Here is a 144,179-nt window from a genome sequence, read left to right on the forward strand (position 1 = left end):
TGGAATGCCCATAAACACTTAAAACTTCCCACCAGACTTGGAAAAACAAATGAGGACTTGGTTTCAGTTTTGACCTGACTGACCTCGGCTTCATCTCCGAGCCCCACAGAGCAGCCCCTCTGTACCCCCCGCAATGTGCTCACCTGCCGCCAGGATTCTCCTGGTGAGAGTGACTACATCCTCAACTACACATGGCTGGGATCTTTTTTTTCAACCTCCTACCTAGGATCCCCCAATGTCTCTAGGATTCAATGCTTTTATTATAATAATACTGTTTGATTTATTTTTATTTATTTAAAGCTAAATACCATGAGAACATTTTTCTCGGGAATGATTTTAAACATATCTGTTCATCAAAAGGGCACAATGTATTCTGCCCATTATACATTCAAGATAAAATCAAAATGAAAATTTAAGAACCTCTTTCACTTGACCTTTTTGATTATGTCAGTGGTCTTCACGAAAGGGCAGGCTCATTCACATAATTGAAGGGCATGGAATGATTTTTAAACTTCTGTACATATTACATAAGGAAGAGGATGGGTATACCCTGCTAAAACACGAGACTGAGGCATGTACATGAAACAATACTTGTGGCTGCTTTCCTCAGACTGGCAGCATCACTGGCTCGCCATGTACGTCTCCGGGCAGAGAACAGTAAATCTCCCTGGTCTCCTTGGATTTGTTTCTCACCATGAAATATAGTAATTATGACGGAGGAAGAGAAGAGGGTGAGCAGTGGTAAACGCTAATTGAAGCCAACATTTTTGACGGTTCAAATGGTCATCTGGGATGCTTAAAAGTAGTCAGCCACAGATATTTCAATGACTATAGAAACCAGTACTTTTAAAGTCTCATGATATTTGTAAACACTGTACTAATACAACTAATATAATGTTGTATACCAACTATACTTAAGCAAATAAAAAAACATTATACAACAACCAGAACAGAATAAATTTTCAAACAGATTTCTGAATAAAATTGTTCAATTATTTATTTTTACAAAGGGAAGGAAGGAAAGAAAAGAAATGCAGCATGGCGTATTTTCATGAACTTGATTGTAATTTTCTAGACCGGTTACCTACAGGAAGTGTACATGGACAGCTCAGTACATGTGAAAGTTACACAATGCTGGAGGGCTGAACACCTTCAAAGATTGCATTCAGTCTTGAAAATCATTTTAAATGTTTAATACTGATGGCTTCATATCCTCATGACCTTAATGTAAAGTAAATTTAAAACATCACCACAATCTCATTTTGCAACTCAGAGCACTCTTCATTTCCTTCATGCAGACATGCACCAGTGTGTCTGAACTTGACACGTTCCCTGAGCCAGGCTACTGAATTTGGTGTTCACACGGGTCTAAGAGAGGACAATCTGCCAGCCCACAATGTCCTTTCTACAGAGAACCTCTATTGACTTCTACCCGGCAACCATCTATATGAACAACTCCTTATATTGATCATGTGAGTTGTGGTAATGCTACATTAGCACTTGTTTCTTTCAAGCTAGTGATTACCTGGTAATGCTGAATCAGTCTGAGAAGTATACTGCTAGAACCGCTTCAGAATATCTGGTGAAAGTTCCCCTTTGCACAGCGAGCATTTCTCACAGCCTCCGGCTCAGGAATGAATGGCTACCTGAGATGTTGAAACAAGGAGACAAACACAAGTAACACGGGAAGGGTCAGGATAGCACTGACTCCAGCTGGTGGACAAGTCTGGAGAAAGCATTGCCTAGGAGGACACTAAGATGTTTCAGGTGGGGTTGATCTGGACCAGAGAGACAAATACATTAGCCTTTGAATAACAGAATTAAATTAATCTTCTCTAGATTTAATTTCAAGTATGAGGAACCTTAATTATCTTAAGAAATTTGGAAATAACTGAATAATTGATCTTTCCAGTTATTTACTGAGAGATTATAAGTAGGTTAATGTTTTCAAGAAATCAAAGTCAGAGATACATAATTTTTAAATGCCAGATTTTGTATAATTTCAGAAAATATTTTCTCGAAAGTAACATTCATCAGTTAACTCCAAACACACTAACTTAATCATTCTCTGGAACACACACTGTTTCTCCCAAGATTTGAAATAGCCAAATAGTACTTTTCTTTAAAGGGCCATGTTTAACTGCACCTTTTCTACACGGATGTAGGCTTACAGATCTCATCATCTTCTATATTTAGAGAAATGAGCTTTCCAAAGGAAGACAGGCAGCCAATGAGGAAGATCCCATCAAAAGAGAGGTGAGTTACTATGGTTACTTTTCAGGAGGTTGAGTAACAGTGAAGGGCTGCTCTGGGCCAAATGGACCCTTTCCAGAGCAGGACCTAAAAAGACGTTGCTCTCCATACGTGTTGATTCAATTAGTCAAGACTGCAAGATGCCACTTTAGCCGTAACCACAGGCTTTCCCTGGGCGATTGTTGCTCCCAGCTCTCCTAACGCATATGCATAGGCTTCAAAGTCAAAGGAAAAACAGGAGCTGAAAACTTCCGAACAAAAACCTAACAGCCACAGGCAGGGAAATCCTCAAGAACCGATTCCAAGATTTTTTTAAATATCAAGTCAGGTTATTTGGGGCCACCAGCCGACCACTTTTCAACGGCTGGGGGCAGGGAGGATCTCCAAACACGTTCCTACCCTCACCCTCAGTGTAAGGGACCCTTCTGAGCCTCCAAGGAAGGCACCTGGCTGAAGGAGTCCACACCTACCTTGCGAGCTGGGTCCATGCACCAGAAGATAGGCTCATGCACTTGTTTCGTAAAGGCGCGGGGTTCAGTGCTCCCTCCCGCTTTTGCGTGGCTGTCACTCTTCAGATAGGGCGCTGACAGCGACAGGCCGGTGGCGGCGGCAGCGCGACAGCGACAGCGGCAGCAGCAGCGGCGGAGGTAACTGCACCACTGCCGAGAGCCCAGGCTGCTGCAGGTCGGTCCCTCCAGTCTCTGAAGCTCTCTCACTCCGGTTCTGAACGCTAGGCGGGAGCGCAGCTGTTCTCGGCTCGCATTGGACCAGAGGGAACAGATGTTACCCGGTTGCTAGGAGCGTTGCTAGGAGGCGATGACGCCCCTCCAACAGCTCCGGCGCAACTTTCCTGTGGGTCTGGTGCACTGGTGGAGGCTGCTAGAAGCAAGGTTTGAGAGCAGGGACCTAGGAAGGTCAGCCAAACAGAGTCCCAAATAGGGTGGGTCCTGTTGTCGACTAATGTGGGTCCAGAAGAGCAAGGAGAGGACCTGGAGTGGGTAAGCACCGCAGCTTCCGTGCCAGACTTCTGATCAGGCTCCTGCAGGCTTGGGCAGGTGATGGGAGACATGTATGAACTTCCCAAGGCTGGGTCGTTCTCTGTGGGCCCCAGCTGGGTGTCCCTGTTGGGGGGGGGGGGTCGTGTTTTGGAACTGGAGTGGGACAGCACTTCCAGCGACTAAGGAAGCAGCAGGACTTGGTCAGTGCTTTTTAGACACAGAATTCCACTGGGACGTTCTAGTGCCTTAGGGCAGGCAGGTGGCTGGCAAGGGGAGAGGTAGAGGCCTGTTGGGTGAAGAGCATAAGATCTGCCTCCTAAGACTCTCCTCCCCAGAGTGTTCCTGTTGGTGTCTGTGGGTTTGAGCAGGGGATACATTTTAAAGAGCAAAATAATAATTAATTATTATTATTGAAAATCATGAAAATCAGACCAGAGTCCAACTCCTGTAATGCTGTCTGTGGCTGACTGCTGTCATGGTGTCAAAGATATCAGAAAAATGTCTCCCCTGGTCTAAAAGACTTCCTTAAACAGTTAAAAAGTCTTCATTTCATCCCATAGCTAATTAAAGCCTCAGGCTAATAGGCGAACTTCTTAAACACAAAAAATACATAAAAGAAAAGATACTTTTCACAAAGAAGATGAGACTTATCTTCCTTTATTCAATTTATTCATGTTTCAGCATTTACACTTCAGTATAAATTCACTCAAAAGATGATCTCATCCATGATATCTCATCCAGGTTATATTTTTATTATTTACCATTGCTTGTTGTTTGTTATTATTGTGGTTCCTGAGTGGAGAGGATAACATCAGAGTGGGCAAATTTAAGTAGCCAATGAGCCAGATTAAAGGCAGGGAAGTGACAGACTTAGCAGAAACATTTTGCCCAAAGTTTTGTCCTCAGAGGGGGACTGTCAGTGAAGATGGAGATATACCACTTCCCTGGTTCCTTATAGGGTCAGGCCAGGCAGCACCACTGGGAAGCAATTAAAATGAAAAGCTGCTGTCTCTTGCGCCAGAGCAGGGCTGCCGTGCAGTATCAGGTTAATTCTGGCAGTGGAAAGTGTTCTGCAAAACTGAAGGGGCTCCACAAAGTGACCCCACTCCCCACAGAGGCTCCTAGTCCCTCAGGCACCCAACCTAACACTTACAACCAACCTTGGAGTCAACAGTTTCTTAGCCCTAAGGTCCCCCTCTTTGCTCTTCAAGGTCCAGTCACTCTGGACTTTTTCAGTTTCTTTGAATGGGGGAGGTTCTCTTTTGTCTCAGGTATTTTGCACAAAGCTGTTTTTTCTTCCTTAACACACCTCCCTTATACCTGGTTTACTCCTACTCAGCCTTCAAGTCTCTGCTTAAACACCTCTTGCTCACCATGACTTTCTTTCCCTTATAGCCACCCACTGACTAGATTCTTCTCCTAATTGCATTCCCGAATCATCCTACTCACCCCATTTCACAATAGTCACCACGCCAAGTTTTCAGCTAGTTCCACTTTGTTAGCACTCTGTCCCCAGCACCTAGCTCACAGTGCCGGGCTGGTACATCAAAGGGAATCGAGAGTGCACGTGGATGGATGGAGCCCCCGCTGCCTAGCTCCACATGCCTGTTCGCTCCTTAGCTGTAAAGTTATCAGCAAACTTCTACAAGCTGCAAGGGCAGCAACCAGTTATTGTCTTTTTAGTTAATCACGTGGTAGGGGGGTGCTATTATACAGAAAATTGTTTTCTGCCTTTAATGAGACACTGTGTGGAGACAGCAATGTCTTTTCCTTCCCAAAGCACCTTACGAAGATTGCTACCTGGATTTTAGTGGCATTAGGAAATAACCTAAAAGTCCTTTATGTGTGTGCCTAATTCTCCTCTGTGTCCTCCAGAGTAGGTGTGAGTCCTCTGAGACAAAATGTTTCATCTTTCCTTACGATACTCTTCTACCTCAGGTGAAAAGCAGCCCCATCATCATGCTGTATCTTCATGGAGAAAAAAAGAAAAACGGATCTCTTCGTGGAGCGGCTAGTGAACTTGACCCATATGGACAGTACTTCTAGTCTACTTTTTCAGAATTAGACCAGGATGTATTCTTTTCTGTTGTCAATATGACTCACCAAAAAAAATTGCCAAATCCCCTCTTCACCTGGGACCACCTCAGGAAAAATAGCAGATGTTGAAAGACGTGAATGAAAGGTCAAGGTAATCTCAAGATCATGGACTTGCTTGGTGGCAAAGCCAGAAATAGAACACAAGTATAAGAGTTTGATCTTTTCTGGACTATTTATATTTGCAGGTTTGAGTTTTAAATTCTTTAATTCTCCAGGCAAGTGATTAGAGCAAATCTTTCACTAAGCAATTTTGGATTTTAAAGTTAAATATTAAAATACCATGCAATCTACCTAGACTTCATCTAAATTCTAATCTCCTCACCACTGAATCTCATCCCTCTTCGAGACAACCACAGATGTGATACTAATCCTGTCTCCTACTCCTTATCTGTTGGCTGAAAAGAGTATGATACTGTATTATGTAGTAGAATGAACATTAAAATTCATCAGAGCTCTGAACTGTCAGCCAATCTTCCTCTCGAGTCATGTCTCTGAATGTCCCTGGAGAAACCCTAGGGAAACTGTAAAGAGAGACTAGAGTTTATAAGACATAAAATGTAATTTGATTCATCAATAAAACGTTGCTCAGGATGGTTCATTTTTTTTAGTTACTACAAAAGACTTCAAGAACCAGAGTCATAAATAAATGGCTGTCAATTATTTTAACAGTTAAGGTGGGTAAGTCTTTGTTGTCAGAAGGTAGCAATTATATGTCAAGATTTAGGTTCAGCAGATGATTTACTCTGATTCATACAATGAAAAACCTCTTCCCTCCACAACATTCTGCTTCTCCTCAGTTTTTTCTCTGGTGTTTTTAGTAGGCATGTGTCAAATGTGTGTGTAGTTACTAGTGCATATACACATGTGGAAATGGTCAGCTTTGCTCCGGTTATCAGTCCAGAAATGTGAAGTCAAATGATCTTTATTTGCAACAGCACCCGCCCCCCTACCAACTGAAATGCTCCAAGATGACTGGGGTGAACAAATAGAATCCTTGACCATCCCATAATGGTCTAGTGCCACTGTGGGTTAGAAAGAACGTAAGCAACAGTGAGCCTGCAGCTAGCAAGCTTTCTTTAAATAATCACCACTACCACAACATTTGAAGTAATTTTTTTAAAAAGAAAATGGACATGTGCTAGAGACTATCTAGAAGAATCTCACCAAACTGATTTATTTTCCTGTGCATATAAACCACAATTCCCAGCCTTCTTAAATATAGGTGGAGCCATGTGACTAGTTTTGACCCATGGAGTGTGGACAGTAATGGAAATGACCACCTCTAAGCCTGGCCCCTTAAGTGTCCAGTTGATTCTAAGACTTTCTCTTCCTCCTCCACTTGCAGGATGAAAGGATTCCGTAAGGACTCCGAGATGGCCTTCAACCCCTGAAATGCTGCTAAGAAAGAAAGCTGCACGGACAAAAACAGGTTAATGAACCTTTCTTATGGTGACTCTCTGATGTTTAGGGTTGCTTATCAGACAGGTAGCATTAACTACCTCAGCTAATACACTGTTCAAAAATAGGAAAGCCCATTGGTTGGGGCATCCTCCTGCAAAGCAAAAGGTTGCCAGTTCAATTCCAGGCCTGGGTTGTGGGTTTGGCCCCCAGGCTGGTCAGGGCCCAGGTGGGAAGCAACTGATATTTCTCTCCCTTTCCTTCTCCCTCTTTTCCCCCCTTTCTAAAAATAAATGAATAAAATCTTTTTTTAATTGGAAAAACAGATTTCCTCTGAAATGTTTATAGAATCTTCCTCTCTTCTTTGTTTTGTTTCTGGGCCATCAGCAATGCTTTGCCTTCTATGGAGGTATCAGATCATAATAGCCCTGCTCGCTCTACTTCCACTTGGCTGCATCTGAGCCTCATACACTTATTAAAACTGGGTACACATTGCCCTGGCTGGTGTAGCTCAGTGGATTGAGCAGGGGACTGCGAACCAGAGTATCGTGGTTCGATTCCCAGTCAGGGCACATGCTTGGGTTGCAGGCCAGTTCCCAGCAGGGGACGCATGAGAGGCAACCATACATTGATATTTCTCTCGCTCTCTCCTTTCCTTCCCCTCTAAAAATAAATACATAAAATCTTTAAAAACAAACAAACAAAAAAACTGGGTGCACATTGAGGGAAGAGGACTCCAGACAAGAATCCCTCTGATGACCAATTACCTACACTGTTATACAGGAATACTTGTGTTTTGCCTTCTCAGAATCCTCTTCGGATGCAACTTAGTTATTTCAGATGATCTTTACATTTAGACAGTTCTTCACTTATTCAATATTCTTAATTCAAATTCAACACTTTAGCACTTGAGTTGATATACATGGATTTGTATACATGTTCAACATAAAAGCCTGCAGCACCCTAAAACCAAAATAAAATATATGGATCATAAGTGTAATGCTTGTAGTTCTAGTATATATGTCTGCAGTTGGTACGGCTTGGGAGTTAATGGTTTCTATATATACTAAAATAAGCAATATCATTCAGGCCCATAAAATTTGCATGTTGATGCTGCAAAAATGTATTTTTTTAAACATAAAAATTTCACACATATACATATAAGCCATCTGCTTAAACTTTATTGACAAAACCAGTAGCAGCAGCTCTACAAAATTGGAATGATTTTCAGTTTTGAACTATCGTGAGCTCAGTGGCAGCAGACATACACAAACTGGGGCTAATGCTTCTTCTCTGTTTCTGTTTTAAACAAAAAGCGATTAGAACTTATCCTCATGCATTTCAATATCTAATACAGAAATGGTTTTTAGGCTGCATAAAATATGCTTCCAGAATCATGGTGAGACTGAACATCTGCCTTAAACATTACTTGTACAAAAAAAAAGCAGTATAATTCTTTTAATCACGAACCGATTCCTTCTCACAGGTAAACAATTATATTTTTTAACATATTTTCCGAGAGTGATCCTAAAACAAGAATATCACCATTGAGTATTTCATCAACTTGTGCATTAAGACACAGACTTAACAGTACAACAATAACGCACTAACACAATTATTACGAGACCTTGAATATGACAAAAGGTTGAAAGGTACTCTAGTTTTTAACCACTGACTTTTTTCAAACCTTTTTCTATATACTAATTAGTCACCAATCGAAGTAGTCTTAGAAACAGGGTGTGTCATTACATTCTATAGCTGTTTGTTCTGGTGACAGCTTCTTCAGCAGAAGGCACCGTAAATCAGTAAGTCACACCGTGAGAAACCTCAGGACACCTACATGGAATGTTCTGAAGGTGTTCTGGAGATATTTGGAAGTTTCTAAAATTATAGTTCAACCCTTTGGAGTAGAAAATATTTTTTGCTGTTTCTTTCTTGAAACTCTGGACCATCCAAGGATTCTCTGCTGGGCAACTGGACAGGGACACACCACAGCAACCAGGCCTGAAAGGGCCCGTGAAACAGTGGGGAGAGGTTTGTGGCAGCTCCTACCTCACTACTAAATCTGGCCTTGAACAACGAATTTGAGCAGGAGCGCTGTCCAGTGACTTAGTCATCGAAAGGAAGAGCAGATTTTATATTACACCGTGTCGTGCTAAACTGTCCTCGTAAGTGACATCCATAATAAAACCATTAACCTCCATTCACAACCACCGAAAACTCACGGTTGTCTAGCACATATAACAACTCACTCAAATAAACATGGAGTAGAAAAGGTACTGGTTTACAATATTAAGAGATCTTCATCATCCAGCTGTGAGTAGAACAGAACACAAAGCGCCCCCCGCCCGCCCCCGCCGCTAAGAGCAGTGTGCTCCACGTGGGGCACAATCTCTCCAAAATAGTAGCGTATGTTCAAAATGAATGAATCATTCACATTCACACTTTTAATGCAAGTTCTTCAAGGACACCATCAACATTTGAGATAAAAGAGAAAACTAATAAAATATTTTCAAACACCGGAGCTGCACACAGTAGGTGCATGGGGAAACATCTGTGTGCAAATGTAAACTACTATTCTGGGTGCTGTATAAAGAGCCCCCCCCAAAATCAAGAAAGTCAGATTTATCCTGCACTGCAGGCACAAAATATTGTTATGGAATCTTGGATGTACCTTGAAATGATTTTCTATTCTTCTTTTTTTTTCAGGAAATAATAAATGGTATTTAGGAGGAAATGATTACATGGAGGAAGAAAGCCACTTGGAGCAGAGAGATGGAAAAGCCTGATTTTTCAAAAGAAAAATAATAACATAGATTAGAAGACCCTTTTTGGTAGGGAAAGCATCTTTCCAAATATTGTATCTAAATCCCATTTTATGAGAAAAATGCTACTCAATTGAATACTTTCCCTATACTCAAAGTTAAATTGTTCTTCAAGAATCCGTGTTCAACTCAAAGATTAGCAAGCCTGCTGAAAGATGGATTTTCAATTTGTTCTGTGGTCAGGGTGTCTGACACAAGAATTAGAGCCCAACGCTTTATTTCCTCAGAGGCAGAATGGCTAAAGACCATTCCGAAGTAACTTTTAGTCAAATTACTAACTTTCTGTGAATTTAGCTCAATGATTGGCAGAGATCTGAAAGCATCCATTCCTTTGATACATCAAGGTAAACAAATGATTTGACCTTAAAGTAAAAATAATAAACTGTCTTGCATGTTTAAAAACTCTTAGTTCTGTGAAGTATTTTTCCATCTATTACCTTGTCATGCTCCAGAGTGGGGACTTAGAATGTTTAATATATTAATGAAGGAATGGATGAATCTTATTCTTACGGCAAACTAGAAAAAAATAAATGAAGTAAGCATCACTACTTTCATCTGACAAGATGCCTAAATGAAGGCTTGGAGCCCTTGTGAGTTGACATTCATTGTAGAGTTCATTAGGGAAAGATTTGGTACTGGAACACAGGCCTCATTAATTTTAATCTAATCCAATATTCTTTCCACAACCACACCGTCATCTCTGCAGTCACGCCAAGTTCCACAAGTCACAACTACAAGACCAAGGGCAGTCAGTGCACATATAAATAACGTCGAATGTTCACCAGAACATATTGATCACTAGTCAGGCCTCCCCACTCACCCCGTGTGATTACCAGTGTGGTCACTGCCACATGCACCCACTTGCTCAGTCAGGGGTCATTATCACCAGCCATCCTCCATTCAGAACTCAGAGCTGCTGTCAGAGCCAGATGGTCACATACCACTCTTAGTTTGCACCACTGACTATGACAGGGCGCTGTCATATAAACTGGTACCAGAAGGCGGTTTTCTATGGCAAATCAGTAATAATGCAATTAGCACTTTTCCTCAATGCATACCTAAATCATGGCCCAACAACAGAAAACATGACACAGTCACTGAATTTGGGGGTCACGTCTTCACAGCCTTCAGATCATCCTGTTTAGAGTCCAATGACAGGTTAACATAAATTATGAAATCATGGTATTTTTCATAAATCTCCTCCTCAGATGTAAAACAAGCCCAATATCAGCTGAAACAGATTCCAGATTGGAAGTTGCTACATTTTATTTGATGAATCATGTGAATTAATTCAACTGTTTTTCCTGAGAACATGCACATTAACAAAATGTACCTTAGCAATTAGCAATTAGAGCTGCAAATAAAGGTAAATAAACAAACGGATACATCCAGATAATGAGATATTCTTATTCAATGCTAAAAAGAAATGAGCTGTCAAACCGTAAGAAGGCATAGGAGAAACTTAAAGGCATATTAGTAAGTGAAAGAAGCCAATCTAAAAAGAATGTATACCATGTATACTATGTATACTATGTATACAATGTATGTATACTATGATTCCAACCACAGGACCTTCTGGAAAAGGCAAAACCCTGGAACAATAAAAAGGTCATACCAGTGGTCTCCAAGGGTTTGCGGGGGGAGGGGGTGAACAGGCAGAACACACAGGATCTTGATGGTAGTGAAACTGCAAGGGTGAAATGGATTCTGCGCTGTGGGCACTGCGTGGTAGTGACATGTCAGTGTAGATTCATAGACTGCGGCCCATGCACCCACCCTGGTGTGCGATGCTGGTAGAGGAGGAGGTTGTACAAGACCAGGGGCAGAAGCTATATAGAAAGAAACTCTGTGTACTTTCCACTTAGTTTAGTTATGGATCCTAAATTGCTCAAAAAATTAAAATGATTACACATTTTAAAATGAGGAGGTCACAAAGACCATCCTACTTTATCCTGAAACTATGGTCAAATCTTCTGTCAACAAATATTATTACACAAATTTCTCAATCACAATAAAGTATGCAAATACTAACTTATCTATAAACTTAAGATCTGCAATAAAACTAAATTCTTAAGTTCTGGAAAAGACTTTGTATTTCACAGTGATGTTTAATTTGTCACTGCATTAGTGTGGTGGTATAACAAAAGACTGCATTATAATTTGATGTGGTTGTGAGCTAACAAGGATTATTATGGGTCACAGGAAAATGTGGCGAACGTGGTGGCTTTGCTCAGGGTGCAGAGGATAAGGAACTTCATAAAGAAACAAAGAGAGGTGTGTGGACCTAGAATGTGAATAGATTATGCAGAATAACATACATGAAAATATTCTTTTAGTGTACATGTTCCTCACCAATCAGTTCTTATTGGCAGCCTTCTGGTATCTTTTCCCAAAATCAGGCTTTCATCAAATAAGAGATGTGGATTTTTTTATTATTATGGGCTGTCAACAGGGCAACACTGAAAAATGGTCTTCAGTAAGAATTTCTAGGACATTAAGGATTCTGGCTTTGCTCACATGGATTGAGACTTGTTTAATAGATACTTGAGATAAGTTTTTATGAGAGAGATCAAAAATTATAAGCAATAAATCCATTTGGCAAAACTTCTATTTTTGTCTGCTGTTATAAAATTGAACCCATTAAAAGTTAGATTCGGGCGGGTTTAAAATTGTTTGAGACTGGAAAATGATTAGTGGTCAACCTGCTAAGTTGGGGACCACTAAGGGACCACTAAGTGTCCCTTAGCAGGTAGGGACACTCCCAATACCGACATCTACCCATGTCGTAGGGATGCCCCAGATGTGTCCAGTGTATAACATCTAAGGCAATTTAATCAAAAGACACGGAGAAGAATGCAGCATTCTTTGTTCACACCATCACCCCTTCATCTGACAGCTACTGTTTCTAGTTTTCCTGTTTCAAAAACCAAAAGCAAAAGGTAGCAATACCTTCCAAGTATGGAAACCCAGAGCTTATAGGAACCATGTTCCATTTGTTTGTACAGACCTAGCATTCCAGGACGATTTAATATTCAATTACAAAAATAAAAAACAACAACACTAGACATCTAACTTCTATTTTCTGCCATAACTCATTGAATTACTGGAATGGAATATTACACTGCTTTCTTTAGATGCAAAGGATATCCCTTTATTTTGAAGGAAAATATAGACTGACAAGGAATAATTCTTAGAGGCAGAGTAGTAACTTCCACTTTTCTTAAATCCTTGCCCTGTCAGTGAGGGGTGGGGAGAAGAAGGGCAAACCATGCAAGATAAGCAGAGGGAAAGGAGGGCACAGGTGGAGGTAGGACATGGTGGGGGTTGGGTACCGAAAGAGACTGTGCTTGGGGAGGTCGGTGCACAATGCAGTGTGCAGACGATATTTCATTATTTCATATTTCAGAGCTGTACACTTTAAACCTGTGCGGTTTAGTGAACCAATGTCACCCTAGTAAGTTCGATTTAAAAAATAAAATCAGTAAAAACTGAAAAATAATTACATTTAAAAAAAGAAATATTTAGAAACAAAAATGAGTGTTAGACTCAAAGCGTTTTACACATCTGCTATTCTACAGCCCTTAGCCCAGCGTTGGGGCATCATATACTTAACAAACGTCCTCTGAATGAATATGTTTTATGTAAACTAACATAACAAAGAAAACAGCAAGTAGACATTTCAATGAAGTAAACAAAACTAATGTACAGATATGGTGATAGTGATGGGAAGGCAGCCTCCTCACATCCTCAAAGTGGGACTGGTAACATTGACATGAAGTAAAAACTGCCATGGAGAATGAAGACGCCTCAAAGAGGCGTTCGTGAGTGACCAAAGGCCGGCAGCAACTCCCCGGGGGTGGGTTTATTCTAAGGAGGCCTCGGGCCTCCATGACCATCTCAGCGTTTGTTCTGTGAAGCCTCAAGCTGTCTCCCAGGTTCCACTGTGGCCACAAGTAGAGCTGATTCTTGTCTGTGTGCCTAGGTTATCGCTTTGTGACCCAAGGGTGACACAAACGGCCAAAGCCCCTAAGAGCAGGAACTCACTTGGAGCCTGCAGACGTTCCCAGCTGCCTAACCAAAGCCTGGGCAGCAACTCGCCAGAGAAAATCTTGCATGATACAGAGAAAAATCAGTGTGGAAAAGTGTCCCAAGGGGAAGAGGGCAGGCCTACTGTTGTCATTGTTGATTCTGTTTGGGGGTGGAATACAAACTCTTAGACTTAGAAGGAACTTTATAAGGCTCTCTTCCTGAATACCGTCTCATTCTCCTGTAGACAGAAGCCACAGCTCGGACCTCTGTTTCCATTTTAAAAGACTTCCAAAGATGGCGATTCTGTGATCTCCCTCGGTGATTCCCCTTCCAATGCGGCTTCAAGTCCCAGGCTTCCTAGACATTTTCTTCAATAAATTCAGTAGATATATATTTGCCTCTTTCCAATAACTCGTAACAAGGAAGTCTACTTCTTATGCAGCGTAATTAGACTAATGTGTTGGTGAGCACTGCTGGTGTTATTACGATGACTAATGCTTCCATATGTTGTCACAGCCCCCAAAAGATGTTAAGTCCTGTGCTGTCCCCAGAAGCATGGTGTTAGACACAAGAAAACCCAGTGAATGCATTTTTAGTTCATTCGAAACAACCTTCACAAAATCCCCTTCTATCTTAAACTCTCTCGGCCTCGATGTAGGCGGAAGCTTTCTCTGGCTCTACCCACACGGTCAAGAAAAGGAGGGCACTGTCCTCCTGGTAAGAACTCCTTACATCTTGAATAACTGTTACTAGCAGTCATTCCACAGCTCCCTCAACTCCCACCAACCCCTCTAACTTCCCTACATGCTGAATTATTCCTGACTAGACCACCTAAACTGAGGGGTCTTCTCCAATTTTGTCATTTTTCTCCTGAATTGGGAAGCTCAGAACTTGAGTCAGCATAATGACAATTTGGCAATATTGGGAATACAGTCTTATACTTCCCCCTCCCAGAATCCCGCTTAGTTTAAGAACACAAGTAGTAGATGACTGGTGCATGGCACCTGGTTATACTGACCTTGAGGAGGTCAGCTAGAGAACACTTCTTCGAATCAACTGTCCACAAAGCTTGTCCTAAATTCTCAGAAAACTCGCCTCTTTACTTCAGGTTTGAACACGAGAACAACGGATCACGCTTTCCATTTTATCAACAACTCACTCTTAAAACTTTCCAAAAATAAGTCACTATCAACTCTGATGAAGCTCATTTCATTGAGATCTCTTAAGGGAAACGGTGATAAATAATTGACCTTAAACAGCATTTCCCAGTCCAACCAGTTTGATATGTTTTGATAGTTGCATTATTAGACCACTTAAAATTCTTGCCTATAAGGATATAGTATTTATGTATAATACTGGCCCCCCAAAAGTGTATGTTTTAAAAAGAGTGTCAGTATAGGGCCACAACATTTACATTATCTTAGTTTTTCAGGTCAGAATTGAAATATGGACTCAAGTTGCCCTCTTTGCCAACTCTTTTTGATGGTGACAAGGTGCTCTGTCCAGGTACAAATAGCAGAAAAGAGCTGGAGACGAGGAGAGGCCTTGGGTGTGATTTGCCAAGATGTGCACTCACGCACAAAGGTTTTGTGTCTCCTCCAAACCAAAGGTGGGCAGGGACAAAAATTTGGTTATTATACCTCTTAGGGGATTTATTAAGACTCTATATCCTCCTCATACAAGCGTATCTCCTGCCAGGTTGCCCCAATAAGACTTCCTGGTTTCACAAATTCAGACCAGTCTTCCTCTAATGCTACCATTAGTTTCACTAGAAATAGAAACAAATCTTAAATACCTTTTTCTCTTTAAGCATAATTGTGAGGGGGGAATACGGAATGCTTATAATATGCCGCACTCTGTGCTGTTATTTCTTTAATGTCTTTAAAAAAACTTCATGAGGTAGATATTATTTCCATTTTCCACCTAAAGAAACGGAGACACAAGCTGGATAAGTGGTTTTCTTAAGGCTGCACAGCTGTTAGCAGAGTTCTCTCCAACCCTGGGCTAACCACAGCCCGTGTTGACGTCTCTGAGCTGTGTTAGACCAGCCTCATTTCCTTCCTCTGTAAGTATTTTCCAGAATTCCACCAGACATAAAAAAATGATAACCAGTTGGCCTAAAATATCTTTTGGGTTGTTAGTTTACTCTTCTGGAATATATGCTGGTAGATGCTGAAGTTTTCCAGCTTATTTATTTATTCTTTAATTTTTTCATATACCTACTATGATTATTTGTTTCTTGTAGCTTGCATAGCTTTTTTCTTTGGAATAAAAGAATGATATTTTTTAGAGAGAAGGAAATGGAGGGAGAAAGAGAGAGAAACATTGATGCAAGAGAGAAACATTGATCGGTTGCCTCTCGGACATACCGCCACCTACACTTGCGCCCTGACCAGGAATCAAACTGACAACCTTTCGCTTTGCAGGAAAACACTCTATACTAACTGAGCCACACTGGCCAGGGCAAAAGAACAATTTTTTAAGGCAAAAATACTTTTCCACTTCAGGATTACCTATGAGTTGCTTTTGTTGTGGATCAAATAGAATGAAATGTATGTTCTTTGGCCACTTTTCCTCAAAGGTGAGAGGAGATGAGGCCAGATGAGTCCTGTAGTCATCTCCCTGCCGTTGAAGAATACCTTACTCATTTGGGTTTAGGTCATCTGCAAATAACCCTTTCCTACTCAGATATCTGATCGGAGTGTTCTAAGTCCTCTGCTGCCAAAGGATAGCCAGGTGGGGGGCAACTCACAATTCGATGTCCACCGTGAACCATCAATTTAATCAATTCATCGGCTATATCAAAGAAGCATTTTCGTGTAAACTGATAGTAATTTCAACTTCAATAAGGCTTTATTTGAAAAGAGGAGAGTTTTTGATTTTCAGATAAGACCACCTAGTACAACCCAGATGTAAAGCACAGTTCCTGGCCAAAGTATCAACAATTTGTCAAATTGGTGGGAGCCTGCCTGTAGCACCTAGCACTGTGGAGGATCTTGACATTGGAGGTCAGTTATTGTCCTTGAAGGAGGAGCAGAGGGAACAAATGCCAGTGCACTACTACACTCCCTTTTCCCCTTACAATTATGGTGAGGATTCTTTCTCAAACTTTGTGCAGGTAAAATGCTGAGTATAACACAGCTAACAGCATGACAAGTACTTTTGTTAGGAAGGCGAGACCTCCCCTCACGGTTATGCAACAACAGCCAAAACAGGGTCCCAGACGACTGCGCATCACTCTGGGAGCCAGTGAAGGAGGGAGGAGAGAGAGCAGGTGCTCAGCTGCCGGGTGAATGGCCCATTTACAAACCCAGCAGTAGTCGCAAGGGTGGCTGGGAGCAAAAGCACCACCTCCATAATGGGTAACACCAGCGCTTCACAGTTCACTACAAACCAATGCCCTGCAAGCAGGTACACTAGAAAGCCAATTTCCATAAACCCAGTGCATCAATATCCCTCAGTAATCTTATTTTAAAAGCACCTCTTCAGGAAAAATCATGGAGAGCACTACTCATGCAACAAATACTGCTGCTTCCTCAATTTCAAATGTCCCTATGAGATATTAATTATGAGCTACAGAAAACACATAAAAGCAGCTTTTTTTAAACTTCAGAACCAACTAATTATCTTTCATAAATCTTTTGAAAAGCAAATGCACATGTAAAAGCTCAAGTGGAAAAACATGTTCAATGCATCATGTCTAGACTGCCAAGAAAATAAGAGAGTTTAAGTGCTCAAAATTGAAAGATCTTACTAAACAAGAAATTCAAATCAATGTAAAAAAATTCAGCCTCATATTTGAATGTATCTTGTCATTAGCATTTTATATTTAGACCTCAGCTTTAGGGTGGTTGTTGCTGTATATTCAAGATGTACATACACCCCACATGGTGAGTAGCACCAATATTGTAAAATTATAAAAATAAAAAAATGCCTTTCAGGCATCCATCCCTTCCCTTAAAATACTGACACTTCTATAACTATATGTGATAAACAGACTATTGGGAAGCAATGGATATCTTTATGCACAAAGATATCTTTTCCAAACCAGATCAAATGCACAAAGATATCTTTACCAAACCAGCAGAAAACCTTAAAAATGGGTGGGTCAAGGCAGCAGAGAAGGAAGTCAGAGGGGGTTATTGGGCCCCGAGAGATAAGAGATGCAGTGACACATGAGGCGGGGAGATATGAGAGGGGAAGAAATCTGGGACTGTCTGTACAATATATGCAGATTTTTTCAAATGTAAATTTTAAAGTGAATGCTGCTTTTATGTGACTGCATAAAGGAAGGCATAACAAGGCTGCTCCACTTCCCTTTACACACATGCGCATAGAGAGAGTGAGGGATGTGAGGAGCCAGGTCTTTGTGCCACCACTTAATCAATCGCACTCAGTTCCAGTTACTGACACAGCCGCGCGGCAAAGACCACTCAGCAGTTAATGGATATGACACTGGAAAACTACTTCGAGGTCTTCCAAGGGAGGATGGGGCAAAAACCCTGAGGGGCATGGTTTTATTACTTATTCCCTGTTCACTGAGCAGCATCATACTTGAAACTCCCAAGACCTGAAAATAAGTTGAGATCACTTATTTTGCTTTATTCTGATTACCCCATGTGAAAGCGCTTCATCCCAAAAGTTGGTATTGGAAACCCTGGTAGGGTTATTCTGTGCCCGACTCTCGTGTTGTCAAGATAACCGTTGCCGGCTGTAAGGAATAAATATGTTCTTCAAGTGTTACAGACTGCATTTGCAATCTGTCAAAATGGAGAGCTGAGAGGGAGTGCTGTGTTTTTAACTGTATACATCCATCACTAGCTATCACTCTCCTCATAGACAGCAGAAAGTCAACAATGAAACATAAAAGCTAAAAATAAGTGACTGAGCAACTGCTCAGAAGCGCTGCACGTGGGCACAGCGTTTCAAGTACACACATCCCTTCTGGTCTTATTACTGCCCACTTAAAGGAATCAAAATGAAGGGCTCAGACCTAAGAAAAACTAAGGAAACATGCACGGCACGAACATGTAGAAACCAGTCGGAAGTAAAATTTCATGCTCACAACCGCACAACGTCACCGTCCCAAACGGCACAGACCCAGATACAGGCAGTAACTAATATGTGTTGCTGCAAGTGCCATGAAAAAAAAAAAAAGACAATTCCAGGCACATCAAAATCTCCAAGAAAAACTTAGGGTCATTCCATACAAGCTGGAAATATTTCTCCACTCACAGGTATTGTAACATGTTCATTTCTAAGAGTCAATTGTGTCAACATTATTAAAGACCCATTGTTTACAACTTACTATGCTCTAGTGATTGAAAATATTGCATAAAAATGTATGGTTTACATGCAGGCATACATGTAATATACATTCAAAATAGATGTTTGAGTATATAGTTGCATATAAAAAAGTATGATCTAAAAGGAAAACACTAGATTCAGAAAAATCAATAAATCCATGACTTAAATAGGTTTTTTGGTTTTCTTCTCATTCTGTAAGAGCTTATTCGGTGAGACAAAGAGCATAGAAATCTTGGAAGTTACAAGTTTGAAATCCTATATATTCAAAGGAGACAAGTTGTCATTCAACAGTAGGTTTTTTGTAACTATTTTTTAGCTTCAAAATGATTTATCTAACCAAACCTCATAGGAAAACCACAATATACAAGTGAGATAAAAAGAGGCATTTAATTAATATAAATTTGTTTTGTAAGTGCAAGTTTATATAACATTTATTTGTTAGGTAAATAAATGAGGAGGGTCTTTTGATGAAGAGAAAAATGTGAAATCAGGGACGATGGGTAACAGTTACATTCCGCTTTGAGCCTCAGTGTTTGATTCATTTCTGTATTTTGGATTTTTTTGCACCATAGTAATAAAATTCTGAATCATACACATACGTGGTTGCAAATAGTAACATTTATCAGCTCCCTTGTGATCTCAGGTTACTCTTCAAGCAAACAGAAAAGGGAGTAGGAGAAGCTTCATTCAGAGCCTGAACCACAACTCAATAACCTATTAACACAAATTAACGCATCATCACTGCTTACAACTATGGTAACATTTTCCACATAGTTGACTGTATATGTAGAATTTTTAAAAATTACAATACTTAAATTCAAATCAAACCTTTGAGAAACCCAAAGATCCCCATCCCCCCACCCCCTACACACAGAGAATGTCCTGGGAGTTAGTGGAATTGAACCCCTATTTGAAAGCCTGTCTTTGAAAAGACTGCTAGCATACAATCAGCTGGTGTTGGTAGTCAACACCTAGAGCCACCAGAATGGATGCAGCATACAGACATGTGTTGATAGACCTAGGATTCAAGCAAGCTATGCCACCTGCAGACCTGCTGGCCTCTGGTCTCCTTCATTTCCTCCCAGTGGTCTTGTTCCTCCTCTCCACTACTGTTTTGGCCCAGGGCAATCCAACCAATCATCTCTTTGCGCTTCATAGTACGCCTGTTATAAATGGAAATCATCAACGTGACATCAGAGAGCTGAAAGAGGGCCACCTGGAAAACAAAGGTCTCCTTATAGACTGGATTGGGCTGACCACGTCGAATAGATGTCTTGCAGCGGGACATCTCTTGACCCACAGAATTGAGGAGAAAGAGTTTTCCATATGTATCTAAGAAAAAAACAGTAGAAATGAGAAAACATCAGTGCTTCCTGCTCTGCCAGTCTAGTTGCAATATTTACACAGGTAGCAAATTTTTCTTTTAACATACTGATGGGCATTCTTAGGCCTGGCACCTGCTGTAGAACTAACATCTTACATGAATGATTAAGAAAAGGGACTATTACCTTGAATGTCTAATGTGCCATGCAGCCCACTATTGGGCACCTTGCTGATGTTTATTAGAAGCTCTACGCGTGCAGGGTGTATACATGCCTAGACATACATGCAGTGGTGTTTGTGGATGTGCACAGTTTTTTTATTTGCATTTTGTTTATGTAACGAGATAAATATATACATTTTGCTCTACATGGTTTTCTTTCCATAGCCAAAATACTGTTTTATGCCTGAGTTAGAGTCTTTTCTTTTCTCCCTGTATGTACTTTCTTTGGACCATGTCATCTACTCAGTGCCAACCAGATCTGTACCTCTGGACTAGACTTCTCTCTCAAATTCAAGACCCAACCAAATACCACACTTCTCTCCACGGACATTGCACACACATCTCACACATCATTTTCCCAACCCTCAACAACTTGCTGCCCCAGGGGCCCCATCTCTGTGAATGGTAGCATCACACCCTCATAATCCAAATCAGAAACCAGGACTACATTTCTGACAAGACTGACCTCACCCTGGTCCAGCCAATGAACCACCAAGTATCACTGGTTCTACCTCCTAAGTAGTTTGCAAATTGGCCCACTTTTTTCCCATCCCCTACGCCATTGAACTCTCAGTGTCTACCATAAGCTCAAATCTCAACCGCATCACTGCACGTTTGCTCACCAAACACCAGTCACTGGTTAGAGTGGTATGTGTAAAACGCATATCTGCTCATGTTACTCTCGCTAATTAGCAAAAACTAAACCTTCAATACTTCCCACTAGTCCCAGGATAAAACTAAATTTCTTGGTAGAGACTACTTATTTAGGCCCTGTTCTTCTCCATTGTTGCCTTTCCCGTTGTAATCCAACTATTTGGAACTACCTTTATCCCCCCACCCCCACCTGCTCTCTTACCTGTTCACTTCTGCACTAGCTATCCGGGCCCTGATATCCCAAATGATACCACCTCCACATGACATCTATTCTCAGTTTGATTTGGACGTTACTTTATCCAGGCATTTTTGCTGACTATTCTCCCTCCCCACCAACCTAGTTCAGATATCCCTCCTGTGGGCTTTATCAAAATCAAGTTTTACAGATTCACAGACACAGAGAACAGGCTGGTGGTTGCCAGAGAAGAGGAAGGTTAGAGGAGTAGGTGAAAACAAGTGAAGGAATTGAGAGGTATGGATTGGCAGTCACAAAATAGGCACAGGGATATAAAGTACAGCATAGGAAATGTAGTCAATAATATTGCAATAACTATGTGTGGTGACAGGTGGGTACTGGAAATATTGGGCGGGGGGCACTTCACGAAATATGTGATTGTCTAACCACTATGTTTACACCTGAAAGTGGTTCAAAATAATATTGCCTATAGACTGGAATTGAGAAAAGTTGAAATGTTTTTAAAAATGGAGTTTTAACTTATCTCAGCACTTATTACCGAGTACGGTGTTTCATTGCCTGTGTGCTCGTCTGCAAGACTATTGGCATCCCAGGAGTGAAAGAGGAACTGCCTTGTCTACCGTTGCGCCGCAATGCCCTGACCCAGGATCTAACATGTAGTGGGCATCCAATAAGTATGAAATGTTTTGTAATAAATGCTCATGACTGGCCAGGAGGCTCAACTTCCTTTTTTCTTTTGGTCGCAAGATTTTTCAAACCTGCAAAATACAGCTATATGTTTTATCATCGTTGCACTAGAATGCTGTAAAATGGCAACTAGCATCATATGTTTAGTCATTTATAGAGAGGAAAGAAAATATCCAAGTCACTGGTATTATCTACCACTTTTGCCGAAATTTCTGAAAAAATCATTACAAAGAACATCATTTTCTAAGACAATTATATTTTTACTAAAAATAATGTATTTCTTGACTTTTTTCTTAACCACAAGTTTTACCATTTTTTTAAATCCTAAATGCTAAGGTGTTTCTCAAATTCTATTCTTCTGTACACCTATTCAGGCTAAAAGCTGATTATGTTTATTGCTCACTTTTTCACCTAAAACCAGTCAAACTTTTAAAAAGTGCAAACACCCAGGCCTCTGTAATTTACTGTTCTCCACAGGAGCGTTGTACGATAGGAAACAAATTACAACCTGCAGTTTTCTTTCTATGTTGATCTTTTTCTATTCTGGTTTGATGTGTTATTTTATGCACTTATCTGCTGAGAAACACAAGGTGTGAAATTACACTTCAGGTGGGAACACACTCCTGTGTCTCAGAGGCAGAGCTCTCCACTCTCCAAACTGCTCTGTGGAGGAGCGCTCAGGAAACCAACAACGGGGGAGTGAGTTTGTGTTTCTGCAGCTGTAAAGGGCTGAGTGATTCCTGAAGGAAAAGTTAATTCAGTCACCAAACCACTCTGGGAATTCTGCTGCAGTGGGAACTGACTCAATCTTGCGAAGAAGCCCTGATCACTTCCCAGAGAGCAACTCCAAGCTTTCTCTTGTCACAAGATTGTTTTCTGATTACAAGAAAGGCCAAACTTTACTACAAAACCCCCACCACTGACACTGCACTGTAAGTGACCAAAAGGGAAAATAATACTTTTATCAACAATCCAGTCTGAGGACACCTGACTGAAAGATGAAAATGCTGCTGATCGTTCTAGCTCAAGGGGGACCTTTGGTCATATTGCGAAGTCATTGCCACCATAAGGTTGGTTATCATCCCTGACCACACTAGTTACAAGTTGTTTTTCTTGTCATGAGAACTTCTAAGATCTACTCTCTCAGCAGCTTTCAAACATACAATACAGTATTGTTAACCACAGTCACCATGCTGTACGTTACGTCGCCAGGAATTATTTAGCTTACAACTGAAAGTTTATACCACTTGATCTCCTTCACGCATTTCACTCCCCACATCTCCCCCTCGGGAGACCCCCAATCTGTTCTCTGTAGCTATCTTTTTTTTAAGATACCACATATCAGTGAGATCATACAGTATTTGTCTTTCTCTGTCTGCCTTACCACATTTAAATTTTAGGACACCTGAAATTAATCTTTGTGTGTGGTGTGAAGCAGGGGTCCAATTATTTTGCCAGATGGGAAGCATTATTCATTAAATAGTCCATGATCTCCTGGCTGATTTGTAAAACAATGTCTGTTAGATGTCAAGTTTCTAAGTTTGGGTGCCTTTTTGTAAGCCTCAAAATACTTATTATTGCCACTTTATAATCTGTCTAGGAAGAATCCCTCTGTTATCCTCTTAAAAACCTAAGTTAGTTTAAGCTTTTGTTTAGTTTAACTAGCTCTTGCATATGAATTTTAGATACAGCTTATCAAGTTTTATTTTATTTTTTTAAAAGGGCAAAACATACCAAAAAACACTGTCAGGATTTCAATTGGAATTGTAGTGGATATATGGATTACATTGGGAAAGATAAGGAATATTCTTTGATATTCACATACCATGAACAAGGTATACCTACATATTTAGTTTCCTGTTGTTTCTTTTTAAAAGTTTTATAACTTTTCCACAATTTTTATACTCATCTTTTATTGTTATCCTTTAGTTTATATATATGTACATATATCTTAGATATTTTATTGCTGTTGTAAATAGTGATGTTTTAAAATTCTATGTTCTAATTGTTCCTAATATATTAGAAAACAACTGATTTTGTAAACAAACAAATTTCTTAGTTGAAATTTATAGGTTATTCTGTATTTTTATGTAGAGAATCGAATTTTCTACAAGTAATGACAGTTTTGATTCTGCCCCTCAAGTTTTCATTGATTTTCCCTTATTCTCTTGCATTGCCTTCAGTCTCTTACACAGTGTTGAGACGTGATGCTAGCAGGAGCCTTATTTTGTCCTGACTTGAAGGGATTTCAGGATTAAGAATGATAATTAGTGTATATTTTCTTAAAATGCCCACTATTGAAGTTGAACAAGTTCCCGTCTGTATCACCTACCAGTTGTTGCTATGTAACAAACACCATTTCTACCCTTCTGAGCTCTCTCCTGTACCAAAGGGCTGTAACGCCTTAAAATCACATTTGCCTAAATCTCTTGCCTATAAGACTCCAGTTAGGTTCCACTACCGAGAGCTACTTTTATGAGACTGGAAAGCCGAAGGAAAGGGGAGTAACTGTCCAGACAAGTTGCAGGCATGTGTGCAGGCATGTTTAAAGATTGCAGAGCCTGGGATTGCCCATGGTGTCCAAGCATCCTCATGAACACCACCCCTTCCAGGTGCTCACAGCCCAGACCATGCTGGCATCTCTCCTGTGATACCTGGGCTTCTGCATCGCATGCAGAGAGCCTTTCTGACGCTTCCTCTCCTGCCCCCCATGCTTAAACCCTATCATAAACGACGTCTGACTCCAAATACCTAGAGTATTTTCCATTTCCCTGACAAAATCTGACTGATGTAGTAGTAATTGGTCATCTGAGCTGGAACGTTACCATGAAAAAAATTTTTTTAAAGAATGGGCACTGGCCTACCAGTTGTGTGCCAGGTTATGAAGAAACTAACATCAGAGGCTAGAGCAGTGGAGATCCATAGTCCATATTATGTGATGCTAAAAGCTGCCATCTGCTATAACTTGGAATGAAGAGCATATGACTAATGAATTTGTTGCTCTCAGGAAACAGATTGAAAAACAAAACGTCAGACGTGAGTATTCAGTTCAACTGGCTTCATTTGGGAGGTGCAGGGAGGTGAAAGGTCTCCCTGGAGACCTGACCATTGTGAAAGGAAAAAGGAAAGGAGAAGAGAGAATACAGGAATTCAGACCCTTTTCTGGTTGGAAAAACTGATTTCTTCTAGACCTCCAAATAGTAAGAGATGAATTTTAAGAGGCTCTGAACAACAAAGGCCCAGTAAACCTCAGATGAATAATGGTTAGAGATTCAGGTCCAATATCAAGTTAAGGATGGAGGCCTCCTGCCAGATTTGAGTTGACTGGGCCATGGGGCTAAGTTGTGAATAATGCAACCTGAGAGGAGATAAGCATTACCTTCAGTCATGGCTATATTGAGCCACTGACACCAAGCAAGGAGTCCCCCATGCTGCCTCATCCTGCCTTTCATGGCAACAATAGGGGGCATGTTTGAATACGATATATGCCCTTATCAAAAAGCCCATGTGCCTCAGTCACAGACCGGAGGAGAGTCACCTGGCTCACTTTGGAAAGTGACATGAGGAAGAAATGAACCTTTGCGTGTGAGCCACTGACGCTGTAGGATACGTTTCTTATGGTGCCCTAGCCTACTCTACACCAACGTGCCTCCTATTCTTCATCTGCTAAGAGTGCTTTTTATGAACAGTGGATAATGAATTGTGCCAAAAGCTCCTTTTGCACCTATTGAGAAAACCATACTGGTTTTTCATAAATCAGTTAATGTGGTGAACTGCACCAGCAGGTTTTTCTAATTTTGGATTATCCTGCATTCCTGAGCTAAGCCCAATTTGTTGGCTATTAGGTTTTTTCCTTCTTATTAGGATGCTGAGCGGGCCTAATATAAACTGCAGTGTGTGAGACAGGTTGTGCAAAGGAGGAGCAGGGAGAGGCTGAAATATCAGGAGAGGTTGAGAAGGAGAGGTTGAGAAGGGAAATATTAATCTAGTGTTATATCTATTGTTTCCATAGCAGTTCCCTTTACATTGATTATGATCACTGATATATCTTGATTTATTTTTCTTGTGTTGGTTTATGCTTTCTATCTATTCTGCATTTTCTATGCTTTTTAAATATCTTTTTCCAATTTCCACTGGATTAACTGAAGTTTTTTATTCTAATTTATTCCTTCTATTGGTTTGAAAGCTGGATTAAAATTTTAACATGTACACTTGATTTAATGTCTCAAACTAATTAATATCTCTTTATTGTTATATTTATTTATTTTATTATTTTTAGAGAGAAAGGAAGGAAGGGAGAAAGAGAGGGAGAGAAACATCAATGTGTGGTTTTCCTCTCATGCACCCCCTACAGGGGACCTGGTCTGCAACCCAGACATGTGTTCTGACTGGGAATCAAACCAGTGACCCTTTGGTTCACAGGTCCATGCTCAATCCATTGAGCTACACCAGCCAGGCCTTTATCAATATCTCTTAAGGAACATTAGGACCTTAGAATTCTGGGATTTCCATCTCCCTTTCCTGTATTTCCTGTTATTTCTGCCTAGAATTTTACTTCCACTTCGAGGTTGCTCCCCCAGTGGCGTTCATTTGTCCTCCTACTGCTGTATTGATCTGTGCGGTCTGCATGTGCTTATATCTACCTACATGTTTCCCATCATTCACTCACTATCCCTTCTTGCACTTCACTTCTTCCAAGTTCAATTTCATTCTTCCTAAGATACATCGGTTAGTAGTTCTTTCAGCAAGAAATCTTTCAAACTTTGTTGAAAATATTTTTACTTTCCTTTCACTTGCACGGAATTCTAAGTGGAGGACTTTCCCTCTCAGGACATTGATGACATCCTCCCCATGCTCTCCAGCTTCTGCCATTGCACAGAGAGGCCTGTCCTCCATCCTGCTGTTATCCTTCCGTGAGTGACTGAGGTTGGTCGTTGTTTCCCTTCTTATATTGTTATTCTTCTTGCTTTTTGAGCAGCTTTATTGAGATATAATTCATATGCCACTGGAACAGTATTTTATCTCCCGATGCTTCTCATGTTTTCTAACTTTGATATAGTTATGAGAATCCAGTTAATGTAAGTAAAGGAATATCACTTACGTATTCAATAAGTTGGTGCTGCATGCAAACCTTCCTATGAATTTACCATAATTCTGAGCCCAAAGTGACTATTAATAAATACACATGGTAACCTGGACCACGTCTATTTATTGGAAACCTGGACCAGGACTTTCAAAGAAGGTGAGACACCCCACATCTTTGTTTAGTCCTTTTCTTCCCGTATTTCATTTGTAGTGTGCACCCCTGTACCCCACTTTGTCTTCACATGAAACACGAGGTGGCTTGATTTGCTTTTTTGTTTTTCTTTCCTCCACTCCCTGCTATTGTGAGTGCCTAACAAGGTTAATATGCTGCTGCTGTAAGTATTATCATTTGGGATGTAATTAGCACACACAGCCAATCGTGCACACGCTGAGAGCCCCAGGAACTTGGTTTTAACTGCCGGGGGCAGCTTAATGATAGTTTTGACAAGGACCATTACTTGTGCGCACACACACACACACACACACACACACACACACAATGCGGTAGTAGCGGGTTGGGGAAGGAGACACAGCAGGGATGGGGATGGAGAGAGAGAACCTGCAACAGAGAAGCTAACATTCATTTTAACTAGCACTTGTATCGGTAACATTAGTTTGTTAACCTCACTTAATACGCAAGAAAATGAAATTCAGGGAGGTTAAATCTGAGGTCGAGCGATGCAGTAATTGGATGGCAGGCCCAGGAAAAGGACAGAACAGAGCTGTAAAACTGTGAGTGAACCAAATTCAGTGGATAATCAAATGCTTCTTATTCATGATGGTAACTTTTTCAAAAGCATTTGCAAGTGCATGTCAGGATTGCAGATGTCTTCCAGACACAGTTCTGGACTATTCACCGCGTACAGACGTGGAGACCACCCCTTGCATCCAATGTGTGGACTATCTTGTACCATATTAACAGCAATCACGACAACAGTATTTTTAAACACTGACCATGTGTAGGAAGTGAGGTGTTACCTTTTGAAAGTACCCAGAATGATTCTTGGTATGTTGTTCCATGGTGTAGGCTAAGATCAGTTTATTTTGCCACCTCATTTATATATTGTTTCTGAATAGAATCTATGGGCAGTTTCAGTAATTTTCAAATAGCCTTTTTTATCTTTCCTAGCTCATCTATGATTTGAAAAAACAGCAATTTATAACATTCTCACTTTCACCAAAACATTGATGGATGGATGGATAGATAGATAGATAGATAGATAGATAGATTTTTATATCTATATCTAAATCTACATTATCTGTCTATTATCTATTGATTGATCAATCAATTAGTCTATCTACCTACCTCCTTTCCTACTATTTATCTATCTACCAACCTATCAGATGAACAAAGAAAAGGTTAAACTTGGAAATGGAGAAAATGCCCAGCCACATACTTTTTCTTGGGATGAATTTGGGTTATGGAGAGTACTGCAGAAAATGTCCTCAGGTTAAGCTGCTTGGTAGCCTGTCTATCCTGTCCAAGGTTGAGTCAGGCAACAGGGTTCAACCCTGAGATGTCATCATAGTAAAAAACAATGTAGTGCCAACCACAGAAGCCCCTATGTATGGCTAAGACTCTTATTTTATTTTTATCCTCCTAACCCAGCTGAACTATTCCAGACCATGTTTTTCTACCCACTATTTTATAACTAAAATTATCAAATGCACTAAAAATTTGAAATGATTATATGGCGGACACCCTTATACCCACCCATCACCTAGATTCTTCAGTTGTTATGTTTTGTTCCATTTGTGCTTTGGACTACATGTATATATTTTCCCAAATTCACATAGTGAAGCCCCATTCCTCAGTGTGGTGCCATTTGAAAGTGTGTTGGTATTTGGGGCCTTTGGGAGGTCATTAGGTCACAAGGGTGAAGCCCTCGTGAATGGGATTAGTGCCATAAGACAGACATTGGAGAGATGATTTTTTTTCTTCCTCTTATTATGTGAGGACATAACAAGAAGGTCCTGTCTGCCAACTAGGAAGATGATTCTCACCAGGACCTAAATCAGCTGGTACCTTGATCTTGGATTTCCCAGCCTCTGCCACCATGAGAACTAAATTCTTGTGGTTTAAGTTGCTCAGTCCAATGCAGTTTCTGACATTAGGAATAAAGATGCCATGAACATCCTCACGCAGATCTTTATAAAAACCTATGGGTAAAAGCCTAAGAATGGAACTGCTGGATTTTCAGTGCATATTTTTTTGTATAAGAAACTGCTAGGCCTAAATGTTTTTCTTTTTATTTTCCACACTTTGTGGAATTGGTCTTTTTAGTTTTAGCCATTCTGGATTGGGGGTGGGGGTTGCGGCGTAGAGACCTGAATCTCTAGGTATGCTCCCACTAGCTCCTGCCCATCAAAGTGAAACCTGTCCCTTAATTAGCCTTCTCCCTAAGGATTTAACTCAAAAGTTTGGAGAGGGAAGCTTACATTTGAGCGGCTTATTTTGTGTTAGACCCTAATAGGGGAGAGAAACTTCATCTACTGTTTGTCTAACTCTTGGAAGACAAGTTTAAAATATCAGCACAGTAGTCATCTGAGTGAACCAAGCTGGCGAATTCAAAGTTACCTTTTGTTTCATGATATATCTTGAGACAAAGAAAATTCTCACATCTAAACCCCAGTCTTAGTCTCTGTTTCCAGCAAGATTTACAAATGCCAATATGCTAGGAAAGGGAAGTTCCCAATACTCAGGCTCGGCCTATTTTCCTTCAGCTTCCCCAAGAACTATTCTTCACGTTAGCATAGCCACCCAGTAAGACAGAATTGTTGTCCTCTCTCCACAGACCAAATGGCTGCCCCTGTGCCCAGAGTCCCAAGCACAGGACTTGGGACCTGTACACATACATGTTCCTACATGTGTCTCCCCTGGCAGGCACCTCCTTCGCAGTGGATGCTGACACGGGGCTTTGGTCCCACACTCTGTCCTCCCTCCACCTCCACCTTGGAGGCCAGCGCACTTGACCAGGTCTCTCCAGCACCCTCATTCCCAGTCCCATTCATTTCCTTGCTTGCACCCTGTCTCCTTCTCCCCGTCTCACCCCACCCCCGTTTCTTCCAACTCTGCTCAGTTACCTCATAAAACTCTCGCTCCCTCACCCTTTCTCTCTCTGTTCTCCTCCATATGGGAACTAAAAATGTATCCCAAGCCTGCCTGACAACCGCCAAAGTGGTGCTAGTGGCGTAACAAAGTGAGACATAATGAAGAACCAATGCCGTCAACATCTAAAGCCCTTGAAAGTACCAAGAGGTCCCTTTCAGAATCTCCACAAAGGAACTCTCTACTTTCTCAACCCCTCCTAATTAAGCTGGATTTTCCTCAAGTACCAGCATTCTGCATAAACAAAAAAGTTTTGTCTTCCCTATTGGGTTTCTGTTTTAATTAATAGCACCACAGCAACATTGTCTTCTATCACTTTGATTGCAAAGACACAGCATGTCAGTTATATTTTAAGTTGAACTGCAACACTATGTCTATGAAAAATAATGTCATAAATGCCAGACTGACTTCAAACTTCTAGAATCAAATCAATTTCTAAATTAGAACTTGCATGTTTTCCTATTTTGTTTTAAACATTGGTCACAAGAATTTCCCTTTGGCATATTTTCTTTCATAGAAAAATGTATGAAAATACAATAATAACACCCTCAATATCACAGTTTCATATGCAGTATGCCAACCTATGTATTGTTATAACCCCATTTCGGAAACAGAGATTCCGAAAACTTTAGGAACTGACAGCTGGTAAATGGCAGAGCCTGAATTCACACCTTAGTTTTTGGGCCTCCAGCTAATGCTTTCTTAGCCACCACGCTGTCCTCCCTCACCCACTGTATTGCCGGGTACCACCTAGAGCACGAAGCTTCCCAGCATGCCCTGGGATGAGTCATAACTGCACGATCCACCTTCCCATCATTCTCTGCAGCATTACCATGTTCTTTCCCCCAAATTCTTCAGATCTCACCAAACCTCGTGATGACAGAGAAAGAGACCAGCAAAAGCTCTGAAGATAAAGCAGTAAACCCAGATCTTTCATAAATCCAGAGCTATTTTAAAAAGCAAATCTGTACCTAACAAAGAGAGTTTAGCTATGCAATTAATAATCGGCATCTATTGGGCATTTTAAATAACTCTCATCTGACTCTGAGTGTCAACACAGATTGTTTCATGCACCTGTCCAGAGTGGAGAGCTTTCCTTTCAAACTTGCTCTAATGGGCTTCTACAGGTCAGCTAACAAAATACCACTGAGCAGAGACTTCATGGGGTGCAGCATAGTTAAAGGCTAAAAAGAGTTAAGAGCCAAGATTTGGTTGTTAGATCTAACCTTTTTCTACCAGCTCTGCTGGCTCTTCACCTCATGCTAACATGTGAGGCGAGAGTCCATTGACTCGTACAGCCTACCATGTTGTTCTTGATTTCATTCTTATATCAGGAAGACTTTGGTGTCGATGAGGGACAGGCTCACTAGCTTCCTTTATTGAAAGGCTGGAAATTCAACAACATTTTTTTGGACTCTCTTGCAGCTAGCATTCTGGATACAAACTAGGTTCCTCTGACTAGGTGTGCTTACATGAGATCTAAAAGACACAATTGAGGCAAAAATCATCTTCCTGTCCCCTCCTAAGATTTCCGTTTGTTTGTTTGGCTGACAAGCAAGATCATGAAAGGTAAGCTCATTTTTTAGCAGCACCATTCCAGTGTTCAAAAGGAGCTTCTTGGGTATTGAGCGGTAGTTGGCAGGAGCTGCTTTCTCATTCTGATTTCCTGAACCCTGGACTGCAGCTATCGGAGTATGTCTTAAGCTCCTTTTTCCAGCGGTGACCTCAGAAGTGGCGAGTCAGGTCTGTATTGCCCCAGATCTTCCTCCTTCACATCGTCTTTCATCGAAACGATAACCATCAACCCTTCCGGTATGCTCACTATGTGTTAGGCACTATGCTAACACTCTACAAAAATCATTTTATTTATACCCCCAAAAGAACTCCATGAGGAAGATACTATTAATAACCTTTTGTTCTAAATGAGTCTACCAAGATTCAGAAAAGACAGGAAAATTGCGCAGATCAAAGCAAAGCTAGTGGGTAAGTGAATAGACCAGCCTCACTCCAATGCCTGAGCTCTACCTCTTTCAAGGTGTTTGAGGGCCTGGGACTTATTAGCAGATTTTAATTGCCCATACACACTGTATTGCTGAAAAGATATCATCCCTTTCTTTTCAATAATATACACATAAAGGTCAACCTATTTCATGTCAAGATGTGTCTAGATATTGGAGAAGCCTTCAACCTAATTAAATAGAAAGGCAATTTTAAAACCCAGAGGTATCACTTTATAAAAACTCTCTAAGCCATACCAAGATAACTTTTATTCTAAAAGTTAAAGAATTAAAGTGAAAGCAGACACAGCCTTGTACTTGCCCCTGGAAGGCACATGTACTTACCAGGCGCTCTGTTCACAGCGAGGTTTCGGAAATGGCTGCCTTTGATCATTTCCACAGATAATCGCCCCGTTGTGGCATTGTAGGACAGCCCCACCAAGAGCTCTGGCGCCCCTCCATGAGACAGCGACTGCGTGGATGAAGCACTATCACTGTGAGAAACGGCAGATGGGCTGAGCGGAGACTCTCCACTCTGGAGGGGAAGAAAAACAAAGAATCCATTGGCCCACGCTGCACTACTCTCCCTTACAGAAAGGCAATATTATGTTTGGTGAAACTGTCGCCCAATCTCAATGGCTGCCAAGATTACTGAGGAAGGGCGCACTCTGTGTGAATGATAATGGGTCTGGGGAGTGCGGCAGTGGGCGAGAGCCCTTGCATTATCGGCTGACATCTTCGTTTCGAGAACTGTCTCCATTCAGTATTTCCTCTCTAAGACAAAACAAGCCAAGATGTTATTACTAGCGTAAATCAAACCATCTAAGATACATAGAAAACTAATAATACATTTAATACAGACCCAAATTCCCTCCTGTGTAATTTGTGCTCCAGCATTTCTGAGGAACCCATCCACTCTGTTCTCTACAGCTCTGTGATGAATGTAGCAATTCAAAGGGCACTTTGTCTTCACTAGGAAAAAAATGACCGCTGGATGTCTACCACCACGCAGAACATTTGGCCCCTAGTTCTGCTTCTTAAGGTCAGGAATATGCCAGATGCTATATTTTTTCTCCTAAGAAATAAATTACACGGAGAGTGAGCACTTTTACAAATTTTTGATACAGAAGGCGACACGTGACTGCAATCTCAGAGACCTTGCAGGCACCAGGTGTGCCCGGGGAGAGCCCACACCTTCTGTTGTGGTTACTCATGAGCGCACTTCCCCAGAGCACCCACGTTATGCACCAGACGAGTCGGGAGGAGGGGAGTAAAGCAGATCACCGAGTGGATTCTCATTCAGGGAGGGGAGTAGGAGTCAGCTCTGCAGGAGAAGCCAGCCAGCTCCCCGGCGCCACCACCTCCTCCACCGGAAACAAGCACATCAGGCTTTGCTCAAACTGTTCTCCTCCACATTGAAAATCATTTCCTAAAACTTCTTACCAGTAGTACCAGTGAATTGATGCGCTAAAAGTAATTAAATATATATATTTTTACATCTGTAGGAAATTATCCTGTTTACCAAGCCATGGACAACTAGAGCCTGGGCTTTCACGAAATACGATTTGTAAACTACTGGGCTGGGTGGTTTTGATAGGTGCCTACAGTCCCTGCTGGATGGTGATAACCCAACAATGGAATATGTGCTAAGTTTGGGGGAGGCTCACCCCCGCCCCTCTGCTTCTACAGAAGCATCTACTGTGGCACCTCTCTCTGCCTAGCTTCCCTCTCCCATCAATCCCCCAGGCCCTTGTATGACATCATGATTTCCCCCAGTCTGTGCCTCCCTTCAAATGCCATTTACCGTCTTCTTTCACTTGGGAAACTCAGACTTCTTCAATCTTATCACCTCTCAGGGCACAGTGCACACATAATCCACTGTCTGGCATACACTCGTGCTCAACATACAACTGCAGAAAGGAAATTTTTGACCCTCAAAGTTCTTTCATACTGACACATTCTCCCCACTCAACTCTGTGCTCCCAGCAACAGCGGAGGGCCTGGCACAGAGAAACAGGGGTGTGGTCACATCGACCCCAAAGCTCCACGGTGCCGGCGGGCTCCTCCCGCCCTCCTGTGGCTTCTGCTTTTTCAGGGCTTCAGAAGTGCTTTACTCAGAGCTTAAGAAGAAAAAAGGGACTGGAGATGAGATGCAATCTTCTTACAGGTCCTTTTTTACTTATTATTTTAATATAGTCTTTATTATATATTTTTCCATTACCATTTAGTCCCCTTCGAGTCCCCTGTTCCCCAACAATCACCTCACTGATATGTTTTAAAGGCTCGTTCTAAGCTTATGTTGGGAAGAGTCTTAGGGGGAAAGGAAGCAGGGAGAACACCAGGAGGCCATTTCATCCAGCAGACTGAAGGGTTCTGGTTGTATTTTGAAGATGGAACCAATAGGATGTCGACCTAAGCAACTAAAAAAGACAAAATTGCCTTTAGCCGAGATGGGAAGACTAGCTAGAAAAGATGTAGGGAGGCAGCAGCCAGGATTTCAGGCTTGGAGATATTAATTTTGAGACACCTATTTAAAATGTCAGTGGCTGGATCTCCCACCGCTACAATGCAGTCTTTCTGGCTCCTTTCCTCGTCCTCAGACCTGATGAGCTGTTTCCCACCCCCTGACCCATGCACATCCTTGTCCCCCACATGTCACCAGCTTCTTCCCTGGGTTCCCTGAATTCTGGATTTGATCAGCACTTCAAAGAAACTTTCTCTGACTCTTCTAAACAAATGGCAGCCTCTGCCACACTCTTCTTTCCTTCCTGCCTTGATTTACCTACTGCCATCCTCCTCCATCAGGCTGGAAACTCCCTGAGGGCAGCGGCGTCACCCGTTGGGTTCTTTCCTGCATCCCCTTCCTGACATTCAGTTGGCACTCAGTGGGCCCCAAAGCCCAGGATAGCTACCTGATCTTTTTACATGTTTATTACAAGGTGATACTAGTACAAGATGACATATTACCCATGGCAATAGTGAGACTGCCAGTCTGGTAGGCACACAGGCTGCCCTGTCTTTCCTTGGCACCCCAGGGGAAGCAGAAGACAGGGCACACAGAGAAGCTTGGTTATAAAAATGGGAGGTCTTAGAAGTGACTAGAGTTCTAGGCTACTTTTGTAGCCTGTGTAGGCACACTCGTCAAGGACCTGGCCTTGGAGTCCCATCTCTGAACTTCATCATAGTGCATACTGGGGGCAGAGTGGGGGATGGAGGAATGGGTGATAGGGCCATTTATTAGCTGAGTAGGAGGCCTGGCCACCTCTCCTTGTTTTCCCATGCCCTCCACACACTATGCTCTTGTTCCTAAAATGGACATCCATCAGGGTATAGGGAAGATGGGCATGAAAAACCCACCAAAGCATAAAGTGCAAATCATAGCTTAGAAGGATGAGGAGAGCCAAATGGAAAATTAAATTAAAGTGTTTGAATTCGCAGGCTGCATGTACTAAATCAAGAGATGACAATTCCACATCCTCAAACACACTGCATCATTAGCAGCACCATTTGACATACTCACACTGATATTACTTCTTGGCTCCAGGACCAGAGTCACTTTCATTTCCCCTTCTGGGTGCAGGTGGCTGAGATAGAACAGCTTCTCTCCCATCATTCTCTCACGGGTCATCTTGCGGGCAGCGTACAGGCGGAAGCGGATGGCACAGGCAGCCACATCTCTGGGCTCTAGCTTGGCGAAGGTGACCTTCTCCTTGAACACAGGGTTGGGCCCTCTCTGTATGTTCGTCCTGCCCCTTTGTTTCTTACTGGGCAGCAGGACTACGTGAACTTGCCAGGAGTTGATGCCACTTCGGTCCTTATCCGGGAGGCCCTGCGCTCTCACAATGGTCACTGTGAGTTTTTGGCTGGCAGCTCTATATTCAAAGGTGACATCCAGATCACCACATTTTGAGATGGGCTCTGGGACCCCAGATGGCACCTGAAAAGTGGCCCCATCTTGCTCCTGTTGCAGACAGAAGAAAAGATTAGGAATGGAAATGTTAATGCCCAACAACATTGCGGCGAGACTATGCCCTCTGTGCAACTTCAGAACCCTGTACTTTCTGACTGTTAGCTCAGATCCCTCTACATTAGAAAGGTCTGTTTACTGGCCTATTTCTCCATCAGACTGTGAATTTTTTAAGGGCGCAATGCCTGGAATATGGGGAGCCCTCATGAATGTTTTTGGAATAAATGAACAAAGCTTTTATATATTGCAGTTTTGGAATAAATGAACAAAGCTTTTATATATTGCAGTTTTCATCTACACTGCCTCTCGAAAAAATACAATAGGCCACTATTATTGAAACCAACCGAGAGACAAAGCCTAAAATTATTCAACTACACAACTGACAAGGGGTAACTACCTTGAGTCCAAAGAGAAATGGTTAAGCCTGGGATTGTGCTCTATGGGCCAGGATCTCCTGACCATAAGAATCCTAATGAAATTGGTGTCATGGACAGCTGATCTCTCAGTAGATATCCAGTCTACATGGGAGAAACGTATAGGGCAGAGCCTCTCAAATGTTCATGGGAACCTGCAACATCCGGGGATTTTAATTCAGTAGGACCAGGGTGGGGTCTGAAATTCTACAATTCACAGAAGGTTATGAGGATGTCACAGCTGGCCTCATACCAGAGTTTGAGTAGCAATGGTTAGGGAGGCATCCCCAGAATCCATTTAGTGAACAGCAACATTGGCCTTAGAGACAGGACACCTAGGCTGAATATATACAGGAGTGCCAAACAGAACTCATAACTCTACCACTGACTAGCTGTTTGACCCTGGCCCAATAGGTCATCCTTTCTGTACTCTTGCTGGAAAAAAAAATGAGCATTAAGATGTCTACTTGATAGAGTGCTGTTGTGAGGTTTTAATAGATGTGAAAAAATACCTGGCTCAGAACAGATTCTATAAATATCTATTCCCATCAGTAGACCGGTGCTACCTATTTTGAAACAGGCTCCCATTATGAAATATCACCCTAGACAGCAGTGCACCTGTAGCCAGTCAGATCTGATGACCTCACTGGGAAAACTGAGCTAAACTGCATTTACTGTAATGAACCACCCTCCAACAAACTATAAATAATGTCAACCTCATTTGATTTTTCCTCTGAATGCACGACTCTTAGCCATAACTAAACTTTGTTCTGATTTCTTATTGTAAATCAGAATCAGTTCTTATTTGTGTGATGGAACACCAGACTTTGCTAATTTAAAGACCTTATTTAAATATATATATATATATATATATATATATATATATATACACACACACACACACACACACATATAAAATACCTCAAAAATGCACCTGCATCAACATAACTTTCCAACAGAGCTAAAGTAAAAGTGCATGGTTCTGTGGAGTGAGACAGCCTTAGAAATCCCAGGTCTACCACTTGCTACCACAAAGATATTGGGCAAGTTATTTGATCTTTTCCACTTTCTCTTTTTCTCAACAGTAAAATAGAGAGGGCACCTACTTTACAGGGTTGTTGTGAAAATTTAAAAACTTGATATATAGGAGACATCTATTAAATGCCCTCTCTGTTAAAATTCACATTAGTCTAGCAAGAAAATTTAGGGTTCTTGCAAAATAAGGGAAGCTTCTTCTCTTTTTCTCGGAGCATGCATGCATTCATGTGTGAGTGTTTCTATTCAGAGGAACTTAGTTTCAAGTGATAAAACTGGTTGCTATAGAGACTTTTGAATACAACTGACTGGTGTAGATATAATATTAGAAGCAAGTCTCCAAGGAGTTAAGCCAACTCAAAACTCAAGTCACAGTCTTCTGTTAAAACTCCCATCTATTTTAGCCTACTCTTGATCATCTCTATATTGCTTGCCAGAGCATACTAAGAATAGATAGCACACCAAACCCGCCTTATGCCAGGTACCATACTATACCCTTTATAAACTATACAAAGCCCACTCTTACGCACCTCAGACCTTCTTGGTCTTACATTTTATTCCATCTTCCCTTACAGGCACAGCCCGTCTAGCCTTCGAGTGGCCTCAGCCTGGTGAAACTCAGTAAAGCCTTACCTCCTGCCATGCTATGTGACTCTCAGCTGCCACCAAAGGCTCTCTGCTGATGTCAAGGCTCGGAAAGTTACAGAATCCTGCTTGGCACTCATGCACAGAAAGTCCAATGTTGGGGGGTGGGACGTAATGCCTCATGTACTCAAACTCTTCTCCCCTTGGAAAGATGTCCTGAGTTGAATTTATAAAGCTTCATACAGTCAAGTACCACTAGACCAAGCTGTGAGTCACACTAAGTGGTGCCAACTTGAGTATACTCATAATGACACTCAGTTCCTCCCTGCTTGTCCCTCACTCTTTCCTATGCTCTTTGGGAAATGCACCTAAGAAATATTATCTTTTAAGATATTCATGTTAACCTAACGAGGTAGGCATTTTAATATCTTCTTATGGAGGAGAGAACTAAGGCTCAGAAAAGCTAGGTAACTCAATCCCTGCCCCCAGTGCTATAAGCCCAGCCAGGACTATCTAGGATTTACCAGTATGGATGCTCAAAATCCAACCTTATGTTGAACATGAAGTCTCCCTTCTTCCCCCAAACCTTTCACCATGGTTACTTATACATGCAGTAAGTGTGCGAGATAAAAGGAGTAAGATGGGAGAAGGGACTTAGAAACACACACCACTTTCAATTTCTCACCCTTTTAGGCCTCCACTCTTAATATGTGTTAACAATTTCCAGTTTTATCATCAACTTAAAAGCCAAGGTAAAAATACCCCAGTGAATGACTATCTCTCCGCTTATCCATCAGGCTATCTCTATTCAGATAAATGCTCACTGCACCTGCAGGTTTGTGGTAAAGTCCTGGAGGGTGGGGGGCTCTGCAATAACTAAATAGGACACAGCTCCAGGCAAAGACCAGGCTCTGGATGGGGTCAATCCAAGCAGTGGCCCATGAAAATGGGGGGCTGTGGCCCCTTCCTAGGTGGATCTGAAATGAAGATTTGTGGAGGCTGGTATTTTCAGAACAATTAATCATTTCAGCACACATTACCTATCACCAGGCAACCAAAGGAGCTCCTCATGTGGGTACTGTTAATATCACTAATCCATCTGACCTTCCTGCAAGGTAAAAATCTCTTCATTTTTATCCCCATTTGGCAGATTTTAATTAACTTCTCAAGGCCAACCAGTTAATCAGTAGAAACAGCGATGCAAAGTGGGACACCTGCCTCCCAGTGAGCTCAGCACCACCAGCTGCCTCCCCATTGTCTTCCCCACTGAGCTGTGGGTTTGCAGGAAAAAGTCGATGCCCTTTTCCAACAGAGAAGAACAGCACATGACAATCCATCCACCTAACAGGAAGTCACACAGCATGACCGGTTTCCTTCCAAGTCAAAATAAATGATTCCTTCGGCTCTAATAGCCCGGGGTTTTGTAAGATGGGAATTCTTGTACCACACTGTCCAAAACCTATGTAGGTTTAAAGATTCTCTATCCAACTGAAAGCCTTTCTGTTTTAGTGAGATAGCGTTGACATCATCTGTGTGGCCCAAAGTAAAGAGGCCCACGATGTGTTCCCAATGCCAGGCACACAGGGGAAGACGGGGTTCTTAACACAGCCAAGAGGCAAATAAATCAATTCTTAAGAGGCGAGCTAAGCCTGCCAAGCAGGCAGTTACAGGAATTGCCTCTGAGCTGCATTTGAGGTTCTACTGTAAGAGCACAAATTACAGTTTTTGTCTCAAAATAGACAGGAGGTTGAATGGAGCACACAGAGATGTCTGGGTATTTTTGGAGTCTGAGAACATCGAGTGCCCTCAACACCAAGTCTTCTATCAAAGCTCCACAAGGCAGGCAAATTCCCAGGCTGTGATCAAGGGGATGGAGTATCATTAGGCAGGTAAACAGTTCTGTTTTGTTTTTCTGGTAAGAGAGCCAAAAAGAATATTTTTAAATGTTAAATGTTACTGTGTGGGATTTGATATGACTCTTTGCAGTAAACTGACAGGGAAGCACAACTTTTTTTACAACATGTATAAGGTTAATAGCTTTGGGTGTCTCAATACGAAGGGCTGCTTCTCACAAGCCACACACCACATATCTGAGTCACCACCTCCTGTCCTCAGCAGGACGACCAACTCATGGCATGCACACACATGGGCACACCTCCTTATGCTCTCTCCACATGCCCCGGAGAACGAGCAGCAAGGATTTGGAACGTGATTTTCTGTCATTTTTTTCCCTTCCCTTTGATGTGCATTTGTATGTATGACAGTCCAGGCCCTGATAAAAGAGTCATCCTATTTATTTCCTTGGTCAGCCTGACACTAACAAAACCCATTCACCCTCCTCCTTCCTCCATCCCCACAACTTATACTAAAGTTTTATATACTTACATGGCATTGCATCAAAATTAATTTTAATGGAGCTATTAGGCATCACTATTTAATATCTCTTAATGTAACAGAATCGTTATAGGAGGGATGTAGCAAATAAGGAATAACCATAAATGCTGGTAAGATAAAACAGTATTTGTCAAATCCTTATCACAGAGCTTGGCACATAGTAATTGCTCAATAAATGGTAGTTTCTAGCATCATCATCTCCAGTCACATTTCTGGTTACTTAGGCACATTCTGAAATAAGTTTTAATTGAAAGATTAATTTAGAAGAAGCATATTTTTATCAAAGATTTATTTCAAAAAGCAAAGTCAATGGCCAGAAGGCCATTACAGACTAATGCCATCTTTTACAACTTCCATTCAATTAAAAGCTAACGAACATACTGCAAGGTCGTCATCATAATATCTTCTATAGTCTCACTTGGAGGGCTACTGTGTTTTAGTTAAATTTTAAAATAATTCTCATATTCAAGTAATCATAACTGAAGATTTGGGGTAAATAAAAATATACTCCAGTTAACAGAAACCATAAGAGAAATAAACAAGTCTCCCCAAAGAAGAAAAAACTTCTTTGTGCAAAAAAGAAACCTGATTGTTGCTGGGCCCATCCTTCCGCCATTCTTCTTCCTGTTTTTCCATATTGATAGAAATGTATTTGTGGTTCTTCTGTTGGTCCACATAGGGGTCAGATCTTGGTCATCCGAACAAAAGTTCATTTAAATAAATGCTGTTTAGGTCTTTGTTTTTCAAGGCAATGTTTTGTTTTGGAGGAATTTTTCCTTGAGGGATTGAGGAGGGATGGAGAGCAAGAACTAGACAGAGCACAAAACACTGAAGCAAGAAAAGACTGGAAAACACATAACTTGCCTCTGGACTCCACACAGAGGAACTATCAGTGGCATAAGAGTCTTCGAGCCCCCGGTTATTGAAAGCTGTCTCTGTCTCCAGGCTGCCCTCTGTGGACTGACGACGGAGGCTGCGCACCACACTGGTCTCCTGGGGAGGTGCACCCTGGTGCCTGGCATCGCCCGCCTCACACAGGGACCGTGAGGGGGCACAGATGGGATCCTCTTCACCATAAGACAGATTCTCAGGATAATTCAGTTGGCTGGCTCCATCCAAATCTGAATTTACAATGAGGAAACAATTTCAAATATATTCCTATTTTATACCTTTTTATCTAGAGAAATTGGGCAACAGCAGTTACACCAATCAAGACCTCAAAAACAAAACCCACAAAATAACACCTGCAGAGACATCATTCTTATCATCTAATAGATAAACTTGGTCCATAGAATCAAAAAGACCATTAGTTCATTATGTGGGGTCGAAGGTTAAATACTTTCTAGTAATGAGTATAAAGAGTGTGTGTTTATGTAACAAGAATGAACTAAACACATCAGCATTTTGTTGGAGCTAATGACCACAAACAGAACGTCAGGGATGGATCTGGAAAGCAAGAACGGTAACCAGCTGTGGAGGCGACACGGTGTCCTGACTCTCCACTCTTTCTTTTCTCTTCCAAGTCCAATGCACTGCCCTCTGCTCAAAAGGCTTCAGTGGTTCTCTCAAGTAGAAATTTCTCTGCCTGATTCATGCAAAGAACACTGAACTTGGTTCTAGATGACCGGGGTTTAAGTACTTAGACAATTTGAACTGTCCGAACCTTTATTTCCTTATCTATAAAATGATGATAAAAGTTGTCAGAGAGACACATCAACTACTAACAATATCTGTCTGGTTGCCACCAGACCTTCCATAAATATTAGTCTTGCTTACTTGTATGGCCCAAACTGGCCTCGTGCAAACCAGAAAACGTCATTTCCTACTACCTCCCACCTCTCTGTCACCTGTGGCCCCACTGGCTCATGAAAGTGCTAGTTGTGTATTTCTGTTCGCAGTTCTCGAGGCTTCCTGCTTGTCCTGTCCTTCCTGTCTATCTAAATCCTCAACAACTACTGAATCTTCCTTGACTCCTTCAAATTTGGTGTTTTTCTCAGACCTCCTCCTCCTCCTTTTCTCTTCTTTTCTCTTCTGCTCCCTCCCTTGCCCTCTCTATTTCCTTATTCTGTTCATCCTCTGCCTCTCTTTCAATGTCCAGGTTACTCTCGGATAGTAAGGAAAAACTGACAGTGTCTTATTGCTTCTTCCCCTCTGACTTGCCTCCGCACCCAAAAAAAAAAAGCTAAGGATGTCTTATCTCTTTGGCCTTCAGGCTCCCTCAGTAGCCCCCATCCTAGGATGAGAGAACATTAGAGATATAGATAGGATAAGTGAGTGGATGACAAAGTATATATCATAAATTCAGCTCTTATTTATACACTGTATGGCAGCAATTGTCTCCATAGTCTTAAAGTTTCAGCTAGAACATATCTTCCTTGAAAGCACTAAGCCACATACATCTACCGCATAATCTCTATCTACCAGTAGACTTCACTAAACCCTCAACTAACCTCAAAGGCTAAGCAGTAACAAATACTTGAAGCAACCAAGCTTGTAGCTTTATGGACTGGTGGTGACAGTGGTTTACCAGTCACTATAGGACCTACCATATAAACTTAAAAATATATCATCACCTTTGCAAACCACATAAACATGTTTTCAGGCAAATTTGGTCCTCAGCACACAACTTCAGACTCCTGATCTGGGATTTTTCAAAAGTCGGGCAAGCCAATGAGAAGTTCCCCTAGCTGCCTTGTTATTCTTAATAATTCAGTTCCAGCCACTCGGAAACACCTTCATAGGTACCATAACATTTTTATATTCACACTTCCAGTTACTTGGCAAACACACTTTTAAAAAGACCACAGAAAATGACAGAACAAGGGATATTCCACATGCAACACTCTACAATATAAAGCAGAATTTTCTCCCAAGCCTCTAATTAGCACATCCATGCCTCACACACATGAACACGAAAGTGTCCCATTAAACAGTGGGTCATCTATCAACCTGCGTGGCAGCCAGCAGGATTGCAGCACAAACTCTAACTTGGCCAAGAAATTTCCCCCATAAAATTGTCCCATGATTTCAACTCCTACAGTGATAGTACCTAGATCAGTAATAAGGGAATTTTCAAAAGCTACCTCAGGCCTTGAAACGCTATTCATAACTGAAAAACATAAGAACTATATTAATATAACAAACCATTTTCCTTGACAGACATTCAAGGATGAATTAGACAAGCAAATCTGGGTACAAGTCAATTTCCAAGGAGCAGGAAAGAGGTAATTCACCATGACACAAAGTAGTCTTCTCGTGCTTTAAATTAAAGAAGATCGTGTCAACCTAAATACATATAGAAAAGTAATTGCCGTTGTCAGAGAAATGTATCCTGGCTTCATAGAAATGACAGGGCGTAATTATGTCACATCAACCATATTCATTTTAGCAGAGAAATTCTTGAATTTGCTTCGTCCACACCCCACGTTGACGGGGTGTAGCCAGTTCGACACTCCCACACTGCTCTCTCCCAGCACAACCCAAACACAGATACTTTTGCTTGCCATCCGTGATGGTCAGTTTTATGTGGCTGACCTACAAGCCCCAATTACTCAGTCAAACAGTAATTTCAGTGTTGCTGTGAAGGTACTTTGTAAATGTGATTGAAGCCTTTAAGCAGTTGACTTTAAGTGAAGGAGACTATCTTGCATAATCCATCCATTAAAAGGCCTTGAAAGGAGAAGAACTAAGGGGACCCCGGAAGAGAAGAAATTTCACCCGTGCACTGCAGCTTTGGCTCATGTCTGAGAGTTTAAGCCTAGCCTCCCCAGCAGCCATCGCTGTGCGTTTCAGAACTGTGTTGCCTGGCCAGCCTCCACAAGTGCAAAGTAAATTCTTTGCATTCTTTCCCAGGAGAAAGAAGGAGGAGAGAGAGTTGTGAGTGCTTAAGACACAATTTATTCTTGTATTTTATTAATGACTGTACTATTTTCCATACAAGCAACTATAAACCTACTGTTGCCTCACCCTAATATATATACGATTCTGATTGATACCTTGTTCCCCAACAAAACTGAGCACAGATTCTGAAGATAATTGAGCTATTCCTAATGACCAGGAAGGTAATGTCTAGCTTCTTTGTAATATCCTAAAAGCTAAACATTTCACAAGCAAAATTAAGGCCTGGCACAAAAATAGGGATGGGGGAAACTTCAAGAAGTGCACTATTATTCTGCAGCCCTTTCATGCCTAGAGATCTGGTGCACAGCCTCTGACCCAGATCCCTTAGCCCACACCCTCTTTGATGTCATCAGGATGCAGTGACAACTGATGCAAAATAACACTAACTCAGATACATGAGAGAAGAGACACTTGGCTAGAATACGAAGATAGCGTTGTCTTGATTCTAAATTAACCTCACCCATCCAGAATGAAGGGTTTCTCTTAGGATGAATCATGAAACAAGTTACCAGTAATTTATTTGTGGTTCAGCTTTGACTTGAATTTGGACCTTTAATTTCACTCATCCAACATTTTGAATGTGTTTATAAAGTAAGAATCATCTACAGTTAAACTTGATCTTAGAAAATTATGTTTAAAGTAGAGTGAAAAACAGCTAAATAGAAAACATGCAAAAAATCCTCTTGGGGTACACACTTAATCTCTTCATTATTCTTTATTACTGAAACAAAGTCACCGATCAAAAGACGAACAAAAAGAAATGACACAGAAAGATTATCATACAATATAAATTACTTTAACATTTCCATGATATTTGATAACCTAAAATATAGCATGCATTTATTTATTCCTAGGAAAATCCTGCTGTCTTCTTTTTCAAAATCTACAGGTAATTCATTCACTGCGGTGGACTTTTTCCTCTCTCCAGTAGAGAAAAATTTACCCTTTCTATCACCATCTGTCAAAAAATTCAGAACCACTGGTTATGACAAAAGATGTTGCTAATGTCGGGAATTGCGAGGTTCAAGTGGTTGTCAGAACTCTCCGATATCGGCCAGTTGTACAAATCAGAAACTAGACTCAGGCTTCTGGGAAGCGGGGCCATTAGCTTTAGAAGGAAACAAGCTACTCCTAGGGGAAAAAAACTGCTATCACCTTTCACTAACCAACATTTGCCCCCGCAATGGAGAGAGAGGAATGCTGTGATGTGACATGAGAGACAGAGAGGAAAGGAGGAGAAGGTGTAAGGAACCCACAGAGGGCCAGTGTCATGCTGTGGTTATATAAGGCACTTCTTTCCTGGCTTACCTTGGGCTAAAAAGAATAGCCAAAAAAAATGGTATGCTGCCCATGTCAGTAGGTAAAATTACATGATAAATAGCAAATTATGATATTTACCCTGAAAAAAGAGTTCTTTTTTAATTAATTAAAAAAGTTAATTCTCCTCTTTTTACTATGTTCTTTTTCTGCCCACCCCATCACATATCAAGTCACATTTCCTCTCTGTTATCTCCTCTCAATTTTGGACTTTCCCTTCTCTCTTTTCTTTTTCTACCAATATGTTTCAGAAAACCATGGAAGAACTCAACTATGTCCCCCTCAGTTTAACTGACCACAATCCCCAAAGAAAAGAAAGAATAGATTAGAGAATCCAGGTTGTTTAACCCAGGTGGCTAAGGTGGATGGCATGACATATTCTCCAGCTTTTCACCAAATACACTTCACAGACCCTTCCCTTTCCCAGTGTCCTGTGCCCACTCAGGGCTCTCAGCATAAAAGAGTCAAAGAAATTCCTGACCTTCATTTGGGAAAAGCACTAAGAAATAACACACCGTTCTTTCTCCAGGTCATTCTGTGTAAGTGGTGCGAAAGGAGGAGGACTCGCAACAAGGCCTTCCCTCCGTCACTAGCGGTGCTTCCTGCCCAGAGTGTCCTCCGCTCCCCTTGGTGGAGGGCAAATGTAGTTTAAAGATGCTGGAGGATGGCATAAGGCCTTGCTCTTGCCTAGCAAATCTCATGCGAAATGGGGGTGGGGATGCTCTGGAACCACAGAGAGTGAGGGAGAGGGTGCAGGGCATATGTTGTTTGAGGGAGGTTATTCAGTATTATTATAGTACATGTTTTTGTTTGGAAAATAAAACATACCTATTGTTTTTAATAATACAAACTAGTAAAAGAAAGGCTTCGAAAATCTTCTGGGGTTACATAGCTGTGCGGAAAATAGACTTCATTGCAAATGGGAGGAAAGGCACAGAATCTCAATGTCAGCGGACAGGTCTGTGAAATGTTTGTACCTATCAGAAAGCAACAAAATGTTATAAAGCTTGGTGAATAGCATTCTGGTCATTAATGTTAAATATATATAAAGTAGCAACTATCGAGAAGGAAGGAGTCCTGCAAATCAGAAGTAGGGGCTCAGAACTTCTGATCCATTTCCTCCCCAATTTCCCTGAAGGATGCCCCCCACCCCCTGCAAAATTTGGAGCAGCCCTTTTCCTGCCCCAACCTCTGGGTCCTGCCCCGTTTTCTCTCCCTTCCTGGCATCTCAGATGCAAAGGCAGAGGTTACATGACTCAAAGACATTTTTCCCCTTGGCCATCCCTGGTCTAGATAAAGGAAGTTTTGATGCAAAGAATACCTTCACAGGCAGACACTTGTGTGCTGTCCTCTTTGCTGGCAGAGAGCAAGCGGCGCAATTCTGGTTTCTGCTCCGATCCCGTCTGCTTGCCTTTCTCAGGTGCTCTTGAACGGAAACTCTGGGACCGGGACACAGAAATCTCAAATTGTTTGATCACCTCCTCATCAGAGTCAGAAGATGTGCACAGCTCTTCATCGTCTCCAAAGCTGTTAACTGGGAGCAACAAGAGCCATGAGTCTCCTGGAGGGCCCACAGGAATACAGAGGCAGGCAGAGAAACAGAAGAACGTGGGCAATTAGCTTGGATCAAGCAGTGCCAAACTGGACAGAAACAGTTTAAAGCATGGTTGAAACACAAATTTGAGTCCAAATCAATAAAACAGAAAGAGATAGCTCATGAGGGTAATTGGAAGGAGACAGCTAAAACCCAGGAGAAGCCACTGGGACAGCCCTAATCAACACAACGAGCCCCCTTGTGGAGCAGGGCAGCCCTGCTGATTTCTGGTGCATGTCAGTGCTCATAACCACGAGGACAGCTCTCCGTGCACGTGCCTCATGTGCAGACTTAGTCAACCATGACAGAAAATACACTTCTGCTTCGTCACAGCTATTAAAACCCACAGAGCCCACTGAGATTTGCCATTGAGATTTTCCAAAAGCCTCCTGGTTTTGAAAAGAGGCATCCATACTGAGTGTGTGTTATCTTGTTTCTACTAGAAATGTCCTGATGCCCTTGTCAACACCAACAGCCCAGCCCAAATACCCTTGGAATTATTTGTCCCACTTTCCCCACATTCCCCATATCCCAGCACAATGGTCCTCCTTCAGTTTCTCCAACACACCCAGATGATTTCTGCCTTTGAGTTCTTTGACTTCTTTTTCCTTCTGCCAGGAAGCCTCCCTCCCCTGGCTCCTGTCACCATTCAGGTGTCAGCTTGACTGTCGCTTTACCCTCCTCACTTTCCTGGTGGGCCTACCATGAGCAGTTCTCCTCATAGAACTTCTCATCTTTATTTCTCTCTTCGCTCCCAGAACGTCCATAAAATAACAGCACCTGTTTTGTTAACCAGCATGTGCCCATTATACAAAATAATGCCTGTTGCATAGTAAGTGCTTAATGAACACCTGTTAAATGTTGAATAAATTGGTGAATACCCAGTGTTTTACCCCAACCCTGAAGGCCCCCCACATACCCACAGTTCCCTGTGCCTGGAAGACTCTTCAGCCCCCATCCAGACTAGTCAAGAATCTAGCTCACCATTCAGGTCTCAGCCTAGACATCGCTTCCTCCAGAAAGCCCTTCCATGGCCCTTCACATCATGTTCAGGGCTCCTCCCACGGGCTGTAAGAAGCTCTCTGTCCTGCCCTGGCAGCGCTCCCTCCAGTGTTGGGACAGAATTACCTGTTTAATTGCCAACCATTGCACCTAACCTGTACGCACCAAGAGGGCCCATTAGAGCACCCACTTTATATCCCTCCCGGCTCTGGCTCTGTGCCAGGAACATGGCAGACTACTCTGTAAATATTTTCTGAGTGTGAATTCAAAATGACAAACAATGACAAATTAGTTTTTTAATATTCCCTCCTCCTACCCAAAAGGCACGCAATGACTTTTCTTCTGGGGAAGAATGTGATTGTGAATTCACAGATGGGTCCTGAAGATCACTTCTGAATCAGAAGCTAAGAAAAAATTAAAAGGCCATATTTTAAGTGAGAGAAAATACTTTAAACACCACTCTGGTCAAAACATTTATTCTCTGGCTTATTTAAGAATTGATATTTTTGAGGTTCTTTGGTAGACTAGTAATAATAACAAACACTTTTTTTATTCCAATCATATTTTGGAATACTTTTTTATGCCAGGAACGATCCTGAATGCCTTATGCCTATTATCTCATTTAATCCACACAAAATCTTTATTCATTTTCCAAGTAAGAAAACTGATTCAGAGACAAGTCCACAATGGGCTGGAGACCACATTCATAGTCTCCCAACAATCAGAAGAAGCAAGACTTGAATCAAGACAGCCTGTCTTTGGAGGCCGCATTTGGAATCACTGTGCTGGAGAACCAGAGAAGTGGTGGAAATAATTCTTATTCTCCATGTTCACATTAACTAGCTAAACCCCAGTAGCCAAGTCTTTTAACCTCTCTGGCCCTGCTTCTTCGTTTGTGGATCATTTCTAACATCTGGATCATTTCCCGGGTATTTTCTAGCTCTAAATTCTCTGACTCCAAACTTCCTGCCCATGGACATTAAAATTTTATGTTTCTCTCTTTTGTTGGAGCAGTCAGTCCAAAAACAGAGAGCCCATCATTGTCAACTCACTCATTTCTATTGGCTGTGACCAGTGCCATGGGAGGACCTGAAAAGCTAAGTGTCAGAAGACACTAGATTTCCCATTAATATTCCAATACCATCCCAACAAATAACCATCCCAATGAGCGGTCTCCTGAGGTTTCAACATGCTGGGCATTACACTCTAGAATGGGGTGAACATGTAGGAGACATGTAGGAGACATCCAGAGACATATTGGAGCAGAATTAAATTCTTGCCACCTTTAGAGTACAGGACCAGCTAAGCACCTGGGAGGAAGTCAGGGGGATATATACACTGGAGGGGCGGTTGAATGAGACATTCATTTGGAGCTCTTTTCAATGCTGAGACTCCATTCCACTTGTATTGCTAGGCAAGCATTTTTAAAATTTAACTAACCATAAACTATCAATTTCAAATTAAGGGGGTCAGCTCATAGATATTTCCCTACGTACAAAATCAGTAATTAAAATTCATTAATTTACCAGTATGTGGTCCTCGATTTCATTGTAGTGAGTCACTGATCACCCACAGGGTAAGACTCCCTCACTTGATATAATAATCATAATAGTAATTATAACACTTCTCATTTACTAAACATATACCACAGAGCAGGCACCTTTCTTGGGACTTTGCGCATATTATCCCATTTAATCATCATAGCAACACGAGGAAGTAAGATTATTATTATTCCCATATAGAGATAGGAAACAGGGGCTAAAGAGTTTTTAGCCCCTGGAGAAGGGGCTAAAGAGTTTTCCCTGGGCAAAAAAGTTAGCACAGTATCAAAGCTCAGACTGAAACATACAACTACATTCTTAGCCACTGTGCCATCAGACACCATTGCATCAGGACACTATAGCGGTATGTAGCTGACTTTTCAGAGTAAGTTGAGAGGGAACTCTGCCACTTCCCCCTTGAAATCTGCCAGGAGGTTGCTTACTTTTTGAGAAGACGAGCAGTGGGGCAAACGGTCAGTTCGGTCAGTCCGTGTGGGAGCGAGTGCATACAGGCAAGCTGCAGTTTAATCAGCTATTGCTCCTCATGGGATTATACATACACCTGCCACGCCATTCTAAGCCTTACTGCCCAAGGCTCAGGGAATTCTCCGCCTACCACACAAAACCTTTCATCCCTCCTGGAAACCACTGAACAGGAACAGAAGTCAATGGTGATACTACTACAATGATAAAATCAATCCCATATATAGCATTTATCATATGCCAAACATTGTTCTAGAACTTTACATACGTTACTCTCATTTACTCCTCACAATAATCCTTAATGAAATAAATACTCTATTATCCCCACTGTATGGATGGGGAAAGTGAAGCCCAGTGAAGCTAGTAATTTGCCACAATCATAACAGTTAATAAATAGTATAACTAATATTCAAACCCAAGCTGTTTGCTCAAAAGCCAGTATTATGAATGACCGTCAGCTGCCTCCAGGAAAAAAAAAACTTCTTAAATCCTGGTCAAAATCTACACAATCATGTTTTATCACTAAGAAGACACACATCACATAGTCTGGGCTAGAAAGAATTTTCATAAGCATCTATTTATTCCCTCACTTTCACAAACAGAAACCAAGGCCCAACAGGCAAAGTGTTTGCCCACGGTTATAGCACACTGTCTCCAGCATTCCATGTCAATGGCTTTGCTACTGTTCTGTCCAAGGTCTCTCTCCAATGGGCTATTTTTTCAAAGTCAGATCTTGACTCTTATCTTTTTGAAAGACCCCGGCTACTTGCCTTGCCATGAGGTTTATGTCAACAACTAAATAACTGACCTGGGTTTCATTCAACTTAAATATTTAAAAACCACAAAGTCTCATCTGGGTTGTAGCACTTATTTCAGAGAAAAGATTATACTGTGTCATATATCAAGTCCAACCCCTTTGAAGCTGAGTGTCTGAGAAACCAAACAGTGCATATTTGTATTAAAATCTTCACCCTTTCTTCATCCAATTATCTTGCTAAAATAACAGGAAAAGACGGCACAATTACCATGGATGTGGCTACATCTTGAAGTTCCAGTTGTTCTTTTCACTCCATCACACAATGCAGAGAAATCTTAGGTATCATCTACATATCAGACTCCTCTGCCATCTTTCTGACGTACAGCTGCCCAGCTTCAACCCTTCTTTACACACTGTGTAGGTGCTGCTGTGGGCTTCTTGCATGGCCAGAAAGCTCATGACTTTGACACTCAGAGAGAGCTATTTATAGATCCATCAATATCTAGTCCCTACTTCAATGCAGTCAGATTGTCCCTCCCTCTATTTTTAATGATTTGTTTCTATTTTAAACAGATGAGGGCAGAGGAAATGGTATCTCCATCTTGCACAGGTAAGAGAGAAAGATGAGTCCCCGGGATCACAGGATCTGCCTGTCAAGTGTAACATCAGTTAAGCTGGAGTGGTTAGGGACGTGGAATCTGGAGTCAAGCTGCCTGAGTTTGAATCTTCTATTTGCTATTTTGAGACTTAAGAGAGTTCCTTAATCTTTCTGAACATCAGTGGTCTTATTTTGATATTCCTTCTTAAAATTGTTGAGAGGACTAAGTGAGATAAACCACATAAAGACCCTTAGCACATGCCTGGCATTTGATACGTTGACTATTATTATTATTATGCCCTACCACAGCAGCGCCCTGTGTGGAAACCCTTTTATGAAGCCTACATTCACATGCAAAGGGAAGAATGTGCCTGTTCTTGCAACGTCCCACCAGAAAACTCATCATGAGTATTGTCATGGGAAAAGGGCGGAAGAAACAAGCACTGGACAGGGGAAGATTAAGTTGATAGTGCGGGTTGTGTGACCTTCCTTACCTCACCCCTCTTTTTCCCGAGTCTGCAGGCGGGGCACCCTGTAAGAGCTGGCAATGCCGTCTGGATGGAGGCAGTGCCCAACCCCTGCTCATTTTGTTGTTTCCTTCAAGACGACAAAACCGCCAACTGGTGATGCAAGGACATTATTTCTCAAGCCTGTCTGCTGCTATTTTACAGATGGAGAAAGAATTTCTAAATAATCAGTACAGCTCCAAGATTATTAACTCCTTCCCACCCACGCAGGAGCAATTAGGTGGAGGGAAGTACGACAGACGGAGAGTGGAGACAGGCAGGGGCGGGGTGTGCAAGGAGGTACAAGCTCCAGAGCGCTACTTTTAGCTACAAGTGCAGGAAATCCCTTATGTACCATATTTCTCAAATACTCACCGCAAATATCTGCCCATGGTGGCTGGATAAAAATAGAAATAAGAATAAAATGGTGGTGCCCTGGCCAGGATGGCTTAGTGGGTTGAGTGCAAACCAGAAGGTTGCCAGTTTGATTCCCAGTCAGGGCACATGCCTTGGGGGCACGCAAGAGGCAACCATTCAATGTATCTCTCGCACATCGATGTTTCTCTCCCTCTCTTTCTCTTTCCCTTCCTTCCTTCCTAAAAATGAATAAATAAAACCTTTTAAAAAATAAATCCCTTAAAAAATTAATAACGTTGAACAGGCAGAAGGGAATTCAAAGGTGACAACTGCACATTTCAGATCCTAAGAAAATGGCCACACTTCTAGGAGCATTATCCAACCGTTCTCGGATTCAGGCAGAACAGAAAAAGGTTTCTGTAAACCATCCAGCATTGATTTTTTTCAGACAACGCTCTGTGCAAGTCTCGTTTCCACAGGGAGCTTCAGTGACCCTGTACAAGTGGATACGGGGAGGCTGCACTGAGTGGGCTGAGCTATGCGTCATCTACAATAAGGAATATTTTACTTCAATGTGGCTTATATTTTTGTAAGATTCTGTTGGCAAATAGAAAAAATGGAAATCATGACACTTTTTAAAAGTTTGAATATTTTTGATAATAAACCACCTCCTTCATTCTATAGAAGAGAACCTAAGAACGAGACTGCTTCAGAGACTTATTTACAGTCAAATCGCTAGTCAGCGGCAGAGGAAGGATCGGTCAGCGTCCGGTTCTCCTGTGCATACCTGCTTCCTCACCCTACACCGTGTATGAAATGTTTGACGACTCCATTTCATATATAAACAAAGAGCTGGACTTGTAATGGTTAAATATCAGTCAAACAGAAAATATTTTATAAAAAATAGTAACATACAGATCACTATGCAAGAGAAAAGTTGAGTTACAATATTGAGACTTCCGGTTGTGATGACAGCAGAGTAAGCGATTCGAACTCACCTATTAATAATGATAAATTCATTTAAAAATTAAATGTTAACCAACTATTGAAAGGCACAGAGATTGAGCAAGAGCAGGCAGAAACTGAAGGGAATCCAATTTTTGAGAGAAGGAAACTTCTCTGTGCAAGATACATGGTTACAGTGCTTTGCTGCCAAAAGCACTTGTACGTCAGTGAGGCACAGGGCACCCAGGCCCCGGGGCAGACGTGGGAAATCTACTGAATTGAGGGATACAGAGGGCGGGGCAGCCAGAGAGGTTCAAAATACAGGGAGAAGCTCCAGAAAGGAGAGAACCACAGAGAAGGAACACCAAAATCCTCGTGTGGATTTATCTCAAATACTGGACTGAAACTTGAACTATGAATGCTTAGGGGAGAATCCAAGAAACCCAGAAAAAATAACAGCTTCAGAGTTAAAAATTTAAGCAGACATTTTGGCTGTACCCTACCTTGGTCAAGATTGAATTAGGAGCTTGAATTTGGCCAAATTAGAAGGTTTTGGTCCACACACCAGGTTTTCCATTAAAACTCTGGAATGATCAACCTTAGAAGTAAGACTACAAGCAAAAGTGAAATGAGGCCATTATAACAAAGTATAAAACCAATACTTCACAAACTCAAAGTAACCAACTAGTAATTTAATTGTGGGCTAGAACAAAAAGTAACATTCTTTACAGGAAGATGAAAGAATCTAATGCTTCTACAACATGTCATACTTCATGTCCAGCATATAATAAAAAATTACTAGACATACAAAGAAACAATAAAAATGACAAAAAAAGAAAAAAGAGAAAAATGTGAATCACCAAGGAAAGCAGTCAATTGCAACTAGCCTCGAGGTGACTCAGATGTTACGTACAGAAGACAAAACCTTTACACTATCTTTATAAATGAGCTCAAGGGACCAAAGAGAAAAATCATAATAAACGTACAGTAGGATAATATCAGCAGAAAACAGAAACAATAGAGCTAAATAAATATATACAATTGAAAGCAACATCTCTACAATAAAAAGTATTGGACTAGTTTTATAGCGGATTGGAGATGGCAATGAACTTTGAGAGCTCTCAATATAAAGTAACCAATTGAAGAGCATAAATTTGGAAAAATAAATAATGCCTATGAACAATGATGGTACATCAAGTTGTGCCCAGTATGTGTAATTGGGGTGCAAGAAGGAAAAAACAAAACAAAAACATGAAAAATTATTTGAAAACTGAGCATCTCCCAAACTTAGTGGAAAGAAAACAGTTAACATACAAATTCAAAAAGGTTGGCATCCTAGTTCAAAAGTTCAACAGCTAAGCACATCAGAGTCAACCAACTAAAAATCAAAGATGAAGTAAAACAAATGAAAGTAGGAAGAGAAAAAAACATGATATAAGGAAGAAAAATAATGCAAATGAAAATGACTTCTCTCAGAAAAATGAGAACCAGAAATTATATGTCTAAGTGCTGAAATAAAAAAATTTGTTAACACTGAATTCTATATTTAGAGAAAATATCTTTCAAAAAGGAATGCAAAATAAAAACATTTTTATATAAATGAATAGAAAATTTATTAGACCAGCACTTCAAAAAATATTACAGGAATTTCTTCATGTGAAAGAGAACTGGTAACAAAGTAAATCTCAGATCCAAGATAAAGACTGAAGAGCAATAATAGCAATGGTACATACGGTAAATACAAAAAGAACTGATGTTTTCTCCTTTTACCTTTTCTAAAGACAACTGAAGAAAGTATATATTATTACATTGTGGGGTTGATTACATGTGGAGAAGTAAAATATATGATAACAATAGCACAAAAGAGAAGAGGCAATGATTTACGCTGTTGCAAAATAAAAATCATTGTCAAGTGGTATAACACAGAGTAAACTTGCAAAGGGGTAGAATATTAACTCAAAATGGACTGTATAAACTATAGATGTGCATGTAATTCCTAGAGCAACCACTGAGGTGGAGCTAAAAATTTAATAGAAAAATTAAAATTGAATGCTAAAAACAACAGAAGTAACAGAAGATTAAAAATCTGATGCAGCAAAGAGAAAACAAAAATCAAAATAAGTACCTAAATCCAGTAATATTCATATAGTAAATACGAATGAAATAAGTACCCCACTTGAAAGCAGAGATGATCAAACTGAATAAAAACACAAGACCCAACTACATGATGACTATAAGAGACACACTTTACATGTAAGTACAAGATAGGTTACAAGGGTATAAAAAGATACGCTATGCAAATTGCAAGCAAAAGAAAGCTGGTACAGTTATATTAATATCAAAGTAGAACCAAGACAAGAGTTTTATCAGAGATAAAGAAGGCTATTTTACTTGGCACAATACCCTCTATGTTCATCCACACTGTCACAAATAATAACATTTCACTATTTTTATGGCCGAGTAATACTCCATTGTTCCTGCATACAACCCTTTTTTATTCACTCATCCATTGATGGGAGTTTGAGTTGCTCTGTATCTGGGCTATTTTACATAGTGCTGCAATAAACCCAGAGAGCATATATTCTTTCAAATTCGTGTTTTGGGGTTATTTGGATATATAACCAGAAGTAGAATTGCAGGGTCCTAAGGCAGTTCCATTTTTAATTTTTTGAGGAACTGCCATCCTGTGTCCCACAGAGAGCGCATCCGACTGCATTCCCACCAACAGTGCACCAGGGTTCTAATTGGTAGTAACAAAATAGTCGTGGAGATGAAAAATACAGCATAGGGCATACAGTCAAAAATATTGCAATAACTGGGTATGGTGTCAGGTGGTTACTGAAAATATTAGGGAAAACACTTTGTAATGTATATTATTGTCTAACCACTATGTTGTACACCTGAAAGTATTACAGAAGTATGTAAACTATGATTGAAAAATAAAATTTTTTAAAAATAAAAAATGATATTTTAATAATGATAGAGTAATCCACTCACCAAGACACAAAAATCTCAAGTGTATATATATACCTGTTAACATGGCTTCAAAATACACGATGAAAAAACTAATATGATCCAGGAGAAATGGACAAATTCAAAATAAAGTTGAAGATTTTAACATACCCCTTCTCAGCAGCTCACAGAGCAACTTCAAAACTTTTATAAGCATATGAATTTGTATTATGACCTCACAAATAGATAATTGTGGTAATGTGGACCTGAAAAGATCTTCTGTAATTTGGGGGTACAGAGTTCTATAAATGTCATGTAATGCCAATATCCACACTATTCTTATAGAAAGTAGAAAAAACATTTCTAAAACTATTTTACGAGACCAGGATAACCCTGATGTGGATTTGCCAGCAAACATCTGACAAAAAGATCACAAGCATAGAAAATTAAACGCCAATATAACCTATGCTTATAGCTAAAAAAATTCTTAGTAAAATACTAAGATGTGGACTTCAGTAATGTATTAAATGTATTATACATTATAACCACAAAGGCTTATCCTAGAAATGCAAATTGGTTTAAAATACTAAAATAAATAGATGGAATTCATCAAGTTAACATTTAAGGGAGAGAGGTGGGGAGTGCTGAGGGCATGGACTGGGATGGGAGTAAAAGAAAACTATACTTGAACATCAATTAAAATAATTTTTTTCCAAAAAATGCAATTAAAAAGAATAACCAAATAATGACCTCAACAGTTACAGAAAAGTTGTTGCCAATATTTAACATCAAGTTCAGATAAAAATTTTTAAAATCTCAGCTCACTTAAGGATGTGCATTAATCTGAAAAAAAAGAATCTACTAAAACTCAACAGTTAACATCAATGATGAGACTACTTTCCTATAATGAACTTAGTAAAGTCATTATATAAAAAAATATTTTGTATTTTTATATTCTGACAAGTTGAAACAAAAATTTTTAAAAATTATGTTTATAATAGCATCAAAATACATTGGTAGTGAGGAATACATTTAACAAGAAGTATTCAAAACTACCACACTAAAGCAATGCCCTGAGAGAAAATAGAAAACGTTCAATATTAACATGTTAATCTCTCCAAATTAGTCTACTGATTTAGTTAAATCAAAGCAGATGTTTAACAAAATTTTACAAGTAGACTCTAAAACGTATAAGAAAAAATAAGGATTTAGAATATTCAAAATAATTTATAAACAAGAAAAAAGTGGCAATATCAACATCCCTGATTTTAAGACTTATTACATAGCTATACCAATCAAGACAATTTGCTATTGGCACCCTGGCTGGTGTAGCTCAGTGGATTGAGCGCGGGCCTGTGAACCAGAGGATCACGGTTCGATTCCCAGTCAGGGCACATGCCTGGGTTGCAGACTGGTTCCCTGCAGGCCAGCTCCCAGCAGGGGATGCACGAGAGGCAACCATACATTGATGTTTCTCTCCCTCTCCTTCCCCTCTAAAGATAAATAAATAAATAAAATCTTTAAAAAAAAAAAAGACAATTTGCTATTGGCAAGAAGAACCAATCAATAGAATAGAATTAAGAGTCCAGAAATAGCCCCGTACAAGTATGGTTAAGTTTTTTTAAAAGGTGCCAGAGCGATTCAGGGGAGAAATTAAAGTCCTTCCAAAAAATGATGCTTAAGCAAAATGAATATTAATGTGGAACTTCAACCTGTATCTCACCTGTGTGTCTCTTTGTGTGTGGATCTAATTGTAAAACTTTAAACTACAAAACTCCTGAGGGGGGAAAAGAGAGGAGAAATTCTTGCAACCTTAAGATATAAAAAAGCATGAATCATAAAAGAAAGCACAGATAAATTAGACTTCATCAAAATTTAAAATGTTGAAAGATCATTAAGAAATGAAAAGGCAAGTCACACACTGAGAGAAAGTATTTGCATGACAAAGTCTTGTAGCTAGAGTATCAAAAACCTTTTACAAGTCAGTAATATGTAACAATACAAACCTAATAAAAATTTTCAAACCAACAGTTTATAAACTAATATGTACAAATGGCCTGTAAACAAATAAAAAGATGTTTATCATCAGTGATCATCAGGGTAATACAAATTAAAACCAAAATGATACACATGTAAAGTTATTTTAAAGTGACTATATCAAGGGCAAGAAGTAAAGGACCTGAGCTCTTGTACATTCCTGGTCAAGATGTAAAATGGTAAAACAATTGGAGTAGTTTCTTAAAAATCCAAACATACATTTGACCATATAATCTAGTCATTTCACTGCTAAATATTTTCCCACGGGAAAATAAAAGCACATGTCCACACAATGGCTTTGACACAAATGCTCATAGAAACTTATATTTGTAGTAGCCAAAGTGTAGCAGGAACCCAAAAGTCCAGTAACAGGTGAATGGATAAACACATTGCGATATATTGACCCAATGGGGCACTAGTCAGCAATAAGAGGAATGAACGATTTATCCCTGAACCGATGTGGATAAATTTCAAAAGCATCAGCTGAATGGACATGGGAAGGAGTCAAAAAAGAGTATACTGGTGAAATAAATAAATCAATAAAAGAGCACCCAATATATGATTCCATTTACATAATATCCTGGAAAATTTTAAATAATATACTGTGACAGAAAACAGATCAGGAGTTGTCTGGGGTGGGATGAGAAAGGGGAATGGATTACGAAGAGGCATGAGGAAGATTTGGGAGTGATATAAATGCTTGTTTTCTTAATTCCGGTGGTGGCTTCACATGTATAAGTCAGACTCACTAAACTACACACTTTATATGCATTTAGACTGTTGCATTTCAATTGGACCTCAATAAAGTTTTTAAAAGGCAGTTGAAGTCAAGCTATACCTCACCCTGCTGCAAGTCACGAGGACTCCCCTACTGACTGAAACATCCCCAGCCTTGAGACATTTCGGTGCAGTTGACAACCCTCCAAGACAGTGAGGACTAGAACTTGACCTCTTGCTCTAGCCCTAGAAAAGATGTCCGAGGGCCAGAGTGCCCACCAAATGAAGCACCTCTCTTATCCCCACTGTGTCTACCTGTCTACCTGGGAAGTTCTTCTGGCTTTCTGGCTTATATTCTGAGTTTCTAGATAAGACTTGAAATGCAACCCTCATTTAGCTCTTGTCTGACCTCTCTCTATTCCCAACAGCCAACAGCCACTAACTAAAGTCGAACTTAGCTAATCCTGAAGACAGATGCTGCTGCCACAGCCTGGAATCCCCTCTGCCATACTCAGTTCACTGTATTTATCACCAGGAGAAGAGTGTTTACCTGGATCAGCCCCAGATTTTCTTTGCATCTCTGGACAGGGCTTTATATTACTAGTTATTTACCACCTAAGGGATCAGCCATATGTCCAGAGCTACTTTAGCCTCTTTAAAACTTTATTCTCTTCCCCACCAGGCCCAACTCACCCAAGAGATGAGAAGAGGCACCGAGACAGCACTGAGGGGTAGGGTGGTTATCTCTGATTGTGGGGATATTCTGAACAGACCGGTATTGCACTCACTAGGCCCTCACGTCTCACTATTCGGAGCCTCTCAAGTACAAATGTTTTCTAAACAGTTGGCTTTGACAGTCACTCTAAGCTGTTCCATCACTGCAACAGGGCTGACCTGGACAAGAGCAAGTGCTAAACTATCAACAGCCCCGTGGCTTTCAAGCTCAGCTCTCTAATTTGTATGCCTCCTATGAGGAAATGTCTGATAGGACCCAAGTGTTGTGTTGTTTTCCGACAATGGTGGCGTTTACATACAAATTAATGGCCAAGACTGCAATTTACTCTGTTGAGAACTGAGGTGACCTGATAATTAAATTTCTGCACATGCAGAGAAAACATAAACCCAGCATGGTTTTTCTTGCTTTTTTTCCCCAACCCCCAACAGTTCTCCATCACTCCAAAGAATTCTTACAAGCAAATGTGAACCAACATTTTAATTTACAAATGTTCTGATTAGGAAGACAAAAAAAATCCCATTGCCATAGATACTAAAATGCAGGGCCCAGGATGTGGAACCAGGGCTGAGAAAGATAATGAACGGATCTTGTGATTAGCAGGTGTTGCTGCTCAATTTCTAGCTGTTCATTCCCTCGTCATCCCATCCTATGCTGCAAATCATCCTTAAGCCAGTCTTCAAAGTTTTGTTTTATTTTGCAATAGACCCTAGCCAAGCTACAGAGATAATTACTATAAGACAGTTTCAAGTCCCCTGAGCACCAAATCTACAGTAAATATATCCAAATATATCATGACAATGGAAAAGAAACAGACTGAAATACTCACTTAGCTAAATAACAGCTTTTCAGAAGAAAAATAAATCCCATATTTCCCCCCAAAACATCATATTCAGTGGCTGCTTATATACATTAGAATGGCAGCCCCCAGCGATACCCTGAAAATCAGGAAAATGAATGTAAAATTTTCTAAAAGTTCCATTTTCCCATAAGGTTTCTAGGCCTCAAGTGCCTTTATCATACATGCTGACAAGAACGAGCAGGTACTAAGACAAATGAATATTAACAAAGAAATTGCTAATCATGCTTCTCCCCTCAGCCTCTTTTTCTGCGAACATGCATACTTACAGCTGTGACTGTTATATGGCTTACATAATCTAGTCATATTTTCTATTGGAAAAAATGATTCCTGATGAAAATAAATGTGTTAAAATTTCATGGGTTGCCACAAAAAAGCACCTCGATTTTCAGGCATCGAACTACCTGAACAAGCCTGGCACCACTGAATTCAGTATGTTGTTCTAGGTATGATATCCTTTGTCCCATCCATATTCTTAACTGTTATGCAAAGTTTACCTTCTATTATTTTTTTTACTTACATATTTTGAGTAGGTTTATGTAGCTGTGCCTTTTCTAACATCTTTAAGGAATCTGCAGTCTTAATTCATTCTTCTCTAATCTGTCCCCTTGGTGTCTAATATACTATTAGGAAAAAACAAATGCTTCAATAATAAATGAAAAAAGTAAGTTTTAAATTAGTACCATGGTGCATTAGTCAGGGTTCTCCAGAAAAACAGAACCAATAGGAGAAAGAAAAAGAAAAAAATATATATATATACATGGAATTTGCTCACAGAATTATGGAGGCTGAGAAGTTTCAACACCTGCAGTTGGCAAGCTAGAGATGCAAAGGGCCAGTGTGTAGTTTCAGCCTGACTGAAGGTCTGAGACTAAAAGGAGAGTCTGTGTTATAATTTCTAGCTGAAGGGCAGGAAAAGGCTGCTGGTCTAGCCGAAGCAGACAGGCAGGCAACGCTCCCCCTTACTCAGCTTTTTTGTTCTTTTCAGGTCTTCAACTGATTGGGTAAGGCGCAGACACATTAGGGAGGGCAATCTGCTTTATTCAGTCTACTGATTCAAATTTCATGCACAGACACACTTCCAGACACACCCAGAATTATATTTGGCCAACTATCTTGGCACCATGTGGCTCAGTAAGACTGACATGTAAAATTAACTATAACAAATATTTAAAAGCTAAGTGCAAAGCAGGAAGAATACCAACAAGAAGCAGATCACATGAAGGTTTTAATCCCAGCTCTGACACTTTCTGACTAGGTGATCTTGGATGTTCACTAAACCTATCTATTCATCTTTAAAAATTGGAAAGGAGGAAGTAAAACTGTCATTGTTTGCAGATGACAGGACGGTGTACATAGGACTCCTTCCTATGGACTCCACCAAAAAATTACTCGACCTCATAAGTGAACGTGACAGAACAGCAGGATCAACAATGAAATATCAGAAACAGAAATTAGGAAAAGAATCCCATTTGCTATAGCAACAACAACAACAAATTAAGTACCTAAGAATGACCTAAACAAGAAGGTAAAAGACCTGTACTCAGAAAACTACAGAACACTGAAAAAAGAAATTAAAGAAGACACAAATGGCCCTGGCTGGTGTGGCTCAGTGGATTGAGCACTGGCCTGGGAACCAAAGGGTCACTGGTTCAATTCCCAGTCAGGGCACATGCCTCGGTTGCAGGCCAGGTCAGGTCCCCAGTAGGGAGAGCATGAGAGGCAACAATACATTGATGTTTCTCTCCCTCCCTTCCCTTCTGTCTAAAATAAATGAATAAAATGTTGATGTTTAAAAAAACAAGACACAAATAAATGGAAGCATATACCATGACCTGGACTGGAAAAATTAACATCACCAAAATGTCCATACTCAAAGCATAGATTCAATACAATCCCTATCAAAATACCAATGACATATTTCAGAGCTAATATTTCAAAAATTTATATGGAACCATAAATGACCCCCATATTCTCAGCAATTTTGAGAAAGAAGAACAAAGTTGGAGGGATCACAATACCTGATATCAAACTTATTATAAGGCCACTATTATCAAAACAGTCTGGTACTGGCATAAGAAGAGACACAGAGATCAATGGAACAGAATAGAGAGCCCAGAAACAAACCCATGTCTCTGTGTTCAGTTGACATTTGACAAAAGGGGGCAGGAGCATAAAATGGAGTAAAAATAGCCTCTTCAACAAATGGTGTTAGGATATCTAGACAGCTACATGCAAAAAAACAAAACTCGAACCACCAGCTTACACTACACACAAAAATAAACTCAAGATGGATAAAAGACTTAAATATAAGTTGCAACACGATAAAAGTCCTAAAGGAGAACATAGGCAGTAAATTTTCAGATATTCCATTCAGCGATGTTTTCACTGATATATCCCCTAGAGCATGAGACATGAAGAAAACAATAAACAAATGAGACTACATCAAATTTAAAAGCTTCTGCACATCTACATAAAATATTAGCAAAATGAAAAAAGAACCAACCATGTGGGAAGACCCCTTCTTGAGATGAGCTCACCTTACACACAGAACATAATACACAAAAGAGATTAAACTACCATAAAGTAGGATGAAAATAATCTAAGAATACTCAGTAATTGCAATCATGTAAGAAAGATTTACAAAAATTAGCCATGTATTAGGCCACAGAGGAAGCTTCAAAAATACAAAAAGACCACATTCTAATTTCAATACAGAAATAAAATGACTTCTTAAAAATTATAAAAATGATTTTGGAAACCAGAAGCCACATTTTAAAATAATTGATGGGTCAAAGAAGAAAACATGATTAGTGATAAAATATTTATAACTGAAAAGTAATGAACACATCACATGTCAAATACTGTGAGATATATTTAAAGCAGTACCTAAAGAAAATTCATGGATTAATTTAAGATATATCAGAAATTAAAAAGATTAAAAATGAATGACAAATGTCCAATTCAAGATGTTATCAATCAACAGATTAAATCAAAGCAAAATACAAAAAAAATAAAAAGATAAAAGGAGATATTAAAAATATTAATATAAAGAAAACATTAAAAACAAGAGATGATAAAAACTGCCTTTTAAAGATAAATCATTGACAAAACTGACTGAGACAAACAATATATTTACAATTATAGTGGACACTTAAAAAGAGAAAAAACAAGTTTAAATAATTTTAAAAGAAAAACTAGAAAACAGACTAAGAGACAATAAATATAAAATATACAAAAAAATTTAAACAGACATATCACATCAAAATGGTTTTATATGATTCCTTCCAACTTTGAAAGAACAGACAACTGCACTTTTATACAACCTGTTCTAGAAGAAAAAACTCCCTGTATCCTTTCATGAGGTTAACATAAACTCAAGTAAGTTCATTTATATATCAACCTCTATGATCCTAGTTGCAAAGATCTTAAACTAAACAACAGCAATCAAAATTTATGATTTATTAAAAATGAATACACCAAGAATAAGAATTTATAGCAGACAAGCACAAAACTTTAAGTATCAATCAGTGCAGTTTCTTCAATGTAATTAACCGCATCAATAGATTAAAGGTGAAGAACATAATCATCTCAATAGATTTGGAAAATCATTAAATAAATTTCAATATCCACTAGCAATGAAAACTCAGCAAACTAGGAATAGAATAAAACTTTCTCAATCAGAAAAAGAAAATCTATTGTGCATCATGCTCAAAAGTAAACTTTTTTTTAAGTATAGTTGGTATAGGGGAATACAGACAATAATATTGTGATCAGTTTTCACAGTAATAAATGATTATAAAATTAATGGGGTGATCACATTGTAAGATACCAAAATGTTTAATCATTATATTGTTTACATGTAACTATTATAACTACTACAATATTGTATATAAAAAGGAAACTTTAGCATACTTTGGAAACAATAAAATGCAAGAATGCTTGCTTTCATCACTTCCTTGCAATTTTGTACTTGAGGTCTTACAAGTGCCATAAGATAAGAAAGATAAATGAGGAATGTGGATTGGAAAATGAGAAATAGAATTCTAAGAGATCTAACTTGCCATGTTAAAAAAAAATCCAAGAAAAGCCAAGGTCAACCTTTAACTTATTAAGAGTTTATCAAGGTCTGTCTCTAATCAAGATGGAATAATAAGTACCAAATTTACCTTCGCACATGAACCAACTAAACACTTGGACACAAAAAAGTATTCTCAAGATATTGAACATTACACAACAAAAAACAGGGACACCTGTGACGTGAGAAATCAGCAAGTCCTATGATTGCCCAAAGTGACTGCCTGGAGAAAGTGTTGAGGCCATCATTCAGGCAAGGGGAACCCAGGCAAAGCTAGTGATCTCCCTGAGTCGGGGAGACGGAGCTAGCAGTCTCACAGGAAGGCAAAGCCTGTGAGAGCTTACCAAAGTAGCATTAAAGGGGAAAGCTACAGGAAGAACTACAAAGATCTGCTGTTTTGAGCACTCAGCTGAATACTGGTGTGTGTGCATGTGAGGAAACTACCATATTTTGCCATGTAGAGTGTGCAGTTTTTGCCTAAATTTTTGAAAGAAAAATAAGGATGCACATTATATATGGGTGGTACCAATTCCGGATCTATGTAAATGTTCTTAACTCCTTAATTTAACCTTATGCATTAAGAGTGTAACTCTACAAAGCAATAACAATATCTGTATGCAAAATAATACCCTGGAATACAATAATTGGTTTTGTTTCTAAATATAAATAAATAAATACTTGAATTAAAAATTAAAAGGAAAGCCTTTTTTCCTGAAAGTTTGGGCCAAAAACATGGGTGTGCATTATGCACAGCAAAATATGTTACCTGAAGCCACAGGGAGAACCACTGGAAAAGACTGGAGGTAACAATACCTGGAGCCCAATGCCTGGTTCAACTAGAATAGAAAACCTCATAATTAATAGGGTATCAGCTAAACTACTCGGAAGTGTTTTACTTAGACAAAGTAAAAAGCTTAAACAAACTTAAGCTTAAACAAAGCTTAAAACCTAGACTAAAAAGATCAAACTTTTTCCAAGTAACTTAACCACATCCCAGGACAAAGTTCCAGACTATTTGTATATCCAGAATGCAATAAAGTAAAATTGATAGTGTATGACAGCAAATCAAAATCCACACGGTTGGAGTGAGGCCAACGGCACATTTCTTCACGTTAAGGTAAGCATACAACTCAAATCTGGCCAATGACAGCCAGCCTCAGATTTTGTTAGGAATACTGAAAACTATTCCCTTCTAGCTTAACAACCCTGCGGCTGGGGTCGGTAAATTAGAAGGATATAAGCCTGTATCTACCATTATCTAGAGGACATAGCCTACCTTGAGAGAGAAGCCAATGCAGAAAAAGCAGAACTAAGCATTATGGCTTCCTAATGCTAACACCCACTGTGAACTGGAGCCAATCATTCCTATGTCCATTACAATCCACTGGGCTTTTCACTTATGTGAGTCAATAAACATGTGTGCACACACACACATGCACATGAAGGCCCCTTCTAAACTGAGTTTCTGTCATTCGCACTCTGAAGGATTCTGACTAGCACAGTAGTAAAGTGTAAAGAGAGAGCATTATAGGAGAAAAACAAAGGGACCTGCATTCTACTTTGGCCTCTGTCAAAACGTAATTATGAAATCTTGGCCAAGGAACTGTATGTATATTCTGCACATCACTTTCTCCTCTGAATTCCTACAATAAATGCTGTCTGCATAATTCATTAAGCAAATATGTATGTACTGCCTTGTGATATGTCTTCTCTCTTGACTATATTTCAATCTTTATTAACATTTTATTCACTTACATCTTATTTCCCCAATCGGATTATGTCCTTGGTTTCTCCCACACAGCTGACGATGTTCCCCCGACTCAAGCACACACAGAGCATGCCTCATGTGAATAAGCCGATCCACTAGGATCCCCTCTGTTTAAAATAAATTTATGATTTTGTGATAATACTTGGATCCCAAGTATCACGACTGCTTTCTGATTCCACAGCATTTCATTCACATCGACCGAGCCACCCCAGGCCTTGCCCCTGATATACCTTGAGTGCCCAGAAGCAGAGTCTGCCTTCAGTTTAATTCAGCCAAGATAATGTACAGTGCCTTCGACACTGACAGCATACTGAAAGCATCAGCTGAATTAAACTGAATTCCATCTAAGTTTTTCTTTTTGTCCAGAAATATTTTCCTTTACTGAAGAGCAGAAGTGAAGAGCAAAGGATTTAGGATCACAAGACCCAAGCTTTAGCTCCGGTTCTGCCATTTGTTAGCTGTGTACTATTTGCCATCTGTTACTTGACTTCTCTGAGCTTCTATTTCTTCCCATATACATGGAAATAATAATCCCTGCTTTGCCTTTTAAGGTTGTTGTGAGGAACAAAGCAAAAATTTGCAGTGACAGTAAGAACAGTGACAGTAAGCAACATTTGCAAAGCACTATGATGTACTCATTACACATAATATTCCATTTAAAAATTATCTTAACCTCGCTTGTTGTATCCTTACTTGACAGATGATATTACCGAGACCCACAGAAGTCAAGTAGCATGTAGGGCCTGTGTGACTCCTGAATCCATATTTCTTCTATCATACCATCCTATTTGATAAACACAAAGACGTATAAATAACTGGTCCCAAGGGACTATTAAAGACAACAAGCTGATCTTTAAAACCAAATGAAAAAAGCGAAAATAGAATCAAAGTGGGACCCAAAGAGTCCCTGCTTATCCCCAGTGGTTAGGATGGGCAAAATCGTAGAACACGTGCCTCTGTGACTTGATCCTCTGGTACCCAATGCAGACGGCACTAACTGCTCGTGGCTCTCTTTCCTGACAAGCTTGGCTGTGGCCTCAGAATCTGCAAACCTCACTCCCAATGACAAAGTCCACCCCTCAGAGCTGCCTGCAAGATGAAGCTATAGTCATACTTGGGCCATGTAAAGTCACTGCCTCCATCCTGCATGGACTGCAGAGTGGAACTATAGCCAGGCCAGGACGCAGGATGGAAAAAGGAAAGAGAACAAAAAGAAGTTCACTTACTGAAAAGTCCATCTGCTTAATAAACAGCATCAACCATACACCATGCTAGGCCCAGAGCCTGATGTCAGGCATACATGTGAACACATAGAAACCCCCTGCCCTCAGCGGGCATTTGTAATCCCACCAACTCTGTCTTCTACGATTCCAAAGGCTTTGGAGGTCATGAGGCAGGGTTATTACAAGCACAAGAGAATAAAAGTGGACTCCTCTTGGAATTCTTTAAATATGTAAGTGTGTATATGTGTACACACCTACACACAAATACATACAACTGTTTAAAAGTAGAACATGGTATGATGACTCTATTGATATGTTTTCATAATGAAATGGTATGTTTTAAAACTAAAAAGAAAAGAGTAGAATTACTGTATGACCCAACAATCTCTTTTCTGGGTATCTACCCAAAAATTTGAAAATATTTATTCATAAAGATATATGCACTCCTATATTCATACAGTATTATTTATGGTTCCCAAGACATGTAAACAACTGATAGATGATTGGATAAAGAACATGTAGTCCATGTAGTCCATGGAATACTACTCAGCCATAGAAAAGTTGAAATACTGTCATTTGCAATAACATGAATAGATCTTGAGAATATCAAGCTAAGTGAAATACATCAAATGGAAAAAGTCAAGAACCATATGATTTCCCTCTCATGTGAGATATTAAACTGAAAGCAATGAATGAACAAGCAGGACAAACAAAAAAAGCTCATGGACATAGACAACAGCATGGAGATTACTAGGAGGAAAGGGGGTTGGAGGGAGGTAGGTAGAAGAGGGTAAAGGTAGGAATAAATGCTGAGAGAAGGAGATTTGAGTTGGGGTGGTAAACACACAGTGCAATATACAGATAATGTATCATAGAACTGTACACTTGAAACCTATATAATTTGATTAACCAATGCCATCCTAATAATTTTTTTAAAGAAAGAGCTGATGCCCCTGGAAGTCACTTAATGTGGAGATCAGTGTCCTCAGGGCATCTGACACCTGCCCTTGTAGCTCAGAGGTCAAGGTGTCTAAGAAATGCAATGACTCATCCCTTGTTGCTGCACACAAAGAATGCTTGCTTTTTAGCCTTACTTCACTATCCCCTCACAGGATGCAACACCACTGACAATGATCCTTACCTGGTCTTCCTTCCAGGACAAAATGGCCTCATGTTTTCCTTTGTCTTCCCTGCTCATCTCCTGGCACCAATGTTCTTTAATGTTCTACTCTGAGCACTTTCCTCTGTGCTCTTGCTGTCCCTGCAAATCGTGAATCACCCACAATTTCAACTACCATGTCTGCAATGATGACAAGCAGAACTGCTCCCCACCTCTCTCTCCTCAGCTCTGTGGGAATGCATTCTACAGGGGCCTCTAGCCAGGCTTTCTCTATAACCTCCACCCCACCCTCCTGCACCCATCTATTCCCAACCTATGTGCTGTTACCTTTTACCTTTATTCACACCCTCAAGTCTCTGTGCCCAGAATGACCTCTGCTTTCCTCCAACTCCCATTCCCAGTTTTAACTTTGTTCTTCAAAATGCTTCTGGCTTAACCTTGTTCAGGATCTATTCTCCCATTCCCCAAATCACAAAAGCCCAAGCTTGGGCTTCTTTCCCGCATGCCTGTGACCCCTGCCATCTGTGCTTACCCCTACCTATGGAAGCACTTACCAAAGTAATTTACAACTCTGTTTACTTACACGTGGCCCTCTCTGGAGAGAGCTCTTTAAAAGCAGGAGTAGAATCCCTCTCTATATATCCTCAGAGCCAAGGCAGCATAGTGTAAGGCCCTTAGCACCTGCTCAATACACACTTATTGAATGAAAACAGTAATTAATAATTAGCACTATCCTAGTAGTGAAAGGAGTTGGAACTCCCGAAATGTGTAATAGGGAAAAGCACCTATCACCATAATCAGGCATTAGTGTGGGTGCATGACACAGATGTGTTAAATGGCCCAATTACATATTTCACTAGCATTTACATGACTCTTCATCTTGTTTTTCAGATACACACAGATTAAATGAGCTTTTGTGGTCCAGACTTCAGCCCAACTCTTATAGGAAAACTGCCTTTCAAGTTCCAAATAGCTTACCAAGCAGGCCTTGGAACACACCCATCAGTGAACAGGGACTTGGTATACAACAGTGAAATAGCATTTACTGAATTTAGCTTTTATTAATCTTTTTTTTGCTAAGCCTGTAAATGGATAGCTACCTGACTGTTTAATGCAATTACAAATACTTTCCCTCATTATTTTCCCTTTAAGTAGTCTATCCTTTCTCTTTATCTTCAGGAGTTTTTTTTCTCTTAATTAAATGGATTCAACATTGTTAAGAGCTATTATAATACAATAAAGAGATGAACAGATCATCTGAACAAATAGTGAGGGAAGGGAAAAAATCAAAGCAGTATAAAGCACAGATAGAAACAGTTCATATTTTTATTTATTTTAAAATATATTTTACTGATTATGCTGTTAGTTATCCCAACTTTTCCCTTTGTTCCCAGCCAGCCAAAACCTCCATTCCAAAATGGCTTCTCCATTTCCTACACTGTTCTTAACCTTCCCCCGTCTATTTTGTACCCACCAATTATGCTACTTAATCCCTGTACCTTTTCCCCAATTCTCCTCCTTCCCCCTCCCCACTGATAACCTTCCAGATGATCTCCATATCTATGATTCTGTTTCTATTCTGCTTGTTTGCTTAGCTTGTATTTTTAGGTTCAGTAGTTAATAGTTGTGATTTTGTTGCCATTTTCACAGTTTTGATCTTCTTCTTTTTCTTAAATAAGTCCCTTTAACATTTCATGTAAAAATGGCTTGATGATGATGAACTCCTTTAGCTTTACCTTGTCTGGGAAGCACTTTATCTGCCCTTCTATTCTAAATGATAGCTTTGCTGGATAGAGTAATCTAGGTTGTACATCCTTGTTTTTCATCACTTTGAATACTGCTTGCAAGTCCCTTCTAGCCTGCCAAGTTTCTTTTGAGAAATCAGCTGAGAGTCTTATGGAAACTCCTTTGTGGGTAACAATCTTCTTTTCTCTTGCTGCTTTTAAGATTCTCTTTTTATCTTTAACCTTTGACATTTTAATTACGAGGTATCTTGATGTGGTCCTCTTTGGTCCAACTTATTTGGGACTCTCTGTGCTCCGTGGACTTGTATGTCCATTTCCTTCACCAAATTGGGGACGTTTTCTTTAATTATTTCTTCAAATTAGTTTTCAGTTTCTTTCTATTCCTCTTCCTCGTCTGACATTCCTATGATTCAGATGTTGGTACATTTGGAGGTATCCCAGAGCCTCCTTAACTATTCTCATGTGTTTTTTAAATTATTTTTTCTTCTTGCTGTTCTCCTTAAACACTTATTTCTTCCTTATGTTCCAAACCATTGAATGCCAGCTTAATCCCCTCCACTGTTGGCTCCCTGTAGATTTTTCCTTATTTCACTCAGTGTAACCTTCACTTATCCCTGGGTCTTTTTTATGTTGTTGTCATATTCAGTGAGTTCTTTGAGCATCCTGATCACCAGTATTTTGAACTGTGCATCTGATAGTTTGGCTATCTCCATTTTGCTTAGTTTTTCTAACCCCAGTTCTTTTCCTGGGCTTCTGTTCTGTTCTTTCATTTGGGCCATATTTATTTGTCTCTTCCCTCAATTTGGCAGCCTTCCTGTGTTTGTTTCTGTGTATTAGGTAGAGCTGCTTTGACTCCCTGTCCTAGTAGCATGGCCTATTATAGAAAAGTACACCTGTAAGTTATATGGAGCAGAGCCTTAGGTAATCGCCAGAGCGGAGCAATCCTCTTCACCACTTCGAGGCTCTGTGTGGGAGGAGGGTTTGGAGACAGATAATGCTGCCACCTGGCTTCTGAAGGTTTTCCAGGCACTTGCCCTATTTCCAGTCACTTCACTTACTCCCCATAAGCAGCTGTTGCCCTGGTGCTGAATTCCAAAGTGGGCGGGTCCTTTATGTGGAGCCTCCTGAAAATTGGCAGTTTCTTCTGTTTCTCCCAACCCCCCCTGGTTTTTACAGCTAGAAGTTATGCGGATTTATCTTTCTGGCACTGGAACCCTGGGCTGGGCTGTGCAGTATGGCTTGGGGCTGGGATTGCTCGCTCCCATGGTAGCTCTCGAATTTTTATCCACTACATGTGAATGGGGGACTGCCCATTCCACCACCACCACCTCTCCATGCCATGCTGAGCCTCTGTGCCTCTCTGTCCATCTCCACATCCCCAACCCTACTACACATCTGGATGCATGTGGCTTCTTTAAATCCTTGGCTCTCAGATTTCCATACCACTCGATTTTCTGACAGTTCTGGGTGTTGTTTTCAGATCTAGTTGTAACTTTTTTCCTGTGGTTGTATGAGGGGGCAAAGTGTGTTTACCTACACCTCCCTCTTGATTGGAAGTGCAGCTCATATTTTTAAAAGTAATATGCTAAACAACTGGCTTATATCCCCTTGGAAGCACGTCATGCTGAGTTCTGGATCATTGCACCTGTCAGAAGTCTCAAGACAAACTAAGAAACCTATGGTCTGCAAGTACAATGTTCAACCTACTCCACCCTTCACAGTAAAACTTTTGTTATTTTCCGGAAAGTGATTGTTTAGAACGGTTTTCTTTTAAGAGGTAGAGAGCTGGACTGAGAGTAGGCTTTTTAAAATAGCTTTATTGAGATACAATTCACCGATTTTAAGTATATCATTCAATGGTTTATAGAGCTATGCAGTCAAAATCCTAGAATATTCTCATCATCTGAAAAAGAGACTTTGGATCTCTTTCTCATTATCCCCTCCCCTCAATCACTGCATTCCCCTCAGCCCTAGGCAGCCATTCAGCTACTTTCTGTCTCTGTGGATCGGCCTGCTCTAGACATTTCACAGAAGAGGAGTCCTATAATACATGGTCTTTGTGACTCAGCTCTTTCACTTAGCATAATGATTTCAAGGTTCACCCACATTGTAATATGAAGCAGTACTTGATTCCTTCTTCTGGCTGTGTGATGTTCCACTGTATAGAGACAACATACTTATTCACTGACTCATCAATTGATGGACATTTGAGTTATTTTCACTTTTTAGCTATTATGAATAAGACTGATAAGAACATTCATGTACTAGTCTTTGTGTGGACATGTTTTCATTTCTCTTGGATACATATTTATCAGTGGAATTGCTGGGTTATACAACAACTCCACGTTACCAAAGAGGCTGCACCATTTTATGTTTTAACCAGCAGTGTACAAAATTTTCAATTTTTCTACATTCTCAAAACTTGTTATTACCTTTTTTTATTATAGCCATCCTAGTGAGTGTAAGGTGCTATCTTATTGTGGTTTTGATTTGCATTTCCCTGATGGTTAACAATGTTGAACATCTTTTCATGTGCTTTTTGGCCATTTATATACCTTCTTTGGGAAAACGTCTATTCAAATTCTTTGTCCACTTTTTCATTGGGTTGTTGCCTTTTTATTATTGAGTTTTGAGAATTATTTATATTGAATATATTCTAAATATAAGTCCCCTATGAGTTATATTATGTGCAAGTAATGTCTCCCATGGTTTAGATTGTCTTTTCATTTTGTTGGTAGTATCATTCATAGCACAAAAGAGTTTAATGTTTATGAAAACCAATTTATCTAGTTTGTGTATGTGTGTGTGTATGTCATTTATGTTTTTAGTATCCCATCTAATAAGGCTTTAGCTAAACCAAAGTCATAAAGATTTATTCCCAGGTGCATTTCTGAGAGTTTTATAGTTTTAGCTTTTACAGTTATACCTATGAGCCATTTTTAGCTAATTTTTGTGTATGTTGTAAGAAGGTCTTTTTTTTCCATTGGATATCATTTACAAATGATAGCATATCTCTACATCTTTCATTTCGCTACATGTTACTAACCTGCTCCTTCTCCTCTCCATCTTGCTCAGGCATTCATATAATCTCTCCTCACCATGGCTCATAAACTTCTTCTCAAATGATTCAGTTGATATATGATGGTTAAATTTCTTTCATAATATATGTCCTTGCCTGGAATACAAAGTGAGGTATGCTATGCCGGTTTCTATTCCTTAGGCACTGAGGTATGGAAGGAGGGACACCCTGATCTAATGACTGAAGTTTGTACTTAACACATTTATTTGTCGTATTGTCCAACATTTTATTTCCACTTTTAATCATCAGAAGTGAAAAAAGTTCAGCTTATTTCATTAATAACAAACTCTGAAGATGAACCTTTATCCTCAATTTTATGAAATGCCTATAGTACCTACTTTTCAATTGTCCTATGGTTTGGGGGATTTACTTGACCTTTATATTTTAAAATCAAATTAAGTATTTAGCCCTCTAGATTTTTGAGACTTCATATTTCCCTTGAGTTTATTATTCTAACTTAATCAGAGATTTTTTTTAATTTCATAAAATATCTTTCAAAGGTTACTGATACTGTAATTTATGATCTAGTGTTAGATTTACATTTAAAAGTTGGTATATTTATAAAGGTACAGAATTAACCAGATCAAAATAAACCAGATCAAATCGGCACACCTGAATTAATTATGGATAAATTTCATCTACTAGGGTTCCCTTTTCTCCACATCCTCTCTAGCACTTGTTATTTGTTGATTTGTTTATGATGGCCATTCTGACCAATGTGAAGTGGTATCTCACTACAGTTTTAATTTGCATCTTTCTGATGGCTAGTGATGCTGAAAATGTCTGTTCAGGTCCTTTGCCCATTTACTAATTGGGTTGTTTGTCTTCCTGGAGTGAAGTCATGTGAGTTCTTTATGTATTTTGGAGATCACACTCTTGTCCAAAGTATCATTGGCAAATATATTTTCCCGTATGGTTGGTTCTCTTTTCATTTTCCTGCTGTTTTCTTTAGCTGTGCAGAAGCTTTTTATTTTAATGAGGTCCCACTTGTTCATTCTTTCCTTTATGTCCCTTGTTCTAGGGGACATATCAGTGAAAATATGGCCGGATGGAGTATCTGAGATTTTCCTGCCTATGTTCTCCTCTAGGGCTTTCATGGTATCATGACTTACAATTAAGTCTTTTATCCACTTTGAATTTATTTTTGTGTATGGCGTAAGCTGGTGATCGAGTTTCATTTTCTGCATGTAGCTGTCCAGATCTCCCAACACCATTTGTTAAAGAGGCTATTTTTACTCCATTTTATGCACTATTGGTGGGAATGCAGACTGGTGCAGCCACTGTAGAAAACAGTATGGAATTTCCTCAGAAAACTAAAAATGGAACTGCCTTTTGACACAGCAATTCCTCTGCTGGGTTATACCTTAAGAATCCTGAAACACCAATCTGAAAGAACCTATGCACTCCAATGTTCATAGCAGCACAATTTACAATAGCCACGTACTGGAAGCAACCTAAGTGCCCACCAGTAAATGAAGGAATAAAAAATTATGGTACATTTACACAATGGAATACTACACAGCAGAAAACAAGGAACTCCTACCCTTCACAACAGCTGGATGGACCTGGAGAGCATTATGCTAAGTGAAGCCAGGCGATAAAAGACAAATAGCATATGAGCTCACCTGTAAGTAGAACCTAATCAACAAAACAAACAAGCAAGCAAATGATAACCAGAGACACTGAAAGAAAGAACAAACTGACAGTAACCAAAGAGGAGGGGGGAGAAGAATAATGGGGAAAATAAGGAAAGGGCCATCAAGGAACATGTATAAAGGACCCATGTTCATGGTGGGGTGGAAGTGCATGGTAGAGTAAAATGGAGACAACTGTACTTGAACAACAAAAAAATAAAGTAAAAAAAAATTCATCCACTGCAATGACATTCATTAGGTAAACAGACTTAAAAACAATCCCATTTAACTAAGTAGTCTATTACTGTAAAAACCTACCAACCATCCTCATTTTCACCTCTTCTCAATTAGTTGTTTTAAATTTTGTTAAATTTACCTTAGTTGGGTTTTGTTTTTTATTTAGGCACTCCCCAATCTATCAATATTATGTTTAATCAGATATTCAAAACTGAGTAAGAGTTTTGTCTGCAAACCAAGCAGGTATTTAAAACTAAAAGATCATTATCATTATCATTATCTAGTTTCAGTACTCTACGTGGATTCATTTTTATAAACTCAAATGAATAATACATTATAAACCAAAATAAGAATGTGTTGTATATTGGTAAACAAGAGCTTCCTAAGCTAATTAACATTACAAAATAACAGACTTGAAATTGTCACTGTATACAGGAATTTTTAAGTAAATAATCCCTAATTCTTCTAAATGTTGTAGAATAGCAGACCTTTAGAATGGTATGCTGTTTTAATTGCTAATTTACAGAGAAAGGAATTAAAACCCAGAAAGATTAAAGTGGTTTTTCCATCATGTAGTTTCTATAAAACTTTAAATTTTATTAAGGTGATCAGTTTCTAGCATTAATGCAACATTTACCCTGTTTATTTTTAGGCTTCTCCCATTTTTCTTTTGTAACTTGAGTTTCTTTCCACTTCCCATGCTTACATTTCTTTCAACTTACTGGGCCATCTATCTCATCATTCCTGATTTATTCAACTAAGCCACTATACCCCCTCTTAACCTCCCATGCCATTGCCAAGGTAATTCACCCGTTATTCTTCACTTCATTAAATTCCTTTCCATTTTTATAGTTTAGAAATTGTGCTGCTGCCCTTTTTAGACTTTAGTGTCTGCAGTTCTCTTGCTTTTAGGGGTCAGATGAAGTCTATCTTTCCTATACAGGTCCTTCCTCATGTCTCAGCTCTCTTAAGTATCAGATAAAGCCTTCCTCTTTGAGGCAAACTCAGACACACATGGACACACAGATACCACCCACTCTTACCTTCCATGTGTGGCCTGGCTCCTGGGTGTGAAGGATCACTTAAGTCACCACTTTATCAAGATTTTCAATTTACCCAGAAAGGTGAGCTTGGTATTGAGTCATTTATGAGTCATAATATATGTCCCTTGTCACCACTTATTCATGTTATTTACAGCAAGTTCACCATGCCCTATGGGTCTCAGTTTCCTGGACTGTCACAGGAGGGGGCTCTTCTAGTTTCTAAATTACTTTTAGTCCTAAAACATGATCATTTATCTACCTTACTGGCTCACATTTGCCTTTCTTGTTTTCATGATTGGTAGAAGTGAAAAGATGCCCAAAAGTTCAACTACCTTCTCATGTAGATTAGTAACTATTTGCCTTTCAAATGAGGTTGAACTATTTTTCTCCACCTTTAAAATATACTGTGAACATCATCTCCATTTCTGAACAGCTCCACAGTGTTTTTCTAACTATAGTGTTTGTGCTAAATGTGAACAGACCTGCAAATTAATGCAGTTTAGCTCACTTGAAACCCAGAATGGCAAGTCTCTTTCTCTGAACTCAACCAAGCAGGAGTCAGTTTTGAGGACATGACTGTGTTTAATATAGATAGGCCTGCATTTATTTTGTGCATTGTGGCCTTTTGTCTTTTAACACATTGAGTATATTCTCCAAAGGACTTTAAAGCACACTTTCAAAAAATTAAAGTTGATTTTAATAGTTCCAGAAAATCTATCCTACATAGCCTGTATGCTTTACAATATTTTATGTAATGCTCACAACAATTCTATGAGCCAGGTACTATTATTTCTCCCCATTTTATAGGTAAGGAAACTGAGGAAGAGGCACCGAGGAAGAAAATTAACATGCCCAAAGCCACCTAGGCTTTAAGTACAGACAGTCGGGTTCCGAAGCACATGTTCTCTTACTTGAAATCAAACAATATGGCACCTCTGGTTCTTATTAATAACTAAATGCAAAAGCTAAATTATGGCCTTAATTTTCTTTCTTAGCATTTTTCATTTTTAAATACAAAAGGCCACTGTCTGAAAATCCATTGTATTTCACCTATGCTTGATTCCAATGAACAATAACACACTCTAGTCACTAACCCAGAAAGTTAAAACCACCCTTGAATCGGACTAACCAACAGCAAACAAAACCTCCATAACCACGCTGTAGACAGACCAAAGCTGTAAGCTGCCCCTCAGCAAGGAAGTGAAACAGGTAGTTCAACCAAAACTGTCTGAAAGAGAAAGTGAGAGAATTCCACAAAATGATGACACGAAACTAGACCGGGTTCACACTGCTGTGGAGACGGCCTATGGACCTTTTATTTTCCAACAATTTAAGACAAGTCGAGGCCACGCTAGTCTCAGTACAACTCATCATTCAAAACCTTTCAAAATGACTTACACATGGGATTCATCACTGGTTGGTTGAACTTTCAACATTCTTTGAGCAAGTTCTGTGTATAATGCTTTCAAAACTAACATTTCCCTTAGCAGCACAGTATCGAGTGGACAAAGGGACCATTGTATTAAAAAGAACCGATCAAAAAAAAAGAAAGAAAGAAATCAGAGAAAAACTGGCAAAAATGGCTTTAATCTGGGCAGCAAGAAACGTTTCAATGTGGTTTTGACTGAATCTTTCCAATAATTGTCAAACTTCCCTACTGTCCAAACACAGCTAAACAGCACTTAGCATTTCTGCACTAACTGCTAATGCCCATGGGAGGAAGAGAGTGAGGGGAACTGGTGGTGGAGGGTGGTCACCTACCAGCTGCTGTTAAAATCTGCCAACTGGTAAATAAAGCCTCCTGATTTGTGAGCCATCCCCCCACCCCCCAAAATGAGAACCACCATCTGGGAAGTGGGAAGAAGATACCACTTGGCAAAAATTGTTTCAGGAAACACAGGCAAACACAGAAACACACACAAACACACCAGTGTGTGCACACACACACAGAAATGCAATTCTCTCAAGCTGATAAAACTGGCAAACACTCCCTACTGCTCAACTTTTTCTCCAACTATCCTAACATGAAAGGGAGGTGGGAGACTTCCTCCAGAGTCAGTGAGGGGCGGAACATCTGGATTCTCTTGAAAGTCTCACTGCTGACTCACTACCTGACTTCAAGCAAACCACCTGTTATGAATTTAGGGCAGAGTTTATCAATTTGCAAAGCAGGTGTGAGCATTCTCACCTTCCACAAATCATGAAGCTCATTTAAATGAGGATTTCAAAGAACTGTGCTATTCTGGGAGTAGAATTCCCAAAAGGAAGTGTAACATATCATTTTTAGAGCTCCACATGATCTCCATACACTCATCAAGAATTTCACAATCGAGATAAAGCCACCAGTGGGCACCGCTATTTGTTCACACAGGTGCAACGGAAAAGCCTGACATCTGTTCCCAGGGTGAGTGTGGCTGCCACCAGTACTGGGAGAACATGATGGATGCTCTTTATATCTCCTTTTCACCTCCCATTCACCCAAAACATTGCTCCAAAAGGGCTACTTCATTCCTAATTGTGATGTTCAGGCTGGACCTATGGGGACCACTCTGATTAAAGGTAATTGCACAAAACATTACACACGCTTGAAGCTCTCGACCCTGAGTGAATTTTCACTGAGGATCAGACACAGCTACATTCATTGAAAAGGAGCTCCAAGAATCAGACATTGAAACGTTCTATATTTGTTTTTTATTATGCCTAGTAAATACCTAACTTCCTCCTACTACTTTTCTTGATTACACTTCAAGGTACTGCCTATATACTTAGTACTTCCAAGTCCACATTTATAAATTAATTTTCAAGTTCATTTCTTAACTTGTTTTTGAGTCCAATCCAAAATATTACTAGTTTACTTTTTTAAAAAAAGAACGTTTACTTCGGCCCTGGTTATAACAATAAGATTTTAGCCTTTCAGATGTTAACACTTTGATCACTTTACCTATTCAATCATAAAACCTGTTCTCCTTAATTGGTCCTTTTAAGTAATTCTCAGTTCTATTTTGATAACCGTAACTGACATGGGAATTCATGTATAACATTCTCCAATTTACATAAAAGTCTAAACAAACTAACCTACAGAAGGATGCTGTAGGTTAATTATTTACAGAGGCAGCATGACACTGTGGTTAAGAGCCAAGCTACCTGTGATCACATCCTGCTGTGCCGCATACTACCTATGTGACTCTGGGTTTAACTACGTGCCTCAGTTTCCTCTTTTGTAAAATGGAGTCAATAATAATACTTATAGAATTATTAGGAGGATTAAATTATCTAATGTAGATATAAAGCACTTAGAACTGTTTGATCTACAGTACGCTTTCAGGAAATAACAGGAATTATAATCACCATCATAACCACTATCACTAAAACAAAGCTCAATAGAACCCAGGAAGTGTACAGCCCACTGTGTCTGAGGACTGGATCCAAGAGCTGCAAGACAACCAGTTGAAGACATAGGCCAAACAGAAATGGCTGTTCAGAGCATGGTACGGTGGCACAACTCAGCTGAGCAAATTCTGCCTTCCGAAGCTCAGCCAGGGCAAGCATGGCACAGTGATGCCCACCGAATACAAAGAAGCTCAGAGGGAACAGCAAAGTCTTCAGTATTAAGTAGATAAGAATAAAAGTCAGAGGTTCCTCCTTCCACGTTTGCCACAACTCCAACAGTAACAAAGTCTGCAGTAAAGATGAGCAACTCTTCAGAGCCGCACTGGCTGCACAAAGCACAAATTTCCCTCTGAAACAAAGTCTCTGTTCAAGCAGTCTGAGCAAGGTAATGGAAAAAACAGAGACTTGAGTTAAATACAGTTGCCCTGAGACTTCTGAGTTGTTTCCAATCCGGTGCCCAAGCCTGATTCAACGGGAAGGTCAAGTAGAGTTAAACTCCCAACATAGTATTTTGCACGCAAGGTCATGACACCACAGGAGCCAAAGGACAGTGATCGGTGAAATGTCACTTCTGAGAGTATCACTATAGTGCAACTAAGTCTGGATCGAAATACAATGAATGGCAAGCTCACACTTCAATCTAAAAGCATAATAGTATAGTGAAAGGATATTCCACATTTTTAACACCCTGTGACACACTGACAGCAACCAATCAGAACAGCCTCTGAATGTAAAGGTTCTTATACCCACCCCTGCCAGGTGCACCCAGACCTACAGCCACAAACAAGGAAATGAGGTCTCTCTCCAGCTCAGAGCACAATCTTCCTTAGTGGCTCTGCTTTCAAGGCGATTAGAGCCCTTTCTCTTTCCTGGTCCCACATCAATACCACTAGGTCTACAACCATTCTGAAAACACTAGAGATGAAACACGGCCAAGGCTGAATGGGAGGTGAAGCCATACACTGCATCCTGTAGACAAAGTCACAGGAACTAGGGGAGGAAACGGGAAAAGAGGTTCAATACGCTCTCAGGGAACTTTTCCCCATTTTTCCCCACACAGTTTTTAACAAAATAACCTACCGGCTAATTTCAGGAAAAGATGAGTTTAAGAAAGAGAGCATTGAATGGATAGAGAAGTTAATATCACAAATGACAAAAGAGGAAATACTCAATGAAGACATCACCATCATGAACAATGTTTTTGGAGAACACAGAGAATTGAAATATGTNAACTAGGGGAGGAAACGGGAAAAGAGGTTCAATACGCTCCCAGGGAACTTTTCCCCATTTTTCCCCACACAGTTTTTAACGAAATAACCTACCGGCTAATTTCAGGAAAAGATGAGTTTAAGAAAGAGAGCATTGAATGGATAGAGAAGTTAATATCACAAATGACAAAAGAGGAAATACTCAATGAAGACATCACCATCATGAACAATGTTTTTGGAGAACACAGAGAATTGAAATATGTAAAACATTTTACCATATTCCTAAATAAATATTTTTTAGTCTCTGGCAGATGAAGTAGACAAAAAAGTAAAATATAAATATGACTAATAGCTACATGTACATCAAATGTCATCCCTTAAAAGCAGAAAAGACACCTTATTTTCAAGTGTCAATAAAGTGTTTATAATGAATCATACACTCTGGTCCTTAAGGAAAACCCAACCTATTACTAGAAGGAAAAAAAGTTACTCATTTATTCAGCAAGTATTATCTGAGCACCCACGGTAAGCCAAGCTGTGCGATGGCTCTGGCACTACAGTAGTAAACAAGACAGATAGGAAGCCTGCCTCCACAGAGCTTAGAGACAAGAAAGGAAGAAATGACTGGGTAATTATAATACAGTCTGAAATATACTTTGATATAGGAAAAACACGACTCAGGGAAGATCCCCACCAATTCATGTGAGACATTAGGAAAAAGGGCAATTTGCTCATCAAACAAAAGAACAGGGACAAAGAATTCCTCCAAAATGTCAAGGTACATATATTACATGACATGGAATAATTTATCCCAAGACACATAAAAAGGAAAAGCTACTCAATTTGTTTTATGAAGACAATAAAATGTAATAAATTTGGAGAATCACCACACATAAACAAATGAGGTTTACCTTAAGAAGTCAAGGATAGGTTGATAATACTAATTAATATAACACTTTAGATAGAATTTGATGCAATGGGAAAAATATAATTTTTGTTTCCTCTTAAAAAGTGATGTGCAGCCCTGGCTGGGGTGGCTCAGTGGATTGAGCACAGGCCTGTGAGGCAAGGGGTCGCTGGTTTGATTCCCAGTCCGGGCACATGCCTGGGCTGCAGACCAGTTCCCAGCAGGGGACACATGAGAGGCAACCACACATTCATGTTTCTCTCCCACTCTTTCTCCTCTCCAGCCCTTCTCTCTAAACATAAATAAATAGTTTTTTAAAAAGTGATGTGCAAGTTACTATAGCAAGGCTGCAGAATACAAGGTTAATACATGAAAATCAACTTTTTCCTATGTAGCCACAATGAACCATTTAAATTTAAAATTAAAAACACAATACCACTTATATTTGCACTCAAAAAAAAGGAAATGCTTAGGTATAAGTATTGCACTAGAAGCACAATTTGCAGAAGAGAAAATGAAAAATTGAATTTCATTAAAAGATAAACACATCTGCTCTGCTAAAGACATTGTAAAGAGAATAAAAGAAAAGTCACAGATTGGGAGAAGATATTTACAAAAGATATATTTGATAACAGATTTTATCCAAAATACACAAAGTATTTGTTAAACAATAAGAAAGTGAACAACCTGGTTAAAAAATATACAAAAGATGTGGACAGACATCTCACCAAAGAAGATATCCAGGTGACAATAAACATAGGAAAAAAATGCTAACAAAAGGAAAAGAAAGGGAAAAATGCTTAACACCATATGTCATCATATTCAAAGGAGATACCGCCATACATGGAGCTGCATGGTAAAAATTGAGATCACTGACTGGTCCGCATATGGAACCACAGGAACTTTTGTTCATTGTCGATGGAAATGCAAAATGCTATGGCCACCCTGGAAGACAGTTTGGCAGCTTCTTAAAAAAGCTAAACAGCCTAGAATTTTCCAAACTGAATAAACAGCAGACCACTGACCCATGTTTTAATAACACAGACCCAGATAAACTAAATACGCACACAAACACATCCCAGAGTCAAACTGCTGAAAAAGGAGGTTAAAAGAAATCTTGAAAGCAGTCAGAGGAAAAAGAAACACATTGTATCTATGGGAACAGAAATAAGAATTATGGCAGATTCTTTGTCAAAAACTATGCACCATAGACAATTGAAATGGCATCTTTAAAGTGCTGAAAGAAAAAGAAAACTATCAACCAGTGAAAATACCTCCCACATGGAAATAAAGAACAAACTGACAGTAACCAGAGGGGAGGGGAGGGGATAATGGGGGTATGAGGGGAAAAGGTCAAGTCAAAGAACATGTACGAAGTACTCAGGGACAAAGACAGTGGGGTGGATGGATGTGGGAGGCGGGGGAGGACAAGTCAGGGGAGAGTAATGGAGAAAAAATAAGGACAACTGTAACTGAACAACAACACATAAATAAATAAATAAATAAATAACACATTTAAAAAAGAAAATACCTTCCAAAAATGAAATAGAAATATAGACATTTTCAAACAAAGACAGGATTCATTTGCAGCACCCTGTACTATAAATTCTTCAGAGTAAAGAACTATAATACAAATGAGAACATAAATAAAGAAGTAGAGTAATAGAAATGACATAAGTGAAGGTTAAATTTAAAAATTCATTTTCTTATTCCTAAATTTTCAAAAACATAACTGCCTAAAGCAAAAATAACAGTAACATAGGGGGCATATTTAGAGTGTATGTTAGAGTAGAATGTGTGATGATAACAAAGAAAGAATGAGGATATATTGTTGTAAGGTTCTCATGCTACACATGAAGTAGTAAAATATTTCAATTATATCTTAATCAAAAATATTACAATTCTTTGTGGATTCAAAATATTTGCAGAAGGAAAAGGTATGACAACAAAACACAAAAGTACAAAGATGAATAAACAAAATTAAAATGCAGTTTCACTTGCTGGTTGGCACATATGCGTGCATAAATTGCCCAGTTGGCCAACCAATGAGTGCATAAATAAGGGGAACAACGAGTTGGTCTCTCTCTCCTTTGCTCTCCTTCTCTCTCCCACCCTTCTTCTCCTTCTCTAAAATCAGTAAGTATATTAAGCGGTCTTAAGAGTTTCTAGTCAGTGGGAAATGTGTAAAGCATGGGGTGGGAGGGAGCTGTATGGGGGAGGTAGGAGTGTTTCAGTGTGTACTCAGATTAGGCTCCTCAAGAAAGAAAAGCTAAGTAAATTACACATACTGGGACACCTTCCAAGACCAACTGGTCTACCTATTGTATTGATAACAGCATGATGTGAAGATTAAGTTATCTGTAAGTCATGTGTTCTTATTGAAAAAGTTAGTTAGATATTAAACAGTTGTTCAAGATGGAAAAAAACCATATGTATAAATTTTAAATAAATTAAGTTAAATTAAAATGTTACATAGTCTCTGCATTGTTCAGTAAGTGATAAAATTTAGAGTAGTCTAATGATAAAAAGTTAATAATGAATATTCTAATCTCTAGTGTAAGCACCTAAAAATGTATACATTACTAAAAAGCTAATTTAAAAAATAGACTAGTGCAAGTAACTGATTAACTCAAAAGTCAATAAAGGAAATAATGAAACAAACAAAAAATGGACAGGATGAATAGAGCAAACAAACAGTAAAATGCCTTAATAAACCCACTTATATCAGTACCTACATTAACTATAAACTGAACACTCCACTTAAACTATAAGTATTGTCATACTAGATAAAAGTTAAAAAAAAAACCCAAGAGCTGCTTTAAATTACATAAAACAGAAAAGAAAAAATCTAGCATGTAAATAGTAACCAAAAGTAATATGGTACAGTTTTACTTTTTAAGACATTTATTTATTTAGTTAGTTAGTTAGTTATTTTGAGAGAGAGAGAGAAACATCAGCGTGAGAGAGAAACATTGATTGGTTGCCTTCCATATGCATCCTGACCAGGGACAGAATTCGAAACCTACATATGTGCCCTGACCAGGAACTGAACCCTTTGGGTGTACAGAATGATGCTCCAACCAAATGAGGCACAGTGGCCAGGGCCGATAGTTTTATGAATGTCAGAATAAACTTTAAGGCAAGAAGTATTCCTCAAAACAAGGAAAGTACTTTAGAATAAACAAATGTTTTTTCATAGGGAGAGTAAACAACCCTAACTAATATAACTTCAAATTATGTAAAGAAAAATAGAAAACTCTGTAATCATGTTTAAAGATTTTAATACTCCTCTCTCTAAAACAAATATAACAAATTGAAAATAAATCATATTATGTAAAAATTTAACATGATTGACTAAATTGTCCTAATATAGACAATATATATAAACACACACACTTTAGTGATATGGATTCTTTTCAAATTGTAATGGGATATTTAGCAAAAATGGGCTACATATTGTACCAATAAAGCAAGCAACTTAAATTTCAAAGTTCAAAGGATTCAAATTACAAGAGTATATTCTCTGACCACAAGGCAGTTAAACTAGAAATCAATAAACAAACTCGAAACAAATTAGAAAATATGTTGAGCATAATTATAATGAAAATACAACATATTATCAAATCTGTAGGCAGCAAATAAAGCAGTGTTTTTAAGGAAATCTAACTTTAAATGTATATATTAGAAAAGTTATACGTACATCAGAAAGGATTTGACAGAAGAAAACCTGAATGGTCCATTATACATTAAAGAAATTTAATCAATTATTTAATTTCTTTCCCCATAAAAAATTCCTGTCCCAGACAGCTTCCCTGGTAAAATACACTCAGCTGTAAAAGGGAAATAATACCAAACTTACATGATAAGAGAATAGAAAAAGAGTCAAACATTGTCTACATCATGTGTTGAGGCACGGATAACCTCAATAGTAAAACCTGAAAAGGATAGTTTAAGAAAGGAAGATGGCGGGCCAGCAACTTTCATGAACAAAGATATGGAAGCCACAGTTAAGATATTTGAAATTCAAATCCCTTGATATATAAGGATAACACATCATCACCAAGTAGGATTTACAACAAGAATATAAAGTTAGTTTAACACTTGAAAATCAACCAATGTAATCCACTCAGTAACAGAATAAAAGAAAGAAAAATCATAGGGGTATTTCAATAAGTGCAGAAGAAGTATATAATAGAAGTTATCTGTTCCATTCCCAAATACACTAGGAATGCAAAGAAAATCCCTTAATTTATGTTGATAGAAGTTAGAGTTGTGGTGACCTTAGGAAACAGGTATACGGAAGCCATCTGGGGTCTCTAACTTGATGTGGGTGTGGAAACATAAATTCAAGCTGTACACTTAAGACTACTGCACTTCATTCAATATAAGATACCTCAATGAAAGAATAAATAAAATGACAAAAGAAAAACCCACTAACCTATGTATTAGGACAAGATTTTACCAAGAGCTAAAGGACTGGATATGGCATGCCTGAAACAAACTGACAGCAGAAGAACGTGATAAACGATAACGGAAACTCTACCACCTTACAAAAATCAGCGGGGCAGGAAGAAGAAACTGCTCAACCAATGATACTTCGAAAAATACGGTCCATCGGAAAAATCTCCAGGTTAGAACTTCACCTTACACCATATACCAAAATGACCTACTAAGAGATAAAGGGCTAAATATAAAGCCCCCCCGCCCCCCACAACACCTACTGTCCCTGAGGGCCAAAACGCTAAAAGGAATGTAGCAGAATATTCAATGGACAGCCTTCATTTGGTCAACATTCACTAAGAACCTCCCAGAGGCCAGGTGCTACCGTAAGTGCTTTGCATACAGCACACACTAAATACTTACAAATAGAAGTAACAATGATGGGAAAACTGAGGCTCAAGGAGTCCAAGTAATTTGCCTTAGGGTCCTGCAGGAATTAATAGGTTGGAGCAGAATTCAAATCCAGATTTCTCTGGCTCGTTCTCACCATGGCAGCATGCTGTTTCAGAGCGATACCTTAGAAAAAAGGACTATATAGAAAATCGAGTTGGGATTATAGTCATGCCTTTTGGAGAGATTCTGAACATTATGGGACAGTTGCCTCCCACAAGTAACCAACTGACACTATATAATAGCACGTTTGGTAAGATTTTTGTAAAATATTGCTAATGCTTAAGGGTTTTGAGTTCTTACCAGGGGGTGGATTAAGAAGAAAACCCCCAACGATAATAAAACCACTGGAAGGGCACCAACATGGACTGTTAGTAGGTACGGGGTTTCTGTTTTACAAAATCACACAGTTCACACTCCAAGAAAGAATAAAATGTCACCTCTCACTAGCGTGACCCGCCACAACTATTATTTTTCTCAAGCCAACTTGCATTTGAGAATTTAGGACTCAAGATTCCAGCGAAGTCACGTTAGTCGCACCTGTGTACATTTCCAAACCAGCGGTCACCACCAAGGGGCGCAAGCTGCACGTCCCAGCGCCAGGGACACCGGTTCCCGGATCCGCGCGGTGATCACGAGCCTCGCGGTGATCCGCGCGGTAATCACGATTCGCGCGGTGATCCTGCTCCGCACCAAACCTGTCAGGACCAAATGTCCAGCTTGGTCCTGAGAGGTTTCTGATGCTCACCGGGAATTTTAGCGCATCTTGGCGGAGATTCCGCCCGCCTGAACAAAGACGCGTTCTGGGTGGACACGGCCCCCTGCGCGCGGGGCTGCGGTCTGCGCGGTATCGTCCGCAATATCCTCCACGGTATCGTCCGCGTTATCCTCCGCGGTATCGTCTGCGTTATTATCTGCGGTATCTGCCGAGGGCGGCCGGTGAAAACAAATTGTAGAGGGAAGAGTGAAAATATGGAAGCTTTGGGGGAGGTGAAGGGGAATTGCCATTATTTCCTGCCCTCCTATCCCCTTGGAAACTAGGAAAACTTTGAAATTGAACTTTCCAAATTCAACTCAACATTTTCTGGGTGAATACAGGGTAAATTTAGGAACGCTCCAACGATCTGTAAAAGAATAAAATTTAAAAACAAAAGAGGAAAGTGCCAGGGTTGTAGCCGCTCTTGTACAACAGATACAAAGTGATGGGGATTATTATGTGTGTGTGTGTGTATATACGCATGAGGTCATGTGTTAATATACTTTTATCTGTCTACTAGAGAAAGTGAAAAAAACTTTAAGAAAATAAAATCAGTGAAAAATTTAAAAGGCCTCAAGTTCCCTAAACTTCTTTACAACCCACTAAGAGTCACAAAATAAGGAAATCTCCAGAATTCAAAATAACTCTAAGAATTTTCAGGCCAGTTTCTCCAGGAACATTTAAATGCAACATATGAAATGACCCAGATAAAACTGTCTGCCTTGGCTAATCCAAGTGTATCTCTAATAAGTTAAGGGAAAAAGTGAAAAAAATTTCTTATTTAAAAAAAAAAGAATTCCCTTTATCAGTTCCCATAGCTGCTATCACCAACATTTGTTTCTTTCTTTCTTTCTTTCTTTGGTTATAGCATTATTTTTTTATTTGTTATTAAATTGATTGGGTCTTATTGGCTAATAAAAGTATATAGGTTTCAAGTGTACAATGATATGATACATCATCTGTATACTGCCTTGTGGGCCCACCACCCAAAGTCAAATCTCCTTCCATCACCAAGGCTTCAAACACAGCAATAGAAGTCTTCCATGGGCTCATGATCAGGCCACCACTTAGAATAGGCTGTTGGATCGACACTGTTAAAGTATGCCATTGGAAGCTCATCTTCAGGGACCCCAGGAAAGACATGTGGTGTCCCCTCGGCTAGGCACACTCCTCAGGGTGGTACCGAGGACTTCCCATGACCTTCCTCTAGCTACTGCCAGGTTACATAGTCAGCTAGCAAAAAAGACTCACTGTGTTTGCCAATGTGTCACGTGAAGAAGGAAATATCTGGCGGCCCAGAGCATTCCTCTGATTCCAGGCCTATCTTCAATTTACAAACAACAGCAACAACAAAAGGACTAGGGATATTTTATACAAAGAAAGTATCTAAGAGTTACATACCTAACTCTACACCTGGTTTGGGGCAGGTTCTCACATTGAATAGATATTGCTACTCCACATTATAGTTGAGATAAGAAGAGAGAGGGGAAGGGAAGGAGAGCAAGAGAAACATCGACCCTTTGCATCTCACATGCCCTCAGCTGAGGACCTGGCCTGCAACCCCAGCTACGTGCCCTGATTGGGAACCTAACTGCCAACCTTTCAGTTTGTGAAGATGACATCCAAATCCAGTGAGCCATACCAGTCAGGGTGAGAGACGCCTCTTTATGTCAAGTAATTTGTCATTGCTCAGTCAGCAAGAAAGTAGTTGTCATACACAAGGTTCACTGTGATAATTCAGGAAATAGAACTGATTTGTTCCTGAGGAAAAGGGTATAAGATATTTTCATCTGTGTTTTCTTCCATGTTCTCAGCTTCTTTTAAGTAATAGTCATGTGCTAATTCTGTTTGATTGTTAAAAATCTAAGCTTTAAAAAAGTATTTTGTAGTGCAACAGTATTATTTCTTCTATTAAAGTTTTAGTCTAATTCTTTCAAATACCTTGTGAAATGTGAAGAAAAGCTATAGTTCTTCCATTTCAACAGCTTATATTTTCTCTTATTACAAATCTAAATGCATCTCATGGCAAATTCAGTCACTCAATTTGCGAATGCTATCATAATAAACTGAAAATGAAATACCAAAAAAAGTATTCAGTCATCTATTTGACAAATATTTATGTCTTTCCACCATGAGGCAAGCACTTCTAGACGCAGAGGGTACACCATGAAAGAAATGAATGGAAATGCCTGCCCTTTTGGAGACAGACAGATGAGTAAGTAAAAGAGGTCAAATCGCAATAAGTGGTGTAGAGAGAGAAAAAATGCCAGAGTAAGGGGACGGGATGGCATAGTAAGGGCATGAGATCTCGTAGTAAGAGGAGAGGGAGGTACAGGTTAAATTCATGTGATCAGGGAGGCCTCGGAGAAGGGCCATTTGAGCAAAGATCTGAGGGAAGTGTGGGAGCCAACGTGGAGACATCTGGAGGACTGACATTCGAGTCGGAGGAGACAGCTTGTGCAAAAATCCTGAAGCAGGAGCACAGCTGGTGTTTTAGAAGATCCAAGGCAGCCAGAGTTGCTGAAGCAGAATGAGCAAGAGAGAAAGCAGTAGTAAGAAGTAAGAGAGGCAGCAGCCTGGGGCTAGACGGTGGGGGACTTTGTACCACTCGAAGGGGCTCTCAACCACTTGAACTCTAAATGAGATGGAAATGACAGGGTGGGGCAAAAACACGTTTACTGATGTGAGTACGCAAAACACAGAGTTTATTCTTGCATTATTAGTTACTAGTTATTGCATTATTTTTCATACAAAGAAAATTAGCTGTAAATCTACATTTGCCCCACCCTGTATTAACAGCAAAGGCATGACACACTCTAACTTAAGTTTTAAAAAGAACATTTAAAAAAAAGAAGGAAGGAATGATGACTCCAAGATTTTTTGCCTGAGAAGCTAGAAGGATAAAGATACCATTTAGAAATAGGTAAGGTTTCAGGCAGGGCAAGTAAAGGGCAAGATATTAGGGCAGCGTAAATTCAGATTTGGACATATTAAATTTGAGCTGTCCAATACACATCTAAATGCAAACAAGCACTTAGATAATTCAAGAGTAGGTTGTAGACTCATTAGCATATGAATGTTATTTAGAACCTTGAGGACTTCTGACCAAGATGGAGGCGTAGGTAGAAACGCTTTGCTTGCTTGCACCACCAAAAAGATAACGAATTCGAAAACAATTAACAACCAGAAGTGCCAGAATAGCAATCTTCATAGAACTCTGACAACCAAGGAGTTAAAGAAACATTCATCCAGATAGGTAGGAGGGGCAGAGATGGGGAGACGGGCAACCTGGCAGGTGGAAAGGACCCACAGGACTGGATGTGCAGGTTAGGAAGGGACTGCTCACCTGGAAACTAAACACTAAAATCCTTTAGCTGTAAGTACTGTGGGGATTGCAAAGGTGGAAGAAACTCCCAGTCTCATAAGAGAGTTCATTGGAAAGCGGGGCTAGAGGGGAGTGAGCTAGCAGCATTGTTCCTTCTCTGTCCCCTCCCCCGCAGAGAGCACCACAACCCAGCTAAGACGGTTGCCCCTCCCTGGTGAATACCTAAGTCCCCACCCCCTAACAACATAACAGGTGTGCAGTGACAAAGAAATATGACCCAAATGAAAAGACAGATCAAAACTCCAGAAAAAGAGCTAAGCAACAAGGAGATAGACAACCTATCTGATGCATAGTTCAAAACACTGGTAATCGGGATGCTCACAGAATTGATTGAGCTTAGCCACAGAATGAAGGAAGAAATGAAGTCTACACAAAGTGAAATAAAGCAAAATACACAGTGATTCAACAGTGAAGGGAAGGAAATTGGGGCTCAAATCAGTGGTTTGGAATAAAAGGAAGAAATAAACATCCAACCAGAACAGAATGAAGAAATAAGAATTCAAAGAAGTGAGGAGAGGCTTCAGAATCTCTGGGACAACTTTAAGCTCTCCAACATCCAAATCATAAGGGTGCCAGAAGGAGGAGAGGAAGAACGAGAAATTAAAAACTTATTTGAACAAATAACAATGGAGAACTTTCCCAATCTAGTGAAGAAAATAGACTTCCAGGAAGTCCAGGAAGCTCAGAGTCTCCCCCAAAGAAATGGGACCCAAAAAGGAACACACCAATGCACACTGATGGGTGCACTGGCTCATAGTGCCCACAGCATCGTGGATGAGACATGAGACAAATTCCCACAGACTACCAAGTCCTGTGGAGGAAATGGGATGGCATGGCTACTCCCTCAAGGGGGAAGCACCTTAGAATGGCCTGGCCACTCTCTCAAGGGGAAAGTGCCTCAGAGCAGCCTGACAACTCTCTCAAGGGGAGAGCGCGCTGACCTTTGCCTCAACAGGCTTTTATTGGGTTTAATTTGCACAGGAACACAGGTATAGCTCATTAATCACTGTCTGGCAGTAAGGATCAAACAGTAGATGGCATACAAAGAACTATTAGGGCTTCTTCTGAATCAGGGTCTATCAGCTAAAAAGCTACAAAACTCTGGGAAACAAACTCGTTTCCTGCTTGGGCCTTTATCATTTAACTAAGAGCATTCTTAGCAATTAAGCTTCACAGGATTTTACATATCCTTTCTCAGGCCTGATCACCTGGGGAGCCCGCCCTTCCCAGCACAGGGCTGCACCGCCCTATGTCATTTTTTCAGGCTTAAGTCAGGCAGAGGAGGCAGACAGCCAAGGAATTTTCAGAGACTTCTCGTGGACTCAGGGGAGTCAAGCTTCGCCAAAGCCAAGGGCCAAGGGTCCATCACCCCCTTTCTCCATAGTCCCCCCAGTCCTTCCCTGGGGCCTCCACATGATCATGCCTGTCTTAGGTTGTTCTCCCCTTGGGGAATCTTACCCATCATCGACAAACTGATCAAGCATTGGGGGCCAGTTATGAAAAAATGAGCAGAAGCAGCCCTCCTGCCAGGGAGATAAGCTTCGTCTTTTTAGTGGCTTATGGTCTAAAGGTCACTCACTCAGCCTTAGCCATGGTTGGGGGGGCGGGGGCAGGTTACAGCTCCTGAAATGAGGCAGCGTGGCTCCCAACAGCACATCATAATTAAGTTACCCAAGATTAAAGATAAAGAGAGAATCTCAAAAGCAGCAAGAGGAAAGGAGAGTTACCTACAAAGAAGTTCCCATAAGACTATCATCTGGTTTCTCAAAAGAAACCTTGCAGACAAGAAAGGGCTAGAAAGAAGTATCTAAAGTCATGAAAGGCAAGGACCTACATCCAAGATTACTCTATCTAGCAAAGCCATCATTTAGAATAAAAGGGCAGACAGCAATTCCACTGCTAGGATTATACCCTAAGAACCTTGAAACACCAATCCAAAAGAACCTATGCACCCCAATGTTCATAGCAGCACAATTTACAATAGCCAAGAACTGGAAGCAACCTAGGTGCCCATCAGTAAACTACATTTACACAATGGAATTCTATGCAGCAGAAAAAAAGAAGGAGCTCCTACCCTTTGCAACAGCATAAATGGAACTGGAAAGCATTATGCTAAGCAAAATAAGCCATGTACTTGTAAAAGACAAATACCATATGATCTCACCTTTAACAGGAACCTAGTCAATAAAACAAACAAATAAGCAAAATATAACCAAAGAATCGGAAATAGAGAACAGGCTCACAGTGACCAGAAGGGAGAGAGGAGGATATTTCAGGGAAAAAGGAAAAGGGTTTACAGGAACAATTATAAAGGACATATGCACAAAAACAAGGGGGTGGAAATGGGAAGGAGGTGGGGAGGGGTGGGGGGAGTGGGCTGGGATGGGAGTAAAAGGCAGAAAACTCTACTTGAACAACAATTAAATATAAATAAATAAATAAATAAAATGGAAGGTTAGAAAAAGTGCTTCCCAGATAAGGTCCAGTGAAAGGAGTTCATCATCAGTAAGCCCTTTTATATAAAATCTTAAAGGGACTTATCTAAGAAATAGAAGAAAATTAAAAACTGTGAACAATAAAATGACAACAAACTCATAACTATCAACAACTGAACCTAAAAAACAAAAACTAAGCAAACTAGAACAGGAACAGAATCACAGAAATTGAGATCACATGGAAGGTTATCAATGGGGAAGAGGAGAATAGGAGAGAAAGGTACAGGGGAAAAGAAGCATAAAATACACAGGGGTAGGTTAAGAATAGTGAAGGACATAGAGAAGCCAAAGAACTTATATGTACAACCCATGGACATAAACTAAGGGGGGGGAGGGATGCTGGAGAGTAAGAGGACGCAGGGTGGAGAGGGGATACAGGGGAAAAAATGGGACAACTGCAGTAGCATAATCAATAAAATAGACTTTAAAAAAAACATGAGATTTGATTAAATTAAAAGGAGAGACAAGTCCAAAGGCTGAGAGCCCTGGATGGTGATATATTTAGAAGTGAGGGAGATACTAACAATCAAGTAAGGGAGAATAAGAGAAACTGGCCGTTCAACAAGGAGGAAGCACGCCCTGGCTGGTGTGGTTCAGTGGACTGAGTGCTGGCCTGGGAACCGTTGTTTCAGTTACCAGTCGGGGCACATGCCTGGGTTGCAGTCCAGGTCCCCAGCTGGGGGTTTGCAAGAGGCAGCCAATTGTCTCTCACACATCCATGTTTCTCTCCCTCCCTTCCCCTCTTTCTAAAAATAAATAAATAAATAAAATCTTTTCTAAAATGAAGGAAGAAGCATTTATGTCCCTACACCAAAAACGTAACCTTGGATCTGCAAAGAATTATTAATAAAACAGATATTTGATAAATATCAGTTTTCCACAATATTTTTAATCCCCCCATTTCAAAAATTCCCGACTACAGAACAAGCAAGCTGAAGGAGCCGGCAAGCAAACATTCTTCGGACGCGCACCCAGAGTCTTCCATTTTGCCTGACAAAGCTGTGCCAAAACCTCAGCAAGGTGTAATAGTCTCCCTAACTTAATCTGGGAAACATTTATTGTAAATCTAACACATGAAAGTCACGGTGTTAAATATAGTGGGGATGGGATTAATACATTGGGAAGATTAATACATTGTCCCCGCTGTAAGGAGTAGAGTATATACAGTACAGCAAGGTTGCTCAAGCATCAGAAAAAAATGAGCCATTATTGTGGATAAAATTAGAACAGTTTCAGAAACACAACTGGGGGTCAAATACTTATAGTTTGAAAGGATTTCCATTATAATCAATGACATAACTATAAATCAAAACTCTTATTGAAATAATTTAAAGACTTGGTTGATAAGCAGCAAAATTTGTGCTAATACTGAATAATAGTACCTTTCTGGTGTATACATTTATACCATCTCTCGCATCTTAGCTAAAAAATCTCTTGACAAGGAGACACCTCTTGTGTAAACGACTTGGGGCTGAGCCACTGAGGACTGAAATATCATGACTTCATTGCCACAGCTGGAGCGCCAAAGGACAGTTATTGCTCCCTTGATCTTTTGTCCCTGGTGCACGCTCAGATGTTGCCAGGACCTGTCACCTGGCTCTGTGTTGTAATGGTTGTACTGCTGCCAAGTTGATGGAGATGAGCTCTTTTACAGCCGCTACACATGGCGATGCTTCAGTAGCCTCTCCTGTACAACGGGAACCCCCTACTTCAATTGCAAAGGCAGGGCTCATGTTCCTTGCCCTGTATCTCAGAGAAACAACTAACCGCTACAAGTGAGGGCTGACCAGGCAGAGTCACAATTCATTTTCACTTGCCTTTTTAAGTCTTTATTAATGTTGGGTGGTGAAGGTCAAGGCAAGTCGTAAGATACTGTCTTTTTGCCTGTCTTCCAACATAGTGTCAAAAGTTTTAAGCTAGGGTTTGCTTTAGGATGTGCAAGAATAAACACTAAAGCTTGAGTTCCCGCCAGTTGGCAAGCACGGGAATCTCTGACAAATGTAAAGTGAGAAAAAGGAATTTAAAGCTCGTTGTATTGAGTGAGAGTAGGAGCCTATGGAACCTGGCCAGCCAGTAGGAAGTACCAGCGTGGGCAATAACAAATGTTTCTCCCTATAGAAGAGTCTTCAAAAGGGACATTCCATCTCCATGATCTACCCTGAGGGACACTTCCAACTAGAGATTAGCCTGTGGAGCTGGAAGAAACCCTGTGAGTATCCAACCTGCTGTGCACTTGGTGGGATCTGTGGACACTTGTATAGCAGTTCCCCAGCTGGTTCACAGGTGTAAATGAGGCCTTTACATATAGAAAGAGGAATAAGGACATTATTTTTCCCACCCCTTAGCCTTTTAGGAGAATCACTGTGCAATGCTAACAATTATTTGAAATATTTTAATCTCCCTCTTGGAATTCATCTCCTGTCCTTGAGGAATTATATGGCCAAGAAGCTATAGATACCAGTGAATCTTCCCAGTGACTGGAGTGACGCTAGACATGAAAACCTAAGTGGCAGTGGCTGGCTCCTCTGCCTTCTCAGAGCCACCAGACCGACAGACTGGCTGCACCAGTTATGCTGTGAGATTAAATGTATAAAAGTCACGCATTCTTCTATTTTCTCATTTCAATGTTTCTGCTGTGTGGATGAATAAAGTGAGGTATGCAAATTATTTTAAAATCCTGGAAGTACTTTTCAAAGACAGTATTCTTTTAAACCAATAAACATTATTTTTACAGCAAAAAAAAAGTGTTAAGAAACTTGGAAACTGTTCTTGACTAGATTCTTCCTACAATATGTAGTCTATAGTTACTTGTAGAAAATTACTGGCTGATCATTTTCCCAAAGGTAATGAAGTATAGTGATGACAGCTAAGATTAGGTTTATGTTCATTCATTAAGTCATTCCTGTTTTTCTCTTCATGGGGCTGTGCTAAATGTCCTGATACCAAAGAGCCTACACACTTGAAAGCACAAACCCCTGCCATTAAAGAGCCTACAGACTTATAAAAAAAGAAAGTTAAGTACAATATAAAATCCATATTATTGAGAAATGCAATATGCTATTGGAACACAGAAGAGGAAGCAACTAACCTCCAGAAAAAGGCAAGGTAGAAAAGGAGGTGTGCATGGGAAATGTGATAGAAGCTAAAGAAAGAAGAGAGGGAAGGCTTTAGTTATGAACTGAATGTTTGTGTCCTCCTGAAATTCACAGGTTCAAATCCTAACCTGCAATGGGATGATATTAGAACATCTGACATCAGCAATTAAAAAGTCCTTCACCTGGAATAACCTACAAAACCAATAAGGACTCTTGGCAAGGTCTCTTGGGTGCTTCTGATGAGAAAGCACAGGCCAGTGGTGATTTTCCTGTGAAGTCTGTATTCCCTTTACACTGTACCATTTCAAAATAGATGCAGGTCTATAGATTTAGATTCTAACCAAATCTTTTTATGAACAATTCCTGGATGAATCATTTGTAGAGCACCCAAGAGAAAGGATCAGTTGCCTTTTAAGACAAAAATCAGCCCCGGCTGGTGTAGCTCAGTGGATTGAGCATGGGCCTGTGAAGCAAGGGTCACCAGTTTGATTCCCAGTCAGAGCACATGCCTGGGTTGCAGGCCAGGTCCCCAGTAGGGGACACATGAGAGGCAACCACAGATCTATGTTTCTCTCCCACTCTTTCTTCTTCCCTTCCTCTCTCTCTAAAAATAAATAAATAAATAGAATATATGTATTTTAATACAATTATGTATTTTTAGAGAGAGGGGAAGGGAGGGAGAAAGACAGGGAGAAAGAGAGAGAGAGAAACATCAATGTGTGGTTGCCTCTCATGTGGCCCCCACTAAAAATATATATTTTTAAAAGACAAAAATATAATTTCCTCATATTGAAAAAAACATGTAAGAGCAAATAACTCACACGATGGCATATAAGTAGCTTCCACCTTTGGCGTAATTTCTCAATTTTATTTAAATGACCAGTCTAGGATCTGTGGTAGGCAGACTCTAAGGTGGTCATCTCCACCTGCATCCCTGCCTCCTAGTGTTCATACCTTGTTTGATGCCCTCCTCTTCGATATATATGGGACTTTGTCATGTCCTTCTAACCAGTAGAAAATGATGAATGTGATGAAATGTCACGTCCATGACTACACTGCATAATATAAGATTCCTTTTGTCAGCAGGCTCTCCTTTCTAACTTGACATGGTAAGCAGCCATATTGGGGAAGCACATGTGGCAAGGAACAGTGGGTGGCTTCTAGGAACTGCAGGCAGCCTCTCAGAGTAAAGGGTGGCCTCCCAAGCAGGGTATGGAAGAATGGATTGAGCTGAGAGATAACAGTTTAAAAGCCAGCATAAATGTAATGCATTTCTTCAATTTTATTTTCTTAGGAGAAAAACAAATTGCAAATGAATTGGTACAATGATTGACTCCTGATTGTGTTTTCCCAAGCTCTCTCTTATTAAACCTAGTAGAATCATCTAGAGTGCCATAGATGAACTTTGGGCAGTCCATGAATCCCTGAAATTTGATTATAAAATTATTTTATATATCATGTATGTATATTTTAAATAAGTAGGTTCATAACTTTCATTGAAGTTTTAAAGAAGCCTATAACCCCCTTAAAATTAGGTATCACTGCCCCATGTCCTCACTCATTCATTATTTAAACTCCCTATAAAAAATACAAACAACCCATAGATCATTTTAATGTCTTAAGTACACTATTGGTTATAGTTCTCTTGGTTACAGGGACAATGAAGCAATTTGAACCCCCTCAAAAAAAAGTGGGCAAGGGCAAGGGAATCTATTCAAGGGGCCCCAAGCCCTGAGGAAATTACCTAAAGAAAGGGGCTTGAGATAAGACTGTGTCCTTTATACACTCCATCTAAATAAACTCCAGTATCCGTGCTCAACGGTATACTTACATTGCAGAATTAGTTGTAATACTGAAAATTTTGAAATAAATTAGATGTTCATAAGAATGGATACATTAAATCAATATAAGAAAGGATAAATGGTATGTTAATTAATACATTGGACTACTACATAACCATTAATATAAACCAAATCTACATGTATCTGAATAATTTAAAAGCATAACATTGAGTGGGCATAACATTAAGCAAAAACAAGTTGCACAAAAATAAATTCAATATTACATCATTTGTGTGAAGCTTTAAAACATGCAAAGTTATGGTATGTGTAATTTACAGATACAAATACTTAGAGGAGAAGAATAAAAACACAATGAGAATCATAACCCCAAATTTAGGTTTCTTTTACTCCTAGTAAGGAGAGAAGGAAAAGAAAACAAAGAGATGTTCTCAGGGAACTCTAATTATGTCCACCCTAGATGGTTTCTTTAAAATAAACTGAATTAAATGTGGAAAAATGTTAAGATTTGGCAAAGTTAGATTGTGGGTTTGCGGGTGTTTGTTATATTATGCTATATTTTTCTACATTTTTGAAATGTTTCATATATTTAAAAACTAGGAAATGTAAATGGCACTAAAAAGTCCACTGGCAATGGCCTAGATCACCCCCGAGGAGAATTAACAAGACCTCAAAAGGAAGAGGAACTTACCACCACATCTCAGAACCTCTCTCCATCTAAGGCTCTTTTTCAGGAACAAGACTCTCCCTCCTCAAAAGCAAATATCAGAAAAGAGTAACAGGGGCAGGAGGAAGGGGATTTACCAAAGAAAGAAGGTTTTAAAAAAGGAAAGAAGAGAAGAGGATAATATTTTTATGGTATTTATAAAAAGATAACACACAAACACACTGGTAAGAATCTCCCTCAAGCAAGAAGAAACAAGATAAGTGAAAAAGGATCTTATTAAACTCATAGTTCTTGCCTGGATTCAACTTCTTCACCATTAGGCTGGATAATTGCAAGAAAAACACACCTGGCTCCATTACTGTCTGCATCTCAGGGAAAAGGAAAAAGCCTGCGTCTTTTTATTATGAAGTAATTCCATTGTGAAAGAAAAATTTCAGGTTCCTTGAAAATCATTAAAATGGAATTTAAGCTTATTTATAGTATTGTACCTCTAATTCCGATAATCTACTCCTAATAACGGTAAAAATGATAAAGACTTTGTTTTCTCATTTTAATCCCATCCTTAAAAATGTTCTAGCATTTATTATAACAACGTCCCTGAAATCAAGGTGAAAATTGAATCAAAATTTTGACCACACATATGAGTCACATGTTCTAACTCCTGTCCACATAGGATTTTGTCACATGCCTGAAATTTCCTTTAAAAATGAAAAAAATTGTCAAATAAATAACAATAGTAATAACAAACTCCTTGCCTTAAGGTCAAGGCTTTGAGAACTATTTGTCAGCTTTTAGCATGTTCGTTAAAGCCTAGCTTTTCTAAAACATGCAAGTCAACATATCGAGAAAATTAACTTCATAAAGCTTTAGAAAACAAATTTTGAAGCTTTTTCAGACTAAACCTTTTTTCATGAACAATTCTAGATAACCAAGGAATGTGGTGGCAAATGCTATCAAGTGGAGGACTAAAAAATGAAGATAAATTTAACCAGAAAGAGATTTACTCTCAAGAAAGCACTTGTGCAATGAAAAGGCAAAGGGCCAGTGGCACAAATAAAGGAAAGGCAGGAAGAAACAATTTATGTGCAGTAACACATTCTACAGAAGGGCGATGAAGCCTATATGATTTGTAAATAAACTGTATTATATTCCCTGATATCATTTAGCCTCAACTTCTACAAGTCATCCTTAGAGCATCGACAGAACAACATACCTTCAACCCATAAAAGCTTGAGACAACCAGCACCTGAGACACTGTAGGATTTTCCCTTTCATGTCACGCTGACCTCAGAATAATCTGATTGAAAAGTCAAATCATCACCCTCACTTCAAAGTCTACTGTTCCACTTCTTAAATACATTGCATATAGCCAAACAGTGTTTCTAAAGTTCTATATGTCAGTATACTTGGAACACATTAATTCCATTAGCAGGCTATTTCAGGAAATAGTGAGCATATTTCTTGGAAACAAATAGATGTGGTTTAAAAAAAAAAGCAGCCTCAAAAAAAAAGTATAGGGTAAAAAACTGAAAACAAAGATGATTTTTAAATGCAATTAGAACTCCTTCCCATTACATACCAAAGTTGTCACAACTGCTTCTACACTGAGTGGTTGGTGTTTCGAATGTGCGTCTTTAAACCAAAAAGCCTATCTTGAGATGGCACCGTAAGGAGTCTATCATAGGCAACTGCTAAACGAAGTGTATCTTAATCATAGGCAACTGCTAAACGAAGTGTATCTATTTTCTCTGTTACATTACTATTGGCAACCAGGTCCTCAGTAAGTGCCCAGAATTGTTTCCATGGTTACAAAAAGCATTCAGCATCCCTCTTGTTTTAGGCCAATTTAGCTGAAAATCTATTGTGGAGAAAAATATGGCACATTAAGGAACCATAAAATCAAGGCACAACGTTATGAAAAGAATTCAAGGTTAAATGGGAAAAGCAGGCTTGACAAGGCTTTTTAAAAAGTGAATATAAATCACTGATTAAAATGCTGCCTTTTCCTAGCATATCTCCAAATGCATCTATTTATAGACTGCAAAGCAGCCCATGTACTCTGTCTGATGTGATCCCTTGGTAAAAAGGGGAAATAGCATGTGAAGATCATTTAAGACTGCTAACCAGAAGGTAAAAAAAAAAGTCATTTAGCATTCGAAAAGCTAAGAGTCTAGTTCCTTATCCTAGTTTCATAGGATCCTGGGATATTTATATATTTTAAGGAAAGAGAGGAATAAGAGCTTTTGTTCATTTGCTGTAGGCATTTGAAGTAAATTAGTGGACTCCATCACAGCAGGGAGAGCGAGAGAGATGGACTCTCCCTGGAGGCAACTTGCTAAAGCTCCTCCATCTATAAAGTCATGAATGGGTTGGGACAAGGGAACTGTCTCATTCTAGGTTCCTGCTGCACTCCCAATTCCCACTGCCACCAAAGAGCACAGGCATCAAAAACATTTTTGCATCTTCTGGAACATATTAAACAAATGGTATAAGCTTTTCAACAATCTGAAGGAGAGGCCCATGGCTTAAACTTGTGCACACCTGTCCACTCCCCACAGTGCTTTGTACATGGTAGGCATTCAGTAAATGCTTGGTTAACTGAGAAGGACCATCATATAAGACCTCTCATTATAAAGAAATGCTTCTCCCCATATTTACCTATGCACATGTACCACCCTTTATCATTTTCTATCGTTCTTATTTCCATTGTGAAATGGAGAGAAGTGGTGGGATTTTAAATCATAATGTTGCTTTTATTTTTCCGAGATGGCTGCAGAACAGGTGGAAGCTATACTCACCTGCTCCAAACCTCAATTTAAATCTCCAGCTAAATTATAGAGCAATTAACCTGAATAAGCACCTAATGTCTAGCTGAACTGAAATATTATAACCAAGGATTTACAGAAGAAGCCACATGAAGACTGATAAGAAGGGCAGAGTTGAGAAAAGGGCTGCCCCCCTCCCATGCACCCAGGTTCAGTGGTGACTGAGAAGCTGAAGGGATATTGCAGCTACAAAACTCCCTCCCCTCACTGCAGGAGCATGGGGTCTCAATCCCATGCAGGGATCCCCCAACCCAGAGCCACAGAGATGGGAAGAAAGGCCCCATGGCATCTGGTGGTGAAAAGCAGTGGGGATGCAGTCTGCCTGGGAGACCCAGACCTCACCTTCCCAGAGAAGAGCACTCCTATTGTTACAGCATCAGCCAGGGGAGTGCACTGCCCAGTTTCCCACTGCTGGCAAGGCCACTGTGCCGTACTCAGGTCCTGCGGAGGAGTCGGCTGGCTGCAAGCAGCAGTGACTTTTGGGGACATCTTTTTCTGGCAGAGACTCGGACAGTGACTAAACTGTGTGGCTTTGGAACAAGGGCTAGCCTCCCCCCACCTGTTGAATCACTGTCAGGCCCCATCTGCTGTGTTCAGCAGTGCAAGGAGACCAGAGTGCCCAGCAGAGCTGGGACTTCCAAACCTTGTCTCCTGGGGAAGCTTTTGTCCCGGAACCAGACAGGCTGGGGCTGGAGGGTGTGGCTATATCATGGGAAGGAGGGAGTCACTCCTGTCTCCCTGTGAGCTCAGCTTCCCCCACCTCAGGAAGGAGAAAAGGTACCCACCCCCCTCCTACAGGCTTGCAGGCACCACCCCAATAAAAGACTGTTTGGATCAGTCCTGCCAAGTCTTGGATACCCTGCCTTGCTGGGCTCAGTTCCACAGGAGGAAGGGCAGTGCAGCTCAGAGCTGGGACACTCACACTGTGAGGCCCTCAGAGGCAATTGTCTGGGACCTGGATAAATTGCATGGTTGGCCCCTTTCTGTGGACAAGGTCAGCATCACCCTCAATAGAAAACTCTTTTGATCTGTCCCCTGGCCTGGAGCAGCTGAGGTGGCTCCTGCAGAGGAAATGGCTGGCTGTACCCAATCTGAACCCACAGTAAGCTCCTTCAGGGGGAAATAGAGTTAGAGACTCTGCCAGAGACTGAGTGGTTTAGCTCTGGAGTAGGCGCCACTTTCACCTCATTGGGTGCCTGACTGCATGATCCCCATGTAGGGAACCCACTAGCACTATCCTCCTTTCCCAGGTTACCCCACTCTTCCAAGTTCACAACCTGTGGAAGGGAGCTGTGGCTCACTGACAGCCTAGGCCCACTCTAGAGTCTTTCTCCAGAAGGCTCTGGAGGAAGACTAGGCAACCTCAGGGAGAGGCAGAGTAGCTGACAGGGGGAGACAGACCACTGGGAGCCTCCGTCCTTTTATGGATCTGCCCCCAGCTCTAACCTGGAGGAAGCCGACTCTTACACACAGATTGGCCCCTCCTGTGCACATCCAAGTCCAATAGACACAGCCACATACAGTGATCAGTGTGGTAGCTCCAGAAAGGTAGCCTAAGGCCAGACACATACAACAGTTGATGTCAACCTGTGCCCAAACTTCCCCCAACTGGACACAAAACCAATACAACCAATAGTGGGCTTTAGATCAAAAGCCAGAGCTTGACCCAACTAGCCACACAAGTAGCACACCCAAAGTGGGATTCCAGCAGACACCAGACTCTGCTGGGAACAACCACACCTTGATGGGGGGCAATCCCTGAACAGCATCCCATACACAGTGATGGAGGTATACCCTTATGGTCAGCTAGCCTGAAGGGTTAACTCCACCCACGAAAAGGTCAAGAGCATTCAAAACTCCACTGCAATGAGAGGGTGCATATAACCCACATGAAACATTCCTAGAGCACAGAGGTCTGGAGATCTGGAAGATTGTGCCTCTGAGGCCAACCAGACACCTTCATCATAACAAGTTTGGGAGTCACAGCCAATTAGAATGTTAATGCCTATGAAGGGTCTGAGATTTTACCCTACTTGCATACTAACAAGATAGTCTGCTACAAGTTTATGAATGTTGGCAGAAGACACAAGACTTCTGGGTCAAAGACAAAGGATAATGTATTACAATACAGCAAGCAACACGAGCAACATTGGTTCCCTATCCTCCAAGTACCACAGGGGCAATGCATAGGCAGGTCCAGATAGATTCTGTGCATGTAGTGAGTGTATATGACAGCCAAGAAACACCAAGTTTGGAAAACCTCTATCATTAACAGGCAAATCTGCCTAAGCTGTGTCCTGAAGAGAGACACACTAGACTGGACAGCAAAAACAAGTCTTCCCTCTACTCTGGAGGGAGACACTAGCTTTATCTTCCAAGGTTCTCTGCCATACAAACATCCTCAAAAAGATAATCTAAAATAAAAGATGCTTGTGACCGTGCTCTCAGGACATGCAAAAATGCAAGAGACCAATGGAGAATTATCTCCAATGGAGAATTACCTCCTAATGTGAGCTACCACTACACACACCTATGAGAATGGCTTTAAAATTTTTTTATATAACACCATGAAGTTCTGATGAGTACACAAGTGACTGGAAATCTCACAGATTACTTTGGGTATGCTGAATGGTACTCTGGAAAACAGTGATTTTTTTTTTATAAAGTTAAACATATACTTCTATATGACCCAGCAATCTCACTCCTCAGTATTTACCTAATTGAAATAAAAACTTATATTCACACAAAAACTTGCTTCACAATCATTATAGCAGCTTTATTCATATCACTAAAAACTGAAAACAACCCAAATATCCCTCAACTAATGAATGGATCAACAAATTGCGGTGTACCCATGCAATGGAATACCATACAGCAAAAAGAAGCAAAGTACTAAAACGCATAACTGGATGAATCTCAAATGCATTATGATATGTTCATTATAAAAGAAGTCAGATTCAAAAGGCTACAAACTGCATGATTCCATTTATATGACATTCTAGAAAAGGCAAATGATAGAAACAAAAAATATACCAAAAACTGCCAGGAGCTGGATATAGGGAAAAGGACTGACGGAAAGGGGAGTTGGGGGAATTTTTTTGAGGTGATGGAACTGTTTTATACCTTGATGTGGCAGAGGTTACAAGACTACGTGTGTTTGTCAAAACTCAGAACTGTACTAATAAGGATGAATATTACTGTATGTAAATTATACCTTTACAAGGAAAAAAGAGAGAGAGTATATGGGTAAACTCTAGGATCAGACTTCCTGAGCTCTGCCTCTTTTAATATGGTTCTTGGATATATGCTCAAACTCTCTAAGCATCTCTTTTCTCAACCATGAATTGAGAATAATAGTATTTACATCTTACAGTTGTTATCTTTCCTGTTGCTGTGCCATCATTAATTATTATTATTATTACTACTTAATCCTCACTGAAGACATGTTTATCAATTTTAGAGAGAGATGAAGGAAAAAAGGAGAGAGAAACATCCATATGAGAGAAAACACTGATCAGATGCCTCCCATATACACCTGGACCAGAGATTGAAACCACAACCTAGGTATGTGTCCTCACCAGGAATCAAACCCACAGCCTTTTGGTTAATGGATGACACTCCAACCAACCATACCACCCAGCCAGGGCTATTAATTATTATTTGATGTCCTATTATATACCTAATATTGTGCTTGATGTTAAGGATACAGAACTGCATCTATGACATGGTGGCTACAATCTAGTGAATAAACATCTCCTGAATGGACAAATGAAAATGATTGTTTTACATTGTTTCTATGTTATTATAATGCCTTTGGATTATTACAATGATTACAAAAATTGACATGTGTTAAGAATTTTTTTAAAGATTTTATTTATTTATTTATTTATTTACCTTTAGAGGGAAAGGAGGGAGGGAGAGAAACATCAATGTATGGTTGCCTTTCGTGCATCCCCTGCTGGGAGTTGGCCTGCAGGGAACCGGCCTGCAACCCAGGCATGTGCCCTGACTGGGAATCGAACCTCGATCCTCTGGTTTGCAGGCCTGTGCTCAATCCACTGAGCTACACCAGCCAGGGCCGACGTGTTAAGAATTTGTCAAGCCAAATTTATGTTAAATTTTTTAAATATTGTTCAGCTCTAGTATGAATTTTCTAAAATACAAATAGACATTTCAAGTCAAATCTAAGAAATCCTATTGGTAGCCCAGATATTTCTAGAATCATCTCTACAGATAATTTTAAAACACTTGAAATCATACTTACTTATATAGTTTATCATTCAGAAAGAATATTAGCCTACCTTGTTTTTAACAATTTATTCTAGCATTTAATATTATTTTAATTTGAATAAGAGTATCAAGGAAGCATAAGAAGAACATAAAAATGTTGCTTCATTTTCCAAAATGTCCTATATCTGGGTAAAACATTTTCTTAAAAAGACAAAGCTGACTTCCAGTCAAGACGGTGGCATAGGCACACATGGCTTGCCTCTTCCACAATCACATCAAAATCACAACTAAAATATAGAAAAGTCATGACTCAGAACCATCAGAAATCAAGTTGAATAGAAATCTGACAACTACATAATTAAAGAAACCATATCCATCCAGACTGGTTGGAGGAGCACAGACATGGAACGGACTGGTCCCTCACCCACATGTGGTAGATAAAAATTCAGCAGCAATATCTCAGGAGCAAGGAGTCCCAGCCCAGGATTGCAATACCAGGGAGAAAAATTCCCACAACTCCTGACTGCAAAACCCAGCAGGCATTGAGTCAGTGAAAGAAACATCTAACACCCCAAACAGTTCCTCTTAAAGAACTCACCACAGACTCATTTACTCAGACTCACTCCCTCTGAGATCCAGCACCAGGGTAGCAGATTGAAAGGACCAGTGGTATACAGAGAGAAAATGAGTTATCTGGCATCAAGATGAGCAAAAGTCATTGTCCCTTTTCTAAACCCTCCCCCCACAGAGCTGTCAAGCTGGTGCCATATCTGAGACTCCATCAGCCTGGCTAACACTATTTGACCCACCTAGGAGATCCACAGAAACTCTATCCCACTGCCCCACCCAACTTACAGGCCCACCCAAGCTGCTTTTCCATATGAATGGCTGGTCTTAGCTCATGCTTCATACCTTCCTAAATCCTCTCAAATATGCCAGAGCTGGCCTCAGTGAGCCCCAGGCCTAGCACTAGCCTCAGCCTGTCTAGATTCACAGCTTGGCTTCACCTGGAAATCTCCAAGCTCAGCAAATAGCAGCAGCCATCTCAGATTGCTTTATGCTCAGGCAGGGTGGCACTGGGCAAAACACAGGTCGGGGCTGACCTTAGCCTGTACCACCAGGAAAACCCAAGGGCCAGTGCACCCAGTGGACAGCTACAGACCATATCAGAGCACCACCACCCTTTTCCTGCACAGCTGATCCTCCATGGAGGGTGGTAGTTGGTGGTAAGTGGTAATGGCCAGTCCCTACAGCTCACTGGCCTGGATAAATCCTTCCCATTGATCCGCCAACAGCAACCAAAGCTCAACTACAAAAGGAGGGTGTACTCAGCCCACATGAAGGGTACACCTTGAGTACCCAGCTTGGGTTATAGGGGAGGGTGTGCCACCAGACCCTATAACACCTACTACATTAGGCAACACTACCAAGACATAGAGTCAAAGCAGTTCTACCTAATGCATAGAAAAAAAAAAAAAACCACAGGGAGGCTGTCAAAATGAGGAGACAAAGAAACATGGCCCAAATGAAAGAACAGATCAAAACTTCAGAAGAAGACCTAAACAAAATGGAGATAAGCAATTTATCAGATGCACTATTCAAAACACTGGTTATAGGGATGCTCAAGGAACTTAGTGGGGACCTCAACAGTATAAAAAAGACGGAGTCAGAAATGAAGGATACACTAACTTAAATAAAGAACAATTCATAGAAAAACGACAGTGCAGGGAATGAAGCTGGTACTCAAATCAATGATCTGGAACATAAAGAAGCAAAAAAAAAAAAAAACCAATCAGAAAAACAAGAAGGAAAAAAACCCAAAAAAACCCGAGGGCAGCATAAGCACACTCTGGAAAAACTTTAAGAGGTCTAACATTCACATCATAGGGGTGCCAGAAGGAGGAGAGGAAGAGCAGGAAATTGGAAATCTATTTGAAAAAAAAATAAATGAAAACTTTCCTAATTTGGTGAAGGAAATAAACTTGCAAGTCTAGGAAGAACAGAGTTCCAAACAACATGAATGCAAAGAGGCCCACTCCAAGACACATTATCATTAAAATGCCAAAGGTTAAAGATAAAGAGAGAATCTGAAAAGCAGCAAGAGAAAAGAAGTTAGTTACCTACAGGGCAGTTCCCATAAGATTGCCCGCTGGGTTCTCAAAAAAAACTTTCCAGGCTACAAGGGATTTGGCAAGAAATATTCAAAGTCATGAAAAGCAGGAACCTAAGCCAAGATTGCTCTACCCAGCAAAGCTATCATTTAGAATCGAAGGGCAGATAAAGAGCTTCCCATACAAGAAAAAACTAAAGGAGTTCATCATCACTAAACCATTATTATATGAAAGTTAAAGGGAATTATTTAAGAAAAAGAAGATCAAAACTATGAACAATAAAATAGCAGAAAAACACAAATTTATCAACAATTGAATCTAAAAAACAAACTAGGCAAACAAGAAGAACAGAGACAGAATCATAGACACAGGGAACATTTTGAGGGTTGCCAGATGGGAGAGGGATGTGGGGGAATGGATGAAAAGGGGATGGGAGGGGATTAGGGAGCACAAATAGGTAGTTACAGAACAGCCATGGGGTGTAAGATACAGTATAGGACATGGGGTGGCCAAAGAACCTATGTGCATGACCCATGGACAGGAATAATGGTTGGGAGACTGCCTGAGGGAGTGGGAGGTGCTGGGTGGGGATGGGGGCAAAGGAGAAAAAATCAGAACTATAGTAGCATAATAATAAAATATAATTTAAAAAGAGATCCAGCTAAGAGAAATCATGAAAACGGATGAAGAAATTCTGAAGTATTTCAGAAATGTCTGTTCCCCCAATGAGAAGAGAATTATTTCACCTTTATATTACATGAAAGAGCCAGTAGTCCGTGTGGGTCCTGTATGTACTACAACCACACCTCATACATACACACCCAACACCTTTCTTTGCATGGCATGCACTGCTCTGTCCTCTGAGGTAAGATGTCCTTGCTTCAGACTTAGAGTATTCGAAGTATGAAACATTTACGCCAGAACATACTATAGCTACTTTTATAGAGTTAATTACAGTCTCAACATATTCATTTTACATTTATTGAAGGCCCATTATATGCTCAATTCTGACAGGATAAGCTTTATGGGCAATTTGTTTTAAACATGTCCTTTCTATTCAAGGCTAAAAGAAAATCAAGCTATTCTTATTTCAAAGGTTTTCTATCTACTGTCATCTCACATCACGTCTCAGTGAAACACTGTGAGAAGTGTTCTTGGAGTGTTACCAACTAAAAATTTTGCAACAAGTACGGCTTTTTGCACAGGATTTCACACTGAATAATATAGTAACATCTAGAGATTCCTAACCTAGTGGAAAAAAGAGAACAATTTAAAATATATTTTGAAAAGCATAACATGCACAAGGGGCTTCTCAAACAGAACCCATGGGCTCATTTTCAACATTTCATTTGCTAGGAACTCTTGTTTTGAAATATGAATCCCACAAATATGGACATTCCAAAATTTACATATTGAAAATATTCCCAAGGATTACATCTCTCAAGAAAAAGCCGACAGATGGAAAGGTATAAGAGGGAGAAAAATAAAAGTCATATGACAACTAAAATAAATAAAAATAAAATGAGTAGAAATTTCCTTTGGACGAACCCAGAGAAAATGATTACTGGCTAGCTTACCTTGCTTTTTTCCATAAACATTTTCTAAAGTACCAGAGAGCTGGCTCTCAAAGCCATGTTCGAGGCCACTCCTCTGCTTTTCAAGGTGATGTTCTTCCTCAGCAATAGAAGAAAGCACACGTGGTGACTTTTGGTCATCGTGGGTCTGATTGGGCCACTGGGATACTATGGAACATGAGTCCTTTGCATGTTGGCTAAGTCTAGGACTTGAACTTTGGGCAGAGTCCTGCAAATCACTGTTACAACAGGAAAAATGATCCACTTCAAGAAACAAGGAATTTGTGTCCTCTTGACTCCAGTCATTGCTCTGTTCTTCATCTTCAAAGTAAGTTTCCTGAAGCTGAATATTATCTAAGTCCTGGTCTAGTTTGTCATTCAGTGTAGAGTCCTGTTTGCTTGAGTTGACCAGTGAGGCAGATAACACATCCCCCGCCTGCTGGAGAGCTTCGTATACCCGAGAGATCCAGGAAGAGAGAGGCTGGAAGAAGTTCTGAGCGTCCTGAGACGCCATGGCCAACACCATGGCCAGAGATCTGACGATGTCTGAAAGTCCACTTGTTCAGTTCCTTCAGTACTGTGGAGTTAATATGAACTACAGAAATTAAATTGGAGGTCTCTTAATGGCTGTGAACATTTCACTCTCAAACTTCTCAGCTGAAACAGAGGAAAGAAATACTTACACCTGTTAAAGTTACAATCTCGGACCCATCACCAAATGCCTACAATCAATGTAAAGAGCAATCAGGGACTAAAAGGGATCAGCATTGAATCCTAAGGTAGCTAAATAAAAATGACTGTGAAAGTTTAAACATAAATTATTTCAATGGGTATTCACCTCCACAGGCATGTGCAAAACTTCCATTACCAGTAATGGGCTCTATTCATGAGGACTGAGAGAAAGCTATCGGAATAGCCCATACCTTAGAGTGTGAAAAGAATAAATGAATCTTCATTAAAAAGCAGTTGGATATGACATTTCAAAATACAAGAAAGGCTGGATGCTTCATCTACAAACACGCAGATCTCAGAGAGCAGGCTAATAAGCATCTCTGCTTCATGGCACAAAGATTTATTCCTTCAAAAGAAATGTGTGCCTGGAATTAAAAAGCTTTTAACAAATCTTAAAGTAGGATTTTATATTTGTATGCAATTTCTAGAAATGATTTCTATCCTTGAGGCACAGACAATCACTTAAAAATTGAGGATGGCAAGTGGATTATGCAGCTCATGAACCTAGCATTTGGTTGCCTTTGTCTATATTCCAACCTCCCCAAAGTACCCCTCCACAATCTATGAGATTCCTAAGAGTTTGTTCTTCCCACCAGATTCACAACCTGAAGGAGGCCATTTGAAGACATCAACAGAGCAACAGGGCACAATGAAGGCTCAAGAGCTAAAAATCTATACTTTTACACACTTATGCATGCATACAGGCATGTACTTATACAGGCATTCAGACATATACATACTTATACATGCACACAGACATATACCTTCTCTATTTGTACATGCATACAGATATATACATTACATATATGTATATGACATATATATTTATATATGGCTTTTAACTGCTCATCAACAGCTCAAGATGAATGTCATAAATGACAGTGGAGCCTAAATTCGCTGCTTGTACTTAATTACATCTCTTTTATATCAATAGCTTCCTTCTGACCAAATCTACCAGCAATCCTGTAAGTTTCAGCCCTCTTGACCTCAGGCTACTGCATTTGATATGACTGCCTATGGTCTCCTAAAAATTTCTCCTTCACTTTTGTGAAAACCATGCATGCATGCATTGATCTATTCAATAGACAAATATTGATTACATGCCTATTAAGTGCTGGGCACAATGCCAGGTATAAGGTAACCCTGAGGTCTCTGTCCCCATGGAGCTCACATTCCAGTTATAGGGAAACTGAGCTCTCTGCACTCTCCCCCCTATTCTGAATAATTCATTTGTCTGTCTTTCAGGCTCTTCTTTGTCTCCCCAGCAGCTGCATATGTGCAGCCACATCCCGCTTGGTAACACTCAGGACTCGTTTCAGCATTTGGTCCACCCCATTTCACCACCGACAGATTTTTTGTTTGTTTTTTCTCTACAAATATTTTGCTTAAATGAATACACTTCGGGACATCCCAGACCTAGAATAGTCTCAGAAATCATTGGATTTAGTTTCTACCACTGTCTTATAGGTACTTGAAACTTTAAATACAGAAATGACATATCTTCCTTAAGACCCATCCATAAGTCTCAGTGAACACCTTTTTTAAAACTGTACAATATCCATCTCCAGCCCTTAGCTCCTCCCTCTTTTCAGGGTTGTATCTCTGGTTATCTAAGTCAGCGGTTCTCAAACTTTGCTGTGTCAGTACACCAGGTGAATTAATAAATAACAGAGGCCCAGGCTGGTTGAAGGAATAGACCCTGGACCTTCATATTTTTTTCGTTCCCCAGGTGATCCTGACAGCACCAAAGTTTCAGAAAGGCTGATCTGAGAAAATATACACATGGGTGTCTCACCAAACTCACATTCAGCTCATCAAAACCTAGCACACCACTTTTGCAACCTCAACTGTTCAACACCCTATACTCAAGACATTCTAGTGGTTGTGAATTTCTCTCTTCAACACTTCCCCATTCCATTTTAAGTTCTGCTGGTTTAGGGTTTGTAAAAACTCTCTTCCATTATTATGTTTTGTATAGTTATCACCTTTCCCTGGTTGGCTTCGGTCTCTAGTCTCCCCAGCCTCAATTCATCCTCCAGGTTTGCTTACCACAAACTGACCCGGTACCCAGCTGATTGGCCGTCTCTCCCCCTAGAATATAAGTTCCGTGGAGCATAGAGATGGCAAATTCTCAATAAGTAAATTAACAAATCCCACTTAAAACTGTGCCTAGGACAGTGTCTAGTGTAGAGTACATGCTCAGATTTGTGAAATCAATGAACAAGACCTACACAGAACCCTTGTTGAAAACATCTTCCTGCTCCCACACAAACATCCCACTTGGTAACACTCAGGACTCGTTTCAGCATTTGGTCCACCCCATTTCACCACCCGCAGATTTTTTGTTTGTTTTTTCTCTACAAATATTTTGCTTAAATGAATACACTTCAGGACATCCCAGACCTAGAACAGTTTCAGAAATCATTGGATTTAGTTTCTACCACTGTCTTATAGGTACTCGAAACTTTAAATACAGAAATGACATATCTTCCTTAATAATTCAATAATCCTTTTTATTGTTTTATCACATGGAAAAAATACTTTGTTTCCACAGGCAACACCGAATCTTTGAATTTAAGCCAGCATTTTCTTGTCCGCTCTTTGAAGTAGGTACAGCCGTACTCTCAGTCTCATACCGCCCTCTCTTCTGTAATCTCTGTCCATCAAACAAACCCTCATGGCAATTTTTTTTTAATATAAATCTTGTGCCCTGGCTGATGTGGTTCAGTAGATTGAGTGCCAGCCTGAAAGCCAAAGGGTCACCAAATCAATTCCCAGTCAGGACACATGCCTGAGTTGTGGGCCCGGTCCCCAGTTGGGGACATGTGAGAGGCAACCAATCAGTGTATCTCTCTCACACATAGATGTTTCTGCCCCTCTCTTTCTCCCTCCCTTCTGCTCTCTCCAAAAATAAATAAATAAAATCTTTTAATAAATAAATAAGTCTTCTACCACTTCTGTGATTTAAAAAAAAAAATGTTCTTATACTGCAAAATCTGAGCACTGCCAAACTTTTATTTACATTTGTTGACATAGAGTTCTTAAAAAAATAATTTTTGCCCTGACCGGTATGGCTCAGTTGGTTGGTCATGATCCCACAAAGCAAAATGATGCCAGTTCAATTCCCAGTCAGGGCACGTGCTTGGGTTGCAGGTTCAGTCCCTGGTTGGGGGATGTATAAGAGGCAATCAACCAATGTTTCTCTTTCACATCATTGTTTCTCTACCTCTCTTTCTCCCTCCTTCCCCTCCCCTTAAATACATACATACATACATACACACACTAACAAATTTTAAAAATTTATTTTAATACCTCGAATGCACTATGGTCCTCCACTTTCCTTTGTCCAATTTTCACATGCTTCACTCATTTCTGTGTAGCCTCCCTACCAAATGAAACATTTGAATTTTTGAACCCTACTGTGTAAGTTTGCATTCTTTACTAAGGAGACATGCTTTAAAAAATTAATAATCAGCACAAATAAGAGGAGAGATGCTCAGAAAATCAATGGACAGCACCACTGGCCTAGAGGCCTCCTGCTGGGTGTCAACTTTTTAACTCTTGAATCACTGGGTGTGAGAAGGTCTGAGGGATGCAACAAAACCGAAGGACCTTGTATCAGTGGCTATTTATCAACCAGCTTGGAACTATTTCTACATTCTCACAACTCTCACCCTGTGGTCCTGAATGCATGTCCAGCTGGGCATGAGCTGTCCCCGATAACACTGCCCCACAGTGAGGGCCTGGCCCATTCCTCACCACTCACCACTGCACAGCCACACTCAGCATTTTCCGAGGTGACTGCTGTCCTTAGACGGCCCAGCCAATCCTCATTCTGCACAAGGAAACTCTTCTGTCCTCTCTTCACCTACAATCAAGGGTGTGGCCTCAAGTACTTTGACTGTGCCTATGTAAGGTTTCACTATGTGTGGTAACTATTTTTCCAATCTTCCTATGCAGTGAACTGCGAGACCGTGAGTGCTGGGACTGTGTTCACACTTAATAACTTCAGGACTGACACAGGGTAGGAACTCCATATGCCTTTTTCTGAATGAGAGGATGAATGCTATTAATGAGAATGTTTAAATAAATAGGCCTGATTCTTTCGATTTTCTTCATCTGTAAAATGAAGTTAACTAACGAGATGACCTCAAACAGTTTCTTTCTGCTTTGAAATCCACGAATTTACCAGTGTGGGCCAGAAAGCATTGTAACATTGGGGGTGGATATATTCAGCATTAAGTAGCCTTTTCAGGGACTGAGTCTGTACTTTTAACAATAACCACCGTCAGATGATCTCAGAGTGACTAGAAAGAGGCCAAACCTCGGTCTATGCAGGAAACAGTTTTGAGTCGTTATATTCCAAAATACTACAGGAAGGACAGCCCCTGCTAGAACCTAAAACACAATCTAGTTAGCGACACTGAAGACCTTTCACTTCTTGCTAAGCAGTCCAAAGCCGAAAGGGCTATGCCCTCGCCTAGTAACCATGGAGATATCTTTGCTGCTTAGGTGAATTTCAGTTTGCTTGGTAGAGCTCACCAAGCCTGATACCAGATTTATACCTGGTAACCCAGTTCTTTGGGGGCCTTCTTACAGCTGAGAAGATAAAGTAGCTTCTGGTATTATAATAATAATCATTTGTTTTGAATGAGCAAAGAAAAATAGACAAGAAAAGACAGTTCAAATCCCCAATTAAAAGGAATCATACATCTAAGGTTTGTGGCTGTTGGAAAGGCTCATTGTTTGAATAAAAATAGTCCATGACACCTCATTATTATGAGAAATGAAAACAAAACAACAAAAAATATGTGTGTGTGTTCATGTGTGTGTGTTTAACATACAAGCTCCTATCACAAACATGTCCAGGGAAGGTCTACCCCCTCCTGGTACTAAATAAACTAGCAATCTAATAAAGAATTAGTAACAATTGACAAATAAAGATGGGAGTAAAACCACTGATATATTCCTAGGGGCGACATTCCTTTAAATTCTGCTTTAATTAGAATTATATTTTAGTTACGAAAGTATTTAATTTAATTAATGTTATTTTAAGCACAGGAAACAATTAAACAGTAAACATGAAAGATTTGTGTTACTGTAGGGGGGAAAACTATCAAATTCCTGAGCCATACATTTTATCACATATTTTGATCATCCTCACCAAGGGTGATTATAAACAGAATTGCTCCGGGCCCAGAACGATAATGCTCACGGCCCTCCAAAGGCTGCTTAGTTGGATCTTTCTGCCCCCATTTTCTAGCTGATGGCAGATGCTTGAAGGGAGGGGGAGAGCTATGACCTAAAAAGAAATACCAGCTTCTAGGGACCATGCCTGGGTAACCAATCCCCTAACCTAAATCACACGCAAGTTTATGTACTAAAGTGTGATGATGTTTAGCATTTTTCTGAAGGAGAAATTACCTTGGAAAAGCTACTCCTCTCATTCTCTGCCACAATCTGCAGGGCAGTCATCAGTAAAAGTCAAGAATACCAAGTTTAAAGCGTCCTCTTGCGGCCACCCGTTAGCTTCCTCGTTCGTGTCATCTACTAGATGTGGGTTATATGTGATTGATTTCCTAGTGTGGTCGTGGGGCTAACTAAATCTACAATTTTTATGACAATTAGCACGCCTTTCAGAGAAAAGTAGTTTGCATTGCCTAGTATGAACAAGAAGGCTTAGAAAGATGAATAATGCATGGAGTCAAAATAAAAGCTACAAAACTGGCTACAATCCATCTTTAACTTGATTCAAGAGTCTACAGGTGTTTTCTGTTAGGAGCAAATTTGTTACATGGGTAGGAATATGTGCCACTAAGATGAAATATCTCTTGTAGCATTTGACCAAAACATGTTCTCAATACTGGAATCTTAACAAATATAAAAATGGACTACTGAGAACTCTTTATGCCAACAATATGGATACAATACAGCGCCATTGTCATTGCCGGGGTGTGGGCACTCCAACAGACCCTTTACCACTGGGATTCAGGGAGGAAGTTAGTATAAAGGGAAATGTAAAACTTTCTATAATCAAACTATACTTTTGTCGGTAGACAATGAGAAAAATGAGAGTGAGAAGAAAAAAATAACAATAGCTTCAGAATCACACACACACACACACACACTCACACACAAGGTTCGGTGTTAGATTTTACCTCAGTTATGCCATGGCATGGGGCAAATCATGTTACCCGGGGCACCTAAATGTCTTCATCTCTAATACAGGGGGCACTAGCCCAGTCTTGCAATTCCCTATGGAAATTACATCACACAATGTCTTTAGAACTCTTAGAACAGAGCCCTAAACAGGCACTCAGCATCAGAAATTATTACTAAACCAAAATTTGCAACATTATAAAAGGTAAATATATGTTAAATACTTGTAATCATCTCTGTAACATGCTAAAATCTCAGGAAAATGACACTATAGTTATAGCTAACTTTTGCCAAACACTTTACAGTATGCAATTCTTTTTGACAACTTATATGAATAAATATTCTTTGTGAAGAATTCACAAAGGCCTTCCCATTTCACAGTTGAAATAACTAAGGCTCAGAAAGAGAAAGTGACTTGCCCCAAGGTTCATACCTATAATAAACAGTCTGGTATTCCAATTCTCCTTTACTGAATTCCAAATTCTTGCTTTTAGTGCTATCTTCACAGTATGCCAATAAAACAGAGAGGACACTAGGAATCAAAAAGTGAGGGTATTTTCTTCATAAGTGGCCAATGTGGGGTTCAAATTCAGGTTCATCTGACTCCAAAGTCTGTTCTCACTCTGCTTCCACTCCGACCTGGCTGCCTCTTTCACTGATGAGACTCTTTTAAAAGTGAAAACTCTTGCAATTACTTTCCCAAAATAAGTGTAATAAGTAAAAAAAATTCTAAACTCCTTCTTAAGTGAAGGCATGGTTATTTTAAAATATACTTTTCAAACTCCATTCAGCAGATGGCTTTGTATTTCAACACAATGAGCTCAGAAAGACTAGGGTTGGCTCAACAGAGTTTCTAATTTCTCAGGGTTCTTGCCATCATAACAATAGCCCCTCTCCAATCTTCTCTAAGTTTTATGAACCCATTGAGCATTTTGGAACGACTATGATATCCAAGGCAGAGCCTTACACGTGCCCCACAAATACTCAGTGGTGACATAAACACATAAGGTCTTCAGCACTTCCAGAGAGACTATTTCAAGTGGCTCTAATGACAGTTTTCTTAAGAGACTGCCACTGCCCTCGCACAAAAACCCATTTCAGACTCACATACAATAACACTGTAATCGAGAATCTATGAATGAGTTATATTAATTAATGTTCACTTTTATAAAGACCCAGCCAAAAGAAGAATCTCATTTTGCCACACCCTGGCCAAAGTGATCACAACAGACCCCTGACAAGGGTGCACCCGTGTTTCCCTGGCCCCAAGTGGAGGAGATTCTGAGATCTCAAATGACAGCCACCGAATGCAGAAGTGTAATTAGAAGTTAATGTAATGAAATTGAGGAAGGCAAAATGCAGGCACGATTAACAGGAATTACTCTCAGACTAAGAGATTTACCAGATTGGTGGGTTTTGTCCCAAGAGAAAAGATAGAAATATCATTTGTATCACTTGAAAATGCAGACCCAAGTGTAGACTGGAAAAGGATAAATAAAGAACAAATGTAATTGTAGCCCTCTGGAGACAGATGAAGCAACTCTCTAAATATCACCAACCATTCAGTGTTTGTTAGACTTTTTTATTCATTATGGAAGCAATATTAGCCTTATAAAAATTGGCTAAAAAGGGAAGGATCATTTATAATCATTCCACCTTAACACAACTCTGATTTTTGCACATTTCTTCTATCATTGTCCTTGTAATCTGCAGAGTTATAATCATATTATACAGGAACCTACGAGTTACCTTTAACAACTCCTTATTCTTTACCTACAATTCATCACCAAGGCCTACCCATTCTTCCATCTAAATAATTCTTGAATCTACCTGTCTTTTTTCACTGGCACAGGTAATACCTGAATTCGGACCACCATTATTTCCACCTGAACCACTTCTTAAAGAATCGCCTTGCATTTCATTCCTATCCCATGTTTCCACAGAAGAGCCTTTGTGATCTGTTTTTAAAATTAATTTTAACTGAATTTATCAGGATGACATTGGTTAATTAAATTGCATAGATCTCAGGGGTACAGTTCTACAACACGCCCTCTGTACACTTTGTGTTCACCACTCCAAGTCTTTGTGATCTGTTTAAGATGCATATTTGATCAAGTCATTCAAGTGGCAGATCAAGCAATTGAAGTGATTTAAAATGATTTCCTATTGCTTCTAAGATAAAATCCAAAATCTTCCACAAGACTCAGAAGATCATGCCTGGTATTTTTATCTTCAGCCACTCTCTGTTCGCTCTTTATTGTTTATCCTATTTCATAAGGCTCCTCCCACTGGCTGACAAACCTCTCCTCCCTCTAGGCTTCCTTCCCCAGTCTCCCAACACCCACTCATGCCCTTTCAGGGCTCAGGCTGCACTTCACTTCACAGAATGCTTTGCCGGACAGCCAGCGCCCCCATAGTCCAGACTCCATTATGTCCCCGGAGATATTCTTTATAGCACGTCTTACTTCCTCTTAACATTTATTGTAACTCTAGATTATTGTCCTCCCCACTAACTAGCAGCTCCCCAAGAGCAGGGAGCAGGTTAATTTTTGTCTCCGCCCTGTTGCCAGCCTCTGGGTGAGTGACTACCAGAATCTGGGTCACCAAGTTTTGAATATCTAAACACACACACACATACTGTATCTTGCTTCTTTCATTTAATATGTTAATGCAGTTTTGCATGTTTCCAGTCTTTTTCATTTATCATTTGTAATGGTTTAATATTTTAAAAAACAAATGTTCAATGGGGACCTGAACACCTTTTCCCCATTTTGACTCTGTGAAAGTACCTATTCTGTTACACCTCAAGAAAAAATATTCAGTATTCTCCATGAGAACAAGAATATCATCGAATTATATTAATGCAGACACCGTAAAATTGACATTTATAAGGGCTTTGGCTCTAGCTGAGTTAAATCTGACTTCTATATGTACTGTTAAAAATAAAACACAAAAAGTATCGCTGGCTAAACAAGATAACAATCATCCTCACAAAAATATTTCAGGGACTGATGTTGACCTTACAATTATTATCCATTTTTAAAGAGGTTAGGAAAGGAGCCTAAGGTTTTCTCCTCCGTCAGTCTCCAGACGATGCTCACGCTGCTGGTCCACTGACACACTCTGAACAGCAAGGTCTCGCTGAGGTATGATGGGCAGGCCATAAAACCTACCCGTTCTCGGGCTACAGCTCAACACCTCTCAGCAAGTTTATCAAGTTGTGCAGCCATCACTATAACCCAGTGTAAGGACATCTGTATCACCCCAATAAGCTCTCTCATGACCATTCAGAACTAATCCCCACTCCCACTCCAGCCCCAGGCAACCACTAATCTGCTTTCTGTTTTCATAATTTGCCTTTTCTGGGAATTCTATACAAATGGAAAGATACAGTTTTTAAAAGGTTATAAGAGGTGTGGAAATAATATTGGAGGCTCACTGCCTATAAGATCTAGGGGTGACCTTTATAAATTTTAAACCATTTGCAAAATATTAAATGAATAGGCTTTTTCCTGGCTATGATATTTCTACTTTTTGCGAGCTTCAAAAGGGACCCTTACCTTCTAGTATCACTGCTATCACAAATAGCACAGATTGGGGAGGTTAGTTCACTTCTGAAAGAGGCCCGACAACCAGCAATTACACAAGTTTTAATCAGGTTCCCACTACGGTTGTGATGAGGAAAATAAATATCTATCATCTAGTGAAGTTTTCACTTATAGCCAAAAAATCATTTTAGGACAAATTATTACTCCATTGCACGTGTTTCTGCTAGGTCCAGGGACATGGCCTTACATTCTTAGTCATACTGGCCCCCTTCTGTCTACTAATGAACACATCGATTCTCTTAAGTTGGAACTCTCAACCTAAATCAATGCTGGCAACTGCTCAATATGTTTTCTCCTGATTTCCTTTCATTTGTTTACACAGGCCTCAAACTAAGCAGGTATTAAAATTGTTCATTACTAAAATGACTATTGTTGCAAATTGTATCTCCTTCATTAGCGGTTATCAAGATAAGTTCTCCTGGGGTCCTTGATGACTGGGCTCTTAGAATAGTAATGCTAATAACATGACAATGTCAATACTTTTGTGTCTGGCAAATACTGATAATCAGAGCCCCCTGGGACCCCACCAAAAGCAGCAGACTTAATGGGATCTTTGTGGTTGCAGACATGAGGAGGTTAGGTGGGTGGTGCATGTGTCTCTCAGGTCTGCCCAGCCAAAGTGGCCCCAGTCAAAGAACATTTGAAAACGCTCCTACACTTCCCTTTCCATTGCCAGGGAATTTCACATAAGAACTGGGAAGCGCTGTTTTCTAAGCATGATGGTGGATCCGAACATTCTCAATTTAATCTATGTACATGTATGACCTATTTTATAGCATTATATAGAGTTACCCCAATTGTGTCTATTCAGTCAAAACAAAATGTAGTTCTACCTTTCTACTGTAAGCCAGTAATGTCTGTCTTTTGCTTTTTTCTTCTCTTCTTCCAATCCTTCCAATTTCTAAAATATACAGAATCTTACTTGCTCAGGAATAGCAAATACCTCTATGGTCTCCTATTAGCATGGTTCAATCCAACTAGGATTTACTACCATTACCCATAATGAGTGATATTCTACTTTCTGGCAGTGAAATACTAACAATGCATTGCAAAAAAATACTAATATAAATGAGTGCCCTCATATTCATTATCCACAATAAAGCAAACACTAGAAAGAAGAATCCTCCAACCGATATGAAAACCAGTATTTCATGTTGGCATCCCATTTCTTTTTTTTTAAGAGATTTTTTTAATTTTATCTATTTATTTATTTATTTCTAGAGGGGAAGGGAAGGAGAGAAGGAGAGAAATATCAATGTATGGTTGCCTCTCATGAGTCCCCTGCTGGGAACTGGCCTGCAACCCAGGCATGTGCCCTGACTGGGAATCGAACTGTGATCGTGTGGTTCCCAGGCTCACACTCAATCCACTGAGCTACACCAGCCAGGGCCCATTTCTAAATATAAACCCACACTAAGTACACATTTTGGTTAGTTTCAGATTCTAAATGGAACCCTTTCCCTGAAATGTTCTTAAAACCAGCTACAGTTAGGTCTTGAATTATAAAGCCAACACATGGGTAGAAATGTAGCAGGACTCTGGTATCTTTCCCACATAGAATAATAAGCTATCAAGTATGGCTTTCGTAAGCACACTTTTTGTCGGGGTGAGGGCGGGGCAGAGGGGTGATGGAGGGATTTGGGGAGATCAAAAACCAAGTTAAAAAAGAAACAGTTTTGTGCTAAAAAGTAAAGGTAAGACTTTGAGAGCTTCACCATACTTTCCATAATGTGCCTTACAATGCCATGAGTTGTATTGTACTTTAACATAATTTAAAAACAGCCCTGGTCAGTGTGGCTCAGTTGGTGAGGCATCATCTGCAGAACAAAAGGTCACCAGTTCAATTCCCAGTCAGGGCACATGTCTAGGTTGTGGGTTTCACCTCCAGTCCGGGTGCATGAGAGAGGCAACCAACTGATGTTTCTCTCCCTCTCTTTCTCCCTCCCTTCCCCTTTCCCTAAAAATGAATAAATAAAATCTTTTTAAAAAATCATTTAAAAAGAAACATTCGAAGATTTAATCCCCTAAAAGTAAGGTTTTCTCCATCACTCTCTCTTGTATCAAACAGCCCACACTTCTGAGGAATGGCAACTATAAATTATCACTATGTCATCCGTGCTCACTAGGGAAAAACAAAAAACAGCAGTTTTTAAGCAGATAGCAATTTTATTCTATAAAACTGGCACTAATTGTTCTTAAGTATTAAGAACTGTTTTTGACGATTCAAAGTACAGAAACTAAGAAAAATAAGATTCAAAATGTTTTTGGAATTCCTAAATCCACATACTTCAAAGAATACCTGTCATCTTGTCATTAAACCTCAGTCAGACTTCTGGAATAACACAGGCTTAAATCATTGTGAGAGCTTTGGTAAATAAGGCATTTGGTGCAGTTAAGTGTGTTTTCGGCATTTTAATGCAGATATTTTAATGAAAACATATAATCATAGATATGCTCTTTCTTTTACTCTAATCTGTCAGAAAAATAATGAGATTTTAAACCTATTACTCCCATAACTAGTGTAAAACAGATCACTCACTCAGCTAGTTAAGTGTATAAACTCATACACATCCACTTCAATGCAGAAGCAGGGATCTGGGCTTCTAGCTCATCTACTCCAACAATAATCCTGTCCCCCTGTTACCCACCCATCAACTCAGTTTTTTTAAGACACGTGTCCCTTTAAAGTGTAATGAACATTACTGTCTTGCTGGTACAAGAAGCACAAAAGCCAAATATTTGGGGGGATAACTTCAATGTAACTTAATTTATGATCAATGTAACTTAGTGCACCCACAGTATCCTCTGGGCGCGCTGTACCTCTGGCAAATATCGCAGAGAAAACAACTGTCATTAGTGACGTCATGCCTCAGCACATGGAAACAAATGCACCAGCTTTAAACTAAGGAGCCATTTCCTCATCTGGAAATGAGGAGGGCAGTTCCACAACATCAAAATCCCTCAAAGCTACCCCAAAAGTTGGTGAGATAGCTTTACTGTCTCTAGCAAAAGGATGCATGATTGAGGCTTCCTCACATCGTCCTGGGAAGCCATGGGGCCAAATTAGGTAAGAACTTCAGTCCACCAAGCCATAAACTTTCACTGGGTGCTTCTATTTGATCTACCAAGATCTACCAAGGTTTCCTGAGGTCTACTTAGAATGCTGTCATAAAATTCCATGCTACGGCTATTTAAAATGCAAAGAGGCTCAGAGTTTCTGCCAAAAATTAAGAAAAAACTATGTATGTTAGAGACAGATAGATAGAGATAGATAGATAGATAGATAGATAGATAGATATGGATAATAGATAGATAGATAGATAGATAGACAGACAGACAGACAGATGCTCTACAGTCATTGGTAAAGTGGTAGTTAACCTTTCCACAGTAATGGGTACTTACAGAGAACTTCGGATTGATGTTTATTAATATCGCAGTATCACAATGGAAGCTCAAAAGCCCCAAGAAGAATGAAATGACCCTGCCCCACATCTGCCATCCCTCACAGGGTACAGGCAACATTTCAAGCCCTTGAACTCTCTTTCTCTGTCTCTTTCCAAGCCATTGGCTGTCCTTTCCAGGGCTTCTTTTCCCACCCTTTGACCTGGGGGAAGCTGCCCTCCTAACACATCCTCTATCCTTTTTACATTGTGCCTCTTAGAAGGATGCTCTGACTTCTACATTTTGCCTTTGATATATAAAGAAAGCTTTTCAGGAAAATCAAAAACAAAAAGCTAATTCTCTCGCTTTCTCTCTCTCTCAAAGCTAGACTTGTTTAAAAACTATTATCTTACCATGGAACTTTTATTTTTTATTTTTTTATAATTTTTTTATTTAATTCTTGTTCAAGTACAGCTTTCTGTCTTATATTCCCAACCCTGCCTGCCCCCCACCCCATGCTCCCCGCCTCCCTCCCATGGAACTTTTATTTTTAATAAATACTTTTATTTCAAAGTTGAACAATGACTTCTACATTCCAAGTACCTACCCTTCCCCCAAGCAATCACTGCCAATGAACAAGCAAGTACCTCACATAAGGAAACCAAATCATGCAGGTGCATGGCAATAGTAACTGCTAAATAAATGATAGCTACCAATTCTTCTTATGTAACTATTATTATTACCTATGCTACTAGGAAGGAACAGTTTCTATTTCTTTCTCTCCTTACCTAAATTTAGGCAGAATAATATGTATAAATTCTTTGAATTTTGAAAAATATATAGCTTACGGGAAGGTACGGCATTTTTGTCAGATAAATTACTGTGCTTAGTAGGTTCAAAAAATAAATAGCCACTCCTGCCTCTCCGATATCGCCACATAAACAAAAAGAATTATTTTGTTCCTTAGAACCTCACAAATATTAGATTATAATGATTAGGTTTCCCATACCAGGCATTTTTATCTATAAAATGGGCAACTTTATATGGTTCAGCCTAAGAATAAGATGATCTGGTTGATTTTTAAATTATTTTCATTAGTACTCTTTCATTGAGAGACCTAGAAAAGAAATTGCTAGGGTAACCCTAAGAATCAAACAGGGTTGCACACTAGGAATGGGGAGAAACCTAGTACAGACTCATCGGTCTGCAAATGAAAACTTAAGGCCAGAGAGATGAAGTAAGTTTCCCAAAATACCATGGCCAATTAGTGGCAAAATGAAGGTCTGGCTGCCTGCACTGTGCTTCTTTCCACCGCATCAGTCTCCCTTCCCTACCTCTTTACATTTGTCAAAATATGTGAAGAACGTCACGACTTTACTTAGAAATCAGTGCTCAGGGATGATCACTTAGGAAAATATCAAAACCTTAGAAAAAATCTGGGATAGAGCATGTTTTTCAAAGACTTTTGATCAAGGACAATTAAACTTTTAAAAGAAGGAATGTCAAAATAAAGGCGTTTGCTTCTTGGAGATTCTCCCAGTTAAACCATTTTTAAAGCCCCTGTTATGGCCCTACCCTGAGTTTTGAGACATGGATGTTTTTTAGTGTTCCTCCAGCTAACAGCTTCTGCTTTGTGCTTTATTGTTATTGTCTCAACATTATCTTCAACCCTCAACTTATTTGCAAATGTGATTCATAAATGTCTCTAAACTCCTATAACATGTCAACTAAGACAAAAAGGAAATATCTTAAAGAGCTCTAACCTTAGTTCTTCATAGCCTTTATAGTCTTCAAAGGAGAAAACATCACCAACTTTAATATCCCAATTTAAGTAATGAATACAATGTGTTTACATGGATACCATGCCAAGAGGCCATTACTGTGACTGGTATAATATTTTGTTAATGCTGCACAGCTATTACAAACTTTGGGTAAAGTTCTACTAGGACTTTTGCCATAGGCACCATGCTAGTATCTATACAAAATTGATTCATTTAATCTTTATTTACCCTGTAAGGGCTATACTGATAATCCCATTATGCAGATAAGGTAACTAAAGTTTAGAAAGGTTCCATAATTTTCCAAGGTCCCACAGCTAGCGACAGTCAGCTACTAAAAGGAGAAGAACGGAACCACTGTGAATCCTACATTCATGGCACCTTGTGACCAAGCAGAAGTCTATGCATCCTGATGATTTATGTCCCAGATGGGATGGTAGTGGCTAAACCATTTGTACATCCCAGATTTCACATGACAAGCTCTATTTAAAATATTCCAGTCTGTTTTCAAAACATAAGGCCACTGCGACAACAGCAATGTCAAATCCATTGCCCTGTCTGCAACTTACACCCCTCCCATCATCAATTCCCATGGCAAATTTTAAATATGTCCACATACTCTTTGATAGTCTTTTCTTCAAAAGCGGAGCCTAATTATCTTTCCCTTGAATGTAGGCTGCACTTCATGAGTGAGCAGAAGGCAGTAGAAGTGACCAAGTCTGACTTCCCAGACCAGCTCATAAAAGGAACTGCGGCTTCCTCCTGGCTCTCCTCTCTCGGATCACTTTGGGGAGGGGGGGCAGGGCGCAGAAGGCAGCTGCCCCGTCATAACCACAACAAGCAGCTCCGCGGGCTCCACAAGGGTAGGAACTGAAGCTGTCTGCCCTCCTGGAAGTGAGCCCATCACTTCCAGCTACACCTTCAGGTGACTGCAGAAGAAATTCCAACTCGAGCCTCATGGAAAGCCACAGTCTAGAACCACCCAGCTAAGGTGATCCTGAGTCCCTGAACCTCAGAAATGTTAGATAATGAATATTTGTTATAAGCCTTCGAGTTTGGGAATAATCTATTATGAAGCAATAGATAGTTAATGCACATTTATGCCTAAATTATGTCTTTTCTTATAACAAAGCAAAAAGTTAAACTATCCATGGCTGCAAACGCTACTGTATCCGTAAGCCAAACATTCTCCTTCATCCAGGTTCACTTAGAACATAGCCAGGATATGAGACGACCAGAGGGTGTTCTCCTCAAGGCTTTGCCCCTGATCAAAAATATAATGTAAGAACACATAGAGTAAGATTGTTCCTACACTTGTTCCATCATGTTCTGTACCCCATGAGAATCAGATTGATAAATAAATAAAGAGCAAAACTGTCACCCTTGAGATGCCAGCACTAGCCCTGAACACCCAGCTTACTGTGTGCAATGATAAACATCCCCCTGTGATAACATCCTGTACCGCAAAGCTCTACACTTCAGCAATTGAAGATAGAACGTGTCCTTTAAGAGCAGGAAGCCAGTAGTTTCTTTAAATACGTTATTTTCCCCCATCAGACTGAAGGCAGTAAATAAAGGATGTAGTAGGTGCTGAACTTAAAGAGTAAAAACCTCCCTTAGGAAAAGAGACTGTTGTCATGTGAGTGAGGAGGGGCCCTGAGCACCAAAAAGCTCTGAATAGCTAACTGAAGTGCTCTGTCAACCCTGTTCCTGTTCCAACACAATGAGACCAAAATACATCGAGCCTCTTGTCAATCACAAAACATTTTTCTTCCTTCAAGCTTTAGTCAGAGGGACATCAACACAGACATCTGAAAAGCTAAGAAGACAGGACGTGGTGGTCAGCTTTTTCCCATCTGCTCTTCAAACTCAAAGGAGAACATTACTTTTACAGAGCTAATGTGTCCTTTAGTGATGTCCATTCATCATGCCCACCCCGGCGGCAGCCAAACAGCTCATGTGTGATTTCTTAATGGAGCCCATCCTGGAAACAGTGACACGCCTCCCCTGACCCATAGCCTGGCAAGTTGCCACACGCAGGAGAATGTGAAACATGAAGCTTACCCAGCCCTTCGCAGGTTCCAGTCTTCTCTTTGGAGTGCTTTCTTTTCCCTTGTTGCTCCAAGAATGGAGGGCCTCCTATCTTTTCAAAACACAGCTTCTTGTTTATGAACAGGAACAGGACAGCCAGAAGGACAATGAAGACCCCAACTGCAGACAAGAAGCCAATGGCTTCAGGTGGGACTGGCAAGAGAACACAAAGGGAAAAACATTATCACAATTAAAATGATCCAACGTTAGTTCTAACACGTGACTGCATGTATTCAGAATCTTTATGTTTATTAATGAGAATGGGAAATATCCCACAGGTCCTGATTGGCTGGCACCAGGACTGTATACAGAGGAACGAAAAGGGGCCCTTGGCAAGGACATCCTGCTAGGCTCGTTCCTCATACCTTTGCCCATGTGATTTCTTCTACCTGGAACACAGCTCTTCTCACTCTTATTCTCAGCCTAATATTCAACCTCAAGCACTCAAACTATAAAAGAGATATCCATCAAATGTATTGAGCTGGAAATGGTTGACCAGTGTCATAAAAGCAAGTCGCTTGATAATACAGCTGCCTAAAGCTTTAAAAATAATCACTTGGGACAAACTTTCAGACATATACATCCATCGGTATTAGTGACGGAAACAAAAGTCATTTCCTGGATGCATGTTTGCAAATCCAGCCATGTAATATGACAATGATGATTGTCATTGATAATGAGAAAGTTCCTACTCCATGCCATCCATATAAGAAATTAGAATTATATTTGGAATGTTAATATTTTAGAATTTTAGAAGATGAAATTACATTTTCCTCCTTCTTCTCATCAAAAAATCCTGAGCTTTAAATAATGCTGATTAAGTGTTATCCAGCATTACTTAGAGTCCCAGCCATTGTGCTCAACTATGAGGTGTATAAATCAAGGAAATCAGAACTAGTTTGGGGTTGAAGAAAGACTCTTCTAAGGAAATGATATTTGTGCCAAGACAACATCTAGTAAAGAAATCCAGACATCAGCTAGTGTAGCGAAATCGATGGCAGACCAGGTGTCAGTAAGAGTTATCCGAGAGAGGTGGGTACATGTGAAAGCTTATGGAAACGAATCTCCTACGAGCAGCTTTAATCCTTGGGCAGATTTAATATTTGCATTAATAATATGAAGGAATAATATTCACCCTACCCTACCATTCCAATAAACAAAAAGAAGATGAATCAAACCAGTCCTGACTCCATGAAAAGATGAAGAAAATGAATAGTACTGCCTCACTAAATCTATGTAGTGGCAAGCCAATAAAAGCACAGAGACAGCAGGTAAGGTACTAGCTCTATGGTCTGCAAAAAGATAATAGTGCCTGCTATCAAAGCCAACATATACCACGAAAAAAAGTATGCACATAATAAACTGTTCCCTCACCCTTCGGAGGCAGCCCAGACAGCGGTGCTTTCTAGCAACGAGTACAGCAGTCACACCGTCTAAAAGAAATTTGTCTGCTACCACTTCTTATCTGTGTGGTTGTGGGGAAATTATTTAACCTCACTATGCCTCAGGTTCCTAAGTAATTGCAGGGGATAACAAACATAGCTACACCAAACATTAAATGAGGTAACAGGGAAAATAGTTAATGTGGCCCCTGGCACACAGAGAGTTCTCCAACAGGAGTAAGCATCTCCCTCAACATCACCATCATCACCTCTACAGAGCTGTTAAGCTATCCAGCAGCAGTTAAATATGATGGATGTGCTGCTTATGCACATTCTGTGCTTTGGACCCATCTCCCTCCCTTTCACCAAAACAATTATCTCTGCTATTTTGCCCCTCACTTCTGTATTTTCAACCACTTTCCCTTGTAGATACACCAACCACCTCTTTCATCTGCATTAAAAATGCACCAAGTACCTCCCTCCTCCTAAAAGCCCCTCCTGACCACCATGTGCTCCCCAGCCACAGCCCTCTCTCCTTTCCCCTACACAACCAACCACCTCCAGAGTATTTCCGACACTCCGCTGCTTTCCGATCTTCAAAGCCACAGCATCCTTTACCCCACCCCCCACCGGTCACCATGTGCCCCCTCAAATCCCTTCTCACGTGGTAGCCAGAGGGGTCCTTCTGAAATATGTAAGCCTGATTTGTTCAACTGCCCTCCTACAACTGTCTGCAGTGGGTTGAATTACGGTCCCCCCAAAGATATGCTCACTCTGAATCTCAGAATGTGACCTTATTTGAAATAAAGTTCTTCGCATACGCAGTCAGGGTAGGACCTTAAGAAGAGATCATCCTGAATTAGAGTGAGCCCTAAATTCAATGATGATCGCCACCACAAGGGACTGAAAAGGAGGAGACACAGAAGAAAGCCATGTGAAGGTATGGGGCAAAGACTCGCATTACGGAACCTATAGCTGAGGAAGTGCCAAGGGCTGCCAGGTGCCAGCAGGATCTAGGAAACAAACATGAAACAGATTCTCCTTCAGAGATTCCAGAGGAACCAACCCTGCTGACACCTTGATTTTGGACTTCGCACCTCAAAAACTGTGGGAAACTAAATTTCTGTTGTTTTAAGCCATCAAGCCTGTGGTAATTTGTCATGGTACCCTTAGGAAATTCATACACTCTCCAATGGCTTTCCATTACCCATAGGACAAACTTTGAATTTCTTTCCTTGATTTAGAAGGTCTTCCATGACCCAGCTACTGATTCCAGCCTTTGTCACCAGTCACTCACCAACATCAAACTCTGCTGTCAGTGTATTCCTCTATTTCTGGTTCCCCAAACATAGCTCACATCCAGGCCTTTAAATAGGCCATTTCAACTCTGCAGGATGAATGCTCACCTCTCCTCTGGTTTCTAACTCTGATACTGAACTTCCTCTGAAAGCCTTTCTTGTTCCCCTTGACCAGGCTGGATGTCTGTGCTGTCTGTTCCCCCACACTGAGCCCTTGACAGCTTTTCAAGAGTTTTCAAATGTTAAGTTTTAAACTTCATAAGAACAGGAACTGTGCCTCAGTTACTCACTGTACTCTCAGCAGCTCGCATAGGCCAGGCACTCAATAAATACTTGATGCTTGAATCGACATTGAACTCTTCTGTGTTACGACATGTCACATAGTGTACCTATCAATGAACATTTTTGGAAAGAAAAGATGTACCTCAAGGGGGTCAGTAACGCAGACACAGGATATAATTTATATAAAATCCAGTCTTAGAAAAAAAGAGGTTCATATCATTCTAAGCAGAAAAATTTGCACCTAATAATTCTATTCATTAATGAAAGCCAATTTTCATTTTTTGAACCAAGTCTGTTTTGCCATCATAAAGTAACATGAGGCTCATCACATAAAATCTGCAAAATATAGTAAAAGATAAAGACAACCACTGTTAAGACCTTGTACACTTCCAGTCCCTTGGACTTCTCAAGTTGCTGGACAATAACAGGAATAAGTACAACTTGGGCTAAAGCAGAGAGAGAGCTAAGTTTGGTTATTTCAACAGAGTTCATGTTCATACCAGAATATGTCAAGTCCAATTTCATCTTTTTCTATACGTCCAGGAGTACTTAGTGGGAATTTTGAAGGGGTGTATAAAGGGCTGATAGCCAAAAGCTTTGATAAATGTAGGGTAGCTTATGCACTTTCTAAAAGGGTAGCATGCTGCAGAATGGCTAAGAAGTTGGCAGTGACCCCAGACTTGTAAAAATGGCTTAACCAGGATTGTACGCAAACCATCCTTTTAAAAAGGGACTTAAAATTCCAAACATAACCCAGCAATTCCACTTCTAGGTATTTCCCAAGAGACTTGAAAATATATATTCACACAAACGTGCACATGAACATCCATGACAGTATTATTCATGACATCCAGAAAGCAGAAATAACCCAAATGTGCATCAACTGAAAATGTATAAACAACCTGTGCTATATCCAAACAATGGACCTCACTGGTGTGGCTCAGGGGATTGAGTGTGGGTCTGGGAACCAAAGGTCACTAGTTCGATTCCCAGTCAGGGCACAAACATGCCTGGGTTATGGGCCAGGTCCCCAGAAGGGGACATGTGAGAGGCAACCACCCATTAATGTTTCTCTCCTTCTCTTTCTTCATCCCTTCCCCTCTCTAAAAATAAATAAATAAAATATTTTAAAAAACAAACAGTGGAATATTATTGTACAATAAAAAATGAGGTACTAATACATGCTGCAACATGGATGAACTTCAGAAACATAATGCTAAGTGAAAGAAGCCAGGCACAAAAGCCCATATATCATATGATTCCAGTTCTGTGAAATGTCCAGAAAGGGTGGATCTGGGGACAGAAAGTACATTTTGTTGTTCCCAGGAGCTGGAGGGAGGGAGAAATGGAGAGTGACTACAAGTGGCTGCCAGTTTTCTTTTTGAGATAATGAAATTATTCTGGAATGTGATCGTAATGATGGTCGTGCAGTTTTGTGAATATACTAAAACCAGTGAATTGCACACTTTAAGAGGGTGTGAATCTATGGAATATAAATTTTATCTCAAAAAGAGTTGAAGTTCTAAACACATCATTTTAATAAAGATTGGAAAGAAATTATGAGACAATTTATAATGGTTTTCTTAGATTTGGTTTGAAAGTGATTTTCCTCCTGTTAAAACACTTTGTAATTTCATTATTCAATATTTAGAATTAAAAATAAACTCTAAGTGTAATAGGTTATGAGAACTATAGTCAGCACAGCTCTGTCACCGAGGTGTAACACTGAACGCAGCAAGGCCACAGCTCTATCAGGATGAGCCAAAGAGGGTTTGATGCTGCATCCGAGTCTAAACAAAATGAGAGACTTTGGCAGGGACATTTAAAGTCATTTTGCATTCCATATATACAAATGCTTGAGTGAAGAACGAGCATCATATGTGTCATCTGCAAGAGATGACAAGGGCACATATGTCAAGAAATATAAGTGCCATCTGTAAGTGCCAGAGTAACTCATCTAATTAGTCCAGTAATTACTAAATTGGAAATCAGATGGCCGTGAAATCCATCACATAGTTCAGATTGAAAACTTCCACAAAGTTAACTATGTCTCTCGTGTTCCACTGGAGAGCCCCATCTGTTGAATATCAGGCCATGGCTCAAGGAGAAGACAGAGCAAACACTGACACAAACGGAGAAGCTCCTGCATGTCACACCATCACCAGATGTTTGCAGATTTCATTCTACGGTTGGTTGAGAGGTTTAAAAAAAAAAAAGGCCAACCAATTGAAGCCATCGGATTCACAAGAACTAGAAATAAAATGAGTCGAAGTAGAAAATTTATTGAATAAAACGATAATGGGGGAAATCAGAATTAAATAAGCAGTGACCATAGAAATAATTAAAAGTAAAGTTATAGTTTCTCAGGAATAAACTTTCTTGGCACCACTCTGAGGTGCCCAGAAAGCACCTCATTCAAAACGTGAGGAAAGCTGCACGGTACGCACTACCTTGACTAAAACCTGCTCGTGTGTCCTTACCATCTTTGTGTATCCATTAACCTCAAAGTCCCCTTTTCACTGATATAATTTCAACTGCATACATCCCTTGAAAGAGCAGCATGACTTTGAAATTGTTTCTATGAATTTCCCAAGCATGGTCATGCAGCAGAAGTGCCTGACTTGAACCCAAGCATGTGTGTCTTAGAATGCCAGGATTGCGCTAATGCACAGCATAGTGACGATAGGTAACAGTACCATATTATAAATTTCAAGGCTGCTAAAGATGAGATCTTCATTGTTCCTACTACCAATAAAAGAAATGATAATTATGTGACATAATAAATGTGCTAGTTAGCGATAGAGGTTATCACCTCACAATTCATAAGCATATCAAATCAACTTGTACACTTTAAACTCATGCAATGCTATATGTCAATTATATCTCAATAAAAATAGACTTAAAGAAAAATTCAGGATTGCTTGGGCAACTCTACATCCTTCCGCGGGGATTCATCGACTTGCGGGCCTAAGGAGCTTTCCAGGAAGGACAGTGAACGAGGCCAGAGTAGAGGCGACCTGAGTACAGCATACACGTCTACAACTCAGGCTGACCCAAGCTCAGACTCCTTCGGTTGCAGGGCTAGGAGGTGACAGTAAGAGCCAGCATTAAAGAAGAGCAGCTTTTGGAAAATAAGATGTTTTCAAAGTCAATTTTGGCACAATAAAAGTTGAGGCCCTTGACCTATAGTTTATGTTCAAACTTTCTTTGATACCCCCAAAAAGAACAGGAGGTAAAAAAATGAGAAACTTTTAAGTATTTCATATCAGTCTTCCAAGTCCATATACAGCTACTTCTGTGCACAAATTCCAAACATATTACAGTTAGACTCAGTTACTTATACCTATAGCTGTATTTTCACAACCAACTACAAAATTAAATGTCACTTAAAAATTAGTAGAGAACAAGTTAAATTAAAGGCTTTCATTTTCTTTTTTTCCTACAGTGATGCTTCTGGAACTAAAAAATAAAAGAACAAAGCTTTTGATACTTAGCAGCCTATTATTTTGCCAATGCTATAAATTTAGGTTGTTAAGCATTGTAACCTCAACAACCTTCATGGATAGTCAATCATTTTTCTAGAAAATTGTAGAACTATGAAATATATAATATATATTTAGTGTAAGAAAAAATAGGTAGCTATATTTTAAAGTTCTTCTTAGTAATAGCTAACAAGGATATGGCAAGTATATATTCAAACAAATTCATTGGTAGGAAAAAACAGACTTTTCAAAAATAGGGGGAAAATGGCTTAATGAAACCTAAGTGAGATTTTAACATGTTCCAAAATAAAACATAGCAACATATGGAGTCACTAGCAACCAACCACTTCTCAAAATACTTGAGAACACAGCATTTGGGGGTATACAAAGGGTGCTATCTTTAATGCAGTAATATATGTGTGTTGACATGTGTGTCCATCTTCCGAGAAATAAGCTAACCTTGTCTGCTTTCCATGTTTAAAATATACATTCTTCCTTAGCATTAACACCTGCACGTGCACAGACTTCCAGAACACAACAATTATTAGTGAGCTTGTTCTCCTTTCCCTGAATACTCAGACAGTTGGCTCAGAAGCAGAAATTAATGAGGAAAGTAGCTGAAATGCACCAAGAGGTTCATGGAGGGAATCTTTTGAGATTTTCTTCATTTGTCTGAGTTTCTCTGAATGCTTTAGTGATTATCCGCTGTCCCCAACCTCTCCGCTTTCCTACATCCTCCCAGGTGGGGAAGAAGATGGAAAAGGAGGAAATGGAATTAGATGATGTTGATGGTTCATAAGCTTAGAGTCAACATGTCTGAATTGGTAAATTTTTAATTGTATGCTAAGTTGCTGAATTTAATTGAGCAATATATGGCCTTGTACAATTTATGTCATTTGGCAAATAAAGTAATATACTATTACATATAATTATGTATGTACTATTATATATAAAATCAGGAACAAATAATGATACATATGTTCCATATACAATTATATATGCTATTATATATAATTATATACACTATTATATATAAAATTAAAAACATATGCCTAATAAAAGCCCATCAGAGAATACACTTAGATAATTTTGGTGGAATAGTTGTTGAATCAATGTGACAATTTAGTTTTCAAGTAGAAAAATAATATTTTTATAAATGAGAGGAATTGAGAGACAAATCTACTTCAGAAAGATAAAATATCTTAAAAGAAAGATATCTAATTTTCTTCAACTCCTGAAAACAAAAGCATTTGGAGAGCATTTGGAGTGAAATACAATTTTGATTTGTTTATAACTTCTTTACTTTTCAACTTGTGGAAGACTGCCCACACACAGTGAGACTGAAACTTTAACAGAATTGTTTTTGCCAATCCAAGGCCCTCCAAAAAAAATGAAAACATTTTTCTTGTAATCGAAAACAATTAAATATTTTAATGATTATTATAAAGATTCTTCAAATTTTAACTATTGACCCAAAAAGTAGTATGTAGAGATTTGTGCTCAAGGACTAAGCAGCATATGGAACATCTAAAAATAGGAAAAAGATTTGGACTTCCAGCCAGTATGGAGGTGTAGATAGATACACTTTGCCTCTTTCCACAACCAGAAGAAGGACAACAACAAATTTAAAAACAACAACAACAAAAATAACCAGAACTACCTGAAAATAGAACTGTATGGAAGTCCGACAACCAAACAGTTAAAGAAGAAATATTCATTCCGACTGGTAGGAGAGGTGGAGACAGGCAGCTGTGAGGACACACAGCAAGGCAGCAGCTAGAAGACTAGACAGACAAGGCAGAGGGTGGCACACTGGGTGGTCCCACATTGGCAAATGAACCAGGAAGAACAACTGCGAAGCAAGACAGACTGTACAACCCAGGGTTCCTGCACAGGAGGGAAAAAAGCCTCAAAACCTCTGGCTGTAAAAATATGTAAGGGTAGCGGTGATGGGAGAAACTCCCAGCCTCACAGGAGACAATGTTGGAGAGACCCACGGGGTCCTAGAATGTACATGAGCCCACCCACCTGAGAATCAGCACCAGAAAGGCCCTATTTGCTCTTGGGTAGCTGAGGAAGTGGCTGAAAGCTGGCTGAGAACTAAGCAAGTTGCATTGTTTCTTCTCGAACCCCTCTCCCACATACAGTACCACAATGCAGCAACATGGGTTGCCCTGCCCTAGCAAATACCTAAGGTTCAGCCCCTCACTATGTAACACGTGCACTGAGACAAAGAAATATGGCTCAAATAAAAGAACAGATCAAAACTCTAAAAACAGAACTAAGAAATGAAGAGATAGCCAACCTATCAGATGTAGAATTCAAAACACTGGTAATCAGGATGCTCACAGAAATGACTGGGTATGGTCACAAAATAGAGGAAAAAGTAAAGGCTTTGAAAAGTTAAAAAAATAAAAATATACAAGGAACCAACAGTGAAGAAAAGGAAATCAGGACTCAAATGAATGATTTGGAACAGAAGGAAGAAAAAAACATTCAACAGGAACAGAATGAAGAAACCAGAATTCAAATATATGAGAAGAGGCTTAGGAACCTCCAAGACAACTTTAAACATTCCAACCTCTGAATCATAGGGGTGCCAGAAGGAGAAAAGAAAGAGCAAGAAATTAAAAACTTATTTAAAAACATAATGAAGGAGAACTTTCCCAATGTAGTGAAGGAAATAGAATTCCAGGAAGTCCAGGAAGCTCAGAGAGTTCCAAAGAAGTTGGACCCAAGGAAATACACATCATAATTACATTGCCCAAGATTAAAGATATGCAAAGAATCTTAAAAGTAGCAAGAAGAAAGGAGACAGTACCTACAAAGGAATTCTCATCAGACTATCAGCTGATCTCTCAAAAGAAACCTTGCTGGCAAGACAGGGCTAGAAAGAAGTGTTCAAAGTCCTGAGAGGCAAAGACCTAAATACAAGATTACTCTATCCAGGAAAGCTATCATTTAGAATGGAAGGGCAGATAAACTGCTTCCCAGATAAAGTCAAGCTAAAAAAGTTCATCATCACCAAGCCCTTATTATATGAAATGTTAAAGGGACTTATCTATAAAGAAGATGGTCAAAAATATGAACAGTGAAAGGACAGCAAACTCACGACTATCAACAACTGAATCTAAAAAAATATATATATATACAACTAAGCAAACAACCAGAACAGGAACAGAATCACAGAAATGGAGATCACATGGAAGGTTATCAGTGAGAAGGGGGAGGGGGAGAATAGGGCAAAAGGTACAGGGAATAAGAAACGTAAATGGTAGGTACAGAATAGACATGAGGTAGGTATAGGAAATGGAGAAGCATATAGGACTTATATGTACAACCCATGGACATGAACTAAGGCAGGAGGAATACTGGTGGGAGGTGGGGTGCAGGACGAAGGGCTGTAAAGGGAAGGAAAAATATGGGACAACTATAATAGCTTAATTGATAACATATATTTTAAAAAATAAAGTAAAAATTAAAAATAAGAAAAAGGGCAGTTTATGTCCCCAGTTTTTCAGACCATATAAATGTATTCTTGTATTCAGAAAGTTGCCCACTCACAGATATACAAATCAGCCCTGTTACTAAGAATTTGTTGAGAACTCTCAAAATCCACTGACATTTCAGCTAAGAGGAAAGTGTGCAGCCCTGACAATAAAATCAGTTCTCCAGCACTAGCATCCCTCTCTAAAGTTCAGACCACATGACACTATTTAGGTAAGAACAAGTAAACAAAATGCTCATTGCATTCAAATAAAATAGGCACCTTTTACCTATTCTAGTTCCTTAGTAGAAGCTAAGAAGCTTCTTTGTAGTTCATTTCTGAATAAAACCCCCTTCCAAAACAGATTGGATTCTATTCAATTCTTGGATTTCTCTACTAGAACTATTTACCAGTTCTTTTTAATTACCAAAAAAAAAACCCATAAATTGTCTGTTTTACTGTCTGTGCTAATTTCATTTCATTATATTCTTGGAGTAAGCTATTATTTTCCCACTGGTTCCCATGGCATTCTTCATTATCAGCTGCTAATTGTCTAGCGTTCACAGAGGACTAGGAACCAAGTGGGCTGCTGTGTGGGCTGAAGTTCTAGGGGAAGCTGAGCAGCACTAGGACTCTGCATTGTTATTATTGTGACACATTAGAAAGTTTCCGCCCACTTACGTGCCCACATCACTCTGCTGCACAGCATCCATACCCGGAGGGGTTGTGCACTGAAGCAGGGGAAGCCATCTGCACTAGGCATTACACTTGGTTATCATCAGATCACACCCATTAAGGGAAGAGTACACAGGGCCAAACTGGCAGCCGTGAAAGCAGAGGTCTGGCTCCATCCGGCAGGCATGAGGATTGATCTTAAAACACAGCTGTGACAGGTCCATCTAAAGGGGTTCCTGTATTCCCCACCTCGAGCACAAGAACCTGACTCAACCCAGTTACTCCGCCAAACTTCTCATTTACCCTTCCAGAATCAAAGCCAAGTTAAAGATTTAAACATTTTTTTTTTTGAATGACACAAAGAGGTTAGAGACTTTTAAGTAGATTTTGAGATGTACTGCTCCTTGAAATTATTCCCAAATGGAAACTTAGCTATCTGGAGCTAATTACATTTGACCTTATAAATTCAGAATGTGCCAAACAAAAGCTATTAGAAGAGCCAAAACAACAGGCAACATTTCACACATTTAGGTCAAGAGGGAGCTGTGAAAGTCTCTTAATTAGCAAAGCAAACAAGAGCTATAAAAGTGGAACTTTGAGGCACAGAAGGTGGTGCTTTTATTCTTGGTGCTTTTATTCTTCATGCTTTGCAGGCACCATGTTGCAAAGACTTGTGAATTCATGGCATTCTATGTGCTGCTCACTTTTCTCAGAAAAGTGCGCCTCCTGAGACACCTGTGCGTCCACAGGGCACATCCTCTTGGGGTGCAGAGCTAGATCAGGGTCATAGGCAGCTAATTTTTTTTTTTGCCTGGATTAACCAGGATCACTGCCATGTGTGAAGCTTGAAAGAGGAAGGGTGATGTTAGAGGTGGAGAGAGGTAAAGCTTGAAGCTGAGCCTCACTCGATGGTGCACCCTGCTGAGGCCACCATAGTCCAAATACTATCCCAGAGCTTTAAAAATACAAGGAGATGAGAGTTATAGTTTACCTCAAGATGCTCAGCCTCCTGAGGATTAGTTCACTCTAATTAAGCCAGGCAGAGGTTAAAAGACAGAGAGGCAGAGTAAATGCAAAAGAGCCTTGGGCCCTGAGTTAGGAGGTTCAAGTCCAACACTATGTGACCTAATTCTAAAAACCAGGAGGATGTGAGGTCCTGAGGGAAGAACTGTGCTTGACTGTATGATATCTATGTGCTTTTCTAACAATAATAAATGTGATAAATCAGGACACCAACTTTTTTGTTTATAATGATTGTTCCTGGCCCAGGAACTAGAACCAACCTTGTATCTGTAGAACCACAGTCAACCTTGTATCTCAGGGTGGCTTCACCTAAGAAGGAATTACTGGTCAAAGGGTTGCCTGGTGAGCAGTGAATAACAGCAAGAGTAGCTGGGTCTTCTCAAGGCCTGCTACCGCCCATCTACAGGGTAGAGGACTCCACTATTTCCCCAAAGGACTGTCTCACTCGGATCCCAGAATGGCCATTTAAAATCAGAACCCCCAAACTCCGGACAGCACTAGAACCCATGCCACCCATCCTCGTTCTTCAGCTTTTCTTTCTACGTGCCTGAGTCACCACCAGAATCTTCTGATGTGTAGGGTTCTCTTCTTAGCACTTCAACCGCTCTCTCAAAGCTCCACTTCTCTGCTCACCTCTCAGAGATTTTACTTTTGAGTCCTGTTCCCACTTTACCAATCATTCCTTTCGATACTTTATGTCTTCTTATGGCTTCAGCCATCATTGAGGCCACCAAGCATGTGTCTATAAGCCAGAACTCTCAAATGACATATTTACCCCTACCAGGATGTCCTACAGGCATTCCCCCAACGATCAAACCTAGGAGTTAATGCATTTTCCTCTTCCAAAGTCCTCGGAAGTCTCCCAGGTCACCACCATCCATTCCTGGTGCAGCGCTTACTCAGACCCTCACAGGCAGGACCACTACAAAAGCCACTAAAGCGATGTTGTCTTCCATCTCCTGGTGCTTACTTATTTTAGATTTTGTTAAAAACCTAGCTCAATTTTTCAACTGTTTAATTTCTTAAAAATATAATTTGGGTCTCTGGTGGAGAGGACTTAGCTGGACTAAGCTGCTTTAGTATACTTACAGAATAGTGACATTCACATAAAAAAACTGCCATTTCCATCAGCTCTATGGGATGTCTGAACAGTAATATGCAGGATCCATCAATGGAAAATATTAGCTGTGAATGCTCTGTTTTCAAACCAGTTTATATTTTATAGAGACCTAAGGAAAAGATATTAGGCATTCATTAGGCAAGTACTAGCCGAGAAAACAAATCCTTTGGGCTAGACTATCCTAGAACGTAAGCAAATTAAACTAAAATTTTTCAGGGTAAATTAAAACATCTCATGGCCCTGAGCAGGTAGCTCCATTGGTTAGAGCATCATCCTGATATGCCACGGTTGCGGGTTTGATCCCCAGTCAGGGCACATACAAGAAGCAACCAATAAATACATCAAATAGTGGAACAAAAAATCAGTGTTTCTCCCTCTCTCTCTTTCTGTCTCCCTCTCTCTCTTTCATACTCTCTCTCTCATCAATAAATAAAACTATAGATATTAAATCATCTCAAGACATTCTCTCCTATTTTTCTACTTTCAACTACTATCCCAAGTTTAAGAAAGCACTCACAAAAGTATCAATTCAAAACCAAAAATATTCTGTACAGATCTTTGACATGATCACACCCATCTAAACTCCCGCAGAGATCCATTTCAGAACCCCACTGGGAGTAGAAAAACAGAGTGAGAAATTTCTCTCAGCTTATCTAACACTTCTCTCTTCATCATTTCAACCTAGTAGAGCGGCATTTTGATGACATCACTGACATCGCCACTGAAAAGAATAAAGATTGAATAGATCCCGTTCTCCCGCATGGGATACCAACCTGAGATTATTTCTCCAATCATTCAACTGTTTACTGACTAGAGTTCATTCCCTATTACAGGAAGTTCAATAAAAATTTTCAAGGAAGGTTTTATAGATTTAAAATGTATCCCACATTAAACATGATTTGAAGAAGAAAATACAAGAATCAATCATTTTAAAATAAGAAAAATTTTAAAGGGGGTTGAGTGACTTGACAAGAAGCACTCTAACAACTTGATCTAAAAACATTTCTTTGTTAACAAGGCACAGTTGACAGCAATGCCTTACCTTATTATTAATACTTCTAAAATAAAAATGAGGCAAATATCTGAAATATATACTTTATATAACACACTCTGTCAAATTGCAGGATGGTATGCTCTGCCAAATGCTTGAACACCTTTAATATTGATAAACAAAGCAGTTTGACTGATGGTAATGTTTCCAAAGAAGCCTTGCCTGGCAAAAGCATAGAACCTCTTCTTCCCTTGGACCAATTTCACGTGGCCCCAGACATTTTCTGGAGTGTCTGTTGACCTGTCTTTGGATACCAGCTTTAAGAGAAATCATTCCAGTTGTCCACAAACTGGGAATGAAAGGCCTGCCCACACTTCACTGCGGCAGAGGCATGACAGTTTGCTGTGGGGACAGGAGCACGTCTGCAGCCTTGGTAATGGTGTCCAGTCATCTAGGGAAGGAATGGAGACTGGGAAGGGGGCACTAAAGTTAGCGACAGAGCTGGCTAAGGGTAAAGAAAAGGGAGATTCTGCTTGACTCGGTAGGGGGAAGCCACAGGCTGGAGCAAGAGAGGATAGGGCAAAAGGTGTCAAGCAGAAGGCTCGATCTCATAGAGAATGGGGGCATCCTGGAGAAAGGGAGAAGGAAAACGGGTTTCTCACAACATCACTAAGGACTGCAAGAAGAACCCCAAATTGCAAGGAAGAAGCGGAGGATTAAGAATGCGCGTTTTAGCCCTGGCTGGTATGGCTCAGTTGGTTGGGCATCACCCCATAAACTGAAAGCTCACAGGTTTGATTCTCTGTCAGGGCACAAGCCTGAGTTGCAGGTTCAGTCCCTGGTCCAGTCCCTGGTCCAGGCGAATACAAGAGGCAACCAGTGGATGTTTCTCTCTCACATGAATGTTTCTCTCCTTCTCTCTCCCTCCCTTCCCCTCTCTATAATTACTAAGCATGTCTTCAGATGAGGATTTTTTTTAAAGATTGTATATTTCAAAGATTAAAAAACTGGTGCCCCTGCCTAAGGCAAAGAATAAGCTGATGCACGAGGACATCGGCCCAAACCTAAATTACTACTGATTTATGGATGAGCTGGTGCCTTGAGGTGGAGCTGTGAGTGTCAGAGCTCTTGGCAGTCCTGTGATCCTGAAATGTCTCACTAAGGAATCCCTGGGGTCCAGTCAGTGACTTGTAAGGTCCCCAGTGACCAGCCAAGGCAGGCCACAGGCACAGGGAGAAGAGCCATTGTTTGTGTTACATGGCCATGATGGAGCAGAAGCCTGTTCAACCTGAGAGGCAGGCGGTCTCGCCTGCAGCAGCAACAGGAATGTGTGTGTCCCGCCCACCCCAACTAGACCTTAAGAAGAGGCAGGACCCTCCCCATTGCTACAGACCACTCCACACTTTCCCTTGAATAATGACCGGCTCCCAGCTCCAAAAGTTGATACTGCTGCAAGGGTAAGTGACAAAGATCTGGGCCAAGGCCTGGGTGGCCCCTCCTTTCTGTGGAGACATCAAGGGCCCAGGGTGGCTTCCCAGGGAATTGTTCTCTGGGCATTGGCCTGAGGGGAAGGCAAGGGCTCCAGCAGAGCCTGTTTGTAACCCTTTCAGCAGAAATGCCCCCAAGGCAAACATGTCAACTACTCCCAGTTACAGGCGGGGTGTAGGAACAGCTCCTCTGAGGAGCATTCCAGGGGAGCTGCCCAGTCTTTCATGGGTTACAGAGGAAAACATCGTAGAGGGAAACAGAGAAGGAGCCAAACAAGATCTGACTCTCCAGGGAAGCTACTCAGAACACAGGCAAGCCTACTAATAATTATTATATTTTACACTTACATGGCATTTACTATGTGCCAGGCCCTTTACACTCATTTAAATCTCACAATAGTCCTCTGAGGTTAGAACTCTTATCATCATCACTTAACAGATGAGGAACAAAACTGAGGTTTGGAGAGTAACTTATCCAAAGCCGAGGGCACTAAGTGTCAGAGTCATGATTTGACCTGGGCAGTCTAGTCTGGTTCGAGTCCCCTGTTTTAACCGCTGTACTGTCCTGCCTCCTCATGGTTTTTGTTTTGTTTTGTTTTGTTTTGTTTTGTTTTGTTTTAATTAGGATGCAATAGACTGTCAGTAGGGATTCAAGTTGACTGTTAGGAAAGCAGTTATAGCCTAAAGTCCAGAGCGAAATAAGAATTTAGAAGTGAGAACATGAGGACCTGAGCCTCAACCTGAGCCAGCCGAGGCCAATAGAAAAACTAGGAAAAAAAAGAAACAGGATGTCGCCTCGAGGGTTGAGGTGCAAGGACTCAAAAGCAAGCTTGAGCCCTGGAAAGAGGACAATAATGAAAACTACCCAGGGGAAGCTTAATGCACCTGTGTATTCTGTCTATTCTGTTCATCTTTTGAGATTGCCCCCATCACTATAAAAATGACCATGCACATAAACGGTTGACTACGTTGAATATGGTAAGAAACTAGCACTGCCAGAAAAGTTAAAAGGAAAAAAAAAGGAGAAAGGCTGCTAATCCTAAAGCTGGGAGTTGGAAACCTCCAGACGAATG

General features: G+C 40.0%; 1 protein-coding gene and 1 long non-coding RNA gene across 2 annotated transcripts in view; both read right to left on the minus strand.

Annotated features, from left to right (window-relative positions):
* LOC118976902 (uncharacterized) overlaps window positions 1-2,887 on the minus strand; it is a 12,434-nt gene extending 9,547 nt beyond the window's left edge. Inside the window, exons 1-2 of the long non-coding RNA XR_005064372.1 lie at window positions 2,724-2,887; window positions 1,526-1,646 (exon numbers count right to left, since the gene is read on the minus strand). This is a non-coding gene — a long non-coding RNA (uncharacterized LOC118976902). The remainder of the gene's footprint in view (window positions 1-1,525; window positions 1,647-2,723) is intronic.
* A 16,895-nt stretch (window positions 2,888-19,782) lies between these two features.
* On the minus strand, window positions 19,783-110,644 carry SYT16 (synaptotagmin 16). Its single transcript, XM_037031376.1, has 8 exons — window positions 110,134-110,644; window positions 87,956-88,115; window positions 87,733-87,890; window positions 47,111-47,323; window positions 41,437-41,693; window positions 35,699-36,139; window positions 32,524-32,713; window positions 19,783-20,239 (listed from the first exon to the last, which is right to left on the minus strand). Exons 1-8 carry the CDS (start codon window positions 110,642-110,644, stop codon window positions 19,926-19,928), a joined length of 2,244 nt encoding a protein of 747 aa, XP_036887271.1. The 3' UTR covers window positions 19,783-19,925.
* Window positions 110,645-144,179: the final 33,535 nt, after the last annotated feature.

Source organism: Sturnira hondurensis, unplaced genomic scaffold, assembly GCF_014824575.4.
Source record: "Sturnira hondurensis isolate 20B ecotype Veracruz unplaced genomic scaffold, ASM1482457v3 Scaffold0021143, whole genome shotgun sequence".
Classification (NCBI taxonomy): domain Eukaryota; kingdom Metazoa; phylum Chordata; class Mammalia; order Chiroptera; family Phyllostomidae; genus Sturnira; species Sturnira hondurensis.

Bases quoted from the DNA above. Each gene is read 5' to 3' on its own strand.
- SYT16 (XM_037031376.1), bottom strand. From the start codon at position 110,644: ATGGCGTCTCAGGACGCTCAGAACTTCTTCCAGCCTCTCTCTTCCTGG. The intron at 41,694-47,110 runs GTATTCTTTGCA...TTGTAAATTCAG, and splicing joins ACAAGTGTCTGCCTGTGAAG to ATTTGGATGGAGCCAGCCAA. The intron at 20,240-32,523 runs GTAAGTACATGT...TTTTTTTCTTAG, and splicing joins CGCTGTGAACAGAGCGCCTG to ATACATATGGAAAACTCTTT.